Source organism: Platichthys flesus, chromosome 7, assembly GCF_949316205.1.
Source record: "Platichthys flesus chromosome 7, fPlaFle2.1, whole genome shotgun sequence".
Classification (NCBI taxonomy): Eukaryota; Metazoa; Chordata; class Actinopteri; order Pleuronectiformes; family Pleuronectidae; genus Platichthys; species Platichthys flesus.
Window position 1 is genome coordinate 25,240,297 of NC_084951.1, and position 141,304 is coordinate 25,381,600.

Below are 141,304 nucleotides of genomic sequence, written 5' to 3' on the forward strand. Positions count from 1 at the left end.
TTTCTTCCAGGGCTTTTCAAGAGTTTCTAGCCAATAAGCTGTGACCCTAACACGATAACAAGTATAATAACAAGGGATGAAAGATGGGGATGAAGGAATGAGAGGGAGGCTCAGCTCAGACTGCAGGATTTTAAATATGAAGGTTCATGGTTGTCACATCCCTGGTAAATTAATAATTTAGTTATTTAACCTTCAAAGTTGCTAGAGTTATAAAAAGGATGAAATTAGTATGGAAGCAGTGAATGCAGTTCACTTCAGTGTTATTCACACACACAGTGACTTTCAATTCAAGGATTTGGCTAGTAGGAAGCTAACAGGCAAAGTTTGCACATAGGTAATGAACATAGTGGAGAACACAACCACTGTGGACCTAGTACACAGCTCTGTGGTACACCTTTGTTAATGATCAAATCTTATAGTTTCTTTCATAAGATATCAACAATATTGAAATTACTAAGCATATTCATAAAAATGACAACACAATGCTGTTTTTTATCTACTGCACCAGCCGCCACATCATTCAAGACCTTCGATGCTGCCATTACAGCAGCCTAATTATCATTTGTTAAATGATTTCTTAACCTTTCTTTAGTTTTGTTGATGTTGAATTGATCACTTCCATTTCAAAGTCTTCACTAAAGGTTCATGATGTTTTTCTCTCGTCCTGTGAAACATAATCAAAAGACATGACAATGATTTACAAGATGTCAGTTGGTCCAACACAACCATCAGATGGATTGCAATGGATTTTTAAACATTGTCTTTCTTTTAATGAAACCACAAGACGTCTGTCTGATGGATTACTTTGAAACTTGACGCAAACATCCACGGTGCGCAAAGGATCAATCATAATGTCTCTGGCAATCTACTGGCCTTTGACTTTTGTGGTTCAGACTGAAATATGTTGACACATGTTTGATGGATTACCATTAAATTTGCCACAAACCATTCACTGCTGGTAAAGATCCATCATGTAATAACGTCCAAGCTGCAAATGATATGACATGACTCTTAACTTCTGTCCTGGAGCTCTGATAAACAATAAAAAACAATTTTGGATCTTCGCTTGCACTAAAATTAAATCGTCACAGATTATGGACGTAAAATGTGCGTTTTGAATTCAGATGATTTCCCGTGAGAAATAATAAATCCATCCATCAGGTATTCACAATCCACTTGCTCTCCTTTGAACCAGCAGGACACTGACAGGTAATATCCACCGAGGCCCTCGCGATGTTTAATTCAATAAACTGCTTAAGATTCAGTCAGTGGAGAAAAAATTGTACGTCTTTGTACCTTCGCTGCTCATCCCTCAGAAAGGGGTAATGGGGAAGGCAAGAAAGAGAGGATGGCCTTGATTGTAGAATAAGCGTGACCTGCTGTTGAACCCTCTCTGGCTTCACTTCACTGGCCACAGGCAGTGGAGATGTGGGAACTGCTGACAGACGTCCTCCACACAGGGGTCACTCTGACATTGTATAATGCTGCCAAATTAGGTAGAGGGTCGTCCACCAGGGATGCTGACATTTCACTTCACTTGACTGAGGTTTAATGATTCCATTTTCAACAATGACACTTAGATCTTTTCTTTATGTAGATATTTAATAGCTGACAGGCTGGAAACACCATACCAGTCTGGCTCTGGTAATAAAAACCAGCCGCCCAGCTCCTCTAATGCAGAGGCGTGATACAACCACAACATTAGATCAGTGCCATTTGTTGATATGGTAACTTCCATTTGCTGTTATTGCTTCACATGCACTGTAATTAGGTTGCACTTGTAAAAGACAGCTCCCTCACAATGGCCCTCACTGTCCTAACTTGAGTTTATTTCAAAGTGGCTCCACAAAAAGCTTCAGGGACACGAGATTTACTTCAGTGCTGCAGCGAATGGGATTGAACAGACTGTGAGTTGTGTCAACAGGAGTTTCTCTCAAGGTTCACAACACACAGAGAAACTCCAACACAAAACGTACAACATCTGATCTGAGGTGTTCCCGCCGAGGCCGTCGGACTCTCAGGTCAATCCTCTGTGGAACATGAGGGTCAGGCATAATGTAATACATGATATTACAGATATCAAGAGGTGTATAAGTCACAAGTTCCCTTTAATAATGGTATCATGCTTCTTTATCTTCGTGTGCTTCTTATTTCTGTTATTATTATTATCACTAGAACTAGTAGCAGTAGTATAGTAATGATAGTATATCGTTTTATCCATCTTTGTCTTCTTCTGGTCTCTGTTATTATTATTATTATAATTCCTAGAAGTAGTAGTAGATATATAGTAATAATGGAAATATTATTGTTTGTATTTGTATTATTATTACTAGCAGTAGTTGTACTAGTATTAATAGTATAGTAATGATGGTATGTCGTTCTTATTTGTCTTCGTCTTCATCTTGTTTCTGTTATTATTATTATAAATCCTAGAAGTAGAAGTTGTTTTATAGTAATCATGGACATATTTATATATATTTTTTTGTATTATTATTACTAGAAATAGTTGGACTAGTATTAGTAGTATACTATACTAATGATGGTGTATTTACCTTCTCGTTAATTATCTTGAATTTATGAATAATAGTGTTATCATTAGTAATATAAATATTATTAGTATTAGTACCAGCAGTAGTAGTAACGTTATAATGTAGATAACATTTATCTACGACTATTATAACTATTAGGATCATTATTGTTATTGTACAGAATCGTCCACTGCTGCTGCTGCTGATATTTCCGACGGGCCATGAAGGCATCATGTGTCGCAGGGTGTCATGGCGGACAGGAAGCAGCAGAAGAAGATGAGGCCTCAGACTCTCGGAGCCGCGGGTTCGAACCCTTCTTCCTCCTGTGTCAGTCCCTCGTCTCCTCTCGGGTCTCAGTGAACACCTCCTCCGAGGCTGCAGCCGACCTCAGGTCAGTTTCTAATATCGCTGCGTCCCGCGGTGACGCAACAGGAAACATCCGGAGCTCCGATCCCGACGCGTCTTTATCATCTTTATCATCTTTCAAATGATTTAACACGTGGAACAACAACACGCAGCTTTATCCTCATTTGTTGTTTAACGTTCCATTACGAGTTATAAAGTGTGGCTAAAGTTCGTTAGCATCCTGGAAGTTAGCAAACTGTTTGTATAATAATAACAACCTTCATATGTCACGTGGAACATCTGGCTGTACATGTGGATTCGGGCCCAGCTGTGAATCTGACATCTGGATGTTATCATGAAGCCAACAAGGCTCTGGATGGTTTGAACAGTTTTTTAATTTGAGGCCTCTGAGGTTTATGTTTTAAATTATGAATAATAGTGGACCTAGTATAGATCCCTGTGGTGCACCTTTTCTTAAAACTCATAAAGTTACAGTCATCAGCCACGTCAGCTCGAGTTCTACCACTGAGATCATTTCCAAACCACTTATCCAATTGTTCAAGATTCTTTTATTAGTTCAGCTCAAGTTGTGGAGATTTCCACAACTAGCAGATGAAAGTGTTGTGCAAATTAAGATTATATCTTTTCACCGTGAGCAATCTAACGTTAAAGATGGAGAGATCTTTAAAATATTCCAGAACCAAATGGCTGGGACGTTGCGTTCCAGTGACAAGAATCAGTTTAAACCAACAAACATATTTAAAAACAACAGTTAAAGCCAGTATGTTGAGGAAATGCAATCGAGTGAGCTTCTTTGAATATTATAACATTCATTTACATATCTCCTGCTGCGTCCTTCATTTGTGAAACTCAGGAGAAAGTCCTGACCCCGCTGTGCAGACATTCTTCATGTCTCTTATCTGAGGCTTGTTGCTGCTCGTGGCCTTGTGCTCACCCTCATCAGTGGATGGGGGAGGGGGGGGGGGGGGCACGGTTGCCTTTTTATGGCCAGGCTGGGCTCAGCTGTGGAGAACCAGGGATTTGTGTCACTCTGTTGTCTGCACTGGTCCCAGCAGCAACGGCAGAGTGAGCAGCTGTCTCACTGGGGTTGTTGGCGTATACAAGGTGCTGAGTCATGCTCCGGTAAAGAATGTCTCTATAGCTGCAGGAAAGATCCCTCCAGTTTGTATTTCAAAACTTTCAAACCAGAATAATACATGTGAACAGCTGAGTTTGAAGAAGGTCGTTCACAGTCGAGCTGTTTCACTGTCGTTACTGGTAATTGCAAGCTTGCACCAGTAAGGGGCACCACTAGCATTGAGACAGACTGTACACTGCACCAGTAGGTAGAGTGGTTTGTGATGTACCAGTTCAAATGTACAGAGCAGCTCCCAGACAAACCTAACTGAATAGTCGGGACTGTTGGAAGCCAAACTGTTATGGAACTGTGATTCAGACTCAGACCCTGCAGCCGGTAAACCAAGCCAACTCTGTTCTTCAGTTTAAATGAAACAAGATGAGGCTTTGTTTTTGTGTAATCTGAGCTTGTTGCCTTTTGTATTTGTGCTCACTAATCTGAGAGTAAAGTTCATACAGATGTTTGCAGAACTCGTGCATCTCAGCCTCGTCCACATTACAATGTGAAGATTTAACATCTAATCAGCAGATGAACTGATAATCAAATTTAATATGGGGGTTTTGACTGTTGTTCAGACATTAGTAAAATATGCTTAGCTCATCTTGGGCTGTAGAAAGTTGCCATTTCTCACTTTATTCTTCTCTCAGTGTCTTTCTGCAGTAGTTTGAGCATCTTCATTAGCAACATGGTGCCCGACTGAAGTCACAGGCCCTCTCATCAATCTCTTCAAGGATTAGAAAAAAATATACACCCCCCCAACCATCCTCTCGGTTTATAGACAGGATGTTACCCATGAAACTGGACAAGGGACCTTCAGTAACTGAGCCGCAGGTAAACACCGGCTGAAAGAGGCTGCAGAACCCTGAAGCTGCACAAGTGTCTTTCCACCTGTTTAGTTCATCTGTGAAATATCAAGCATCAGTTCCACCACAAGCGTTTCTTAACGTCATCTTAAGAATAATTTCTAAATACATTTTTTAAGATATATATCAACAGATGTATGGGTATAAGTCAGCCTCCAGAAATCCAAACAAGTCTGGCTCTACTTGTGAGTAACAGCCGGCCTCCTCCATGAGTGTTTTTATCCAGAATATAGCCACAGGTCATGAGTTCATCTCCAGGGGAAGACAGACTGTATACTGTTATGGTACCTGATGACAGCGGGGGGGGGGGGGGGGGTCAGAGACCCTGCCACCTACATGGCGAGAGCCTGTGCAGGTGGGCGGGGGGGATGTTTGGCTGTTACACTGCTCTCTCTGTGCTCCTCACTCATAGCTGATGGAGTGTTTCCCCCTCTGTGCCATGTCCCTCCCTCTGCCTCGTCCCTTTGGAGAGTATAAATGTCTTTAAGCTATTCCTGGAGCAGGTTGGTAAACACAAGTTGCTCAATTCACTTCCTGGCTGCTGCACTTTGAAGATAACTTCATGTTTTATATTCGTGATAATGCGGCGGGGGGGGGGGGGGTATAACGGCCAAAACGTGGAAGACGAAGACCAGATGTTATTGTTGAATGACTGAGCTGTTTTCAGGGAAGAACATTTTTAGCATTTGCACGCAGGACAGTGGTCGTAAGAAATCCCTGAAACGACTGGGTGAAAGGAAAGCTCATCACTTCTATGTAAGGAGAAGCCATTTCCCTTCTAACATAAAGACGATGGCTTAAACAGGAGTAAGGAAGATGTGTGTCTGCCAGTGCAGATCTGGGATGTGAGGCCCTGTCTGCCCTTCACGGGGCAGTTTGATCCCTTAGAGCCGTGTGCACCGCTGCATTGTTGAACCCCGGTGTGGAATGTGTGCTAAGTCCTTTGGCCAGAGGACCAGGGGCCTTATTACAGCCTTTAAACAAATCTCTGTAAAGAGATACCTGTGTATTTCGAGAAGGAATGATCATCTCCGAATGTTGACAGGAGGCTCTGATTGGCCGTTAAATTCACGTCTCTGTGAAGTGAACGGGTGGTTTTGAAAAAGTCAAAAGAAGTATTTTTGCTTTTTTTTTTCCTCCTGGCGATGATACAGGAATGTAGACCTGAAATTGAATCCACAACACAAGGTCTAAACCCAGTGTAGCTCTCTGTAAGCTGCAATGAGTTATATGAAGCTATAAATAGACAGATTGCAGTATCATATAAACTCTTTCAGAATTAAAAACCGACTGAAGGGTCAGTTTTATAACACAAACAGAAAAAAATCTATATAAGGGTTCATAAAATAAAAATATGTGTTGAGTGTTGATTTCAACATTTTTGATGAAGGCTGCAACAGCTCATGACCCAAATATATTAATTTCAAAGCTTCATCCAGCAACAGACTTCTCGAGTGGCTTTTCTGTTTTGAATATTGTATCATACAGTTTGTGATAAATCATTTTCTGCTGATTAATTTACTAATTTCAGAATCTGTATCCAATAGACTGTTGTTTGTGACGAGGACCAGTAACAACCTCATATTTCAGAAGCTGTAACTTTCATATTTGTTCGGTGTGTCTTCAGGCTAATGTTAGTTACCCCTCTTTCGAAAGGGGGTCATGTGATAGAAGACTGACGAATCATGACTCAAAAGACGTTTGAGTGTGTTTACATCATCGTTTTCAAAATAAAACCCGGTCAGCACTCTGCAGCGTTTCCAGACTTCTGGCTTCTCTGAAGCTCTGGAGCAGCGTGGACGTGTTTTCAAATGAAAACTTATCATAGTGTGGATCTAGCCTCAGACCGGACGCTCTATGTTTCTGCTCTGGATTCTTCTCGCTCCTCTCAATGACGACTTCCTCACACCGACTGACCACAGACACATACCAGTAGAAAAGGGGGCGGGGTCTACACTCTCTCCACAGTGTACGCTCACGGCATGTTAGGTGTTCTCTCCCCCCCCCCCCTCTGGAAATGGACACTGCTTGTGTATTTATAGACCCTGAGCACAAGCGAGCTCTCTTTCTTAAACACAAGTAAGGAGCTGGTCGAACTCTCGAGCTCCGCTGTTGAATATTCTAGACTGTTTTTCCCTGGGATTGTATAACGTGCCTGGAGGAAGTCAGGTAGGGACACAACAGCTGTAGGATTTGATTTTCAGTTTATTGGAACCTATGTCCAGTAACATTGGTAAAACGTCGGCTTCATGTCTCTGCTGTTATTCGCTACTTGGCTTGTTTTTGCTTCTAGGCATTCCATCTGGGATTGAAGAGGCAGATATGAAACTTAATATACATCTTTTGTTTTTTAACTGTGAAACTTTTCTTGAATGAAATAACATTATAGATATTTCTCATTTACCTTTGGCATTATAGATCACTGAGTTTCCATCAATCATCAGTTCTAATAATTAATTAATAGATTTGCTTTTCAGTTGTGAGAATTTAAATGTTGAAAGTCTAAACAAGTGATTTTAAGTCTTTGGGCTTCAGTAAACAATTTTTGGGATATTTTATTGAACAACTATTTATTAATCAGGAAAAAATCTGTAAAGAAATCGATAATAAAAGGATTTGTTTGTTGTACCAGGTTGATTTAAGCTTTGATGCATGTTTCTGGTGTTTCTCTGTCTCATAGATGAAATCAACGTTCTGATCACAACCACCAGAGATGGATCAACCAGACAGAGCCGATCCGGAGAAGCCCGTCCTGCAGACGCAGCCGTCCACGCTGCCGTTCTTCGACACGGCTCACGCCTTCAACCTCCTGCGGGGAATCCACGAACTCAGAGCTGAGAGAAAGTTTTTCGATGTGACTCTTTGTGCCGAGGGCCGCGAGTTCCACTGTCACCGCACAGTGTTGGCCGCCGCCAGCACCTACTTCCGGGCCATGTTTACAGGAACCCTGAGGGAGAGCGTCATGGACCGGGTGGTTCTGCACGAGGTGTCGGCCGAGCTTCTGGGTCTGCTGGTGGACTTCTGCTACACGGGGCGGGTCACCGTCACTCAGGATAACGTGGACCTCCTTCTCAAGACGGCCGACCTGTTTCAGTTTCCCTCGGTGAAAGAGGCCTGCTGTGCTTTCCTGGAGCAGCGGCTGGACATTTCCAACTGCTTGGAGATCCAGGACTTTGCGGAGGCGTTCGCCTGCAGAGAGCTGGCCACCAGCGCTCGCCGCTTTGTCCTGAAAAACATCATGGAGCTGGCGAAGGGGATGGACTTTGAGCGATTACCCTGGAAGCGCCTGCTGGAGTTCATGTCCGATAATGAGCTGGGTGTGGACAAGGAGGAGACGGTTTATCAAATCGCAGTGCGCTGGGTGAAGGCCGATCTGCAGCGGAGGCTCCACTACTGGCCCGAGCTCCTCCAGCAGGTCCGACTCCCGTTCGTCAGGCGGTTCTTCCTGTTGGCCCACGTGGAGAGCGACCCGCTCGTCTACCTGTCGCCCACCTGCCTCCGCATGGTGAACGAAGCCCGCAGCTTCCAGTCCTGCGAGTACGACCGCCATGACCGGCCCTGCCACCGCATGCGGCCACGGCCATCCACGGGGTTGGCAGAAATCCTGGTAGTGGTGGGAGGCTGCGACCAGGACTGTGACGAGCTGGTCACGGTGGACTGCTACAACCCCCAGACGGGTCAGTGGCGCTACCTGGCTGAGTTCCCTGACCACCTCGGAGGGGGCTACAGTATAGCTGCCCTGGGAAACGATATGTACGTGACAGGTAAGACGATCAAAGACACTCCAACATCTTTCTAACACACTTTTCTACTACACAACACTTTGAAGGGGATCTCCAGAGACAGTGTGGTTACAGTGGATACAGTTGCTGTGTGTCTTAGACTCTGTTCTGTGGAAGTGTCAGTCAGTACATTTCCACTCCTGCTCCTTCGTATTATGAATTGGTCGTCAGGCGTGAGGGCTTAAAAATAAACCACCGGCTCTTTGGCTGGTGTCTGTGTTTGTGTGTCTGTCTGTGTGTGTGTGTGTGTGTGTGTGTGTGTGTGGGTGTGTGAGTAAGACGGGACATGATGTGCTGCCAGGACACTAGTGGTGTCATCATCAATATCATCAGCATCGTTTTCCCTTGAGTTTCCCCGACACATCATCTGAGACCTTGAGTCAGAGATGGAAGGAGACAGATGACCGACCATGAGATTAGCAGTTAGCTCAGTGACTCCACAGGAATAACACATGTTTACGTTTACAGGCAGATTTAATCTGATTTCACCTGTGATGCAGCTTATTTTGCATATTAAAGAAATCAGAGTTTCTGTATTTGAAACCATCAGAAGCTTCACTGACTGTGTCTCCCAGGTGGCTCCGACGGCGCTCGCCTCTACGACGGCGTGTGGCGCTACAAGTCCAGCGTCAACGAGTGGACCGAGGCGGCGCCCATGCTGAAGGCCCGCGAGTACCACAGCTCCTGTGTGGTGAAGGGTCAGCTCTACGTGGTGGCGTCGGACAGCACCGAGCGCTACGACCACGCTCTGGACTGCTGGGAGGCCTTACCCGCCATGCTGCACCCGATGGACAACTGCTCCACCACGTCGTGCAACGGACGCCTGTACGCCATCGGCTGCCTGACCGGAGAGGACACCATGGCCATCCAGAGCTACGACCCAGAGGCCAACCGCTGGGCCATGGTGAACTGTGGTCAGCTGCCTCCCTGGTCCTTCACACCCAAGACGCTGACCCTCAACGGCCTCATCTACTTTGTCAGGTCAGAAGGAAACAGGTTCTTAACAGTTTCACATCTGAACTGACTCTGAGGAAGTTTCTCTTCATGGCTCCTGTAGTTCCCTCATTTCTCTGGAGCCTTCCTGCTGCTTTTATAAAGAGAGGCTCATATTGTGTTATTAACTAAGAACATTTTATAACTTGGTGTTTGTTTGCAGAGTGAGTACTTAGAACTTGCCCTTAAGGTACATTTGGCTGGTAACACTATTTAATACATAGCTTTTGAAGTGCTGGACCTTTTCTTGAGTTGTTTACATTTTCCTTCTGGTAGTTTTCTAATGAAAAATATCTTTTTTGATTTCTTATTTACATTCTAAAGTCTGTAAGATCAGCAGAACACTTTGGGTTATATGAGCTTTCAGTCAGTTTATAGTTAAACCACAATTTATAACAATACCAGATCACAGACTTCCTCTAACGCAGTAAACCTGAGGATATAATTGATTAGTGTTTATTAGACGTGACTAGTTCAATATTTATGAATCATGGGCTGCTTTTGCCAGTGGCTTGACTTTGGTGTGTTTCTATTTGTAGGGATGACTCAGCGGAGGTGGATGTTTATAATCCCCAAAAGAACAAGTGGGACATGATAAGTCCGATGACCCAGGTTAGTATTTCACACCATGTGTTTCTCTGCTTTCGTTCTTCTTGCACAATCCCTTCGTGATCTCTTTGGGTCAACAGGTCCAAAGATGGTGATGAACACGCACATGAACACAAGTGATGAATGAGTGAATGTGGTCAATGATATCAGCCTGTTTGTATACTTTAAATCTATTTGATTATATTGAGATTACTCAGAAGTTTTATATGTTTCCTTTAACCTCAAGTTGGTTTATTTATATTTTTTTCTAACACTTATTTTATTTTACTCATATCTATTTGTTTAACCAGCTTTTTGTTATTTTCAGCATCAGTTTTTTGTTGTTATATGTTTTTAATCATTCAAATATTCCTTATTTTTCTAAAGCAAGAACAACTGATTCATGCTCATATGATAAACGTGTCTGGTTTTATATTTTTACCCTTATTTTAACCTCATTTAAAGTATTTACTAACAATCCTTTTCATTATATGTTTTCACTCATTTTTTTGCCCCAAAACTGATAAATAACAAAGTAAAAGTCCATTTATTTTTTCCTATCTTTTTCCCAGGTGCACGTTGGAGGGAGCGTTGCAGCCCTGGGCGGTAAACTGTTTGTGTCCGGTGGCTACGACAACACGTTTGAGTTGTCCGACGTGGTGGAAGCCTTCGACCCGACCACGCGCACGTGGGCCCTCGCCGGACGACTGCCTCAGCCGACCTTCTGGCACGGCAGCGTCAGCATCTTCCGCCAGTTCATGCCCCAGGTGTCCAGCGCCTTCCGACCCGCCGACGCCCCCGAGACGAACCCCATCCACCTGCACCGCCACCAGCGCCAGCAAGCGCTCCACAACCTCAACAACAATATCAACCAGGATGTGAACCCGGCGCACTGAGTCTGGGCCTTGAAGCCCTCTCACGTGTTTTCAGTCCTCATCGTGCTGTCATTGGCTGACTGTGAATTCACCTCATCACATGGTGAAGATGTTGAAGGCTGAAGAGACGAAGGAGCAGAATCCACCCGAGTGTGAATGTGTCGTAGTGACAATCATGTCTGTGACTGGATGAAGAACAGACAGGTGGGTTGCTTAGTCCTGTTCACAGGGAAACAGTTCTGGTTGGTTCCTGTAGAAGAAGAGGGAAGTGTCTGTATGCTGCTCTTACAGGGAAGTGGGCGGAGCTTCTTTCCCAAAGTCATCATCCTTTAAAGTTTTTCTCTTGTAAAACTGAAACATATGGTGTGAAAACACTGCTGAAACAATTCATCACTTATCGCTCAAAGTCATCTGCAGATTATTTGATGATCATCTTCTTTTTCAACTATAAAATGTTTCCTGGAGGTTCGAGCATCTGTGTTTTACGGTGTACGACAACACCGAACATTTGAAGACGACACCTTCGGCTCAAGGAAACATTTTTCTCAATTTACAGACAAAATTGCAGAACATCAGCAACAACAGTCGGAAATGTTTCTTTTTTAAATGCATTTTTTATTTTAAGAGAACCATGAGACTGGTTAACTGCACCCTTCCTTCTGTGAAGAGCAGTAAAACAGATGCTTCTCTTTAGGTTTTATTCAGGAACTATTAACCACACGGGGGATGAGAACATCTGTGAGTCATCAGCTGATCACTGTGGAATTTATTTTTCTACAAACGCATTAAATTGTAATTCTAAATCACACACAAGCACCAAAGTGAGTGTTTACAAACCTGGTGAGGCTTCAGAGTGAGGTCTGACAAATGGCCTCAACAGTGGTCGAGTAGCATTGTGGGTAATGAACGTGCCAGTTCAATCTTTATCCTTGAAATCAGTTCAGAGTCCGACTGTTACTTTAGTTTATTATTAACCGTGATTCACCAGCAAGAAAGAAGCCAAAACAACAACAACAACAACAATCTGTCTACATTCCACAAACATTCAACAATCGATATTTAGCAGTAAACGGACAGAAGGCTTCATCGGATGTGTTGACTTGTACGAGCTGAAATATGGATTGGTTGCACTTGTCTAATATAACCAGTGATAATGAGGTTGCACCCCCCCCCCCCCACACACACACACACCTTCTTTAGAACCACCAGCAGAATGTGCATGAAGTATTTTCCTACAGAATTGTATTTATGATTTTTTTTTTTTATGGATGCATTTGCTTAAGAACCAGAGCAGTGACACTAGTGAAGGGTCGGCGATCTCAACTGGAAAATCTAAATAATTTGTGCTCTTGTGTAAAAGAAAAAACAAAAACGTTTGCTTTAATGGAAATTGTAATTTTGTGTGTTTCCATAGAACGTAGTCGTACGCCGGCCATTTTCCTCTGACGTCACATTCAGGGTGAGGAAATGCAAATACTGTTATGAACAGTTCAAATTCAGCCACTTAAGAATTGAATCAAGCATTTAAAATATAGAATTATATTACAAGCTTGATTCCTTTGCATCTTATTTCCCATCCACCCCCCCACCCCAACCCAGTGTCCACCTGTAGGCTCCTACTGGGATTATAAATATTTGCTCATCACTCCCCTTTATATAAAAGTATTCTAATCTAGCCTGACGTCAGAGGAACATCACTGCAGTGTGACAATGATCTGTGCTGTTGTTGTTCATTATAGTTTTCATACAGGTGTGTGTTGTTGAATCAGTTTTGTAAATATAGTATATTCATATCCTTTGTGTTTCTGTAATGTTTACAGTATAGTTACCATAAATGAAACTGCAGGCAGACCTGAGAGTTTATTTTGCTGAGTCACTTGAGTTGTGCGATGAATACGAATGTTCACTTATAGATTACAGACTGTAGCTGTGGCAGAGTGTGAGAAGTCAATAAAGTTTTTTTTTAATGATTTTCAAGCGTATGTTTTTGCCCATAAAGCTTTAATCATAAACCGCCGTGTTAATCTATTCACACAATGTTCTGACATCTGTAAACCAGGAACATCTCCAATCAGGATCTGAATCTCCTCCATGTGAACTGGTCTCAATTAATACAGCATCATGGTTTTATAGTTGTCGTTTATACGTCAGATGGGTCAAATCTCAAAGAAATTGAAAGTTTCATGCAAAGAAAAATCGCGTCGTGGTGCAAATAGTTGTCAGAAACTCCACCGGGCATCTTTGATCACATTTTGGAGAATAAGAAAATCTGTTAACCTTGTCTTTTTGTTAAATATGAAGAAAGCAAGCCTGGCTTGGTCAAATGAAAATGAAATCCACCTACAGGCTCATTAAATACCACATCATTTTGTTTAGTCCATACATATACTTAAATTATCAATCCTGCAGCAAAGAAATACATAAATCACAAGTGAACAAGGTAAATCATGTTTATTGTTAATCATCTCATCTAAATTCCCCAAATCTAAAGACTGATAAAGATATGTTATGGTTTCCAGAGTCCAGCTGCTTTGGGCTCACTGGGATGAGGAGGCTGAATTAAACCAAACAGAGGTTTCCAGCTGTTTTAACAAACATGCAGTTCACCTAAATATGTATAAATTACTACGAGCATGAAATGTGTTTGCTTCTCTTCTCTCACACGACTGGAGACTCATCAGCAGCCGTTTCAGTAGCAGTGTCCGGCTGTGATTCTCCACCTGCTTCCTCTCCTCAGTGCTTCTCATTGACCTGAATCCTCTGAAGGCTCCAGTCTCTTTCAGGTCTCATGTCTTGCTCTCGGACGTGTCCTGGACGATCCCCTCCATGTCCACCGTGGACTCGAACACCTCGGTGACCAGCTGCGTCGGCTGCAGGACTTCTGCCACCGAGAAACTTTCCTCGGCCTCGACCGGTGCCAGGTTCGGATCTGACACCAGCTCCTCCATCACCGGGGCGCTGGACTCGATCACCACCCGCATGATGCAGCTGGAGCCGAGGCCTGCCCCTGCCGGCGAGGGGGCGGCCTCCTGGTTTGTGGTTTCCTGGAGGTCGCCGGGGTCAGGGCTGTGATCCGTCTGCTCGGTGGTCAGCGACACTCCCGCGGTCTTTGTTGAATCCTTCTCACCAGAACTTCCATCGACATCCTGCACGATCAGGTTCCTCAGCTTCCTCTGGCGGGGGTTGTAGTTCTCTGTGCGCTTGTGGATTTGAACGTGTCGTCTCAGATGAGCCTGGAAGAAAGAAACATTTACATATTCATGTATATTTTAGAGCTGAGATTACCAGTAAATGAATCAGATATTAAATCATATAATCATTTAATATCTGGTTCTAACTTCTACAATGTGAATATTTCTCAGGGATCTGTGATCGTCCTTTGAGTTTGAATATGACTGCTGCACAAACAGCTGTTCATCTGCTTATTATTCATAATATTAGAACCATATATACACAGAACCCAGAAGTCGAGACAGATAAAGTCACTTTTGTTGATGAGTCCAAGCCGCTGCTGCTACAGAGCTCGGGTCATTTGTTTAATCAGATTTTATTAATATTGAATATATCACACGTCCAGGTTCGACCCTGCCCTTCCTTAAACCCTGAACATCATTATTAGACAGATGTTTTTATAAAACCTTGTGTGATTCAGATCAATGTTAGGATGGATTAACAGATCATCAGAGGATTTATTAATAATAACAGTGAGTGAACCGACCTGTCGTGTGAACTTGTAGCCGCAGTCCAGGCACTCAAACTTCCTCATGCCCTTGTGGCGGCGCAGATGAACACGGAGCTGCTCCCTCGCTGGTGAAGAACCACATGAGCACCAGATTCATCAGGACTCAAAACACGACGTGTTCATCGCACACTGAACCAAGCAGGGCCCGTCTATCTGGATCTCTCACCTTTGAAGGTTTTGCCACAGATCTGGCAGCAGTGGGGTCGACCCTCCTCGTGCTTGCTGGCCTTGTGGCGGACGAGGGCGCCCTTCTCCGTGAACCGCTGCTCACAGACGTCGCAGCCGAAGGGACGCTCGCCGGTGTGCGTCCGGTGGTGCTTATCTAGACTGGCTGGTATTAAAGAGACAATCAGTACAACAAACAACAGCCAGGTGGCGCCATTACTCTCGCTGACAGAGGAATATTCAAAGCGGGAGGGAGGAAGGATGCTTAATGACCTTGAGTCCTGAAGGTTTTCCCACAGAGGTGACACTGGAACGGCTTCTCCCCGCTGTGGATCCGCAGATGCATGTTGAGGTTGTTCTTCTGGGAGAAGGCGTGGCCGCACAGGGTGCAGACGAACGGCCGCTCGTTCCTGTGAAGCACATCGAAAGAATAGACTCACTTCATCTGCACAGGGGTTTTCATTTGGTATTTTTCAACCTGGGCCCTATAATTTGGAATGTGGGTCTTTATATGAATGGATTCAGTCCAATAGATCACATGTCTCACTTTCAACCATGCAGCAGCTTGTTGTCTCTGCTCCCGTGATCTTGAATTTCATATTTATAGGAGCGCTCCCTTCCTACTCCACGATCTCCTGGACTAACTCTGAAAGTTTATCAACTCCCATTCGTTTACAAAGCCAACTTTGATGAGCATTGGGGTTAAATATGAAGTCGGCATTACTGTAATAAACAAGCCCCGCTCCACTACCTGTGAATGGCCTTGATGTGCATCTGCAGCCCGTTCCGACTGGACGCTCGATGGCCGCACTCCTCGCACACGAACGGCTTCTCCCCCCGATGTTTGGCTGCTTCGTGGACACGCAGCTCCGTCCGGGTCAGGAAGGTTTTGGGACACTGTGGACACTTAAGATGAAATGTTGTTTAAACAGAGTGGAAACAAGAAACTTAATTCAAGGCGAATGTGCAAGAAACTGAGTTTTACTGGTGTTTACAGGGTTCATTCACATTTTGACCAATGGATTTCCATGACTTTTCAATAACTTTAAACCAAATTTCCATGACCGAACATTTTGTGAAATCTCGGTGTATACGCAAAGAAGGGACAAAATGTAGTATTTAAACCTTAAATGACAAAAAACCCAAATATTCCTGCTTATATTTTAAGCGTATTTCTTTAAAAGCATATGATTTATTTAAAACTCAGCGTAAATGAGCGCCATGAATATATGAATATATCAAATTTCCATGACTTTTCCAGGCCTGGAAAAAGTCATTTTAAAATTCCATGACTTTTCCAGGTTTATCATGACCATAGGAACCCTGTACATAAAATATGAAAGATAATAAAAAAAGGAAGAGATATAAATATGTAAAAAGTATAGACGATATAAAAAGGTTGTAAATATATATATATATATATGGATGAACATGAATTGAATCCTTTCACTCTTATTATGTCACGGGGTGTTAAAGAAATAAAACATTAATATGAGTAATTGCAGGTACATGGAAATCCATTTCACTGCAGTAAAAGGTATTTCAAAGAAGTAAAGTTACACACTTGAAGTGTTATTTAGTGTGGACACGTGACCGTGAACAGAGGAACTCACAGCGTGTGGTTTGGGGTAACCGTGGACCTTCATCATGTGAATCGTCAGGTTCTTCTTGTACATGAATTGTTCAGCACACAATGAGCACTGTGTAAAAATAAAGACCACGTCAATGAAGATCGTTTTCTAAAACTCATTGTACAGTAGATATGATTTATTGTCGTCCGTGTGGGGGGGGGGGTGGGGTGGGCACCTTGTGGGGCATTTCTCCGGTGTGCGACACATTGTGTAGACGTAGCTGCTCTTTTCCTTCGAAGGTCTCGGAGCACGTCGAGCAGGAGTACGTCTGTAATCACAACAAACCACGAACACGAGTTTTACACTTTCATATGTGATGCAGACGTTTCTGGAGCTGAAACGGTTTGATTTCCTGACTCACCTGCACTCGAGCACAATCTCTGATCTCGTGTATTAAGAGATTCTCCTTCCTGAAGTACCTCTTCCCACATTTCAGGCAGCCGAAGGGCCGCTCGCCCGTGTGTCGCCTGGAAGAAAAGACACGTCAGTCGATTCCACAGTGACCTGGAGGGGTGGACACAGAGGAGACATATTTACCTGTTGTGGACTTTGAGGTAGTATTTGCTCTTGAAGGATTTGTCACAGGTGGGACACTGGACCGAGTCCTTCTTCGAGTCGTCCTCCGCGGCCTCGCCGTTCTCAGCTGTCTCCGTCTTCCTCTGGGCCCTGCGTCTCCGGGCCGTCGATGTGGACGAGCCTGAGGGGGGGGGCTCGGCCACGGGAACGTACTCCTCGTCCGAACCCTCGAAATCCCCCCCGTCCTCGTCTTCCTCCTCCAGCACCGGGTTCACACCCTCGTCCTCGTTTATGTCAATCTGCAGCTCGGTTGTCTGCAACGATAACAACCGTGTTAGTGTCGATCATTACTTGCACTTGTGGTTGCCTGTAGCAGCAAATACACAATCACAGTGAGGTGTGGCATGCTTCCTGTACATGTGTGTATTGTACCTCAGCTTCTACACTTGGCTGATCTGGATTTTGATTTCCCACGTCACCGCTTTCTTTCTCCGCAGGAATATGTGGGGCCTTGGTGCTGGGGACTTCAGGGGCCGTTACATCAGTGGGGGGGACCTCATCAGTCACCAGTCGCTTGGGGCCCTTCACTACACGACCAGAGCGGGTGGTGGTGGTCGCAGTGGTTGTGGTGGCTGGTTCAGGATCGAACCCAGAATCATCTCTTGTTACCACGACCAGGTTCTCGTCTTTGACCGGACCCTGAGGGGTCGTGTGTGACGGGGTCTTTCGAGGTCGGCCTCGTTTACGCTTGAGAGGAGCAGCAGGATCCACAGACGTTTCCTTGAACCGCTCACAGAGCAGAAGGGCGGCCGGCACACACAGGCTGGCGGCCGCGTGCTGCACCTTGTCCAGGTTCTCAGGATCCAGCTTCAGCTCCCCGGTGTAGAGGAAGTTGAGCAGCAGCTCCAGGCCGTCGTTGGGACACTCCTGGAGGTGGAGCTCCATGCACGGGGAGGCGGGCATGGGGGGGTGCTGGAACAGGTCACTGAAACAGGCCAGGATGTTGCGGTGGGCGAGGTAGACCAGCCCCCCTCCCACGTTCAACGCTGCATCACAGAACCTGCCTACCGCCCTCTGCTGGTTCAGGGAGGACAGGACCTGCTGGGCATGGTTGCTCTCTGCTGCAGGCATCCCTCCAGCTCCACTGATCACTGCTGCTGCATCAGACACACACACACACACACACACACACACACACACACACAACATCAATCTGTTTATTCACTGGAAAACTAAAAAAGCAGTTAACAACTATCACAATAATTCAGGATTATCCTTTTATTCTACTGTCTTAGATCCTTTGTGTAGGAACTCAAATTAGTTGTCCGTTAATCAATGAAGTTTATTGACAAAGACAAATCATGAACTAGTTTGATAAGGAATTCATTGTTAAAGTATTTTTAAAGCAAAGGAAAAGCTGATTTAATCTACTCGACTGCGACGATTAGCAGCTTTTAATTATCCTAAGAGTGAGTGAGCTGAGTTTTATCAGGTTTTACCTTTTAAATTATTAATTAAAATAACTAGAAAATCAATAATTAACCGTCCTTTACATTTATATCTAAGTACACAGGGAGCCAGTGGAAACCAGTTAAATCCATTATACAGTAACAGCGACACTTTCATTTTAATTTTCTTTCTTTTAAATGTCATTTTAACGCGTTCTTATGTTGCTTTTCTCTTATATGAATTACATTTTTACATGTTTTATTCTATTAGAATATTTTTATTTTATCAATATTATATGTAAAACACCTTTGAGCTGCATTTCTTATATTAAAGGTGTTATACGAATAAAGTTTGTTTTTCTTATTATTATAATACAGTCTTTACAAAAAAACTTGGCCAACAGACCTGGTTCTGATAAACAGTGGTGAAAGTAATAAAGTATTTACTCAAGTACTGCACTTTTACTTGAAGTACTGGCTGCAGATAAAAATGGCCCCTGCACTGTTTACAATGGTTCATAAAACCTGCAGACACATTTACTCCTTTTATAACACTGCATCTGATCTGATTACACATTCATCACGTGGCTTATTAAGAATACAGATTTATAGAATATTTTCCTGGCATCAGTGCATCTGCAGTTTTTAGTAAATATTAAAAATATCGGGTTACCTGTGCAGCTTCACGTTTATTTCCTTGCGCGGATCTTTAAAGACGCTCCCTTAGCGTGACACTCACCCGACAGCAGCATTTCCTCGCTCACATCTGCGGGAATCGAACCCAGCGCGATGATCGATTCCCCTTTATCGCCGAGCTGCAGCCGATCTGAGGTCAGCGCACGCAGGGGGAAACAAACAGCGCATAGCTTCGCTGCGTGCAGCTTGTTTTCGTTTCTTTTAGGCCCCTAAAAAACTGCAAACAGGAAGAGGAAGTGACGGTGTTTACCCGAGGATCTCCGGGAACAGTCGTTGTTGCCCATTATCAAACGCCGACATTCATTGCTATATCAAATAAATGACAGCAATTCAAATGATAATTACTGATTTAAATGATGTTTAGTGTTTTTTAATCTGATTTGTGATCAGTTTAAATAGATAAATACGGCTGAAAAATCACTTTAAAGTGTAAATAGGGAAACACCGGGTAAGGTCATGGTCGACCATCTGGAAGCTGCGTGTGTCTGCAGCTCACACATGTTAGCTAGCTCGTTAGCACCGCTGCGTTAGCACTTAGCCTCCTCCTGGGATTCACTCCAGTCAATAAATAACTCTTAACTCATCTTAAATCATAAAAGCGCTCATCCACATCCCGGCTGGGGTTTTGTATTTTTCACAACAAGCTGGGGGGTAAGTTCTCTCCACCGGAGTGCTACAGCAGGAGCTAGCCTAGCAGCTAATGCTAGTTTCCTGCTGCGACAGGCAGCTGAGGAAACTTCAAGCCTGGTTTTAAAACTAGAACTTTATCTGGCGCCTCGTGCATCTTTAGATTTGAAATGTTTGACCACTCGGACTCACACGTGGAGGAGTTAGAAGTTAACATGCTGCTGGGTTAGCATGGTTAGCTTAGCTGTGCACTGTTGTGACAATCAAGCTATCTGTGGCTTCCTGAGATAAATATATATATATTTATGAGTTTTGCAACCAACGACAGGTTTATTGTCGATTAATCTGCAGACAATTTTCTCCACTAACTGATTAGTGAATTGGTTAATGTGTCTAAAACACTTGTGCACATTCATGGTGTTTCTAGTAACCATGTGTCTAGAATGTCTGTCAAACTTCCAAAAATCAAAAAATCAAATTCAGTTTTATAGAGAGAACCTAGAACTCCTCATGTTTCAGGTGTTAAATGTATTTTCTTACATAATTATTCAATGATATTAACAGTGCATATTATATTATAGTTAATGGATTAATTGCTGCAGCCCTAATAATACAAAATATTGTGGAATAATTAGTAATAGATCTATTACTCATAGCTTTATTTGAGCTAATTTCAAATAAAACATAATTTTCTCAGCTGTTCCATGAAGATTTTTTTTTTTCTTCAGTTTTTTATCGTAGGTTTTTTGTTGTTTTTTATTTTCAATAATTGAACAAAACCAGACGTCTGAAATCACCCAGGATTCAAGATTTACATTACATCCAGCTCTCAAATAGATAAATAAGATGTAAACAGACATCAGAATTATTACACATATTGTATTAAATTGCTCTATTGAGAACACATGAATATAACTGACATTAACTGACTCAACAGAGTGTATTGCACATCTTGTTCCCTCGGAGACGCTGCACCGTTTTGCTAATTCTCTGCCTCTCTGTTTTTGCAGGCTCCCCCCTTAGTTTCTTTTCGGCTCCCTCATGAGTAATTGTTGATAAGAGAAAATGAAGGTGAAGAAAACGGCACAGGTCAAGGGCCCCGGCAAGTCTCAGAAGTGGAAAGATGTGAGGGGTAAACGGAGCCGGCCTCCCGTCAGCTCCTCTCAGCTCAGCTCGTCTCCGGTCATGGCCAAGATGGTGAAAGAGCACAAGGCCACCGTGAAGAAGAAACCCTCGGTCAAGAGGCTGCAGACTAAAGCCAAGTCTGTGTCTGACTCTAAGAAAAACACTGCACAGGCTGCACTGACGAAGACCTACAGTCAGGCCAATGGAAGTGCAGCATTCACAATGGACAACGAGTCCGACGACTCTCAGGAGTGGAAGGAGTATTCCCAGGCTGTTCACAGGAACGGCGTGGGGGCCGAGGCGGACACGGAGGATTTCCGACCGGGTCGACTGGAGGGAGAGGCGCTGCACTACTGTGCAGAGCGGGATGATCAGCAGAACCACGCAGTGCTCGTCATGCAGATGGATCAGGTATGAGTCAGGATACTTCACCTAGTCACAACACTCCAGTGCATTTCTTCAACTGATCACAACCATGTCCTCCTGCAGAACCTGTGTTTCCGGGGGAAGTGCTTCCTGACCTGCCTGTATGGTCGTGTAGAAGTCATGGGCTTCACTATCGAAGAGGGCCAGCAGTCGTATCCGCTCTTCTCCCCCGCCTCACATTGTCCACTGACCATCAGTGCCGTGGAAAGTTCTGCTAACTCCAGGGATCACAGTACTGAGGCGTCACACATCCTCCGGAAGTATCTGTCAACAGGTAACATCCACTCTCCTATTAGTTATTGTCAATTCATCTTCAGAAAGTTTTCTCCACTAACTGATTAGTGTATTGTTTAATGTGTCTAAAACACTTGTGCACATTCATGGTGTTTCTAGTAACCATGTGTCTAGAATGTCTGTCAAACTTCCAAAAGTCAAAAAATCTAATTCAGTTTTATAGAGAGAACCTAGAACTCCTCATGTTTCAGGTGTTAAATGTATTTTCTTACATAATTATTCAATGATATTAACAGTGCATATTATATTTTAGCTAATGGATTAATTGCTGCAGCCCTAATAATAAAAAATATTGTGGAATCATTAGTAATATATCTATTACTCATAGCTTTATTTGAGCTAATTTCAAATAAAACATTAGTGTTTTTTGTATCTAGTTGTGTACTAGGAAGAGACAAAGAGTCTCTTGTTTGTTGAACTATATTTTTCTTGACTGTCTTTTGCAGCATCTCAGAAGAAGTTGCTGAAAAGCGTAACGTCCCGCTCGTCCATCATCCTGCTGGAGCCCATGGAGACGCCTCTGACGCGGTTTCTGTCGAGCTTCAAAGAGCTCAATGAGTTGTTCAGCCCCCCGATGGTAAGGAAACTGATTTTTTTTTTTACGTTTTCTTCTCATATAATATCACAAAATGTTTCTGTCAGAGTTGACTAACTGAAGCTTTTCCCCTCTGCCTCGTTCGTAGAGTGAACTGGTGTCGGCCGTTCTCGACACTCCCCTCAATGGTTTGGGAATGATTCCTCTGGTGAGCACCGTCGAGGGCCTGAAGTTGTCAAGGAGCCACAGAGAAGCTCTGACCTCAGTGGTCAGCGCCTGCAAAGGTGAGTCCCTGGGAGACATGGAATTCTAATTGTGTAAACGTGAGGAAACCTTGTGTCTGGAGACTTTAATGAAGCTGTCCTGGTTATATGTTCCTCTTTGAAAGTGGCAAAGATCTGTCTTAAAGTCAGTTTGTCCCAAAGGCTTCATCAGTGCAGTGAAACTCACAATATGTCTGAGCTCGATGATCCAAGAAGCAAACAGAACCAGGTCAATAAACCATTAAGCACTTAATGAACCAACTTGAAGCTGCTTAGGAGAATCGTTTTGTGTTAAAACCCTTTACAGGTCCAGCTCAAAAGATTAACTACAGTGGACAAGTTCAATTTAGATATTAGATATTCCAAGTCTCCTTGAAAGCATCCTTCAGCTCGTCTGTATTCATCATTTTATCAGAATGATTTGATGAATAACTGAACCAGCCTGAGAGAAACCGAGCTGCCAGAAGAGGCTGCTGTTGTGTCAAGGCAACACAGGATGTCTTAAAGGAGCAGTCCACAGTTTCAACTGTTACACACTAGATATTAATGTTGGCGGGCCTCCAGTTACCATCTACTGGTGCAGAGTTGCATTTAAACCATTAAAGGGTAGTTTTTTTTTAACGACCTTTAAATATTATATAATTTAGGGAGTGAGATAAGCTGCTGGAGTGAGACGCTAAGGTTTCAAACAAGTTTTAAATCCCTCGCGGTGACAGCCTGTGAGAAAACAAAAAATCCTTTTAATTTTTTAATAACTAAAACTGTTTTCAGCAGTTTCACCGTTCATATTTTAGCTTTGGAGCAGTTGTCATCTTTGAATAAAACCATGTACTGTATGAAACAGACTGAAGTCAACAGATCTATGTGTTCAAATCCCATTTAATGGACACCTGTCTGTTGTTCGTAGGGGACATGGATGGTTGTGCAGTTATCCTCGTATGTGGAACAAAGAATGTGGGAAAGTCGTCATTTATCCGAACCCTCATCAACACTTTACTAAATCAGTAAGTTCTATTAATATTAAAACATTATTTCTTCCTTAGTATAAAACGTATGTCCATATTTTGTGATGTATCTTAAGTTTGTATGTCAAGATTATTTGTTATTTTTGAATCGTGATGTGGTTGTTGATATGATCTCTGTGCATTACAGTACTTAACTTTGTTATAGAGGCCGATACAGTCAAAATATGAGATAATAATACGATCTGTCGTTTGTCTGTTTGTGTGTCTGCAGCACCACGTGTGTAGATTATTTGGAAGGCGACCTGGGTCAAACAGAATTCACCCCCGCTGGTTGTCTGTCGTTGTCAGTTGTCAGTGAACCACTTCTAGGTAGGTTTATTAACCCCATCACCTCCCACACATCTTCAGCTGCAGCTCATTCTACTCTACTAAATCTAACCCAAAAGATCAACTCCTCCTGTAATATCATATTTTTATTCCATATTCCTGTACTGTGGATTGGGAGATTCACCCTGACTGGTTTTTCAGGTCCACCCTTCACTCACCAGCGCTCTCCAGAGCACATGATCTACTACGGTCAGTCGTCCTGCGAGTCGAACCTGGACCGGTACCTGGAGTCCCTGAAGTCCTTGTGGCGCCGACGCCCCCAGAGCAGAGAAACCCCCGTCATTATCAACACCATGGGCTGGGTCAAAGGTCAGCAGAGAACCACCATGGCGAGTTGTGAATGCACTGGTTGTAATGGTGTCTGAGTGTTTGTTCTCTTTGTGTTCCACAGGATTCGGGTTCGAGCTGCTCGTGGACATGATCCGCTTCTTCCCGGTCTCCCACGTCGTCCAGCTCGGTCACAGCGGGTTGACCCAGTGTCCCGTCCTCAGTCCAGAGTTCCTGAGGACGGCACACGGCTTCCAGACGCACCCCCCAACCCAGACCGCTCTGGAGGAGTTCACAGAGAGCCACAGTCCCCCCCGAAGCTACACTCACCTCATTGTGCAGTCTGAGTTTCAAGGGGTGGCGCGTCAAGGGACAGCGTGAGTTCACCTCATCGGCCTGTGATTCAGTAGGGAAGCTTTGATTTAGTCTCTTGTGTGTTATTTATTTATTGTGTGTGTTTGTGTGTTTGTTGTGCGTGACAGGAAACACCAGCGCAGCAATGAGCACAGAGAGCTGTCCTTGCTGGCCTACCTGAGTCAGCTGCAGTCTCCTGATCCTGGACCAGTTAGGCCTCTACACAGCCTCACCCCTTACCAGGTACATGACCAAGATGATTCAGCATCCTCCTCTGTGCACTCTCCTCTCATCACGTGATACAACTGTTTATTATGTACACATTCTGTTTGCTTTTGTTTTTATTGTCTTTTTATCAGTTCGATTCTCCTGTCGACCTCGTTTTTACTTGTCTGATGCTGTAAGTGAATTTCCACATTGTGCGGATCAGTAAAGCATTAACTTATCTTAACACCTCAGCCCTTTACTCTCCACATGATGAGCTTTGAGTTTGTTTTTTACGTTTCTGTTTGTTGTGTGGATCAAACAAATGAGTAACTGACAGGATGGAGTCAGTCGGATCCTCACAGTTTCCCCTCTGCACCCTCAGGTGCCGCACTCAGCCGTGGCTCTAGGCGTGATCCACTGCGAGGTGATGCCCGGTCACATGTTCTATGCGGCCAATGCCTCCCTGGTGGGGCTCTGCTGTCTGGCCGAGAAGATCACGAGCAGAGGAGGTCCGGTCCTGTTGTCCCAGGCTCCCATCTGTCCCTGTGTGGGCTTCGGTACGTAAGCTGCTCCGTGCTGGGCCCTCGGGCTTCTTGTCACTTCAGATCAAACTCTCCGTTCGGATTCGCAGAAGACACGAGAACCTTGTGTGGTTTGATTCCAGGATGTTCTTCCTGTGATTCAAAGGTTTCACCGACCTCGTGTGACAAAGTCAATCAGCTGTGTTTGTGTGTTTGTGTGTTGCAGGTGTGCTTCGAGGTATCGACATGGCCCGAGGTCTGTACCTCCTGCTGACGCCTGTAGATCCCTCCGTCCTGCGCAAGGTCAACTGTCTCCTGCTGGGAGCCATCTCGCTGCCTTTCTTCGTCCTCACAACTCAGGTCAGAGGACATGAAATACACACCTCTCTTCAAGCAACATTACACTTTGTACAACAAACACATGAAGGGATGGGTCAGTGTGAAGCTTTCTGCCGAGCCGAGTTCACACCACACGACTTTCAAAGTACACGTGGTACACCTAACTTCCTGTTGCAGTCACTAACACTTCCTGTGTGTGTGTTTCAGTCTGACCTTGAGGGGGAGAAGCCGTACGTCACAGCTGACTACAGCTTCGATCTGACCGGGGCAGGGAAGCTGCGAGTCTTCAAGGGCCTGACGAGGCCCAGTCAGATCGGGATGTAAGGACTTTTTCTAGAGAAGCTTCACTTCATCGCCTGTTTCCCTTCTGGACCGGGGGCCGAGGCAGACCCGGCCAGCACTGGCCTTTTGACTGGACAGAACCGAGGTGGAGTCCGGACACTTTTTCTTCTTCTCTCATTTCACGAAGCTGCAAGGGGGGGGGACTGGGACTCTGGAGGAGACGGCAGCCGGACGCCGTGAAGGTGTCACATGACCGATGATCTCACACCGTGTAGTTACAGCTCCAGTTGATGTATTTTATCTGTGGGTGACATTCCAAAAAAATGAAAACTGCCACAAATTAAAACGAGAAAACAACTTTTGTTCAGACTTCTTGTTTTCAGGTGCTTTTTATTTTTTACCCTGTTTCACTAGTGGTTGTTTGTTTTAAGGTCATAACTCACAATCCATGTAGATCTCAATCCAACGATGGCTTTTTAACCAGTGTAGTCTCTGATTCACCCAGTAGCTCCTTCATGTTTTTATTGAGTTTTATTATGGAGTAAAATGTTCTCTACATTATTTATGTGTACATCCGACCCCAGTTGACACGGCAGAGTGACGAGGGATCTTTCACGTGATGTCATCTGTAAATCTGACAGATTAACACACGAAAGAAGACGGTTTTTGTCGGAACTATGTTTTATTATGTTAATCTGAAAAACTGCTTCCACTGTTGTTATTGTGTTAAACGTTCACTCGAGTGTTTTTGTAAATATTCACAGGCTCATGTGGGATCGAGATTTAAAAAAAGAATAAAGATCATTTTGTGTATTGGGGCTGCGACTCGTGCCACCGGGGGGGCAGAACAAATACTGATTGAGGTATTTCTCATATACAGGAAGTGTCGAGGATTTGAAAAAGTGAAGTGAAGTCAAAACAGACGCCTTCATTGTAAGAGTCCTAAAAGCAAATGAAGGTTAATGTAAGAAATGACTCGCACCACGACAGACTGACCTCCTCGTTATCTGCCTTGAGGAACCGGAGGAGGACGGGGGGGGGAAGCTCGGTCGTAAACAACCACACACTCTGTGGAGAATTGCTAATTTGTTAAGTGGGCTGTTTTAACGTCGCCCCCCCCCCCCCCCCCCCCCCCCGTGCTGCTCTTTGTTCCCTGTTCCCCGCCTCTTCATTGAGGGCGGCTGCATACAAACACAGCACAGCGGCGTTTTGGCCGAGTCATTGTTTTGGCTTTGTCATGTCAGATGTTTTCCCATAGACCTCATGCAAACCACAGAGAGATCCCAGTGCAGCGTGGTCCCCGGGCGAACATTGACGTTAGAGCATTTAGAGCCACAGAGAAAAATCCTCTGACGCTCTGATGTGGAGGATTTATAATTCATTGACCCCTTTAGGATTCACATGATGCAGCAGACGTGTGTGTGCAACCTTCAAAATGTCTGTTTAAGTAAAGAATTTTAAAGTTATCTGAGAGAGCACATACATAGATCAAATGGAGCCTAAGGGGTATTAATGTTCAAAAGCAGAATTAGTTGATGATTAAACATATTTTTGTCTCAGTTTTGCAGATTTGTTGTTGGAAACTGATCATTTAGAGTTTGGGGACTTTTGATTGAACTAAAAAAGCTGCGTAAAGACTTAAACTTAGACTTAATACAGACATTCTTATAATTTGTTTTAATAAATCACTAACTGGTAATTTAAGAAAATAACCAACAGACTACTGGATCATGGCAATGGTTGATAAATGCACCTTTTAACAGGACTTGGGCTACATTTCAAATATTGTTCAGCTGCTGCTCCGACCAGGATCATGATTTTTCTCATGTAACCTGTCACACAAGGGAAAGACCCTATCAGTGAAACATCATCTCTGCTCAGATCCCCACGTCCAGTTCCAAAACATAAGTGGATTATTTTATCATGATATGTTTTGGTTTTGGGAGAAACGTGACTTCAAAGATCAGCTTTCGATTCAAACTTCCTGTTTCTCCCAGTTTTTGTGTAAGTTTCACACTGGATTCAGTCAATGTGGGATAATCTGATTTAACACGAGTTCATTCAGAAAAATGCAGCTTGAAACATTGAATTCAAACTGATATATGTATTAAAGCGCAGAAAGAGCAACGTGTTTCTGGAGCCTCTGGGACCCGGGGCCCCTGGAGCAGTTACCTGCCTTGTTGTGTCTTTTATTCCTAACTTCATTTGTCGTCTTCTTCCCTCTGACGTCTTCTGATTGACAGGACGGACGTCTGAATGTGCATGAGAACACACGCCCCCCCCCCCCGAGGTCAGGCAGGTAAAAGACCCCCCCCCCCCAACACACACACACACACTTTCTAAATGTGACCACCACACTGACAGAGACAAGACAATGAGCTGCTGGGAGTTTGTTTCCATGCTTTACTGGTCCTGTTGGGTTTTAATGCTCATTAAGTGTCATCTAATGGTTATTTGGTCTATTTATGGTAATTTTGTCTAATTCTTTGTGTCTTCATGGTCAGTTTTCATATTGTAGTTGTTAAATGTCCTTCTTTTGTCATCATGGTTGTCTTGTCTCATTTTGTGAAACATTTTGTGTCTCTAAGGTCGTTTGGTGTCATTTGTCTCGTTTACTTGTCCTTGTGGTCATTATTCATATTGTTGTAGTTGTTAAATGTTTCTCTCTTGTTGTTATTCATCTCTTCACGATCATCTATCAACATCTTCATGGTTGTTTTGTGTTGTCATTTTCTTTTTATTTTGTGTGTCTTTGTGTTAATTTTTCATATTTCTGTTGTGGGTACATGTATCTTTATGGTTGTTTCATGTCTCTTGATGGTCTCTTTGTGTCCTGGGTCATTTTGTGTCTCTGTTCATTTGGTGTCTCTTTGTTGTGTCTCTGCCTTTTTCATTTTCATTCTGAGACTATGTCTACATCCTGTTGTGTTGTTCTGCATCTCTTTATGGTGGTTTTGTGTTTCTTAACTGTTACTTTTTGTCTCCTTGTGGTCATATTGTGACTTTGTCAACAATTTTTAAAACCTGTTTATGGGAGTTGTGTGTCTCCTCGTTGTTTTGCACCTCTCTGTGGGGCATTCATGTTCATTCTCATGTGTTTATGGGAGCTGTGTGTCTCTTTGTGGTGTTTTTTTGTGTCTTTATTATCATAATGTATCTATTTAAGCTCATGTTGTCTTATTGTGTTGATTTTCCATCTGTTTATGGGAGTTTTTTTTTAAAGCCATTAGTCTCTTTGTGGTATTATTGTGTCTTTGTGGTTGTGTTTTCTCTCTACATTGTCATTGTGTATCTATTTAAGATCATGCTGTCTCTTTGTGTTCATTTTTATTTCTCCATGGGGCTTTGTGTCTCTGTTGTCATTTTGTGTCTTTATGTTCATGTTCATCTTTCTCTACATTGTCATTGTGTAACCAGTCATGCTCTTATTGTCTTTTTGCGATCATTTTTACATCTGTTTATGGGAGTTGTGTGTCTACTTGTGGTTGTATTTTGTCTCTGTGTGGTTGGTTTCTGTCTCTTTATTGTCATATTGTGTGTATTTAACCACACGCTGTCTTTTTGTGTTAATTTCTCATCTGTTTCTGGGAGTTGTGTGTCTCTCTGTTGTTGTTTTTCATCTCTTTGTTGCAGCTTTGTGTCTCTATTTTTCCCTCACTGACTTTGAAACTATTATCAGTCCCTTCATACCGAGGCTCTGGCCCCGGGGCCCCCACGCTGACCCCTCGGGGTCCCGGGTTGGGGGGTGGGGGGGGCCTGCACCTCGTTGTAAATCCGTCCAATGCCTGAACGCGCTTTGGACACAGGATCCGTGCGCGCCTCTGCTGTGCGCACGGTGCCTCTGTGGCGCCTCCAGCGGCCGCGGTGCGTCCCTGTGCACAGCCTCCGCATCCTTTGTGGGTCCAGGTTGTGTGAATGAATGGAGCCGACGGTGGAGCTGAGGAGGCGGCGAGACGACGCGGGCGAGCGGACGATATGTTTCCAACTCCGGCTGCGGGTGGAGCGGAGCCGCTGATCCACGGGAACCCGTCCGCGCACGGAGGCGCAGCCGCTAAGGCCCCCGAGGAGCAGGAGCAGAGGAAGGTTTCCCCCCGCGCGTAATCTGTGGATTCCTGCGCCGACACAGCTCCTCTAATCAACATTGTTCCACCGGGACGTCGACGGCTCTTTTCTTCGCGTGCGTGCAGCCAGCAACAGGTTCTCCACTGCGTCCTGCTCCCAGTAGCAGCTGCTGGGGAACTTCTCCTCGTGTGAACCCGAGGGATCCGTGTTTTGGTGTTTTTGTGTGTTTTTGTTTTCCCTGGCCACTCTTTTTTTCTCCGTGCGTCCACCGAGCAGCAGCTTTGTGCTCACAGCCGGGCAGAGTGTGCAGGAGCCGGGTGCACTGCGAGCCAGAGGAGGGCGACAGGACCGGGACACGATGCGTAAAAGTTAATTAAACGCTGCTGGGTGATTAATAGAAACACACGCAGACAGACAGACACACACACACACGCTGGAGGAGCTGCTGCAGAGGATTGTGTTCCAGGAAGGATTGTGTGGACCTCGATGGTTCCAAACAAGTGGACCATGAATTCAGTTCTGCACAAGTCGCCACCGAGGAGCTGGCTCGGTCTCAGATTACGAATCAGTGAGTAAACATTCACGAAGTCCCTTTTCCTATCAATGCCACTGTCATCATCATCTTCTTCCTCTGTGAAGCTGACGAGAAATTAGTCACCTGCAGGAGGAACATCCTGGTTCCTCCTGCAGGAACTGATCTGCTCTCACATCTTTGTTCCAAGCTTTTCCTCCAATCTTCAAAGTCCATGCGTGGATTTGGCAAGTGACCTGATCAATTAACCCAGCTGGAGGCACAGAGGCATTTCCAGTCAGTTCAGTCTGATCTAAAGTGCCCCCCCCCCCCCCCTGATCGCGGCTCAGCTCTGCAGCTGAACACTCAGATGATACACATCACCTCCTGTAAATCCCCCCCCCCCCCCCCCAAAGACCTGCCATCTGTCCTCCTCTCTCATCTGCAGCTCATTATTCAGATCAAAGTTAAAGTTGTTATATCTGTAGTCTTGTTTACGGCTGGAAGTGACTCATTTTATTCACTAATTGATTAATGTGCAGTTAAAAAAAAAGTGTGACAAAGGTTTATTCTTCTTTCCTACACCACGCATTAAAAGTTAGTTAGTTCTGTCCAAACAAACACAGATAATGGGGGTTTAAAGGTCCTTAAATGAAACTTAGGTACTTGTGCCATTTCAAACTATAACTACTCACCTGCTCAACATGATGTATTTAAAGTTAGTTTTGTCCAAAGAAAAACAGGTAAATGTTGATATTGGAGAAGCCTTCCTGATCAATAGTCTCATTTTCGTCAAACTACAACTTTCCACAGGAGCAAACTAAAGTTGTAATCTCTCTCTCGGGGTTCACACGTGTGACGTGCAGAGGGTTCACAGGTTCCTACGGTAAGCAACGAGAGAATGGAGTTAAAGTTTAGCAGCCTTAATTGGTTAATTGGTTGAGTCTGGAACCCCTCGGTGTGTTCCAGGCCACCGGAGTCTTAAGCCCGTCTTAAAAACACGGGTCTAATCCGGGACCAGATGTCTCGTCTGGTCTCCGTCCACTTCTGAAAAACAAAAAACAGAGCGAATGAATCTCAGCTCGGTGATTCAGTGTTCATGGTGTCAGAGTAGAAGCATGAAGGAAACATGAAGAACACATGATGCGTGTTTTGATTCATCATCTCAGGCACTGACGACTTCTCGTGTTCAAATATCCTGCGAGTTCTGCTGCAGGTAAATGGAAGATAAGTGACAAAATAGTGGCCTGTAATCACACTAGTGATCCAACAAGTCTTAAGCTATGTTATTAATTGACAATCGATTAATTGTTTAGTTTAGTAAAATGTCCGGGATTAAAAAAAGAGGTTGATCACAGTCAACCAGAGTCGAGGGGAAGTTTTGTTTTTGTCCAAACAGCTCAAAGCCAAACACTTCAGTTTACAGTGATTTAAGTTTGCACATTTAAATATATTTGAAATGATTTAGATATTTATAAATCAATCAATAGTATCTCATCAATTAAGTGATTCATCAACTAACTGCTGCAGCTTTGAATCTCAACCAAAGGTCCATTTAGAAGCTGTTGGAATTAGCTCCTGCAGGATTTTCTCATGTGTTTCAGTTTCAAAGTTCTGGACCCTGGAGACGTCAGGTCCATTTAACAGCTCTGATTCTGGAGCTTTCAGTCAGATCCTGTCGTCTTCCTCAGCAGAAGAGTTTGGACATTTCTCGTGAGGAGGCAGTTTGTCTTTGGACTTGAGTGAATTCTTGTCCATGACGGTTCTCTCTGGAGCTTTAGACCGAGTCACGTGATTGTGAAAACGTTTTCCTTTGAATTTGAACGTGTGTTGATGAAGGTCATGTGACGCAGCTGAAAGCTCCAGAGCAGCTTCTAAAAGAACCTTGAGTTGAGATTATTTGAGTTCTGAGGGTTTCATGTGGAAAAGCTGCAGAGCTCTGAGGGAACATTTGACGTGTTGTGTGTTTTCCACTGACACGCTTCAGTGTAACTATAGAATTTGTCATGTTGTGTGTGTGTGTGTATGTGTGAGTGAGGTCTGGCTTGTGGCTTGTTACAGTTCAAACTTCCGTTTTCATACTGTCTTTCCATTGTTTCACTTTTTCCCGACAGTAATTTCCTTTCTCTCTTCCCCTCTTTGCATTTCTGCCGTTTCCTGGTGGCTCCGGGTCACAGCTCTTTTTCTCCACTTTTTGTTTTTCTCTCTTGTCTCAAACCGCTTATTCGAGAATAATCACCCCGGCCTCACGTGGCTCATATCTGTCGCTCGACAGCCTCTATTTGTTTTACGGAGGTTTGCCTGTGCCAGACTCATTAATAACTTTTTAACGGCTCTGGAGTGGGAACTGTAATAGTCGTTTGTCCTCTGATTTCATGTGATATGTGTCACAGACGATAACAGAAGACAAAGCTGCGACTCTTTGATCCTCTTTGTTTGGTCTTTGATGATCCGTTTCCAAACATGAACTCCAGAGGATGGGTGCAGACCTTCTCTGGAGTTCTTCAGCCGTTATCACCAACATCCTCATCAGTGTCTTCTATGTTTAGGGCTCAGCTTTTTCATCCTGACCTACAGCATTTGTATTCCGGCAGGAGAAACACCGGAGAAAGTCAGGATCTGACATTTGTGTTCTCACCGGCAGCCCCTCCGGAGAATGTCAGGAGATTCTCCAGAGTTCAGTGAATGTCGGAAAAGCACCGATAGAGACTTTATATCTCATAATTTCTGTTTCTGTTGGTTCCCATGTCCCGTCCTTCTTTAACGTTTCATATTAATCCATTCAGCTGACAAACAAACAAACAAACAGATAAAACACAATCTCTGTGCCATAGGTGAAAAGTACACAAGGGTCTCCTCATGTTGTAAATGAAACAATAGGGAGCTGCTTCTCTTTAAACTGTCCAGCAGCAAATTAAAGGTGTAATTTAAGGTCACACACACACAGACACACACACACACACAGGGATCTTCTTAAACGCCAGTGTTTATCTGCACACACTGTCCTGCACACTTATAACCTCCGCCCCAGTGAAATGACTGTTTAGGCGCATTGCAGCGACAATAACTGTACTTTTATGGAATAAGTGTTTTGGATTCCCTGTCATTGGTTCCTCGGCAGCAACCCCCACTGCAATTTACACCAGATTGTTTCAATTATGGGATTATTCACATCAACAAGTGGAAGAGTCGGTTGTGGGTCCCTCTGAACCCGCTGGTGTCAGGATGGTCTGTTGAACTGTGTATCGCTCACACTCGTTCCTTCTGGTGGTTGATCAGAGCCGAGGCTCAAAGAAAACCTCTGTTGATAGAATGATGGAAGGTACTCCAGATATATATATGTCAACAGATTGCTCTATATCTCTGGGATCATTTCACTCTCAAGCTGCTTTCAGACAAGCACTGAACTCTGAAGGGGCTGAGAACACAAACAGTCGGTTGCTTTGGACATTCTCTGGAGTTTCTCCAACCCACTAGTAACATCTCGGGAGAAAGTCCAATGAGCCCATGGGAGAATGTAGCAGGAGGTTATCCTCAGGATTCACTGCAAGCGAGGTGAAGATGTCCTGACAGTGTGAGTGTCACGTAGAAGACACTCTGGGAAACCTGGGAAGACGTGGAAATCCAAAGAGAGATTCCTCTGTCGTTATGAACGCGTCTGACCGGGACTAAATCTCAGGTGTGCAAACGCCGGAGTAGTTCTGGACCCAAGTGTGAGGCCGTCTCCAGAGTTCATGTCTGACAAATCAGGAATCAGACGCAGGTGACATTCTTTCCAAACTGCCCATTCAGTGGCAGCTCTGGAATCTTCACTGTAAAAGTGTTTCCAAAAGTCAAGCAGTAAAACGTGTGCATGCAGATGAGAGATCAGACGCAAGCTGTTCTAATGTTCTCTTCATCTGAGAAAGAGGATTTTAGAAAGTGGCTCTCAAACACAAATTGATCTGTTTCATCTGCACTCGTCCTTTTTTACTGACTTCCCACAGAGAACTTGTAAATCCAGTCTGTGCTTGGCGGTGCAGAGTGAACCTCGGCCTGTTTGATGGGCCACCTTGCTAAATATAACCCCGAGCCTCCTCCTCCTCCACATGGGCACGCACAGGCCTTCCACTGCACTCCCTCCGTCAACACTCAGCCTCGCACACTTCTCTCCCCCGGCAGCGCACACACACTCCAACAGGCTCATTTACAGTCTTGTCGCACCGCAGCCGCTCACACGCTCATTTCTCAACACACCATTAATACTTCAGTGAGAGCGCTCGGCACACTGGGAGGGGTTTTTATTCGCCGGCGGTTTCTGTCTCACGCTAAAAATGAACTGGAGGTAGCTGAGGTGATGCTGCTGTAGTGATGCTCCTAGTGTGGGAAATACAGCTGCACCTTTTGAATGTCAAGTTTTATGTGAACCCTCTGCTGTATTACAAGGTGGACGGATAGATGGACGTCATGGGGAATAACTGCTGAGTCACTTTATAGCAGTCAGTGGAGAAGATTAAAAAAATGCATAGATGTTACGAGGTTTGGAAACGGTTACGTAGACCCTCACACCCGCTTGCTATTTGGGTCTTTTCCATTCACAATTCCATTTCCTCTGATTCGTCAGGCTCCTATCACATGACTCCCCCCCCCCCCCTTTCGAGAAGAAAATAACCTGCATTATCCTTTTAATACCAGCATGGAAGAAAATGTTGATAATTGATAACAAGTGCTCGTTCTAGCTCTTTCTGGTTTCAGGTGTGTTAGTGTAGACAGGGTTTTATGGATGTAGCCTTAGCTTAGCATAAAGGCTGTAGACCAAGAGAAACCTGGCGGAAGTCCAGCTACCAGCACATTTTTTATTTCTCTAATTTACACGTCACGTTAGAGACAAATATTGTTATAAAAGTCAAAGTGTGATTGTGACAACTCGTGGTTTCGTGCTGTGACGTAGTCCTCTTGTTCCAGACTCTCATTAAACCAGGACTCTGCAGGTTTCACGGTTCACTTGACGTTTCTCTTACATCAGATTGAACAGAGTGCTGCCGCCCTCCTCATCTCACTCTTGGCAAGAGAGTAAATGAGTGTTTCCCAAAAAGTTCGAACTATTCATTTAACGAGAGCTTGTGTGGAGAGAGAGATGCTTTGAATCTCTGCTTCAGAGTTTGAAATACGATCCGAGTACGAGAGTGTTGCTTTCAGCCATGTTTACATTTCACATCAAAGCTTTAATCTCTGTTTTCTTGAATCAAAGACTTGTTTCTTCTTATTTATAGTTACTTATAATGACGTTAATGGTCAAGCTGTTAAAAATAAAGCCTCAGTTACATTACATTAGGATTTGATGACGACATCTTAGGAATCATTTCCGTTTATCAGCTGCTGATGTCGGAGGAGATATTCTCTTTATCCCAGGATCGGTTCTGTCATCCTTCAAAGAGCCACTTCTCTTCTTCTGCTCGTTCTAAGGAGAATAAAAGCTCCTCTGTGGCTCTGGAGGAACTTTCCAGTGTTAAAATGTCGTCAGGGTTCCTTCAGCTCTGGTTTGGGACTTTGAACGGGAACCCTCCATTACTTGGTGGGGGTTTGAAAGATGAGAGTATTTAGGAGGCAGTGAGATCAAAGCTGATATCCAGATGCATTGTGGGAAAGGTAGGGTCCAATGTTTAGAAAGCCCCACCCCCTATAGGGGTCACATTTTGAAAGTGGTTCAGGCCTGTTTCTTCCATTTAAGAAACCTTGTTAAAATGAAAAGTCTCTTTGCTTCTTAGAGAAAATCATTTAAGCTTTAGTTTCTTCTCGTCTTGATTAGTGTAACTAGTTATTCACAACTCTGAATCGCTCGTCTGTGTCCGTCAACAGTTTTAAGAGGTTGTTTACCTATTTTTATTTCTTAAATATTTTAACTTGGTCTAGTCCTTTACGGTTCCATTGTATTTGCTTTCCCTCTGTGTTGTTTTTATTCTTCTATTTGTTTTACTCTGTTATTTCCTTTTGTTTCGTCGAGCACCTTGTATCTTTTAAAGTTGCTTTCAAAATAAAAGTAAGGTACTTCCTTACTTTATGGAGCTGGGTCTGTACATGAGACTGAAATTCATAACATTGCAGCTTCTGCTGGTCTGGAAAACCAGACCGATCACAGAGCTCATGTTTATTTGTTCTCGCAGACTGGGCTGCCCCCCCCCCCCAATTCATTCTCAAATGTGAATGTCTGGCTGAACCTCGGCTACTTCCACTTGGACTGTTTATTGTTCCACGTCTGTCGCTCAGGAGAACGTCACGAGAGTCCGGTGCAGAAAAGGTGGAGCGCTCCTTTTAAGAGGAGGGAGCACAATAGGAACAGGAATAGTCTGTGTGGTAGCGGTGGAAAAAGTAGATTCACCTACATCCTGTTCGTCATTAGACTCTGGCTCCCCGACCAATGACTGCATCTGAGGCCTGCCAGAGAAAGCAGCCTGTCAGTGCGTTCATGTCCAGTCCCGAATTAATGTTAACAAGGCTTCCTTCGGAGCCAAAGTATTTTTCTGCGTGAGATCAGATCAGAAAAATGCATTTGGATAAAAGCAGAGCCGGATTGGAGGAGGGACTTTTATGGCCTCGCCACATCTGTCTGAAAAGCATATTTTTATTGAAGGGTGATCTGATGGATGATGATGAAAGCCAGCCTGTCTCATGCCTCCTCCGCTGCCCTCTTTGTTTCGGCAGTAGGTGGAAATTGGCCCTTGTATCTGCAGCCCAGTTCTCATGCTGCACGACTGCTCTCTTCATTAAAAGGGAAGCCGCGTGCTCAAAGCTGCTTCAGATTATTACCATATGTCTGCAAAGCCCAGAGCTGAGCAGCAAACCGGCTCCCATCCTACCCTCTAATTTCTTATCCCAAAATTGGACATGTGGGTCGTTGTGTGTGACAACGTCCCTCCCTTCTCTCAGCCGGCGCTGCACATTCTCACAGTACTGCTTCTCCCATTTTAGATGCATAATAGCAGAGCATCGGCCTTTAAGCAACACCGGGGGAAATATTAAGCCTCGACCTCAGGTATCTGACTCCGTGTTGTTTTAACCCCTCAGCTGTTTCTCAGAGATATTAGAGAAGTGGAAGGCATTGTCTCAAGTTGAGCGTCTCATGATGAAACCCCCTTTGCTCATTTGGGCGGTTTCTCATCTCCAGTGGGAGCGTGGTCCCTCCGCAGAAGAGTCGGTGCATTCATGCAAAAAGGAATAAATCTGTCAGGGGACATAAAAGGCGCGGGCACTGATTAATGCAGAAAAATGTCAGGCCTTTACAGTTTTGCGCAAAACATAAAGAAAGTTCACTCTGGATGTGGGAGGAGGTTTACAAGAGGTCTTTGTGTCACCCTGTCCAAAAGCCATTGGCCCAGATTGCCCGTCCCAGCATGCAACTCACCTCCGCATGAATACAACACTTGTGCGATGGAGTGGGCAGAAAGCCCCCCCATCGTCTGGAGATCCTACACAGGGCTTTAACATGAGCAGTTGCCTCACTCCCAAGTTTTGTACAGTTCGGGGAAACCTTTTGGAAGGATGAGGTCGAGGCTCGGGGACGGGGACGACGGCGGCGGCGGCTTCTCGCTGCCGGGGATCGGCGTGCCACACCTTGCAGCAGCTGGACGTCTGTGATTCAGGCAGGAACAGCTCAGTTAAATGGATTAGAAGAGGGCAGCTCTCGCTGGGTGGCTTTTAGTGGATGATTAGTGGACTGAACATTGCACTGAATCAACAGGGAGAAGCAGCAAAGAGGGGGGGAGGGGGTGGGGGGGGACATGTTGACATCAGTGTTTGCTTTGAAGACAGACCTGTGGTCAGTTATATCACCTGTTGTGGCCTAGTTGAGACTCACCTGTTAAAACCTGCTCCAGGTTTAGAGTCTGTAGCCCGGTCCCCTGCAGATGAAATGGATTCTACTTGAGGGAACTCTCTCCGCTCCCCCGGACCGGCCTCGAAGCAGAATCGGACCTGGACGGAGCTCAGAGCAGTTTAGCCGTTTAGCTGGATGAGGTAATTGCGCAGGTGGAGATTTGGAGTAAACATATTGGCAGTTGGCAGAGTTTAAAGTTGAGCCTGGGCCGGGACGCCCTTGGCCGGGGCGGGTTAGGGGCCAATCGGTTCAGCAGGTGAGGGCCGTGTCAAAACATCACAGCATCAGCTTAGCTCCACCGATGACGACTTAACGTGAGCCGGTGGAAGAAGCCGCGATGTTCACGCACTGGAAGAAGCGTGGAGCGTACGAGCTGGAGGCGCTGCCGGCCTCCCTCGGCCAAGGAGGAGGAGCCGAGCGCTACTCCTGGTCGTCGTCCCTGGACGTCAACCACGACCTGTGTGGTAAGCCGAGCTGCGAGGAGAAATCACCGGACCGGGTGGTGGATTTGTGCGACTGTGTGTGTGTGTGTGGGTGTGCGTGTTGTTTCTGGAACTTGTTAACAATGCTACAGATTTTAAAGAAGTGGAAACACAGAAAATAGAAAAATCAAGGTTAAAATCAATAAGGAAATAAAGTCAACTGTCTCAGCCGGCACCAGCTGGTCAAGACGGAAATATCTGGACAGATATTTGAATGATAGAAATTAGAATTATTCAAATTCTTTGAGTTGTGACCACGTATATGCAAAAAAAAAGAGATTCTTGTCCGCCTCCTTTGCAAATTGCAGCCAGAGACAAAAGGGACAGGCGAGGGACAGGAAGTACGTGGGACCCATGAGTGTGTTACATCTCATTCTCAGGAGATATTTGTTTTCTTCTGGGATATAACCTTCTAGATAAGAGGCATTTTGATATAATTCTTATAAATACTGAAAACTGGTTTAGACTTGAACGAGTGATAAGTCTAAAGCTCGGGAGCACAAGACACATGTAAATGTGTTTTCCATTGAACTGGTTTGACTGGACTGTTTACTGAGTCTTATCTTAATTCACGGGATAAACAAACAAACCTGTGTCATCAGCATATTTTCACTTTCAGCGCTCGGCTTCGCGTTGCTTATCGTTGTCGGAGCTGCCTTCACGTGTGATACTGTGTAACATGCAATCGCACAATACTTCACATTGTTATATCTCTCTCTCCTGAAAGCAGATGATCTGGTTCACATGTATTTTGAGCTCGGGACTTCAGCCTCATCATGGAAATGTTTTGTCTCTTTCCATTGCCCTGCTCTCCCGTGGAAAGCACTGAGTGGCCTGGCATGAAGACAGCCTCACATGAGCGAGAAGCGAGGGGAAGAGCGGATGAGCCCGGCTCTGCAGATGAAATATTTACCAGCGAAGAAGTGCACAGCTGAACTGAAACGCTTCCCTGTCTCCTCTCAGTGCTCTGACGTGGCACAGGGGCACTTGCTTTCCGCTGTGCCGCCCGATTTATGCCATTACTGGAGGGGAAGTGATAACTCGGGGCCGGGGAGGAATGTTCCTCGTCCTCTCCTCTCTGCCAGCTGCGTGGAAATAATGGCTGCTCTCTGGTCAGCGTAAAGGACGGTGCCTGCTGAGGCAGACCTGTTTGGCACAGACCACGAAGAGGAATGCCACAGAGGGAACGGTTCTGCTTTGATCCTTGTACCTTTTCACCATCTCGGTGATTGAGCTTCAAGCGGAGGCAGAAAACATTTCCTGACTCCCTGGTGGACCCGGCTCTTCAGCTCTGCCGCCTCAACACCCGTCCCTCTCTTTGAATCAGAACAGTCATTGACCTCCCTCTGATTTAGGTAAATGTTGTGGTGCTGATAAATGAACACGTAGGAGGTGGAGCGGATCGTCCTCTAACAGTAAGGTTGTAGGTTTGATCCCCTGGCTGCTCCTGCCCACATGTGGAAGTGTCCCTGTGCAAGGCGCTGAACACTAAGCTTCTCCACGTGAGCGGTTCAGGGCCTTGAAAGGCGGCTCTGAGTCTGTTTTGACAGAAAAGGTCCTTATTAACAGTTCAAAGAGAAGGATTTAAGATGATCTATTGGCAGAAATGTAATAAAGCCCTGAGCGGACAAAACGAGCACCGGCACTAGAGGGGGACTTGACCCTTGAACGTTACCGCTGCTCGATAGCGGCTGGAACTCTAAAGCCATTATTAATATGAACTACAGAGAAGGTGCACGCAGGGTCTGGACTTTCAAGTGAGCACATGTGCACCAGTGTTGGCCTGTATCACCAAAAGCTGTTGAATCTCATCGTGTTTCGAGGTTGACATCTTCGTCCAAGTCTTCTACGCGAACGGCTCCTCCTCTTCTTCACCCTGAGATATTTATATTCATCCGGATAATGTCAGGAAGTTTGATATAAACAAAGTTTGTTATTTGAGTCTTGGCACAACTTCAGGTCATCAGTCACCACATTCCTACTTTACATTGCCCCCAATGTCCAAATGATCCTGAATGTACCAGGACACACTGGCATCCCCCGGGTCATGAGTTCCAGTAACAGAACATAGCTCAATGTTACTTGGAACCAGCCAAGCCCATAAAAAGAACGGCCTGAGAACCCAGAAGGGCACTGCACCGTTCTATAATAGTAACTTGCACTTGACCAGTTCCTGTACTTTCTGACATAAATGCCCTAAAAGTATTCCAGTTATGCAGTAATCCCCTCCTGAGCCCCGTTAAAGATGGAGACCGGGGATTAGGTTTTCAGTGTTTATTGTGTCGTAACACTGGACCTTAGGTTCGCCTGAAGGGACCGGAGAGGGCCCCACGTTGTCAACTGTCATTTTCTTTAAGTTATTCCATAATCAGTCGGCAGAGGAAATAAGATATAATTTGTTTCTTCACATCGTGTGAATTGAAAACATTGGACGACTCCTCCGTTTGCCTCTGGAACAGATTCCACAGTTTCAAACATGGAGACCTTGGGCGTGCTCAGATGTGGCCGTGGAGTGGGAACGATGGGAGGGGGGGGGGGGGTTGTGATGCACATGTGTGTGATTTCACCGCTGTGTGGGTAAAACAACATTATAAGCATGAGGGCTGTGTCCTGGCTGATGCCACTGAACCCTCAGCATTAGAAACAGCTGCGACCCGAGAGTGTTTTCTTTCGTCTGCTCACCGAGCCCACGACTTAATCACCTGTAGAGGAGAACCGTCATAAAATATTTGGTTCTTTGTTCTCTTTAAGTTCCCTTCCTAGGATTTTAAAAAGTAATGTTAAATATATAACGTCTCTGCCTCTTTGCATGTGCTGATAGAGCAATCTCTTCGCCAACTCTCCCTGACCGTACGCCATCTGCCTGCCTGCCATCTGTCTTGGAGTCCTTTTATTATAACCATCTCCTGGCAAGGAAGGAGCATGGTGTATTACATATGGAAGCCTGTGTGTGTGGGAGGGGGGGTGCGGAGGATGTAGAGCCTCTCACAAACATGATGTGAAAATGAAGAGAGAAGTCCGGGCCTCCGCAAAAAATAAAAGAATAAGCTCTGAGTCCTCGTTCTCTGACCACAGAGCGAAGGATTCTTAACATTCCTCATAAAAACCCAGTGTGTAAGGCTCAGGGCTGAACGTGCACAGGGCTCAGCCTCTCCCCGTGTAACCTGGTGATCTCCACTTCCTGAGGGAGGAGCTGGGGTGAGAGGAGATGAAGAGCGGGAACTCTTATGTGGTCGCATTTGAAATATTACTTTTCCTTAACACAGATGTAACCGTGTGTTCGCAGAGCTCCACCTGGGTTAATGTCGCTGCACCTGTCACCATCTCCAGTTTCCACTCCAGGTTTTCAAAGTGTTCATATCAGCGGCCTCTTGACTCAAGTAGAAGAAAGCCAGCTTCTCACTGTCAGTCGGCCACCCTCCAATGATTTCAATGAATAATTATTCCCATTACTCATTTATCTGCAGATTATTTCCTCGATAAATCAAAACATCAATAATTTTGGTCGAAATATTTTTACAAATGCCTTTTTTTTGACAGAATAACTTTAAAATCTGAAATCTGTTTTCACATAAAAGCATAGAAATCTTACTTTGAAATGCACCATGCATGCGTGTATCCAAACTGTAAAGGCAAAATGATCAATATTTCATCACCAGAACTTTATATATAACTTTTTAACGAGCGCACACAAAGCTCTGACACTTTAGAACTGCACTCAGATCTGCTTAATGGTCCCAGCACAAGGATGTGGAGATCGACGAGTGGGTAAACACTGTGCATTACTTCCAACCAGCCCCCCCCCCACTGCTCCACTGCTGAGACTAATGGGTCTTTGCCCCGGGCAGATTCTCTCTGTGGTGAGCAGGCCAGCAGAGAGCTGCGTAGATGTGGATGCTCCACTGTCTCTTTAGTGTGCGAGCTCATTGTCTGCTGTCACGTGTGTTCGTGTATAGTTCGTGCTTGTGTTTGCTTTTTGGCTTAATCAGCAGTGCTGAGTTCAGGGATTCCAGTTCATCAGAGAGAGAGAGAGAGAGAAACTGGGAGAGTCAGCAAGATGTGAGCAAGTAGGAGAGAAGATGGAGGTTCAGCAGAATGATTCTATAATAAAATTCACACGGTGGTCAGGCTGAGATGTTGAGGGGAATCAGGAGAGGCTGGAGTCCAGGGCAAAGGAGCCATAGAACCACATTCATTTGTGGCGGATTCATTTTGTTATTAGCCCGAAAAAAACTATTTGTTGTTAAGTAGAGCGAATTTCCATTTGAAATTTAAAGTTTTTGTTTCTTTACTTAAAATTCTGAATTCATATTTTCCATTTGGGGGAGAGCAGAAACAAATATGTAGCTACAACATTAATATGATATCACATTTTAAATTAATATGGCTAACTTAGTAGCAAACCATATAAAACCCACCTTGCTCTGTTTGCAGTGTGTTGCTAAGGTGAAGTCAGTAACTTTGTTTTTTAGAGCTTATTACTTTATGCTGGTTTGAGTGGCGACACTGGCCCCACTGGCCCCACACCAGTGAAGTTATGAAACCACAACGAGCTGAAAGACACAAAACTGCACTGTAGAGCTCAGAGGAACCTCATTGGCTCTTAGTCAGTTAGTAATCACCTGACCTTTAAAAAGGTTTAGATTCACCAGGGTCTGGGTGTGTTGTTGATTGTCTCTGCCCCCCCCCCCCCCCCCATGATCAGATCCGACATCACACCGATGAGTAACGCTTGTCCGTTGGAACGCCGTGAAGTCTCGCTGTGGTAGAGAAAAGGTTCTTTTGGGGGAAACGCTCCATAAGAAGCCGGAGGCCCGTTGAGCGGCCTGCTGCTGGTGAGCCCCGGGGGAGCCGTTAGCCGGCTGAGAGCGCGTCTCGGCCGGATCCCAGAACAGCAGAAACACAGGAGAGAGAGTTTTCTTGTTTCCCGGAAGGTGATGTAAGTTCTGACAAAATACATTCCACCGCAGTGGGATTGCAGAAAGGCATTCAGAGCCATGTGGCATTCGGTTTGGCGGCGCTGATTGGTCGGTTCTTTCCCTTCGGTCCAGACTGACACGGCCTCAACCACCTGGAGGGATCAGCATGAATTTTCATCGAGACATTCGCTGCTGCCAAAGGATGAATCCTACCGACTTAGGTGATTCACGGATAGTTCCTGTAAGAGTCAGTTTACGGTGACTGGTTTTTATTAGTCTGTTTTCAGCGCCAACAGCAGGTCCAAAGTTTTCACTTATTCTCCGAAATATCCAAACATAGATTGGCACATTTCTTTTGTACGACCATTTACGGCTCCCAGATGAATCCCCTTGACTCTGGTGATCTTTTGTCTTTTCCCTGAGCTCCATGACAAGGTTGAAATTTATTGTTTCAGTGAAAAGTCAGCGCAATCATTGGATTTAGTACATTCAGTCCTTCCCTCTGCAGAATGAAATGTTATTGCTTTGACAAAAATGTACTATATTTCCATCAGTCGAAAGCTGCTAAACAATACTCAGTTACCCTCTGAATGCTACGATGAAGCTTTGACGCAGAAGCATGAACCTGCCTTTAGTGTGACTGTCTCTTTAAGGCCCCTGGCTGATCAGGCTCTGATTGGCTCCCTGGCCCACTCTGTTGTGATTGGTCAAACGCTTCGTCTTCACCCCCCGGCCTTCACCTGTCAGGGCGTGGGACAGATTATCCACTAAAGGAAGTTAATCATACAACATGATATTGATTTTTTAACTTTGCAAAGCTGTGACAATCACAGAAAAAACTCCTTTAAGCTTTAAATCCGCTGTGGACAGGTCGACCCCCCCCCCCCCCCCCCCCCCGACCTCTGACTGTAGATGTAGCCAAGCGGATGACTCGAGGTGACTTGTGTCTGTTCACCGGCTCCTCGGCCATCTCGCCGTTATTTTTCTCTCGCTGTGACACATTCTTGTTTTGAAGTTGGCCTTCAGAGTCGGGGCCGCGGAGTGACCTCATCCTCCCGCTCCCGATGATTCACTAATGATATTTCATTAATGGCTTGTCCAAATAGGGAGAGGTGACATTACATCGAGCAGGTTATCTGAGCTTTCTGGAAGGGTTCACTACAAAGTCGAGTCGTGCCCGGAAACCGGACACGTTTTTCAACAAGCACCTCTGCCATATGCCCCCCCCACCCCCCCACCCCCCTCGGGCTCTTCTCTTCTCTGCTCTGACTCTCTCTCCGTCCTAACACGTGTATTCTCTGTTTTTCCCATTAGACAGACACATAAATATTGGTGCGGGCTTTATGTTATGATATCTTTATCGTGTGTGTACACGTAGGAGATGGAAACGTAAACACTCCCTTTTATCAAACCCTGGAAGTAGCACTGGCCGGCCAGTCGAGTAGATTTCGGGCTTTTATTTGACAACAGTGATTTGTTATTGTGGAGTCGAGCTCGGCCGCGATGAGAGCACTTTCGTACAGAACCCAGATTTGGGGGCTTCCTCTCATTTGCCCAATTTTCTTCCTGTGTCTTGACTCACTTCTCTCTGATCTCCTCCCAACAACACACCCCACCCTCTTCCCTCTGTTTACCTTTCCTACGAGAAATCTCTTAAAGCGAACTTCTCTTTTTTCCCTCTACGACATGGCTGCTTTGGTCTCTATTACTGTGAGAGTGTTTCATGTGCTCGCCGTTGTCCCCCTGGTTCGCTCGTGCTTGTGTAAACACAGCCACCGGCTCCAGTCTTGGTGTCTACGTTATGTTTTTACAGCTTTACCAAGAAAGGTGTGTTAATGGGTGTGCAGCTGGCTGGGTGGCTGGTTCGGTGTCCGCTGATGAAGAGCGATGTCAAATTGACTTGTGTGTTGTGTTTCAGATGACAAGCCCGTCCAGGAGGAGGACTGGGTGGCGTGCCAGCACCCTGAGTGTCCCGAGCGCCGCAGGGCCACTAAGGTAAGAACCTGAGGGCCGGTCTGTGCAGGGACCGATTAGTCTTTGTGTTCTGTGTTTTTAAATCATATATTTTCTTAATATCAAACATTTAAAACCTCACTTTAAGGCATGTGCTCAAGTCCCCTGGTTGTTTAAAAAAAGGGACAAACCCCTGAGTAGCTGTAGGAGTTATGATCGTTGTCCTGAACCATGTGACGCTGCTCTAAGGATGATAAACTCCACAGAAAGACGAGGTTGGCGAGGATGAGACATGAGAGAACATTTTGTGTCCCACTTCCTCTCACCGACCAGCGTTGGTTTGGTTTAACCGAGATGACGAAGCCCCTCTGAAGTTACCAAAACAGCCATTTTCAAACACCGTGAGGTTTCTCCATCTTTAACGAGTACTTACTTTAAACCAAACTTTCCCGAACTCGAGCCGAGTTGTTTTTGTGCCTAAACTCCACCAAACTTTGACCTTGTGATGCTTTTAGAACAGCACAGCAGACTTGTTGTGTAACACTTTGTCCCTAGTAGCTCAAACTCAACTCTCACCCGCAAGGACTTCTTAAAAAACTCATTTAATCAGGGAACTGAGAATGGAACGTCTTTTAATAGAAGGCGTTTGACTGTGGCTTCATTTCCACTTGGTGTCCACACTACTCTGGAGTTTTCAAACACCAGATGCTCTGGCCCGGTTCTAGTTTGAAAACGGCTGTGTAGTTTGATGGAGGGGTATAAATGGAGGTTGTTTGGATTCCTGATTGGTTCACGACTCGACTACCAGCGGTGAAGGCAAATCGCTCTAATTCGCAATAAATTCACCATTGTAGTATTTCTGTGAGTAAGCAACAAACCATAGAGAAGACCATCTGCTTCGTGATTATACTTTCACACACTCGCCCATTATACCTAAACATGTGGTATGTGTTTTCAGGCGTGTTAGTAGGGAGGGGGATTGTGTGTAAGTTTTAATAATAGTCTGGATGTCGTCTCTGTCGCTGAATCTCCTCCTAAGCTTCTGACCTGTGTTGCATTACAGCACAGGGCCGCTGAGGCGGCGCGGCGATGCCGGGGCTCGTAGGTGTTAAGAGGGTGTCCAGTGTCTGGACTCTGTGTCGGGCCACCAGACTGTGAGATGAGTTATTACTTTGAAGCCGCTGGTTTCTGCCCAGAAGGCCGAGGGAGCCCGACAGAGTGTCTGGGCCGGAGGTTGTTTTGGTTCGTCGGCTCGGCTCGGCCACTGGAGCCACCGGGCATTAGATGGACTTATCCCTTTGAACCGAGATGTTGCCCCCCCCCCCCCCCGCTGTCTCCTCTGTGGAAACAATGGAAAAGTGAAGAAGAGGCAGAGGAAAGATGGTGAATTCAGACGGCACGCAGAGAGAGAGGGAGATGGTTATATATAGATTTGTTCTCCATGGCAACTGAGAATAATAAAGTGAGGGAGGAGGAGAGAGCCAAAGAGCTTAACCTGAAACTCGCCCTCCTCCCTCTCTCCCTGCTCCTCACTTTATTGACTCTTTTCTTGAAAGTGTTTGACCCCCCCCCGGCATCACACACTCCCTCCTCTTAAAGATTTGTCTGTTAATGAGAAAAAGAGGCGAGTTTATGTGCCGTGTTTTAAAAAGTGTTTATTTGTGTTTATATGACGTGCTGTGGTACAGGCGCGGGGGGGGGGGGGGGGTGCAAAGCAGCTCCACCTGTCTCCTCGGCCGGGGGTCAGGGTTGATGTTGTTATGGAAGGGGATTAGGGACCAACTCGTATCCCAGTGTGGACTGGGATTCGACGGACAAAGGACCAGAGGATCCCTGACCTTCTCACTGGTAAACTATTGAATCAAACAACGATTACACTTGGAACCTCTCAGCGAATAAACTCCATGAATAAACAACATTTGCGTGACTAAACATAATTATCCCAGTGTAATCGCAGCTCTTTTAATCTCAAGTCTCGATCACCGGCGGGTCCCCGACTTTTTCCATGAGCCTCTTTGTGGCTGAACCTGAAACATGCAACAGGAAAAACTTCAGTGACGAAGTTCTGAAGTGTTTTCTATCTGCAAAAACAACTGGAGGTCGGAATCCTGTGTGAGCTGAGGGACGTGGTAACGAGCGAAGTCCTTTCACTCACGCAACAGGTTGTTGTTTGTTCCCTTGTTGTCGCCGCAGCTTTAAACATTTAATGGCGAGTCAGTGAAAGGGAAGGTCGTGTTTTCAAGGTCAAACTTTAGACACGGTGTCTCAACCTGTGTTTTATATGTGTAATGAGTCCAGTTCACTGGGAGACTCATTCACTCCACATGATTCAATGTTATAAGATTTAATATTTAGTGAAGCAGAATCTGTGCAATGAAAACCTTTGTCAGTGTCAATGACTCCTTCTGGGTTCTGGTAAACGAGCAGGACATCCTGAAGTGTCACAAGTCTCAATATTTCTGGTAATTTTAGCTCGTTATGGAACAAAGTTTGAAAAGTGAGATGGTGAGTCATGTTAGTTTTGGCTCTTCCCCGGTTGTAAAGTGTAATCTGATTTATTGTGTAGTGCAATCGTTTCTGACAGCGTGTTTCTCGTTGGCTCATGCTCAGTAGTTATGAAGTTGAAGCCTTTGACCAGCTTTAAACAGCAGGGGGCGATGTATGGGTCGTCCCTAACCCACAGGCCTCACTCTCTCACTCTCTCACCCTCTCACTCTCTCACTCTCACTCTGCTTTTGTTTGACAAGTGCGACGCACTTTTCCAGGAAGGAAAGGAACATAAATACATCCCCGGACTTTCGCCCACTCAGACGCATCAAAGAAGGAATTTTTACTCAGAAAAAGAAAGAAAACAGCATAAAAACTTTAATATTTCGTTTTAGGAGTTTTTCCTCTGAATAGTCTCTTTGATTTCCCGGCGGCTTTGGCAACGGGACACAGAACAGACACGAGCCCAGGCAGGCGCAGAGAGAGCGAGAGAGAGAGAGAGAGAGAGAGAATCGAAGGCCTGGACCTGCTCCTCATCTAAACCCTTTATTCCCACACAGCCGTCGGCCTCCTGCCTCCTTATATCAGCTCCCGACTGCAGCAGCGTTTACTGAAACCCGCACCAGGTGTCGCCCTCTGAGCTGCAGCGCTGTCACCGCGTTGCACAACCTCACTCGATGGCTTCCAGTAGGCTTTGCAGACGCAACTGGGCTCACTGGTGAACTGGGGACACTTTGCCGGTGGGATTTGAACGTAAGCCTGTAGGTGTCCGACTGGAAAACGATGTTCAATCCAGGGTTAGTTCTTGGCTGAGTTGGTCGGGATAGATGTCTGATTAGCATTCGGCGGCTAGTCTGAGCTTGCCCCCCCCGCCCCCCCCCCCCCCCCGGTTCCTCGACTCCTACGTAGAACATCCTATTCTATCGCTTCCCCCCACGCAGCCTCTTCCCTTCTGTCCCCGTCTCCTTCATCTCCCTCCCTGCGTCTCTCGGCTCCAGCGAGACAGGACCAGACAAGACGCTTGGTAAAGGTGTGGGTCGCGGTGGCAACAGGCCTCTCCCAGTCCCAAACAGCTGGAGGCGCTGGGATATGAGAGAGAGAGAGAGAGAGTAAGAGAGGGTAGAGAGTCGGGGTTTGACAGAAACAGAAAGGATGGGACTCCGACTCTCGGGATGTCTCCTGTAGTGAGAGCGTTTCCATCCAAATGCTTTCATGCACATTTTTAATTTGTGCATTAAGAATCCGGAGCGTGAGTGCGTTAACTCTAAACTTGCCGTAAAGATGTGAAAAGGATGAAAACGCCCAGGCTGAGCCGGAGATGCTGGTGTGCGATGGAAACTGCTCATAAATCCTCACGCACGTGGAGACTGTGACTTATTGTCATCACTGAGATCCTGGAACTGGCCTGTGTGTCATCCACTCTCATTGATCTTTCTCTTCTTTGTGTTTTCCTTTGGCGTTCATCCTCTCTTTTGTCCCCACTCGGTCACATGTCATGACTCAGCCTTTGCTGATGTTTTGGAGGAATTAATATCAGATCAGTCTGTTAGTCAGACGCGCACTGACGCAGCCCCGCGATCCGACTCGCACGGAATCACCTCATTACCAGAGTTTGAATCATCCCACCTTTCAGCTTCGGTCGATTTGTGTATCGATCGCTCTGAGCTGACGAGGAGCTGCTGAGTAAACACTGGTATTTTGGCCGGATGCCTGTTTCCTGTCGGGTAGAAGATGGAGGTGGTAGTTCATCCTTCAGCCAGTGTGAGGTGGCAGCACTTTGTTGTTATGGACTAAGTGTGTCAACCAGCCCCTCCTCCTCGATTGTGTTTGTGTAACAATGTACGACAACGTCACAAAGACATTCAAAAATTGAATGACAGTACCTCACGCTGGAAGATACCAAAAAGTTGAGTTTATACTAGACGGGCTACTTCTGCGTTTCTCTTTATTAAAATGTTCTGTTTATACATTTGACTCGTTTCATGCTTTTACCCCAGAGTCTTTGTTTCATTGCCAACTTGCTCTTATTGATCTTACTCCTTATTTCATGTCCTTGGTTTTATTGTAAAGCACTTTGAGCAGCTGTATAAAAAGGTTCTGTATCAATAGAGATTATTATTATAACGTCAAATCACAACGAGAGCTTAGACAGAAACCAGACTGTTTCCACTAGAGCCCGAACAATATGAAAATTAAAGGGCGAATGCAGATATTAAGAAGTAAAACATTTCTGATACCAGCTCACATATTTAAAAAAGAAAGCACAAAGAATCCCAAGTAAAAGCGAAATATATCTTCTGTCCACCAGTTTGTGTATTTCCCTCGTTAGCCTGACTGACTGGTGTCTACAGAGTCTTTAAACTGGTTTCCTGGCAGAAGGTTTACATTGAGCAGTAATGTAAACCCACTAATGGAGGTGGAGGTCTGTGAGGACGTGAGGGGAAAAGTGACCTCATCGCTTTCCAACAAGAAGCTGACTGTCGACACACTCCGGTGTTAATGTGTTTGTTAAGGGAAGGGTGTGCGTGTCTGTGTGCGTGTGTGTGCGTTTCTTTTGATGTCCCTGTTTCACATTCACAGACAAACACATTCACACCTAGACTAGACTTTGTTGAGTTTTTCCAGCCAATGTGAGACTACAGATGGGCGTGTTCGAAAACACCACAGACGACAAACCTAAAAAAATTTATAACAATATTAATATCAACTCGGAAAAAAGTTGAGATTGAGAGTTTTGGGTGAAAAGGGCTGAAGCTGAAATCAATGGTTTTATATGTCACGTCCTGGTTTGTTCATATTCAAAATGATTTTAAGTTTTCTTAAATAATCATTTGATGTCACATATTTGTTTCTTTGTGGATTTACCCCACTTTCCTCTTCCCTTGCTTCGTTGTGTGAGAGGAGTCACACTGTGAAAACCATGAAGTCATAAATTCAGATTTGTTTTTTAATCTAAGAAATGGAAACATGCCAGTGTGTTGTAATCTGATTACACCCGTGTTGCTGAAATGCAGTTTAGAAATCCTGGGAAACCGTCCTCACCCTCTTTGTGATCACCTCATTGTTTGTGATGTAGTAATCGTGATGAGGAACCTGTCACCACCCTTTTAATGAGACGGCTGGTAAATTATTTTACCACATAGAGAAAAAACGAGACTCATCATCGGTGTTGCCTCAGAAGGAGCCTTCGTCCCTGATTCTACATGTTGAAGACTTTTTCAGATTCGCTGCATGTAACACAACACGGCAGCTTGTGAAAGATCAGTTCCTGCGTTCAGCCACTGCAGCGGACATGTTTCTCCAGTGCCCCCCCCCCCCCAGCAGGCTACGACAGGCTCGGAGCTCCCTCTTCTGCAGACACAAGTCTAAATCTGCTGCAAACCAATCAACTGCCTTCCCTCCGCCCCTGCTGTACTTTTCCAGTCCCGCGAGGAGGAGAGAAGCCGAGGAGTCTGAGACCGTTACTCACTTCCCTTCCTCTTCGTGGATATGGATCTTTTTCCCGTGGAAGTTTATCTCGATTCTGATCAAATGAGCGTTGTTGCGTCTTGCACCATCTTACAAAGACAAAACAAAAATCACTGTTGCACAAACGATTCACTACTAACGCACCAACGCCCGTTAGTTCAATCGATGTCGTAACGTTGTGACTTAAAAAGTGCAGCATCAGCGTCTAGACGTCTAAAGTGAAGAAGGAATTAGCTTGATCGCCCGGGTGTCGTGTTTCCATCGATGCTGATCAGAGCCGGTTTAAGAGTTTGATGATTCTATCTATTCCCATTGCAGACACAAGCCAGATGTTGGTTTGTTGACCGGTGGAAAGAAGCTTAATGGTCCCAACGTTGAATCGTCCTGGAGGCGACTTTCTCTCTCAGTCCCTCACAGCGTTCGCTCCTCGTGGGAGCTGTAGTGTTTCTCTATAATAATATAGAGTCTTACTTAAATAGGTTGTGATTTGTCACCATACAAATAAAACAGAATAGAATTGATTGGATTACACACACTCCTCGAAATATGCCAGATTTCTAACTTCTGAAAAATCTGTCAAAAAGTTATATTAACTTAACTTAAAAGTTATAAAACTTCCCGGATCCTTTCCTCTTTGTCAGAATCAGTACCAAAGATTAATGAGTTATTTTTTTTTATTCTTCTACCGAGTTCCGTGAACATCACTTCTGTAGTTTGGTGCAAACTCCTGCTGACAAACAAACACTCCAACAAACCAGTTGATAAATAAACTCTATAAATCCTTAGAGGTGGTGAACAGGGTCCAGTGTGTAGGACTTAAAGGGATTTATCCGCATTAATAATAATGGAATCTATTCATCGATTATGTATTTATCATTATTAAACTCTCTGGTACCTCTTATGCTTTGTTGTGAGACTCGCTTCACAATTTGAAGATCCCCACTGACCCTGATGTAATGACATCAGGGTCAGTGGAAAGACAATCCGCCCGACAGTCGTCCAGCAATAACAAAAACAAACAATCCGTCCATAGAAAGTCTTGTCAGGGAAGTACAAACACTGGTAAGTGGGGGGGTACCAGTGCCCTCCCCCCCCTCCCCTCCAGGAGCATCGTAGTCAGGAAGCAGCATCTCGGCAGACGGTGGGAATAACAGGAAGAGGGTACCTGACCGACGCTCCAATGGGAACGGCCTCACACGGGTCCCCCACCCCCAGTACACTCAGGGTTCAGAGACTTAAGAGGCGGCCCCCGGTGAGGAGATGGGCTGAGAAAACAACCCCCACTGAAATCCCTCTGCATGCGAGCAGGCTCCTCGCGGCAGACCTCACCTAATTGTTGGTTTCAGAAAATGTAAACAGCGGCTGGTGCTTAATGAAACGCCCTGAGAGCGGCGGGCGGAGAGAGAGAGGCGATAATAAGCTCAGAGAAGGGCTCCAGTTCAAAATGAGTCATCACGGCTGTGGAAGCTCGCTCGCTCTCTAGATGACTCCAAACTGAAACCAGCCACGCAACTGGAACTTCCAGCGGCATCGTTGGTAAAATATTGATTTCCCTTTTCTCACAGAGACTTGCTTCCTTCTCATCTTCAAACCCGATGTTTCCCTTTTGTGTCCCCCCCCCCCCCCCCTTGAAGACTTGAAAGAATTGGGCGGCTTATGGTCGTCGAGGGGTTAATGCCAAGGTCAGGAATCAAGAGAGGGTCACTCGTGTTCAGATCCCAACACAATGGCTGCACCACTGGGGTCGAATCCTTCGGGGTAATTGCATCACTGCTGACACACAGTGCCCCTAAATCAGGCTGACAGCGGGGGGGGGGGGGGGGGGGGGGCATGGATTCAACAGAGCGCCTTGTTTTGAAGACACAGGACGAGAAGAGGAGGGGTTTGAGCACCAAGGCCCACCCCCCCCCTCTTCTGACTCTTATTACAAACATGTGGCCCCCCCGAAACTGTTTTGGTGAACTGGCTAATTGAAGGGGATTCAAACACAGGTTTCATCTTGGATTAACCCCAATGACAAAAGAACAGAGCGTGTCGGGCTCTGAGTGTTTGTGGTCACATGCAGCAGAGTGCAACCGGGCGTTTAGGGTGGGAATCATTGAGGATCCTACACCACACACACACACACACACACACACACACACACACACACACACACACACTGCCTCACTGATTTAAGATAAATCAAACATAAAATGGGATGAAAGATCATTTTAAGACTTCACTCTGTCAATCAACTGTTTGTTTTTGACTCCTCACCATCGATGGAATTTACTTCAGAGTACAAAATGATTCTATTTTTGTAACTTCGGCGACTGGGGGGGGGGCTCTTCCCAGGCTGGGAAGAGCCCCCCCCCCCCCCCCTCCAAATCACCCAAAACTCTGTCATGTGTTAGAAACGTCTCTAAAGTCCCCCCCACTCACTCCTGGACTTCCTGCTGTGCGCTCACATCGGGACGTTCTGCAGAGTTGTCACCGGGGGGGCGTGACCCATCCGACCTTCCTCGTTTCATTTGACCTCCTCTTCCTTCGAGGTCAGAGTTCAAGTGAAGTGCAAAGTCAAGCAGGGCCTTTCTTTTTTGGAGGGGGGGGGGGACAAACGTAAAGAAGAGCGACTCTGAGGTAAGAGCGCAGTCATCCCGTCACAAATGGAAAACTTTGCTAATTCCCAGTAGAGCTCAGTTTCAGTGGGAGTTTACATGAGTCAGCCGGGATGTGTGTGAGCTTGCGGGGGTGATTGAGCCCAGCAGAGAGGCGGGGTTGAGGATTCTCTCTCTCTCTTTTGTGTGTGTGTGTGTGTTTCTTCCTCGTAGTAAACACAGTGAGCCTCTCAGCTTCGGTCACGTTCTCTCAATCCCAGCGTCTGTCACATTAGCTCCTCCAGAGTTCCCCCCCCCCCCTGAGGCTCGGGACTACTTTACAAACTTGACACACACACACAGAAACACACACACGCTCATTTGAAGAAGTCTGATTTCACACCGGGACTAAAACCTTCACCACCTGCCGCCTGTTGGACCTTTGAGCTATTGATCGGGTTCTAGTGCTCAAACTCACCGTGGCGGCCGTTCCAGGGGAGCCGAGTTTTCCTATGGTGAGTAGATCATGTCCAGATGGGAGCTGGAGAGTTTGATGAGGATTTTGTATTATTGATGAATTGATAGGAGACGTCATTCGATGTGTTCTTTAATTCAACAGATGGGTTCGAAACCCTAAAGGTATTAAATTGATTTGACGATGTAAATATCAAATGATTGATTACTAATGAATCGATTTTCCTTCATGACTGGGCTCCTCCGCTGAAGAGGTTGTGTTTTAAAGTTTCTTGGTCCATGAAGCTTTGCTGAATGATGTGGTCTGTGTCAGGGAAAGAACACAGATGTCTGGTGACAGCGTTTTGTGACGTTTCCCTGAGAATAATTCATGAATCTTGTTGAAAAAGAGAAACAGACGCACTTAGACGAATGAGATATGATTGTGTACCGTGTGGTTTCGGCTCGGTTGTGTTGAAGCGGACTGTCGGGCTCTCGTTGTGTGTCTTTTTGTGTAGAGAAACGTCCACATCTGTGCAGACCAACACTTAGCGTCTGCGTTTCCTCCTGCGTCTGCATATTTCACATCTGCTTCTCATATCAACAGACCCGCGTACCCACTGGCACCCACCGGGCTTCTCTCCTTTCCGTGTTACTCACTCCAAATTGTTAGCGGTTTACAAATAATCAATTTCCATGTCATATCGTTTTTTTACCCCTCGGTGGAGGTTTTTCGAAACTGAGCGTCTGAAACACCCGGTTTCTGTTTTTTTCCTCTCACTTCCTCCTTTTTTGGTCTTGCTCACCGCCTTCCTGTCTGTCTCTCCTTCTCCTGCCCGGGAGCTATGGTTAGGAAAGGCTGGTTGCGTCACAGTCCGGCCAATGTTGCCGGAGTCAGCAGTCGGCACACTTGACAGAGCAGAGAGAGGAAGGGGGAGAGAGAGCGACCAGCTGCCGGTGAGTGGAGCGTTTTCCTCCTCCGATCGCCCTGAAGCCGGATTCAGTGTCGACCCTGGACGTGTTTAGATCTTCAGGTGTTGAGAGGACAGGGACCTGATTTATGTCCTTGAAGACGCGGCTCCAGCGTGTTGTGTGTTTGTTTCCCTCCCTGTGACGACACTGTGACAGCGGCGTGTGTCATCTGGGTAGCTGTGTAAATATTTGCAGGGAGTTGAGGGTCAGTTGCATTTTCCCCTGAAGTAGAATTAAGAACTATGGAAGTTAAGCTTTTTTCTTTATAGTTTTTAACTTAAAACTTTAAATAACTGTCCCACGTTCAATTCCTGGGTTCGGCTGAAAAGAGGCGTCTGATCCACTTGTTGTTGAGTTGAGGGAAATGAGGCGGTGATATTTTTCTTGGGCAAACTTCGCTGCATGTTGAAACAAACCTTGCACAGGAATGCAAAGTCTGCTTCACCAAAAACGAGTTAACAGGGTTTCCTGTGAGCTTGTTTGTTCCTGAGTGAGTCTCTGACTTTGTGGTGTGTGTGTGTGTGTGTGTGCGTGCGTTTGTGTGTGTTTGTGTGTGCACGTGCGTTCAGATGGACCTTTGTGCCGTGTCTGATTTCATCTGTAGATTGTTTGTGTGTGGGGCTCTGCTGGAAGGGAGAGCGGCCGGGGAACGAGATAACAGGGACGAGTCAGAGGTTGTAAATGGATGCACCATCACGGCAACACGTCCACTGGAGAGTTGATGCTTATCTGGAGCAAATTTCATATTTATTCCCACCAGAGGAAATGAAAATGTTGCTGCAGTCGTGTGGAGGGCGGGTTTGATCAGGACACGTCGGGTTACACAGGGACCATGGGCCTCAGTGTGAAGTGAAATGTAAATAGAAGTTGTAGCGAGCAATTAAAAGAGGCAAACGCTGTCGGAAGTGTTCCAGAGCGGCTGAAATGATCCAGAGCGGCTGAAATGATCCAGAGCGGCTGAATATGAGAGTTTCTCCTGCCAGTCACTGGACGATGTTTGAGTGAACCCATGTGAGGACACAGCAGGAGATTCTCCGGAGGATTCACCGGGAGCGAGTGAACACTGAACAGATAGAAAACAGAAAAACAAAACAATAGGAATGCAAATATCTCAGAATGAAGAAGACGTCAACAAATATGTCGACTTGGAAAGACACACAGATCCGAGAGCTTCTGTTGATTTGCTGTAAACAAGAACATGTGATCCCAGCAGCAGGATATATATGATCTGCCTCCAGTTTCCGGATCTAAAGGAACCTGGAGCGTATTGTCTGAAATGACAACATGGAAACATCAACTGACTCATAAAAAGAGAAATAAATTAAAGTTTACAATAAGGTATGAAATCTGGGAAAACCCGCTGCTCTCCACCTTGTGTGTCACTGTGCAGACGTTGTGAAATGTACCGTGTTTGTGTACAGTTGTGTGTCTGATATCCTCGTTCCTTCCAACACAAGCCAATGAGTCACACAACCTGACCTTTTCTCTGAGCCTCAGACACCGGAGGTTCTGTCTTTTTATTTTTAGGACAGTGATTCCAGTTTATCACAACTTGGATTTTTATTTTCAGAGTTTTGGCCGCCGCGTCTGGAGAAACGTTTGGATGATGAAATCATTTGGAAAAGAGAATGAAAGCAAATTGTGTCATTGTTTCCTGAAGACTCAGTTTACAGTCCAGCAGCGAAACCTCAGGTTCATCTAACAAATTATTACTAAGATCAGGTTCAGTTTTATTATTTAAAGTTATTTAGATAAACTGAATTAACAGTTTGTTTGCTGAACCTGTCCCCAGCAGTCTCCAGTCATACCTAGCTCTGCAACCGGAACAATCTGGATATATATCTTTATATATAGATAAAGAAAAAGGTGAGGCCGATATGAGTGAATATTAGGGCTGATATATATATTTGGTAAAGATTCCTAAGATGTTGTTATCAAACCTTGGAGAAAGAAATGCAATTAAGGTTCGTTATTAAACTTTGAACTTTAGTACAATGAACTATCAATTAAAAAGAAACACAAATGCATCTAAATAAATAGAACTTGAATAAAGGAAATAAACATGAACACAATGTTTTCTGCATCGTAAACATCTTTGTAAACGTCTTGATAATATCTGAAAACAAAAGCACTGATACCGACAGGTTGTTGGTTGGTCGGTTGTGTGTCTGTGGTTGTGTGTAGTACATTATGTCGTACAGGGATAATTACATAGCGCTGTGTTCATTGTTTTATTATCCGTCTCTGGATGTGATGACTTCATGTGAATCATTCTCCTCGTTCTATATTCGATGTCTGATCCTCGTTCCCTGTGCAGGATTTATCAGCGTGGGTCCTTTTTAATGAACACACTTATCAACATGTGTTTGGGCTGCACACACACACACACACACACACACACACACACACACACACACACACACACACACACACACACACACACACACACACACTCTTCTCTCCTCGTGGGATGAAACGCAGCAAGTGCCTCTGTTTGAGTGGATCCACATGTGAGTGAGGCGCTGCAGCAGGATGAGGGAGAGTCTGTTAATGGGGAGCAGACGTGCAGACAGGCCGGCCGTCGTGTTGCATAAGGCTGCAGGGAGAGATCCAGGCCCTGGCTCCTCCGGCTCCTCGGCCCGGCCAGAGGACAGATGGCGGCAGAAGAAAGCGAGTGAGCAGAGGCGCCCCCCCCCCCCCCCCCCCCCGGTCCACCCCTCAGCAGATGGATGTTTTATTTATCAGGCTCCCACTTTGATCTCCCACAGCTCTTACCGGCCGCTGGTTTTCAATCCCACCTACCGAGCTAATTGCAACTCTGTGTAATGTTTAGGAGAGCAGGCTCCTCTCCGGCACGTGGGTTCGAGTTCCCTATGGGCTCACGTGCTCCGCTCTCCCACCGGGACGAATCAAATCGTCTCTCCGGAAATGGGAAGTGAAAAAGTAACATGCAGCAGAGTTTGACCTCCATCGCTCGCTGTCAGCTCGACTTGATGAAACACACGCTCGCCCTGCAGACATGTCACTTCTCAAACCTTTCCCCCCCGACGACCCATTAAAGCCTAACACAGCAGCTGATGTAATGAGGACATGAAAGTCCTGACGTCTTCCTGTGGGACAGTGAGCGGCTGCAGACTCACAGCCCGAGGACGCAGGGTTTTGTTTGTTTGTGATGTGAATTGAATCTGGGAAACTTTAAAGCTTGGGATACAGTTCAGTGATAAACGTTTCAGTTATAGCTGTGGCTTTCGTGCGCTCATTCAAAATGATTTATTGGTAAAATACTAAGTGGCTTTTTTAACAAGTCAATTTAGATTATTATTCTACAACTGTTCAAATAACTGATCATTTAAGTTTAGGTGGAAAAAAGTTAATATTTTGTGCCTGAATGATTATTTGATCATGAGTCAAATATTTCGAATTTCATAAATTAATAATCAACATATTTGTATATATATATTATTCGCTGTTGTTATAGACTCAAATATTCAAAACAATTTTATAATCACTTTTAATTTGTGTATATAAATATCCCCTGGAGACACTGATGTCGTCCAAAACTTCCAGACTTGAGAAATTCTGTTAAAAATACCTTGAAATTGAATTTAGTGAACAATGAGAAAGTCTTCACTTCAACACTTTTTATTTTTGCAGACCAGGATCAGTCCTCCGAACTCTCTGTGTGTTTTACTGATTCCAGGACGGGGTCAAAGGTCGGTGCATCGGCTTATTTGGCCGTGAAAAGGAGACAGTGGTTTGTCTCCTCCTCCTCCTCCTCCTCCTCCTCCTCCTCCTCCTCCTCCTCAGACTGTGAACCGCTGGTGATGTGGACTCGGTGTCTGGCGTCCGGGTCTATCTTTGATTTGTTGTGTGTTCCAGACGCTTAGAGCCGGTCTGGCCAAACGCCCGTCTGAGTATTTCACTGACTTCTCTGCAGTCACGCTGTTTGAACAAGACCGTGCAGGATTCTGCCTCGTCTGTTGATAACCAACCATTTGTGTGTTCACGGGTGTGTTTGGGACACACTTGAGTGTTTTTCTGTGGGTGTGTGTGTGAGGGGGAGGGGGGGGGATAGACATGACGAGGTGAGGAAGGGTTTTTGAAGGAAAACACGAGGTTGTGACTCAAAGCCACCGTGAGCTGCCCCCCCCCCCCTCCCGCGGCCCCCTGCTGACGGATGAGGAGCCCCGGTGTGTTACTGTGAACGTAACTTCCAGCTGAGGAGAATCTCGTCCGGCTGCCAAGTCAGAGACGAGCCTCGTGTTACGACAGGAGCTCGGAGCGTCTCTGTGTGAGTGGAGTGATGGGGGACATTAGAGCTGGCCCGGGTGATTAAACACACTGTACCTGGACGTCAGCCGCAGACTCAACAAACACTGAAGTGCAAAGAGGACGCTCGGCGTGGGACAGCCGCTCGGCCCCCGCGCCATGCTGTGTACTCAACGTCTCCATCAGGCGAGAGGTTGTGTTGGCTTTGATTCCATGTCTGTTCCATATTCTAATATATATCAATGTGGACTTTAAAAGATATCATAAGTAACTTGTGTTAAACCCCAGAGAAATCGACAGTTGTATTCATGGTGAAGACAAACATGAGTTGTGTTACACGTTTTGGAGTCAGCTTTGTTGTGCGTTGTTTGTTTAGCATTGTACAGGATCAAATGCTCCTGGCGTATGAATAAGAAAGAAGAATTATAAGAAAATATTGTAACTCCCATGATGCCACACTGCTTCACAACATCATCAGACTAGGTCTTCTGTTGTTGTTTTGACTGAGGACCAAGGGGGTGTGTGTGTGTGTGATAATGGCCTCTTTGAACAATGACAGGGCGTTTGTTCTGTGGGTGTGGGCACCACCATCCCAAAGTGTGTGTGTGTGTGTTTGTGTGTGTGTGTGTGTTTGTGTGTGTGAGTGATAGATTAATAAATGTGTGGGAAAAACTCCACTTTTCACAATATGTCCATAATAGGTATGATTCAGTTTTACTCCAGTGTTTTTCTATCAGCTGCAGTAAAATAAGTGTTTTACTTGAATACTTGAATATGAATCTCTTCCCTCTGAACTCAGCCCCACACACTCACACTCACAGTCTGTAATCAACACACAATAAAAGCACGGACCTGGAGCCTGATACCTCCTGGTGAACTCTACCTGTTTTTACTATTCACACCTACGTGGATGATTATCGCCTTATTTTGGGAATAATCTCTTTCTCCTGAGTTTTATTAGTAAATATTAAATGAGCAATACAAACAAGGACACTCAGCAGAGCAGATACAGATATTCATTAAATACACTATTAAATACATGACCAGAAAGAAGTGTTATCAGCCATGTTAGTATGTACAGGGATTAAAAATGCTTTTTTGGACAGAAATCATCTTGGTAGTTCACAAACTCAATGTACGAGTGTGACCTTGGTAATTAACACAAGGTGATTAAAGCCGAATCCTTGAGGATAAGTTGTGAGACGTTAATAACTCAATGAGATGAGATCAGAAGTAAGAGATCTGGTTAAACACTGTTGACACACAGTGAAACCTAGGTCTCTCTCTCTCTCTCTCTCCCCCTCCCCCCCCTCCCTGCAGTTACACTGGGACATGTAGGGAGAGAAACTGTAGCCTGCGGCTCACCTCACCTCTTAACTCCTCGACCTGATGCAAGCGTGTGCACGGTGGTGGTACGTGTCGTTGCACAAGCGTTAGGTGTGCTCTGGCAGGACAAGCTGTTCTGCGGGGGGGGGGGGGGGGGGGCTCGGAGTGAGGCAACTCTGTCAGGTAGCAAACCTCCAGGAAGTTCCAACCTGTGTAGATTTTGGGGTTTAGCATAATAAACCAGGAAGTGCTTCACCGAGCAGATCCCTGTCGGAGCTCCCGGTGATGGATGGGCCTCGTATCACCACGAGTCAGCTCTGTAATCTGGATTTGAATTTATATCCGCTGCCTTTCCCTCGGTGCGTCATGTAACTCCATTTCCATTTTCCCCGAGGATGTGGCGAAGCTCCTCCTGCCTTATTTAGTTAGACGTGTTTGTTTTGTGATGGCGGTGAGGGAATCACTGCCAAACTGAGAAGCCAGGCTGGGGCACTAAAACCAACGTGTGCCGTCCTTAACTCTAAATCCTGATGAAGACAAGTTTGACTCTGGACTTGATACGACCGGGCCACAGGCTCACTTCGCTCGTTGCGTGCCAGTACTTGGCGGATTAGGTGTTGAGGTCATAATCCTGATTCACCTCGGTGGACTCCAGTCATCTTCACTTAAACAAGACTGGCTTTATTACAGCTGGGTGACTGGTGTGCTGCTTGATGATACAGCCTCGGAATGGGCATGTCTGCATTTGCAAGTCCTTCTCTGTGATTGTGTGATTGTGTGTGTGTGTCTGTGTGTGGTTTTATGTGCATGTTTGCAGGATGTGTGGAAACCAGGGTGCATGAGCAGGTGCCACGTGGCATTGGATGTGCTAAGCTGAGACGAGGGCCGCTGTGTGTTCTCAGCTGTTCGGGAAGGGTGTGTGTGGGTCTGTGTCTGTGTGTGTCTGTGTGTGTCCATGCATGCATGCAGTGTTTCATCAACAGTCCCACTCATGCTCCCCTGAACCTCTGCACTAATCCGGGCAGATCTGAGTGCAGGCATGCGGGGGGCGGGGGGGATGGGGGGGCAACACACACGCGACTCACATGACACATGTTGTCTCGCACACATTCACAAACTGGCAGTGTGACCCCCCCCACACACACACACACACACTGACTCGTGTTGCGTTCGGGGGGAAACTGATCCAGGTCCAGATTTCAGTAAAGGCCTCATAGTGTCAATCCTCTCTCTCATTGGTCGGCATGTTGTGTTTGCGACCCACGGATCCGTCAGTTGTGTGTCTCCCGTGGAGTGTCTCCTCTTGTTGTGTGTGTTTGGTTCCCTCACAGAAACGTTCCTTCAACTCATGATGCTCTTGTTTCTCTTGGTCCAGCCTCAGATATTTTCCTACAGGAATGTGGACGCCCCGGCTCGGTGGCGAGGCGGCCTGCCCATCTGGCCGATTATCTAAATATGGCATGTGGTTCGCTTGTGCTCCTCTGGCCCCCCCGACCTTCTCCACACCTCCTGGAGAACATCCCACCTGGGTGTGACGGCATATTTCGCTCCGCTACGTGAAAAGGTGATGGCGTTGCGTTGACTTCAGAGGAGCAGGAGTCGCTGCAGATTCACAGCTTGAAGCCGTCTCTGTGAGTTGAAGTCCTCTGCACCTGCATCTGGTCCAACATCTCATCCTACATGTTTCCTTTACAGTGGAGCGTTGTGTAAACTGTCAGCTTCAGGAACGATGTGACTCCGAGGAAGTGAATGGCTCATGGTGGAATGTTTTTAGTTGGTTCTTCTGTCCGGCTTTCCACCATTTTGTCCTAGAATCAAATATTCCAACTGACCTGAAACTTGGACAGGAGCCCCTTGAAGTTTCCTCTAGCGCCACCAGCAGGTCAACAAAAGGAGTTCCTGCAAAAGTTCCTGCACTCGAAACGTGGCTTAACTCAATCAATCAATCTTTGCATAGCCCATATTCGCAGATTTGTCTCATAGATTTTAACATCCTCTGCTCTTAACCGTCAACAAGAGTAAAACTACCCAAAGAAAGAAACCTTTTAAAAGGGACAAACGTAGAAACCTCAGAGAGACTCACATGTGAGGGATCTCCGTCCCAGGACACTCAGAAGTGCAACGGATGCTGCAAGTTGGAGAACACATCAATAAAATAACATCTACAACATTGATGGGAACATAAATGAAGAGCTGCATCAATGTTTGAAGGATTCTGCTGTTTGTCTCATTCATTTATTAAACCTTTGCTGTTGGAGCTAGAAAAAAACAAAACAGAGCTGGAAGATGACAAAAGGAGGAAACAAAAAAGTTGTGTGTTTATTCTCTGTGTTCATGTGACCCAGCGTTTGGAAACTAACCAGTGGTTTATACTGGTGTTAAAGGATAATTCTGGTTTATTTCAGATGCATTGTCAGACTTTATAAAAACACCCGACTTGTCTGAACTGCTCGTGTTTCGTGCCTCGGTGCATTTCGCTGCCGTGGCGTCACCGTGTTCCCAGATCCCAGCAATTACTGGAGTGCAGTGTTGTGATAACAGTGAGAAATAATAGACAGAACCATGAAAATAAGGCCCAAGTTGTAATAAAGTGGGTTTATCCTTTAACCCGGCTGTGCTTATTGGAGCAGATCCTGTCATGTTCCCCACGGTAAACAAAGCCGTCCTCTTGTTGTGCTTCGCCCTCCGTCTCTCTCTATTTAAAAATCAGTCTCTGGTCGGGTGTCTGCCCGGGTGCAGTGGCCCCCGAGAGGAAGGGAGGAGCCGGTGCCGCCGGTGGCAGAGGACAGGGCAGAAGGGGGGGGAGAGGAACAAGAGGAGAAGACCCTGGCTGGCGGAGCTGGGACTGGGCTGTTTAATCTCCCGGCAGGGCCGTCAGATGGCTGTGACAGAGCACAGGCACCAATTAGGCTGTGAGATTAGGAGGCTTTGTTCTTCTGAAAAGCTTCTGGACGGACCTTGTTGTTCCTGTCCCTCTTGCTTCGGGTTTATATCTTGACTGGGACTCCTCACCCTCCATTAACCTTGTCCCCCCCCAACCCCCCCACCCCCTTCTGCCCCTTTAAAATCTGCGATTACACCTGGCTAGACAGGGAGAGGAGTGGATTAATAAAGGCAGCGGGGCTCGACAGGGGCACGTTGCCGGGCAGGTTAGTGGGGGGGGGGGGGGGGCGAGGTGAGGAGCTGGATGTGTGTTGGGGTACCAGGCGGAGAGGGGGGGGGGGATTTGTGTTGGGATCTGATTGCACGTTGTCAGAACCATGTGACAATGCACATGTACAACAATGCATTTGCTTCAGATCGCTCTTTAGACTGGCTTTTTGTCGAGCGTCCACTTGTTGCATATCTATAGTTGTTGTGTTTACATGAAAAGCTCGACTCTCTAGCTTGCACCCCGCCCGGTTGTGTCCTCCTGGGTGCAGGGAAACAATCACAGGAAGTACATTAGTGGGACCTCCATTGTATCTCCCCATATATCCTGCCTTCCTGCCTTGGGTGTGGGTGATGGCGGTGAAGGGGGAGTGAAGAGATGTAGAAGAAGCTTCCTGACCCGCTGCTGAGGTGAGGGGAAGAGTGTGTGTGTTGGTGGTGGGGGGGGGGGGGGGCGATCTGTCTGGCCCGAGGCACAGAGAGAGATCCTTAATCCTCCATCCTTCTGCCGCCTGTCGCCCTCGGACGTCTCCCAGTCGCTGCACTGAGGTCAGTTTTTGTTGCCACCTCCTGGGACATGATTGTTGGATTATGTGAGTGTAAGCTGTTCCCAAATCAGCACGTGAGGTGAAAAACTGACTCTTAAGTCAATTAGATGTCTTTCCAAAGAGCTTGGGTGGGGGGGGGGACAGATGGTGGGAGACAGGGGGGCAGGGGGGGGGGGGTCACCAGACCACAGGAATGCCTGCGGTCGCCTCTGTGGTCATTTAATCGTGGCAGAAACAATAGTGAGCTGTTTATTCTGAGTGTGTGCGACTTTGGCCCGCTCTGTACAAATGTTGTGTACTTGAGAGTTGTGTTGATCTGACTTTCTCTTGCCCCCCCCCCCCCCCCCCCCCATGTCCAGGTTTGCCACCACCCGGACTGCCAGGACCTGAACAGCAAGAGCCCCCTTCATCTGTGTGAGTCATGTGACTCCCGCTTCCACTCGGAGAACACAGACAACATGCACTTTGACCGACACCCGCGATTTGACTTGCAACCTCAAGGTAGACGCTCATTTTGTTTTTGTTTTTGGTTACGTTTCCTTCACTTTGTAAATATCAGGAGGTTTTAGCTGACGTCTAAATAAGAGAAACACTGGACATCCCATGTGTTTGTTGGAAATTACAATTTTTGTTTAATCTAAATTTCATTTTACTGCTAATTTAGTTAGATTTCTGCTCTGAGAAATGAGAAGAATAGAGATTTTAGACATAATATAATATTGTGATGATCCATAGTGACTCACCACAAGCTACAGGACAGTGGGACAGTGTTTGATTCTCCTGTAGACACGTCTGTAGGTAAAGTCTGGAGAATCGAGTCCGGACTTTACCCAGAGTTCGTCTTTCACACATGCACAACACAGCGGGGGGGCGTTCACAACAACAACAACAACAAATCCGCTGCATTATTCAGGTGAGAGGCGGAACAGCAGACAGAGGCAGGAAGTGACATATTAACTCCAGATCACATGATTCTCTTAACAACACACAGACGCTAGTGTCGGCTCTTATCATCACAAACTCTCTTCACATCTTTGTCGGTGTCTCCTACGTGTGTGTGTGTGTGTGTGTGTCACCGTTTTCTCACGGGGAGATATTTGTTTTCTGTCCTTTGCGTGTCAGAAGCTCGCTGTGAGTCCTGCTGTGTTCACACATCTTATTCTCCCGGGCTTCAACAGACCATTACACTTGGAGGCCAGAAGGAGAAAGTTTGTAGAACTAACAAAGCGTCTCACTCGGACGTTTGTGTTTACACATGCGACCTCCTCCAGATAGAATATGGAGGTGGATCTGCAGTTTTCATGAAAAGCTTATTTTTATTCACGATGTCAAGGAGAAGCACTTCAATACCCACAATCCTCAGGGGTAGTAGGGACGGTTGTGACTTAAGGATGTTTACCATCGCTGTGAAAATCATGTCATTCATCATCTCTACACACAAATTAAATACTATAAAAAAGAAACAAACTACAACATATAACAACACTATTTTAACGACTAATGACGAGGTTAAATTCAAAAGGGATCATTTGCAAGGGAAGATGGGAAATGTAGTTCCTTCCCTCTTAATTAATGAAGTGCATCGTCTTTTCTGATCCAGACTGTCTTCCTCTTGTCATGGCTGATAGGAAGAAGGCAACATCCCTGTTAGTCCTGTCTGTGACTGGTGGACTGTTCCTCTGACTGGCGGTAGCAGCCGTCAGTGGGCACAGCACCAGACCAGTTCAAACCAGTGAACTGAATCTCAGAGGTCTGGAAGGAGGCTCGTTCTAACACTGCAGGGTTTTTGAGAAGTTTTTTGAGATTTGAGAAGCTTCGAGAATCCATCACTTCATCGTTTGTGCCTCCGGCCTCAGCTCAACGGAGCTCAATTCAATTCAGCTTGTTAAATTCAAAGCGCTAAAATAAAACAATCTACAGGAAAATGTCTGTCCAAGAAAACAGAGCCCTGGTTCATCGACAGATCCACTGTGAATATCGTTCATGGGAAATATTTTCTGAAAGTTCTCATTTCCCAAAAGTGTTTTCTCTCCCTTTGGTTTGTTTGTTTGTTGTGAAGTCGGAATGTGGAAAAAATCCAGGACACTCTTAATAAATCGTGTTTGTGTGTTTAGAGCTTTTAAATGAGGCCTTGACACATCTCTATAAACAATAAAGAGCAAAGAAAAGCTGTGACGTGCATGTTAACGACTTAAAAAAAACTTTTGTATTCGATAAAAAGTGGTGAGGTGCACATACAGTTTGCAAGATGCTATTTATAGCTCATGGTGAAATTCTGTTAACTGGTTTATATAAAAAAAATGATGATAATGATGGACTCTGATCCTTGAAAGTAATGTGAACCAACAACCTGTTGACTCTGTTGTATTTTGGTGGAGGCAGATACCTCAGAGATGAATATTAAATAAACAGTTGCTGCAGGACTTGTCCGACAGAACGACTGACGGTTGTGTGTTCTTGACCTTTAGCCTCCATCCTGGCTCGGAACGTGTCCACGCGCTCCTGTCCCCCACGCACCAGCCCCCCCTCCGACCTGGAGGAAGAGGACGAGGGGACCACCGACCGCGGGTCAGTCACCCCTCAAACCTTTTTTATTTCTGATGCCTGTCAGTGGATCTGTGTGATAATGTGTGTGTGTTGTGTGTCACTGGTTTGCAGGGAGCGTAAAACCGGGGGGCTGAAGCTGGTGAAGAAGAAGCCGCGGAGACGCCACACGGACGTAAGCAATTACACAAATGAACTCCCTCACCAGAAGCCAGACTCTCACTCCTGTTCCCTGGAAGACTTTTACTAGATTTCGGAGGAAAGGGGGGGTGTACCTCTCCGTCTATTCAGTGACTCATTTCTTAGCAGAAGAAGTTTTTTTTTCACAAATTCGATGATACAATCAGAGTGGTTGTGCAATATGACAGCAGCCCCCATTGTCCTCTGCAGCGATGACGTAACAACGCTATCTCCTGCTAGCTGCTCTTTGTCCCCGCCGGGCCGGGCGGTCAGAAGGAGCCCCCCCCCCCCGTGGATCTGCAGCTCACTCAAGCACCAGCCTGGGGGGGGGCGACAGAGCTGCAGCTAAACTAACAATATGTCCTCCCCCCCCCCCCCCCCCCCCTTTCCTCTGCAGGACCCCAGTAAGGAGTGCTTCAGCCTCAAGTTTGATCTCAACGTGGACATAACCACAGAAATTGTACCTGCGATGAAAAAGAAAACACTGAGGTGAGAGAAACAAATAGAATAATGATATAAGTATCTCAGGACGTGTAGAGTTTGACCTTGGAGATGTTTTAAGTTCTAGGATTTAACAAGATAAATAATCAACCTCTTCTGATTTGATATCATCTCCTCCCTTGTGTTGCCAGAGAGGTTCTGGGACCAGTGTTTGAGAGGAACGGCATCGAGCTGTCCCGGGTCGACCTCTTCCTGGATCAGTCCAACACGCCTCTGTCCCTCAACTTCGAGGCGTACCGCTTCGGAGGACACTACCTCAAGGTCAAAGGTAAGAACTCTTCAAGACGTCCTGGTTATTTCTGTGTTGAGCTTGCATGTTTATCCCACATGTAGATTGGGGTTAGGTTAATTGGAGACACCACAATGACCATAGGTGTGAACGGTTCATATTGTCAAGCCCTGTGATTCGCTGGCGATCTGTCCAATTGGCTCCAGTGACCTTCAGATGGATACACGTTATAAATAATGGTTGGAGGTCCTTTTTAAGACTCTCAAAATATTGAAATAACTGGACTGGAGATCCACAGAGCTGACTGCCCCTGATTTATCACAGAAGGCCGAGTGATGCGGCGTGAAAAGAAATGTGTGTGAAGTTGAACATCAGAGAGTTTTATTATTGGACAGACACCGAGGAGGAGGAGGAGGACGTCTCCAGATCCAAAGAGATAAACTGTCTGATCCAGAAAATGCTTGAGGAACGGCACCTGAAGACGTAGAAGATTAATTATTACAAAATGACTTCACAGCAGCTCGTTACTCACACGATTAGACACTCCAGTGAAATATGGCTGATGTAGTCGATAGGCATGAAGTGAGCCTGTTATATATTGATTTTAATAAATGCTTAAGGAGTTTCTTCTCTTGCACAATGCCTCCTCGCACAATTAAATCTCACTTTCGCCGACGTGCAACATATTTCTGAGACGACTCGGCCTTGAGGTTTATCTGCAGAATCTAAAAATCACGAAGTCTGGGACCCTGACTGCATCTTAACTAAATATTAAACTGCCTTCATCTGCCACATCAACAACAGAAACAACTCAATTTCTCAAGTTCTATTTGACACTGCCTGAACGATCGACTTCTTCAAATCCTCCACGACTCCCGACCACGCAGCCGTTAACTCTTCGAGCGGCGCCGCCCGTTGGAGCACGTCTGTAAAAAGCGAGATCCAGAGCCGTGACTAACTGCTCCTCCCCCCCGACCCACACCTCCTCACCACAGTCTGCAGTTACACACACAGTCTGAATCACAGAGGTCGCGGGCGAACGGTTCCCAGCTGTTCGGTCATGTGACGTCTCTGTTGTTCTGCTCCGGAGCTGTGACACATATTAAATCGGATTTAATCGCTGTCCTATAATTAACGGTGGATCAGATGATCACAGGAGCCGCTCGGCAGCTCCTCTCGGTTAGAAAAAGCTTCTCATCTTTTTTCGCCTCAGAGCCGGTGACGACTTCAGGGTGTCCGTCTGTGAACACGATATCTTAAGGACGCAAAGAAGGAGTTTCTTCTTATTTGGTACGAATGTTCACTTGGACGAACAGATGAACCGATCAGAATCTGGTGGTGAAAGGTCAAAGATCAAGGCTTCTGTGACAAATCCCCTCTGTGGTACTTGTGACTGTTCACTTGGACTCACGGAGGAGCTGATTTAGATTCGGTGTATCAAAGGTCGATGCCTTGTGAACACGTTATCTTGAGAACGCCTCGAGAGAATCTTTTCAAACTTCGCAGACATGCTCACAAAGACACAAGGATGAACTGATCAGATTTGGTTTTTCAAAGGTCAAAGGTCAAGGTCACAATGGCCTCTTGAACACAGTCTGCCTTAAGAGGACTTCTTCAAATTCAGACTAGTTACTAACTTGGACTTAAAAGATGAACTGATTAGGTTTGGTATGAGTGTGTAGAAAAAAATTATGTAGACTGAAACTGATCCCATGAAGGTATCTCTGGTTTCTCACTGGGGGGGGGGTTCAGGCCTATAACTTTAACTTTTTGTTTCACTCTTACTGTTTTCATGCTTGTCACAGCAGGAAGCTGTTTACAGATTAATAGTCCCGTTGTTTCATATCTTTTGGATGTAATAATAGACAATAAACAGCAAATATCAACTGAAGGGTGTTTCTGCTGCTCCCCCCCCCCCCCCAAGCAGCCAAACAAAGATTTCTGTAAACAGTTTTTAAAGGATTCCCTCTCTCCTCTCCTCTTTTCCTCCGTTCAGCACGGCCAGGCGATGAGCTGAAGGTGGAGCAGGGTGTGAAGGACATGAGGTCTCTCAGCCTGCCCAACATGAAGCCCTCCGGGGGTCAGGGCCCCTACATCCTCACCCCGGGCAGCGAGCGGGTGGAGCACGGATCCCTGGGACGCAAGGAGACCTTAGATCTGCTGGTGAGTGAACATGTGGCCGAACGGGAACGTGGCACGGTCGTATTTCTTGTGACGTAAAGAAAAAAGAAAGAGAAAGAAAGAGGTCTCAGACTCATCGAAGTGAAACACACCAGCCCTCCTGTAAACCACAGACAGACACACCCTGTGACTCCTTCTCTTCTGCCACACCCTCCCTCACTATTTTCCATAACTTCATCTCCTCTTCCTGCAATTCCCATGATGCCTTAGTCTAGTGCAGTATCTCAGGGTAATCCCATCATGACCTCATTATCTGCTCTATACACTGCAAACCTGAGAATGTCTTTTTCTGGATTTCCTCTCCGGCAGCTGCGTTGTGTCTCTTTTGTCGGCACGTGTCGTGTACGTACATGCCGGCCGGCTCCGCTGCTGCCGAACGAGCGCTTGAACTCTCCTTTGACGAGATGAGCTCACTCAGGAACACTGTGTGCCACTGCAGCACTTCCTGCCGCTACAGGAAGTGGCTGTTTTGTCCCTGGTGCGAGGTGCTGAGTGGCCGACGGAGGTCTGCAGGATCCTGGTGCACTGGGCTGGAAATAGGGCAGACAGTCATCAGGTTCATGTGGGGGCGTATTAACACAACTAGTGAAACAAGTAGTGTTTTGAATCTGTGGGATTGTTGCGTTGGAACCTGATAACGTTTGGTTTCCACTCTTGTCTGTTTCCTAGTTGGATAATTTGTTTGTCAGCAGGATTATGCAAAAAAACAACTGAACAGATTTTCCTGAAACTTGGTGAAAGGATGCGTCACTTTTTTTTATGCATTGCATCATAAGGTGTTTGTCATTTTCTCTAATTTCTCAGTAAATAAATCAGGAATCTCGATGAAAAGAATCTGACGCATTTAAGGGATTAATGTGTCAGATTTGTGTGTGTGTCAGAAGGATTGAGCAAAAACTAGTGATCAGATTTCCTAGGAACTTGGTGAAAGACAGGATGAGACACGGCCAAGAAACTATCTCTATTCCTTAAGATATTATATCTATCCTTCTGTACATTTTACAAAAATACAAAGGTAGTTCCTTCGATTAAAACTGTTATAAAATACATTATAAACAGTGTTGTTTAACTAAAACGTAAATTGCTCCTTCTACACAACAGTGCTGTAATTTTAGAAGTTGTTGCTCAGCATCATCCATCCCACTCTGACAAGTTCACCAGTCTGACCAGTTCACCACAGTAACGTTCACAGGACCGTACATGTTGGATTGTCACTGGTGCGTGTTGAAGCCAGATGTGTCACGGTTGCTTGAATCCTCATAACGTTGTCACTGAACTGCACGAGTGTGTACATGTACAGAGGGAATCAAACCCTCTAGTTAAAAGCCTTAGTGTGTTTTTGTTCTGTCAATAAATAATAAATAGCTGAAGTTAAAGTAGTTTAGTTTTTGTTTTGCTGCTCTCTGATGAACAAGTCGTTAAACACTCGGTAAGTAATTAGAGCCATTAAAAGGTGACACGTGCAATCCCACTGAACCCACTGGTGTCTCTGCTGCTGCTGTGGGCAGGGAGACGGCGAGGACTTGCTGGAAGCCACTGAAGTTAAACAATCAGACTTTATATAGTTGTAATAACCTCACAACCTCATGTGTTGTGTTTAATTTTCTTTGTGGCATTAAGTGATTTTTCCAAAGCTCTGAAGCACCTCTGCTCTGCAGGTGGAGCCTCCCAGTTTATTTAACTGGGAATGTGCAGAGTAAAGTCTCTGGTCGTCCTCAGGGGGGCGATGATGAGCTGTTTGTGGCTATGCTGAGATCTGACAGGACACAGTTTGTACTGCAGCTGTAAACATGGTGACAAAAACACGTTACTCATCAGCACCAGAGGTTTTCAGATCCTTTTATTTGAGTATAACATGCAACAGAAGCATCCTGTAAAAATACCCACAGAAGAGTAAACACTCAGAAAGTCACTGGAGTAAAAGTACTGAAGATTATAATTGTTATAAATGTTAAATCAACACAAAGGAAAAGAATCTGAGCAACGTAAGACACAACTTTCATGCTCAACTTTCACCAAATATAATATACTTAGAAAGTCAAAAGAAAAAGCCCTCTGTTACATCATTGTACCGTTTATTTTTAGTAGTAGTATTAGAAGAAGTAGTATTAGTAACAGTGGAAAAAACAGGAAGAGTCTCACGATGTTATTTTAAAAGTCTTTTGAAATTTCTCATGACTCAGTTGGGTTGAACCATTTGGAAAAATTAAAAAAAAAAGTCTGGAAGCTGTGAGGTTGGAAAAGCTGTGAGCTCTCCAGACCCAGGTGCACTGTGGGTAATGTAGTTACCAGGTGTTGACGAAGAATGTGTGGAATTAAGACGATGTCTGGATCTGATGCAATGATTCTCTGATCCTTTTGTCAAACTAATCATTGTTCTGTACCTCAAAGTTTTACTTTAATACTTTACTCAATCTGTATTTTCATCTCAGGTGAAACTGACCTTTGAATAATTAGAATTTCAGGCTTGAACATGAGAATAGAAGCAAAGCTCATCAAGGTTCATTGACCCTTTAATCTTTTACAGTTGTCTGCTCAGAGCTCCATTTCATATTTCATATCAAAGCTGTTTGTAGCACTAAAACTCTTGTGGGCACAGAGAGCCGTCTCTGCATTTCCATGGCAGCGGCTCTGGAACTCGCCTTTTAAAATGCATGCATGCTTTTTATGGAATCGTGGGCTCTGCTCTAAGACGTGTGGGTATTCGCCCGGTGAGCGGACTCGTGACTCGTGGCTCGGCAGCGCGGCGGCGGCCGGTGCCAGGCTTCGCAGGAAACGCAGCCGAGCCCTTTTCTGTGCAAGAGGAACTCTTTTGTTTGAATTCGGGCGTTGCGAGTCTATTATCGCATGCACATTACAATTTATAGTCTCTTGGCAGCCTCGTGATTGGCTGCAGAGAGCTTTGATGCACCGGATTGATTATTTTACGACCAGGGGTAGGCAAGGCCGAGCTCTCCGATTGGTCGAAAAGCACATTCCAACCCCGCTGATTAGTTCCCATAAAGCATCGCTGCCCGTCTGTGCCTCATCCTTATTGCACCATCAGCAAATAATCCATCCTTTTACACCCTGACAGTATCAGATCCTCTCCGCTGCCCTGGAAGAGAATCAGCTGTTTGCCTGACTCAGTGAATAAACCAGGATAGCGGAGAATAAATACAAAGAGGTGTTCCACATCCGTGCAGGGTTGAACTGCTGTTACACAACTCGACGGAACTGTAACACAAACCTGAACCTTTTTTTTCCGCCGTCACGACTTCCCTCCTGTTTGTGCTGTGACTCATTTGACTGGCCCGGCAGGTCGACAGCTTTAATCCCCCGGGCCGCGGCTCAGGATGTTTTCAGTCAACTGTTTTTCCAGTTGCGACCTGACGTCAGTTTGGAGCGAAAGCAAAACTTCATACATTGGGGGTTACACACACACACACACACACAGACACACACAACGCAGTGACATTTCTACGGCAGTGGCACAGCGATCACACACATTTTGTCGTTCACTTTTACTGTAAAGAGAAACATAGGGCGACCTTTACAGTGTCTACACTCGTAAAAAAAAGATAACGCAGCCGTCTGGGATCTTGTGACTTTCAGTGAAAGGACGTTCAGTACATTGATCCTTGCTCCTGCTCCGTTGGCACTTTCTTTATATATCCCATCATGCCTTTCACCCCACACCTCACGGAAAACACCATCAACTTAATGATGGGATAAGTACTGAAACTCTTCTTGTGCTGAAAAGCAGGTACTTTCTGATTAGACAGGTTAATTAACTACTGACTACTCTTCGAGAAGTGCTTTCTGATCCGTCTCTAGTATCTTTTATTTAAACAAACAGAAACTGAACCGAGACAACATGAAACTCCACTTCCACCACTTTCAGATGCTTCACAGTCCAATAGTCAATCAGATTAATTGAGAAAACAATCATCAGATCAGTGGATAGTGAAAATAGTTGCGGCTGTAAATCAGATTTTACCCGATTAAAAAAAGTTCAATAAAAAAAATGGATTAGTTCAGCGGATGCCAATTTATTTTACATTATTTTCATACTGCTACTGAACATAAAGTTTCATACCAACAATAATAATATGGTAAATATCTATAACAAGCACAAAAAAGCTACAAATTATCTTAAATAGACAAATTAAATTAAATTTAGATAAAATTCCAGCCACTCAAATTTGAGGACTTTTGTTAAATTTGGAGATTATGAAGTTTGGTTTGGACAAAAGAAACCGTTCTAACACAGTTTAAAGTCCAGATAGATAAATATAATTAAATATAAATGACTTGAGTCAGTTTCACCTGTCGTTCAAAAGAAAGCAATGGGGGGGGGGGGGGGGGCTGGAGGAGTTTGTTATGCATACTGTCTGTAGATTGTGTTGAATCATAACAGACGTGGGCTCAACGCTCGGGAAAGAGCTGCCAGGCGCTGCAGAAAGGCCCCGGGGCAGAAGACACATCTCACCTGAAGAGACGGGGACAGGGAGCGTTGTGTTGTGGTAGCATCTGCACACTGAGCCCCGCGACAAACAGTAACACACATGAGCTGAATCCTCCTCATTCAATACACTCAGTTTGCTTTGTGTAGCTATTGTCATCACGCATTTCCTCTCTTTTCTACAAACACACATCTTTTACCTGCTGCATTATCAAACTGAGGGCGGCTGTCACGTCCAGCAGCCGCCCCCCCCCCCCCCCCCCCCCCCCCATCTTACGGCCTCACAATGGGGGACAACTGTCGGATTAACATGCATCCACTTTGAATGACAATGGCTGAATGATTGGTGGTCACACGGGGCGTCATCGCTGGAACGTCCTCCAACAACAGTCACTATAGTTTGTTAATGGAGTGAAAAGTATCGGTGACTGACGTGAGAACAGCTCCGACAGAGATGTTACACTTTCCAGTGTGCACAACTTCCCCCTGACGTCTGGGACGGGTCATAAGATATAACATGTCGAAAAACATTTGATTTAAATTGAAAAGTTGTACAGTTACACAAACATATGTTCTGCACAAACATCAACAGACTTTATGAGCTTTTATGAGTTGTTAAACTTTAGGAGAGTTGGAAAGGTCGGTGGGGTCAACGATGAATACATTGACAGCAGCAAATTCATAAAGTTAAAAAGTTTTTCAAGCACATATTGTTGAATATTCTCAGATTTTAGCTTCTTTGATCTGAGGATTAGTTTGATATTATTAGAAATTATATTTTTTTTACATTTTTGCAGGGGGTTTAACTCTCTGCTCTCCTTCTGTTTGTGTCACTGTGTCGATGTGATATTAGTTTAACTGCTCAGGTAATCGTGTGTGTCTGTGTGTTTGTGTGTCTGTGTGTGTGCGTGTGCTTGTGTTTTGAAGAATTCAGATGACTAATGTGTCTGGTATCAACAACTTAACGAACTATATTAAATGTGATTCCCCAAATGGTGTGGGAGGAGCTACAAGCTGTGTTTGTGTGTGTGTCTTTGTGTGTGAGTGTGTATGTGCGTTTTTAAGAATTTTGATGACTCATGTTACTGGTATCAAAAACTTGACGAACTATATTAAATGTGATTTCCCAAATGGTGCGGGAGGAGTTACAAGCTTTGTGTGTGTGTGTTTGTGTGTGTGTGCTGGAAAGACAAAGCACTTCCCTCTAATGCCTTCAGGTGGAGATTACTGGAGGCTGAACACACACCTTTATGATTGTGTGTGACTGTTGACCTGCAGTACAGAGAGGCTGCAGGATCCCAGACTCACTCTGGCTGTGATGCCTCACTCGGCTCAACACTTCTTCACTCCAGACTCTGATTCCCTGGAAATGGATTCCTCTTGACCCGTTTTTATTTGATTACTCAACACTTTTTAAGATTGTTTTTTAAATCTGAGGTTGCACTGGGTTAGGGGGGGGATTTGGTCTTTGTGGACGATGGTTCGTTTTGGTCGTCTCACGTCCTGGCACAGCTGGGACCTGCTGCATGTGGACATTCCCGAGTCGCCTCCTCCTGACGAGAGGCCGACCGACAGTCAGGTGAGAGGTTCACATCAGGACTGATGCTGCTGCTGCTTCAGTGTATCTACCAATAATACTTTGTATTATATCAACTGCTAAACATGTGTTGGTTCAAGCTGCCAAATGAAACTGTGTGTTTCCAGTTTATTAGGGACACTGAGCTCAAACTAATCTATAAAACAATAGTCCTCAGATAAATCCTCAGAGATCTTTTTGATTCAACTCTAAGGTCAATTTGGAAGCTGCTTTTTCTAGTGTTGTCTTTATGCCACCATGTTTATATCAATATGAGGAAGCTAAATATTAAATCAAGGCTCTAAAAGGATCACAAAGTTGAGTTACACCTCTCTGAGTCACCTTCCAAAAACAAACCAGCATGATAACTTCTCCGAAATGTCTTTGGGGTTGGTCCAGGATATGTGAAGCTGTCATGACTGACAATTGATAAGCAAAACAAGGAGCCGGTTTATCGAGAGAAGAACCAGCAGATGAATTCATAAAGAAATGAATCATCATTTGTTTCCCTGACGGTTGATTTACGTTTAAAACTCTCGGCCTTTCTCAAGAGGTTTGTTTTGAATCAATCTTCTCTGCCCTGCTGGAAACATCCGAGTTGTAGTGTTTGTGTTTCTGTGAGTGTGTGTGTGTGTCTGTGAGTGTGTGTGTGAGGGGGGGGGGGGCACGGAAAAAGGGAGCATTGTTTTGAAAACTCATCTCTCACCTCAGGCCGTGTGTGTGTGCTTGTGTGTGTGCTTGTGTGTGTGCGTGTTGTGGTCATCGTGGTCGTGCTTAGAGGAACTGAAACAGCCTTGAAACCTTGAGCCTCCTGCTGACCGCTGGCCGATTCTTTTAGTTTCTATTTCCTGGTTTTGTACACGTGATATATGTGAAAGTGTGTGTGTGTGTGTGTGTGTGTGTGTGGAAGTGTGTAAATGTGTGTGTGTCCAGGCTTTCAGGAAGGTCAGTGTCGTGCTGTTTTTCCCATCGTTAATCAACCTACCTGATCAAGGGGAGCTGTTATCAGTTGACTCACATAAAGGGCAGTAGCAGTGGGGTCTGCGGGGGGGGGCTGTGCTGCTGCTTATTTTAATACAATCCAACCCATGTAAAAGATTTCCCCCCCGGCCCAAGGTTAACGCCACAAACCGCAGTGATAAGATAAGGGCCTGTGAGCCAACACGGGGCCTGATATCATTAACCCGGCCGCCCCCCCCCTCCGATCCAGACCCCACACGGCAAGTTCCCACATGGCAACAAAGAGGATCCCACTTCCCCCCCGGTCCTGAGTGACAGGTTTACACAGGAGGCACAAGGGGAAACCCTGTAAACACAATTAGTTCTGAAGACCAGACGAGAGCGGCTCGGTGTTGACTGTGAGGGTTCTGTTTGCCCAAGGGTTATTACCTCCAGGAACACAACCGGCTCCGAACCACCAGAAGAAACAACAGTTATTCTCAGTCATCTGTTTTTCTTCTCATTGATTAATCACTTGGAAATATTAGGTAACAGTTAACGGTCTAAAACCAAAAGTTAATAAAGGTATTAAAGTAAATCTAAACCCTTCATCTCCTATCACATGCAGTTTCATATCAGTTTTCAGTTTTGCTTCCACGAGGTTTTCAGACTTTCCCCCGCGGCTCCTGGAGGAGGTGGTGAGCCGGAGCTTATCTCTCGGGCATAAGCCGCCAGTTTGAATGTGCTGAAACAAGCAAGTAAACAAAGGGAATTTCCCCGTCGCTCATTATCGGGGCATTTCTTTTCCTTGTTTGGGCGAACGAGCGCGGCATTGTTCAGAAGTCTCCGGGACAAAACAGAGATGGGAGATAACACAGAGAATAATGGGCCGACTTCAAAATAAGAGTTTACAGTTTACACCCTGTAAGTCTCTCGCTTCTTTTACTGGTTGTTTGCTTGAAATAAGCTGTTAGAAGGATTAAGAAGTTAAACTGGTGTGAGTGGTTTGTTTGTTTCCACTGAGTCTCCACCAGTGTTCAAACCAGGGAGCTCCCTGCGACCTGTCACTCCGACTCCTCCTCCAAATATTCCCATCAGCCTCCTCTTCTCTTTTTTTGGGGCCGTGGCCCCGCCTCCTCTTTCCTGCCCGACACAATGAGCCAGGATCCTCCTGGTTGCTATGACTTCACACCAGTGCCTGTATGAAATGCAAGCAGACTGGGCGCCACAGCGAGAAGGTTCCACCACCGACTGGTTTAGGACAGGACCCAGAGAGCGTCCCGGGTTCAAAGGGAAGCTCAGGCGCAGCAGGCGACCCGGACCCTGTCAGCCGGAACGCAGAGTGCGTGAAGGTCAACGCAGGTCGCTCTTGATCTCTGGACACGTTACCTCTCGGCCTCTGGGAGCGTCTCATCATCACAAGCCCCGGCGGTGAGGGTGGCGTGGATGTGTGTGTTTCACGGTGGCAGTAGAGAGAGAGGGGAGGCGAGGGGCCGAGCGAGAGCAGCAGCTGGCTCCAGGATGGGCTGCGACCCGTGAACCCAGCCGGAGGATTAGGATGGTTTTTGTTACGTTTGACATGCCTCTGGCTTCAATGGTGAGCACTGTGACTGTGGTGGGAACCTTCCCTCGCTGTGTGACTGACTTGCAGCTTCCTGGACCTGTTTTTGTCTCTGAGAAACTAGTTCATGTGATTTTTAAAGACACTCAACATACTTCTTTATATTCCTTTTAAAGCTTGTCTTCATGTTTGTGATCTAATGTGTAGAAGAAGTCTTTATCCGTCCTGTGTTAAATGTCTCTGCTGCTTCCTGGGCGGTCGTCCCTCGGTGTCCTGGCAGCAGCTCAGGGTCCAGACTCCCTGTTTGCTCACTGACACCAGTGTGGTTGAACTTTTGGACCAGATAATTCTCCCTTTGGAGGAAACATCCCCTACATGGGCCCGGGCTCGTTTCTCTTTCACCGAGGCGACACATCACTTCCCTCTGGGGTGTTTGTTTCAAAGCCAGCTTGTGTCTATTTGCAGTTAAGTCTCTCTCTCTCCTCTTTGGTCGTCATTCAAGAAGATAAAAGGAACTAAGAGCTGTTTTAGAACCAGCCGGACCCCCCACTCAGATTCACTTCCCGTTACACAACCCTGCACAGGCCACTTGTGGGGCTTTTACTAAACTTAAGTGTCTCTACATAAGGGTCCGGGGGCGTTTGTCCTAAAATGGGAGCATGCATGTACAATGCAGAACAATTCCCCCCCGAGCTACTCATAATATTTACATTTCATTTTTGTTTAAGCTTTCCGTTACATATACGAGCCAGTCTTCATCAGGAGTGTTCCTCGAGGTTGTTTACATCCAGAGGCCGCGATGCATGTCCTCAAAACGTCTCTTCCACAGTTCTGTCTGCGTGAGACGTGGTGTGTCCTCCCAGTCGCTGTTCAAAAACCAGTGTTCAAAAACCAGTGTTCAAACTCCAGTTTGTTTGATTTACTCACACACAGCTCTGTAAACAGCAGTCACTCCATGGATGGATGTGTAGGCTCCCTCTGATTGGTGGAGGCCTGAGGGGGGGGCAGACTGCAGGACGGGAATCTGTGAATTAATCGTTCCAATATGGACAACGTCGAAATCAACAAAACACTGAATTTGATTTTAAATCTGAAAGTTTAGAGCACTGGTGATTAAGATCCTGTTTCTAACCAGTGTACGTCCAGTCTGAAGCGATATCACGTAAACTGGGCTAACGCTAATCTTGTTTTTCTTCTAGAAGGTGGGTAATGTGATTGAAGACGAATCAGCAAAAGTCAAGGCAAGTCAATTTATTTATACAGCACATTTAAAACAACAAAAAATGAAAACATACACACACACACACACACACACACACACACACACACACACACACACACACACACACACACACACACACACACACACACACACACACACACACACACACACACACACACACACACACACACACACACACACACACACACACACACACACACACACAGACATATACAGGCCGAGATCAAGACAAACTTAGTGAGGAATATGAAAACTATTTTAAATAACTAGCATATTAGCCCCAAAGCTAAAGACACGACTGAAAAGACCCAATGAGGAAGCGTTTGTTACGTCGTTGTTTCCAAACATAAAACAGACCAAAAAGTTGGAAGTGAGTTTTCAAACTAAAATGTTTTCATCTGCGTTTTCCAAACTTCTCAGTTTTAGCGGCTCTTAAACTCCAGAGTAGTGATTTCAAACTAAAGTTGAGATGAGTGATCGGATCTCAAAGGTCCAGAGGTGGCCACATTCTTTAAAATTAAAAAAAAACTTAGTCTGAAGCCTTCAGTGGCCTCAGCTGCTGAAATACGGTAAATATGCGGTGACGTCTGGTGTTTTGATTGCATTGTGTGTCTGTGTGTTTGTGTGTCTGTGTGCGTGGGGGGGGGTGATCAGTGAAAGAATCTCGTTGGAATGGTCGCTCAGTTTCAGTAACGGTGTCAGTGTCCTGGAATGTGAGTTCCTCGTCGCTGTGTTTGAAGGGCAGAGGTGGTGTTGGTGTGTGTGTGTGTGTGTGGGGGGGGGGGGCTGCTGACCCTCCACCAGCTCCTCACCAGCAGATTCCTCACCAGTGACACTAACGGCAAAAACAACTGCTTCCTCAGATACCGAGGTGGCTCCTGTTTGTTTGCTTTGCCGCTGCTCGTAAAGTGGCCAGAGATTGCCTGAGTGAGGGTGCACAGCAGGGCCTGCTGACAGGGTAACAATGGGAGGGGGGGGGGGGGGGGGGGGTGCGATGGCCAGACTCGGGCCGTCTGTTCTCCTGGAACAAGCTCCCGCCTGCTCCTCGTGATGTCATGAGCGTTCAGAGCGAGGAAGTGGCCGTCCTTCCCTCTCCTGTTTGTGTCTGACCATCAGGTCGGCTTTAAAACGCTCCCGCTGATGTCATCCTCCGAAAAAGAATTCCCCCCTCTCCAATTTCCTGTTTGTGCCGTCCTTGTGTCTTTCCCCCTCTCCGTCATTGTCTCTTTCCATCCGTCCGACTGGAAACTTTTCTGTTTCCCAGTGCGGCGGTTAAATCACTCGTTGCCCCTCGACGTCTGTCTTCTTTCATTTTCAGATTTGTGTCCTTTCATAGTTTTCTCTTACACTACGGTTTGTCTCTCTCTGTCCTTTCCAGGGTCAGGCGCGAAAGAGGAAGAACATGACGGAGTTCCTCGGAGAGAAGGACATTCCCACCCCGGAGGCCCTGGGGCAGATCGGTGGCTCCCTGCCCAGTGGCGGGCCCGGGCCGGACAGCTGGAAGAACCGTGCTGCCAGTCGCTTCAGTGGCTTCTTCAGCTCCAGCGCCGGAGGAGGGCCCTTCGGAAAGGTAACGCTGAGCCGGCATCACGTGGAAAACATGTCCACTTTCTCTAGGCTTTCTATAAACCCACCAACGACTTGGCCAGACGGGTCTCAGATTAAAAAACCATTTGAAAACAAACAGAACGGTAGCGAGCAGCAGAGGGAGGAGGTCAGAAGGTTGTGAATCTCCCCCGGGTCCCGGTGAGGTCACTTCCCTACAGAGTCTCCGGACTCGCTGGCTCACATACTTTCCTCCCAGCAGCAGCTCTGGGAATGACGAGCTGGAAGGAAAGCTTCATGCGCTCGCTCCCAGTTCCATCCATCATTCTGCTTGATTCAAAAAACACACCACTCGCTCTCTTACTGGTGTTAGTGGGAGAGATGGTCGCCTTCGTGAAGAGCTGGATTCGGATTGATCTCATGAATATCCCCCCCAACTGTCAAACCTTTCCTTTTACTTCTCAATCAGACCTTGTTCAACAATAATGATCCACTCTCATTGTGCTGGGTCCCACCCACACATATGCCCCCCGCCCCCCCGCCCACTGAGGTCACATCCTGCACAGGAGCAGATGTCAGACGGACACAGTATCTGTCAGTCACCTGTCAGTTCAGGGCTCATCTCCATTCACCCTGGATGTTCCCTTTCACCCCCGCGGGGCCAGAGATCTTCCTCTGGGACCTGGACCTCTGCCCCCCCCCCCCCCCCCCCCATCTCAGGGTTAAACGACCGCCGGTTCCCTCCTGTCACAGAGAAACGTTCAAAACAACCGTTTGTCTCCTGAACCGTCCAGTTTGAAACTGTCCATCACGTTCATTTGGACAGAGGAGATTGGTGGTAAATACCAGTGGTGGGATTTGAAAAGCAAATTATTCATGTATCTTTATTCTAGTACATTTAATTTCATGTACTTTTCATTTTGAGGCCACAACACATACTGTAACAGCAAATATCTGTACTTTCCACTACTTTACAAGATCACATTGTGTTTTTTTTTATAAATATATAGTTTTAAAAAGTATTCAATGAAGATATCTGGATATCTGATCCAGTCCGAGTGGAGAGGGAACAAGGAATTAGGGAATAGGCATCACTCTCTCTTATTTAATTTTTAAACTATATTTAAAAGCAGGCTCTTAATTACTTCTAAAAGAGAAAGTTAATGTGGTACTTTTACTTCTACATGAGTACACCTTGGTCCATTTATTTGTACTTTTACTTAAGTAAAATCCAACACTGGTAAATACCAGGTTTATTATTTGTTTGCCACATTTATATTCAACAGATATAGATTTTCATATGAACCCCCCCCCCCTTGTCCAAATCCAGGCCAACATGAGTTCTTTGTTGGTCCCTGTCCCATCCTTACACCACCATGGAAATCTGTTGTGTAGTTTTTGTGTAATGATGTCGACTGACAGACGCACTAACCAGCAGAAAGTGGTGAATACTTCACCTCCCTGTCTGAGGTAATGAATGTATATTAAACCTCAGTGCTGTACCCCCCCCCCCCCACACCACCCCCCCATCAGCCTTCTATTGTTGAAGCGCTCTCAATACACAGAGCTCATTTTCATAACTACGTAAGAGCTGCCGGCTGGAACAAAGGCCTGAATAGCAGCCGCTGCCGGGTGTGTGTGTGTGGGGGGGGGTTAAGGCGCCAGTAGCGGCACGGTTCATATGCTAATCCACGTCTTCACTTACAGTCTGAACACAACAACACACAGCAGAGACACAAACGGACACTTTGCCGTCACGCTGTTCAACCGCGCTCCGACCAATCAGGCGCCCCCGTGTGTAACCGCTGTGTTCCCATCTCTTAGGACGGGGATCGACTGGAGCAGCTCCAGAGCAAACTCCACACCTACTGGCAGCTCGGCCTGCCCAAGGTGCCGCGGCAGCTCTCCTTCCACCAGGACTCGTGGGAGGAGGAGGAGGAGGAGGAGACCAACCTGGTGCTGGAGGACAGCTGGCAGTCACTGCTGGACGACCCCAAGGTTCGACACACACAGACACACAAAAACACACTAACACACTAATAAAGATAATGTATCTAGAAGAAACATTAAGTCCAACAATTTAGGACAAAGAGCGATGAGAGACAAATAAAAAAATTAAAGATTGTTATAACTTAAGGAAAGGATTTCATACGGTTTCATACAATTATCATGAGGGAGGTCAAATCTTGTGATGCGTTCACTGACAACTTAAAAAAAACGTGTATAGACACAAAGTTTGTGTTGTTTGCTTCACTCGCTCCAGTTGAAATATTCAAGCTTGAGCAAAAAAATGTATGTGATGTCACGTCACGGCTTTATTATTATAGTCTTATATTATATTATAATATATTATATACTCATGTGTTATGAGTAAATTGCACTTCAGTGTTGAGCTCATTCAGTCGGATGCTTTTCTCTAAAGCAAATGAGGAAATGATGCAACTTGAACCAACTTTAATGAAAATAGAAAAGTAAAAGGAAGAAGGAAGTTTTATCTCAGTAGAAACACTCCGGTGGATTCCTCTGCTCGGTCAGATCACTACTACAAAGTTAGAGTTCACTGTTGTGTCTTATTACCAACACACATATTCATTTCTCCCGCTCCCCAGCTTCTGACTCTTACTTCCTTATCATAACTCTCGGGCCACACTTCCTTCTTCCCCCGATGCCGGTTTTCCCAGAAGGAACACTACAAATCATGTTATAATTGTGTTCCTGTCACGGTTACACACTGTAGTTCACACCCGGCTGCTTGTTAACGTGCACGTGGCGGGTCTGCTGCTCGGCTGCTGCACCAGCTCCTCACACGTTCACCTCACACCTGGTCGGTTACACAAGACGTGCACGGACGCCAGCGCTCACACTCCCCCCCCCCCCCCGGGCGTTGTTGCAATCAGATGATGATGTGGATTACTGGAATATATCAGAACGCTGCCAGAAAGTTATGGAAGTTTTTGTGTATCTGAGTACAAGTCTAACTAAAATAGCAAAAGCCTAAATGATTGTTACATATCAAAATATGATTCCTGCAACATGAAGCTTCCCCTGATAACAAGCTCTCATCTTAAAGGTCCTCTAGTGCAGCTGGATCCAGTTTCCTCTTAACAGGAACAAGTTGAATGTGAATGAATAATGAAAGTACTGTAATAAGTATTGTACTGTTGTATTAATACTGTATTTGTTGTGTGTGTGCAGACGTTGACAAGGAGACAGTTCCACCAGCAGGAGGCGATATGGGAGCTGCTGCACACGGAGGCTACCTACATAAAGAAACTCCGAGTCATCACTGATGTGAGTGTGAAGGCTGCAGACTGCTGACACACACACATCACACACACAAACACACACACACACACACACATAAAGATCACGATGCACTGATACTGGAAGCAATGTGACTGTTGTATAAGTGACTTCTGCACCGAGACAGACACACAATGAACCTGTTGTGGGGAAAACAGAACTTTGAATCTTTACGACCGCTCAGTAAACTGTTCTCTGAGGAGGAAGTTGAACTCGCGGCCGCTCGGTGTCACCCACTCTAACACATGTTTACCGCGTGCCCCCCCCCCCCCCCCAGCTGTTCCTGTGCGGGCTGGTGAACCTGCAGGAGAGCGGCCTGCTGACGGAGGTGGAACCCGCCAAGGTGTTCAGCAACATCCAGGAGCTCGTCCTCCTGCACACGTCCCTGTGGAGCCAGGTCATGCTGCCGGTCCTGGACAAGGCCAGGAAGGCTCGGGCCCTGCTCGACCCCACCGAGCTCCACCACGGCTTCAGGACGGTCAGTGGATGTTGCACCGCAAACTCATAACTTCAACTTTCAGGTGTCGCACTAGAGCGTCAACGAGAGGATGAGGGGGAAGAGGAAAACAGAAATGTGGTCAATAGTTTATTCTCTCAGGAAAACATTAAATATCGTAGCCACCACAAAATGTCAGGTATGATACAGTGGAGTCTGAAAATGTCCATTTTGTAAATAAACCTAATTTAATGTTAATGTTTTTAAATTACATGAGATCACACAAGACAAAATTAATAATAAAAATTAATAAAAAGCTTCCTGCAAATCAATAAGTCTACCTAAATTGTAATCATTTGAGTTTTTGTGTGGCACTTTCTAACTATCTTTTGAGAAGTGCCATATATATACATATATTTATATATAACATAATCATTATTATAAAAAATAAAAGGTTATAAATGAAATGATCCGTTTAGAGAATAAGAAGCAAATTCATTTTATGATTTTTTTATCAACTGATGAGGTTCAGTACAAAACAAAAATGTTCTTATTTATGACAATTTAATAATTAAAGCAACTCATTTATAAATACATTCATCTATACTTTGTTATTAAAATACCACAGACAAAAAACACAAGTTATTGCCTGGATATGAGAATATAACGTATATAACTTAATAGTATCACAGAAGTGAGCATGTTTCCTTCATGTTGATGCGGTCACGTCTCTGATGCTTGTGTGTCTGTGTGTAGTTTGGCTCCAGGTTCCAGCCGTACATCCGGTACTGCATGGAGGAGGAGGTCTGCATGGAGTACATGCGCACACTGCACCGGGACAACGAGCTCTTCCGGACCTACGTCACGGTCAGTTCTCCTCTCTCTCTCTCTCTCTCTCTCTCTCTCACCCTGACTCCATCAGCGTGTGCTCGCTGCCTCCTTGTTGCTTTTCTTTACTCCTCTATGATTTCTGACTCATTAAACGTTTGATATCCTGTCTTTGTTTGGCTCAGTGGGCAGAGACACACAAGCAGTGCAACCGTCTGAAGCTCGCCGACATGCTGGCAAAGCCTCACCAGAGACTCACCAAATACCCCCTGCTGCTGAAGAGAGTTCTGAAGAAGACGGACGAGCCGTCGGCCCGGGACATCGTCAACAACATGGTGAGAACAGATGAATGTGCTGCTGTTCTCACGTGTCATCAGTCGCCTGTGGTTTGTGTGTAATTGTGATTCCCGTCCTCAAGGTGGCGACGGTGGAGGGCTTCATCAACAGCGTGGACTCACAGATGCGTCAGCGTCAGGAGCGACAGAAGCTCGCCACCACCTCGGCCCGCATCGACTCCTACGAGGCTGTAGAGGGCAGCAGTGAGGAGGTGGAGAAGGTGAGAAAGGAATCCTGGGACCTGGGTTCCGTGTGTGAACTCTCCACAGCTCTCCTTACCCCCCCCCGACTCTGACTGACCACATGCTTTTGTCCTTGCCCGTCTCAGATCCTCAAGGAGTACAGCCACTTCGACCTCATGGCGCCCATGAGGGGCGTCTCGCCGGAGGAGACCCGGCAGCTGCACCTGGAGGGGGCTCTGAGGATGAAAGAGGGCAAAGACAGTCGGGTAAGATGGATTCACGTGAGCGCTCTCATCTCACAGCTCTCCCCCTGGTCCCTCAGGTTTAGTGTGTAGCACGACGTGTGTTACTGTCGTAGCTGAGTTGAGTTTTATTTCCCCACGCAGATGGACGTCTACTGTTTCCTGTTCACCGACCTGCTGCTGATCACCAAGCCAGTAAAGAGGCTGGAGAAGGTGAAGGTCATCCGCCAGCCGCTGTTCATGCACAACGTCGTGTGCAAGGAGCTGAAAGACCCCGGTGAGTTTCCATCAGGAGCAGGGACACGGCCAATGGACATTATATATCTGATGTTTGAGCCATTTAGTAGATTAATCAAAACTTCACTGATTTAAAAGTGTCAGGGCTTCAATTTGTGTCTTTTTAAATTTGTATGTGAAACAGAAAAATAGGAAATCTTAAAAATTCAACCAACCTTTAGGATTCAACTTGATTAATCAGCTTCTGACGATTAAATTATCCATTATTTTTTATTTACATGTTAGTAAGTTAAACTAGTTAAACTTATATAATGTATAAATCAGAAGTGAACCCATGACCTGATGCTGATGTCTGTGTTGTGTCTCTTCAGGCTCGTTTATCCTCATCTACCTCAACGAGTTCAAGAGTGCAGTGGCGGCCTACACTTTCCAAGCCAACAGCGCCACCCAGGGGCGAAGCTGGATCGATCTAATCTGCAATGTGCAGGTCAGAACATCAGTTTATCTCTGATTAGATGTTTAACACGTGCACCTGGGGAAATGTAGTCTTTCCAATCTCGTATATTATTTTTGTATTTACAATAAAAATATTTGTTCTGCAGAACCAGCTCCAGAGGCTCCGCACTGAGGAGGTCCTCCGACAGCAGAAGAGTCCGAAGACGTGCTCGGGTGAAGAGGAGGAGGAGGAGGAAGAGGAGAGCAGCAACTCCACCACCAGTTCCCCGTGCTTGAGGCACAAAGAGCAGCAGAACTCCAGGTAATCCGTCTGAAAAGAAGAATGTTAGAGGCTCACATATCTGGAGAACCCTTCGTCTTATCAGCTTTACCCTCTACGCATCAGTGTTGTGTAGTTTAATTTGGTGCAACACAATCAATGTGAATAAACTGTGACTCCTGTTGCTCCATTTGTTCTTTACTTTCTTGATAAGGTTAAGATTTGATAGTTTTGATCGTTCGCCATCAAATTCACTAACCACACGTCTCCTTTCAGCCAATCAGACGGCTCCACTGAGACCCTGTCGGTGATGGACATCGATGAACCCGGTGAAAACCAAGAGTCTTCTGCTCCCAACATGAACCTCGAGGCCACTAAGACGGACTCGGACTCCGATGTGGCCCCTCAGTCCGAAGGCTCTGAGGTCCAGAGGTCTGAGTCCACCAGCTCCCACAGCGTCCACTCCAGTATTTACTCTGAGCACGACCAGGAGGCGAGGGCGGACGGCGAGGAGCTGGACCCCCAGCTCCGCTCGCTCTCCATGGACAGCGCCTACGGCACCCTCTCCCCCGAGTCCCTCCTGAGAGAGCTTCAGCCACAGCCCAGTGAAGGAGAGGAGACCGAGGAGGAGGAGGAGGAAGGACAGGAGGCGGAGCGGGAAGGAGGAGACGTGGATGAGCTAGAAGAAGAGCGTCAAAGGGAGGAGGAAGAGGAGGAAGAGGAGGAGGAGGATGCTACCTCACTGGGATCCCAGCTGTCAGTCATCCAGTGCTCCAAGCCTCGCCGGCGGCCTCATGTCCAGACGCGACTGCATTGTCTCCAGAGGCTGTCCACTCTGACCCTGTCCCGCTCCGAGGACAACCTCCTGCAGCGCCTCTACGGAACCCCCCCCCTGTCCCACAAACACTCGCTCAGCCCCCGGGAGGAGGACCCGTCCCACTGTGGGGACACGCACACGCCGTCGCTGGTGCACAGCAAGAGCCTGACGGAGCTGGGCCAGAACTGCATGGAGCTGCTGCCCGGTGACCTGGACCAGTCTGAGGACTCCACCAGCACCAGCGTGCCGTCCGACCAAGTGTGCGCCAGCCTGAGGAGGGCGGAGGCCCGGCACGGCCGCAGGGCGCCCGCCGGACAACGTGAGGGTAACGAGTCCCAGAGCAACAGCTCGGATGGGGAGACGTCTCCTTCTGCCGGCGTGGAGAGGAAAAAGGAGTCGGCGGCCGACGGTGATTCAGGGGAAACGTCGCCCAAGAAGAGGAAATCTCCGGCTCAGCAGCACAAGAAGCTGACGCTGGCTCAGCTGTACAGGATACGCACCACTCTCGTCCTCAACTCCACACTCACTGCATCGTAAGTCTGAAACACTCTCATTCAGAAGAGCTGGTTCATATGTTCAGGATACACTAATGGGACTTTTTAAGAGTTAGATTAAAAGATTAGTTTATAACTCTGATTCTCAAAGTCCGGATAAATGTCCAAAACATTTGGGATCAGGACTTTCTCTGGAGTTTGCTTTTCACATGATTTATGCTTCAGGAAATTATTATTATTGTTTACGTTACATTAACACCAGCTTCAGCTCTTATCACTTAACACCTTTGTGTGCATCTTCAGGAGAAACTCCAGAGAATGTCCGGACATAATCTGGAATTCAGTGCATGTGTGAAAGCCTCTAAAACAGTAGAGAAGAGGTTAGCCTAGCTTAGCACAAAGACTGGTAACAGGGGGAAACGTTACCCTGATGTGTTCAAATTAACCAAATTCATTCTACCAGCGCCTCACAAGCTCAATTATGAACATGTCATATCTCATTTATATAACTCAATAATTTAAGTTATTTAATTAATCTATGCTAAAGTTTGTTATCTAGTAATAACGTGGTCTTTCTCTTTGTTCCTGCAGGGAGGTATAACCACTCTTCCAAACAGCTGATCAGTGGCTCGTGGACGTTACAAGAAACAACATGGACTGAATTTCTTGAGACACAGATGCACTCTCTCTCCTGCTGCCCTCTCCCTTCCTGTTGCTTTTTCTTTATTTTTTTTTGGGGGGGGACACTGACTCAAATCATTTTTACATTTGAACAATAACAATCCTTTTTTCTTTTTTCACCCTTTGCTGTTGCATTGGTTTCCCCCTGACATTTCTGGAAGGGAAAGGAGAGGCAGAGAGACAATTAACTGCTTGCACTTTGCAACGGAAGTAGCATCACCGGGGGCTGGGACCTTGAGGTGGACTGGGGGGGGGGGGGGGGGGGGGAGAGAGTGGAGAGGAGTGTGTGCAGGGGTTTGGACGTGCTGCCCCCTGGTGGAAGTGCTCGGACTATATCCTGCAGCTTCTCTGTCGAAGAGAGGGAGAATGAAAACTCTCCACACATGGTTAAGAAAGAAAGAAAGAAACAACCACAGCACCTACGAGGACGTCCTCCCAATACTTGTACTACTCCTGGTTTGAAAAAAAAGACAAATTGCACAGTTATCGTTGTTTAGTAGAAGAATCACTAAGGAGTGAAACTACACTTACAGTCACACAGTGAATTAGAACTTATTGTTTGCTGTTTGTGTCTGCATGTGTGTGAATGTGTGTGTTTGTGTGTGTGAGTGAGTGAGTGAGTGAATGTGTGCGTTCGAATGACACATGGTCCTTGATTTCCTGACTGAACCAAAAACCGAATTCCCGTCTCCTGCAAAGCAAGAACGCACCCAAAGGTGGAGGTGAAAGACCCCCGGGTGGAGACAAGATTCCCGACAACAAACACACCCAAGTGGTCCAATCACGACTCGGCTACATTACCACAGAGACTGACCCTTATTTTTTATTTAACTGTTAATCTTTTGGTTGAACTAATGCCCTTCGGTATGTTGAACTAATGACAGGATGAGTGGATTGTTCCTAAAAAAAGCAATGACTGAATATGTTCACTCACCCTTTAGGCCTAAACGTGCAACACAAACACAAAGACACACACACACATACACCCACACAAACACACAAATAGATTCGTTAAGTGCACACGAGAGAACTTGGTCATAGGAAGAACATTTAAAAAATAAAAAAAAAAGAAGTCTACACTTGAATCCCCTGAGTAACGCCTGTGTTTGAGCACCTTTCTCTGAGACATTTCATTTCCTGTGTTTCTTTACTTTAATAGTAACTTTGATAGGAGATTGAAAAGGTTTGCGTTGGATGCGAGTGAATCTGCAGAGCTGGTTTTAGTAGGAACGGCTTTTTCCAGTTTAAAAAACAAATAAATAAAAAATCTTAACTTTCACACTGAGCTTTTTCACATCAGTGATTTATAACCTTGTTTCCAAACTTTGCCCAAAACCAAATAGGTTCAACTGTTTACTTTTAGTTCTTGTTTATGTGTAATATTTATTATGCCTGCTATGTTTTATATATATATAAGATTATTGTTTATATTGTTTTGCTTCCATGTTTATTTTGTCGTTGATGTAGTCTTAATCTTTTTTTTTCTCTCGCCAGGCATGAATGTGCTATGAACCAAAATCATTTGTTTCCTCTTTCAGGAATGACTTTAAAGTGTCTTACAGAATAAAAAATCCCTAAATTCACAATCCCCTGTTTTAATGGTTTAATCCATTGTAATGGAGAGATTTGAGGAGAGAGGCAGAATTAAAAAAGACGTGAACTTGTCCCACTCGCTCTCGTCCCTCGTGCTTTTTGACGCAGACAGACAGCCGGTGGCGGACGGAGGTTTACGGAGGTGGAGAAGAATTACAGAGCGGTCGTGACTTCCTGTGTCTGCAGCAGTAATGACGTCATCTCGTTTTTAATGTCACGACGTTGAGATGAACCTGTTGCTTTGGGGTCATGTTCGATTTTATGTTTATTACTAAACCCTGAACTGAAGAGAAGCTGGGGGGGTGGAGAAGTATTGATACAGAAGAGAAATTACTTCAACTAAGCTATAAAAGTACACGTTCAGGTTGACTTTAGTACTATTTAAAAAGGTGTAACAGAAACAGAGGTATTTACGTAAATTAGAATGTTTCATATTTCTAAACACACATATCCTTGATAAGTCTGTGAAAAAACTCACATTGACAATTTTTATTACAATTTAGTGATTTCTATTGTTATCTTCTGATCTATAAACGTGTTAAACTGTTCATTTTTTTTACTTTGGCTCTTCACGAGTAATGGTTTTTGAAATACGCCCAGAAATTTGTAATAAAACATTTGCTAATGGACATAAAATAAAGTAGTTATAAAAGTATACTTAGCTGCAGCTGTAAATGCATGTGACATTAAAAGGTTTGAGTTTGTACAAACGGTTCTCTCGCATCAGGGGCGGGGTCAAGGGCGGGGCCGGGGGGGCACTGGCCCCAGCTGAACTCCGATTGACCTCTGAAAGTCTTACTCATTTAAATAAAAATGAGAATTTGTTCACAAAGAACAATTTTCACAAATATATTCAATGAGATGCAGTGTTTTGGCTCAAAGTTAAACAGCTAATAGTAATTAGCATTGAGTAAGTCAACTGATACAAGTACATTTAGAGTGTTTTTATGTATTCCAAAAGGAATAACTCACAAATACATTAATAACTAGAACTACAAGTTAGTGTGTTATAAAGGTTTATATTATAAATGTTACACAGGAAGTAAACAGGCTTCATCTGCTCAGTCCAGTTTCTGGGAACTCAGTCAGATCACATATCGAGTACAGCTGTCTGTCTGTCTGCTTCTCAGAAGGTTCATGTGAGTCTTAACAACACAAACACACACACACACACAAACACACACACACACACACACAAACACACACACACACACTCGCTGGACGTCCGAGCAGAGCGGGACCTGATGGCCCAGAGTCACATCGTGGCCAAGGTGTATTTACAGGTGATTATATCAGCTAATCGGTGGATTACAGCATGTTGAGTCCACACAAGCCGTAAGCTGCCGGGGAAAGACAGTGCGGTCCTGTGGGATTTTCTGTTTAATCTGGTCCCACAATGCAGCGGGGCCCCTCCCGCTCTCACATCTGGCCCGCTCGGGATTTACTGTTGTAATCCTCGATTTTAAAACTATTTTATGGTGCTTTACCGCTGATACGTTGGACTTTAATTACTAAAATGCAGCTTTCTATTTTAGCAATGAAGTAATTACACGTCGCTGCTCTATTAGCCTGTGCTTAGTAAGTAATGAGGTTGTGCCACGGTGGCTGTAGGTCGCCGGCCTCCTGCAGATTATTCAACACACAGAAAGATATAATAACACAAAGAGGCTGGAACCTGGAACCTTTCTACTGCAGGAACAGGTTCTGAATCCTTGTTTTTACATTTCCTGAGAGAAGCGTGACTCGTGTGCAGAACGTTTCCCCCTGTGCACGTTGCATCTGTTTGATCACACGTCGTGTCCCTCCCAGCAGGAGGTCTGGTGAAGCTGCACCGCTGCACGCAGCTGGGGCAGCGGAGGGGTTAACACCACTCGCTGTGGCAGATGTCAAAAACCATGCTGTAAAAAATGTCCGATTAACACAAAGGGGCACTTTGGCAAATCCTGATTATGGGAGCACTTTCGTTTATTAAACGCTGCCAATCCCCTGTACTCTTTCTGAGCGGGGATTAAAACCAGGTAGACACCATTGTCTGTCCAAACAATCCCTCTGTAAGCTCTGGCTGTTTCCTGGTGCCCTCGCCAGACCTGGACGGCTGGCTGGCCGGCCCGGCTGGCTGGTTGCCTGCCTGTAATCCCAGTAGGGGCTTACAGTATGGGTCACTACTACCGCTACACATTCCCATTCATCAACATCATCCCCTTTAGACGGACTAGGTGATTGGATTTAGGACATGTTTTAAAGGGGCAGAAGAACCAGGGAACAGCGAACTAAAGCGTGTTTACAAGCGCTGTGCTGTGAAAAGGCCCAGTGGACGAGTGGCGGCCATATGGGATGGATAACCCCGGTGAACATCTGCCCTCGATCAGCACCACGCAGCGCCATCAGGCTGTGGAGGCTGTGACCTTCACATGCTGCACTGGAACATCTGGTTCTGCTCTCATGGATCCCAGAGATCAGCGGTGACCAGTCAACCAGCTGAAGAGAAGGATGATTCCCTCCAGGGGGAAAACGCATCTGTGAAGTCAGCGGCAGGATCTGATTGGTGAACTAAGCAGCAGATGTTCAAAAGAACTAACCATTAGAACTCTGCCTCCACTAACTCTTCAAGTTTAACTCATAATCCCCCCGTCTGCTCCTGAGTTATGGTGTTTAAATAAAGTCACAGTCAAATTGACCTTTGCCCTTTTGGACATATAATTCTCATATTTGTTAAGTCTGAATTAACACAAACATGTTTTATGAGGCCGCACTGACTTTGAACTTTGACCTTTGATGACAACATATTTAATATATAACCCATAAACATCCTGATTTTCCTCAAAGGATATATTAATAGGGGTGTTCTCACCCCTATTAATTTGTTTGTGTGTAAGCAAGATGGATGGGGCCTCGCTTTCCAAGGTAAATAATTCCTGGATCTTAATTTGTTAAAACTCTGGTACATTTATGGAACTGATGAATGTGTGTAATCTGCAGCAGCTTGATGGAATTTAAGGAGACTGTTGGGCCTTGATGGAGGAATGAGCTCCACTGAGTTCCACTGCAGTTGTATTTTTTAAATTACTTTTGAGCAGTAATGACACATTTTTAAGTGTGAAACTCAGCTGAGAAAACTCTCTAACTTACAGTTTGACACATTCTTCTACTTCCTTCTTTTGTGCTTTAAGGTCGACATGTGTGGATTCACTAAGTCTGTAAATATTGAAATGTCACTATGTTATGGCTCAACTACTGCACAGAAACATGAACTCAAGTACTGCACTTAGGTCAAGTTTGAAGTTCTTGTACTTCACACGAGTATTTCAATTCCTCCTCCACCACATTTATATAAAATGGATGAATACTTGTTCAGATTAAGATTTTAACAAATGCCTAATGTTAAACCAGTGATTTCCTTCATCTTGTAGAGGTTTTGATTTAAATAAGGTACAAGTTTCCAATATTTCACAAAAGGAAGCAAACATTAGAGAGAACAACAGAAAAACTCAAAACTGTTTTGTTTGTCTTTTCTATCGAGCATCTCACGACCCCTTAGGTTTATCTCGTGACCCTTTGGAAGGACCCGACCCCTGTGTTGAACCACAGGACTAAAATCAAGTTTGATAATACTTTGGTTGCAAGTTCTTTTACCTTAAATTCTTCCGTCATTAAAATGTGTTTAAATGTTTTTATATTGGTTCTTCTCCCTAAGTGAAGTATCTGAGTACTTCAAACTACTCTAATGTCTTTGAACAAAAACTAATCACGGCTCCTTTGTTATCATTCAATCCCCAAACCGCAGCGGGAAGGTGATAAACGTATATCACCAGCTGCTCTCTGGCATTAATTCATCGCACAAAGACCTGGCATATGCCAGAGGATCAAATTTCTCTATCATCCTAAAAGTTGTGTTGTTTTCTAAATTGAAAGAGCATAAGGTCCCACTTTCACGAGACGACGTAAACTCCTCACCTCAATAATTGTATCAGCTTATAAGAAGCTTACTGTAATTCCAATATTGTCTTCTTAGGGGCGGCCGCCTAAAAACACGAAACACAAATCATTTAGCAAATTAAATGAAAACCCCCGTTCAAAGGGAAGCTACCCTGGAGGAGCACGGAGGGATTAGCATGTAAGTCCGGCACATTTAATATTTACGGCGCAAATCGCACAATTAATCTGACAATGTGTTGTGTGTCTAATACCTGGTCTGACGAGGCCCGACAATCATTATCAGTGAGGTGCACAGGGGTGGGGGGGTGGGCTGGGGGGGCTCTTTAACCAATAAGGTTTGATTGAAAGGAAACAGTGCCACCACATTAAAACTGCACGTAAACAATCGTGTGTGTCGAGAGAGTTGCTGTTTTAGATTTGGTTCAAACGGGTTCAGAGCGGCAACTTGGATTTTGCATTAGCCTGAAATGTCTTTAGAACAGTTCCCTTGTGTGGTTTTTATATTTATAAGTTTGAATGACGTTCTGAACTTCAGAACTCGTCAAAAGAAAAGCTCTGTAATTTAGTTAAATATAAACCGTGACAGCAACAACACAAACATTGTGCTTTCCCTTTGAAGACAAACTGACAAACAGGAAGTGGTTCTATGAATGTTTTTGCCACGACGGAGATTGCAACCGTGTGATGACCCACATCTATATCTACATCTATTTATCTATATCTACATCTATCTATCAATATCTATATCTACATCTATCTATATCTATATCTGTAGCTACATCTACATCTATCTATCAACATTTATATCTATCTATGCAACTGTGTTTGATTTATATATAGGTCTATGGTGATGACCCATATCTATCTGTCCATCTATTTATCTATCTATCTATCTATCTATCTATCTATCTATCTATCTATCTATCTATCTATCTATCTATCTATCTATCTATCTATCTATCTATCTATCTATCTATCTATCTATCTATCTATCCATCTATCTATCTATCTATGTATCTATCTATCTATCTATCTATCTACCTTTCTATCTATCTATCTATCTATCTATCTAGCGATTGATAGATAGATATATAGTTATATTGGGGGGCATTAGCCCAGGGAGCCATAAAAAGCTAGAACCGCCACTGTTTTGATAAGAGACGTTCAGGGACACCTTACATCTCGGGAATCTGGAGACACACGCCTCAGATGCGGCCTCGTGCGAGCTCCTATACTAAAACATCAGCAGAAAAAGAGGCGAGAGTTTCCTGCAGGAGGTGCTGCTGAGTTTAAAGGGTTAACGGGAGGAGGCGCAGCTCCTCTGGGTGGAGTGAAGCTCTCCGAAGTTCAACTCACAAATTAGCGCCGAAGGCTCCGCTGCGCTGTGTCTGAGGAGAGAGAGAGAGAGAGGGAGAGAGAGAGAGAGAGAGAGAGAGAGAGAGAGAGAGAGAGAGAATAAAGAAAAGACGCGTCAGCTCCGTGCGTGAAAAGATTCCAACAACCGTGCGCGGACATGAGCGACGTGAGCGAGGAGGCGCTGCTGGACTACTTCTCCTCGCGAGGAGGGAACTCGGGCAAAGTGAGGAACGCAGACCTCCTGAAGACCTTCAAGCCTTTTATTGGTCACGGTGACGCGCAGCTGCGTGGTGAGTATCCCGCCGGGGGGTCGTGGATGAAGGTATATGGAGGAGGGGGGGGGCTCGTGTTCTCCAGACGCTCCTCCATCATGTCACTGATGATAACATGCATTTTGAATAACTCTACACCCCCACCCACAGTGCTTGAGCTCAGACAGCCCTCCATTGCTCTGGGTTCCACACCAGTCTACATCTGGTTTGAATTAGAGCTCCTTCATGGATCCACAGTTGCTGCAGGAGTTGTGTCATTTCCTCTCCCCCCCCCCCCCCCCCCCCCCACACCCATCACCAGGGGCGGTTGTAGCAGAGCTGAGGACCAGAGGCTCTGACACATGATGCAGCTCCTCACACAGAACAATGATCCCTCGGCGAAATGAGGAACCATTACTGATGAACACTGGTTCCCACCGTGTTGGTTCAGGATCCCAGTGTTCACTGTGTGGTTCTCCCTCCACCCACTGACTCCACATGTGCTGATGTAACCCTGAATCCTCGCCAAGGCCAGGAGGCTTCTCGTATTTCTACTGACTAACGGGTTTGAGAGAAAACTCACGTGGGAGTAACTCGACCTTAAAGATAAAAATACAAAGTTTGAATCTATAATCAATTAAATGTTGCTCGCAGCTGAAAGACTCAAAGGTTCTTTCTTACATTTACATTTGTTTTTCTTTTTCATTTGTCTGTCTACCGTTAGAAGCGTCATCTCAGCTCATGTAGCTTGATGACGGATAGTTACACAATGGGCCCCGGGGCACAGGCTTTAGAAAAGGCCCCCCCGCCCAACTCTTCATAATGGCCACAAGCCTCAGGCCGCATTTTCATTTAGAAACAATGATGATGCACATTCAGCAACATGATCTGTGGATCATAAAAGAGACGAGCGCTCGTAACGTAATGAAGACACCTGAAAGACTCAAGTTAAAGTAGAGAGTTCTGTGAGACCGATAGATAGATAGATAGATAGATAGATAGATAGATAGAGAGAGAGAGAGAGAGAGAGAGAGAGAGACAGAGAGAGAGAGAGAGGTAGATAGACAGATAGATAATAGGGATTTTAGTTTGTTTACAGCAGGTACAAATGCGTTATTACTATGTTCAAAATCCACAGTCTAACTTTAAAATAGCGTGAAGAGGATTTATTGATTACTGGGATGTCACACTGTGTTTTATCTTATCTCTTCTTTCCCAATGCAGATGCTCGTCCCACTAAAACCCTTCAGAGATCAAACACACATCAAAGACTAATCACAGAACGTTTGCTCTTAAATTCCATCTTTTGTTTTTGGCCCAGAAACCGATTAACGAGCTCCTGATGATTCATTGTGTTTCTGAATCTGCAGAACCTTTATTTATTTTTTTGTGGACCTTTGGCACTGACACAGTAACACGTAGGATCCTCCCCTCAATGATTATCCAAAGTGACCTTGTGTTGCTCCAGATGCAGAGTCAGCAGTGCAGTTGTTGACAGAGGTTTAGAGCGAGCAGGGCCATCTGACGCCACCATCCAATTAGAAGAGTGCTTAGAGTCTGTGGTAGCATGTGGTCGCAGCTTTTCACATTCTGATTGTGATGATCGTGTTTTAATCATAATTAAGTCCACATGCATGACTGGGTGCAGACGTCTCTCTAATGGGCTGGCTGTCCGATCAGATGGGCAGAAACTGGGGCAGTGCAGTGCTGAACGAGGGGGTCGGGGGGGCTGTGTGCACATGTGTGTGTTTGTTTTTTGCGAGCTGCTTGTTTCTGCCGACCTCTGGCTAATAAATAACGTACACAACACGACTCGACATGCTACTGAGCGATGAGGAATTCTTTTGTTGAGGCAGACGTAAGTGTCGGCTTCCCTTTGGACTTCCTGTTGTTGTGAGCCGCACAACCGTCCCCAGCTACACACCATGTCTTTCCGTCCACACCAGGAAAGGGAAACACTTCGATTGTCCCAGAAGCTGCGAGTCCGTGTTCACCTCCGCATGAATGGAATACCTACGCCTGGAAAAAAAGAGAGAGAGAGGCCGCTCCGAACCACAGAGTCGACACATGCCTGAATATCTCAGCTGCTGCCTGTTTGGTTCCCACAGGGAAGGTGGTGTAACGTGACTCAGGGTTTGTGTCCCGGCTGGATGCTGGAGGGGAACATCTCCCTCTGTCCTGTCAGGAGCCTCAAATCCTCCTAATGCCTCCACTTAGAAACACAAACCCTGGACTCATCCACCGTCATGTTATAAACAGGCACTCACACACGTCTGTCCCCCACATGAAGCCACATTTCTCTTTTTACTCTCACGGATTAAATCCCAGAGTATCACAGAACGGGGGGGAATTCTCTAAAAAAGCTATATTTAGTTTCCTGTGTAACTTGACGAGTGTTGTTTTTTCCCCTGCAGCTAAATACAGAGAAGAGTTCAAGCTCATCATCGACCGGATCGCTGTGGTGAAGTCAGAGAATGTGAGCATTTGAATAGTTACCTTGTGTGGGTAAAACTCTGCTGCCATGTGTTCTGCATTTATATTTCTACACTGACGCACAAGTTGTTATTCCGGTGAAAGTATTTGTGACGTAATGAAGGATCGAGATCTGGTAACTTTTCCTCCCAGGAGACGGCAGCTGCAGTTTTCATTTCCCCTTTTTAGACGAATTAACTTTTGCAAGATTATGTAAGAAAAACTGCCGCTTCGATTAACATGAAACCTGGTGGAAGGATGCGGTTCGGTTCAGGGAACTCTTTTACCTGTACAGTCACAGTTCTTACATTGAGTGCATCCTTGAAATCTAATGATTCCTCATCAATCTTTAAAGTTTTCTATATCCTGCGTTGTTTATATCCAGGTTTGTTGCCGTCTCCCTCTTTCCTACCATTGTTTGGGGCATTCCTGAAATTCTCAGTGCAACGCCAGCATCCCATAGGTCATAGTGTCAGTGTGAGGATTGTGTGTTACGTCCTGCAGGCGCACAAATATGTCAACAACTGCACAGGAAACCGTGATGTGTTGCACCAGGAGTTTAGTATGAAGAGAAAACTATCGTCTGCCTCTGTGCAATGTTCAAGTTTCTGCTTTTCATACAAATCTTGTGTCTCAGGGTGAGAAGTTCCTCGTCCTGAAGAAGAAATACAGGCAGCAGCTGCAGGAGCGCGATGCCAGACCTCAGGACTCGGACGTGGACGGACAGAGACGTCTGAGTCCGTCCAGGACAGAAGCCACCGCACAGTGGGACTCGCCCAACGCCACCACAGCTTCTCCTTCGCAGCAGCACGGAAGACAGGATGAGCGCGCGTCACGTGGGGAGGTGAATATATGAAGCTCGTTGTTTACTTCTAAACAAGGTCGTCTTTGTTGACGCCTCTTCGCTCCTCACACGTGTCAGCATCTAACTAACAGACGCACACTGTGGAACAGGGAATAAAGCTCCTCGGATGGGGGACATGTAAGTTAGTGAGACCCGAGGGACGGTCAAAGGGCTTATGTCTTTACATAAAGGACGGATCTGGACTAATGCACAGAAGCACTTGACTTTTGTGAAGATAAACATTACACGTTATATGTTTAATGCACAGTAATCCTCAGGAAGTACTTCTACATATTGTTCCTGCAGCGGGTTGAACGTCCTCTCACACGTGTTGTGCTCAAACAGGCCCTAGAGGAAACATGATGGTTCCACACCCAGATGGTGAAGGATCGACTCGGCTCAGGGTCTGACCTGCAGAGAGAGTTTGTGTTCATAACTCAGTGAGAAGCTGTTCAGAGTTCAGCTTACAATCAATACCTTGACTCCTCCTTTTTATGAATCATCGACTTTATGATCCCTTCAGTAAAAGCAGAGCAAGTTTTGGTTTTTAGGAAACTGATATATATTATATTAAAGCTTCATCTCACGAGGAGCTCTCCCCGGCTTGAAAGCTGCCTCTAACAGGGCTGTACAGTTACAAGTACAGTGTCAACAGAGGTAAGACACTTAAAGTATCCACAAATGTCCCAAACACAAACCCCAAATAATGTTTATACAAGAGACTTTTGTTACTTCAGAGAAATGTCAATGATCTCATTAATTGTTTAATTAACCAGACTCATGTAGAGAAATAGCTTGAGATGGTGTTCACATTCTATCAGACCACATTCAGAGACACGTGGACACACAAACACGTTGTTATAAACACAACCGTCAACTCAGATTGTGTAAAAACAACATTAGTTTGACGCAAACATATGAAATACTTGATTACTTGTATAGTTGGAAGTGAGATCAGATCCCAAGTGATCACAGGAGACACGTTCAGGACGTATATTAACATCAGAGACGTAATTAACAGATGCGCTCAGCGATGGTCGGTTGTGATCGGATCCCTCAGGACAGATGTTAACAGCTGGTGTGAACTGTTCTCCTGCAGGAGCAGCGGACAGGAGGAGTCGCCACACAGCTCCCTCCACCTCCTGTCGTCCACATCCACGTTCCCTCAGAGCCCAGCAACGGGGAGGAGGAGCTGGACAAGGACTCAGGGTCAAAGGTGACAATTTCACTGATTTAGAGGGAGTGGATGAATATATATACACACATGTACATATTATAATACACACAAATACATATTATACATGCATTTTCACTTACATCTTTATAGGATAAAACTAGTGAGATTCACAACCTGCTCATCAGTGATTTAAAAACTTCACCTGCTGCTGCATTAAAGTGACGCTCAGATTCATCCATTAACAGTTATTTTCTGACGATTTAATACAAGAGCTGAAACAAATAACTGTAAAATCATCGACTACCTTTTATAGTTTATTGATCTTTTCAAAATTGTCAAGCTTTTAGCCTCTAAAATTAGAAAATTTGCCATTTTTTCTTTTCTTTCTCTAAGTAAAACATTATTAAAGAAGAATAAACTGCATATTAACTGATAATTGAAATAATGAATGCATGTTTAATGGGATCTGTCTCATTTGCTGCTGTTATTTTATCTACATTATATCTATCACTATCCACTTATATCTGAGCACTCACCCTCACTGCAGTGGTCCCTGTGTCCCCCACCAGGTGGCGCTAAGTAAATTACCTGGATTTGTCACCTACGGCAGTGGGTGGAGGGAGGAGCGGTGGGGGGGAGGAGGAGGAGGAGCAGGAGGAGGAGAAGGGCCGGTGTGAGAATCTGCATCTAAATGAAGCTCCTTGTTATTATGTAGAGCGGCAACATGTTGGAACTCATTAGAAAGATAATAATCACTTGTGTTCATCACAGAGGTCACAGAGAGATATGTGGCTTCGCTCCTCGCTCGGCACAATAGACACATGAAATATGTTGGAATGTGTGAATGTGGAGCCACAATGGGATTAAGAGCGTTTGCTGAAGGTATTAGTTCCTTTGAACTTTGTGTTTAAGGCCCTCGACGGTAGTTTCATATCAAAGAAGTCACCTGGCTCCTTGTTATTAATCACGACACCCGGGGCTGGAAACTGTGAAGTCCGTCTCCCAGAGGCTGATGGGAAATTTTCAGGATCATTCCTTTAAATTTTAACACATATATCAGGAAGTGAGCGTTTTCCTTCCCCAGAATCTTATTTGATCTTTAGCTGATTACAGTAGATTTCAATAGAGAAGATGTGTGTTGGCTGAAAGTATTTGTCCTGGGCAGGTGAATAGGTAAAAAATAAATCACAGCAAATAAATAACAAACATTAAATGAGAAATTTGAGTTTTAAATCCATGTTGAAGAAAAGAGAATCTGAGATTTCAAGAAGAAAGTCTTAAGGTTCGAAGAAAGTTTTAATATAACAAGAGAAAAGAGGTGGAACTTTGTTATTTCACAAGAATAAAGCCGGAATATTCCGACGAGAAAATATAAGATATAATAATATAAGACTTCATTTTATGAGAATCCAAAAAAAAGAATCTGTAGGAATTAGATTTCAATCCCAAATTTTTAACAAATCTCATTGGAAAACTTTTCATTGTCGAACGTTTCCTCCTCCAGTTAAGAGAGGATTTCCTCCAGGTCTGTGATCTTTCTTCAGATTAGACAGAAGAACGAGAAAATAAATAAATCCATGTGTGAGCTATTTTAAATATATAACCAAAGTCCTGATTCTGATGAGGCAAACTATTAAGTAATAAAACATGACTCAACAAGACGCTATGTTATTGAAAGAAGTTGTTAAAACTCTGTGTCCTTGTGGTCGAATAAAGCAGTGATTCTCAACTTGGGTCACAAAATATAATATTAATATTTATTAAATGCTAAATATTAGTTTTTTCCTTAAATTGTGTGAAGCAGCGATAAGATGTGAGTCAGACTGGACGTTAGTGAGTCTGTGTGCGACTCAAAAAGTTCGAGATTCACTGATCTTAGAGCAAGTTGATCCAATTCAGGTCAATTTTTTTTTTGTAAAGCACCAAATCATCTCCTTAATAATCTCTTTTCACTTTCCACCAATCGCTAAAGCCAAAAATGATTTTCTTCTGATTTAGATTAATCCTAAAATTCACAAAATAAATAAATAAACAATTTCCGGCTTCTGATTTATCTTCTATGATAATAAACTAAATATCTCTCAGTCCTTTCCTCGTTATTATCGTCCTCCAACGAAAGCACTGAAGGAATGGACGTGTGTCAGAGAGCCACCGGCTGGATAAATACCCCCCCGATCCCTTCTCATGTTCAGCTGGCTGACGCGTGACGTGAAACTGTTTCCACATCGTTTTCTGATCTGAGAACGATTCGCTCGCTCCATCATAAATCAGCCCAAGTGACAGGTTTACCCTCTCGACTGTGAGTTCCTCCCCTCGACCACTTCAGGCCGAAAAGGCAACGACCACAACAACTGTAGTTTTGTTGTTTTTGGGGTTAATTGTTAATTGGATTGTTATTCATTACCTCTCGTGTGTGAAAGCGTCACCTCGGCCTTGCTCGCCCATTACCTCCCTCTCTGTCTGTCACCCTTTGGTCGCGTCTCGTCAGCTGGAAGCAGCACAGCAGCGTGACCTCGCTCTGAGTGTGTGTGTGTGTGTGTGTGTGTCTGTGTGTGACGGGCACAGTTCAGTTAACGTGTGTCACCTCTGAGTAACAGTTGTTCTGTTTCCTGTCTCTCTCAGTCGGAGTCGGAGCAGGACGAGGAGGGAACCGGCAGCATGGGCTCCGCCGCCGTCGCTGTGAGTCCATTTTAGTTTTTGTGTCTTTTTTCCCAGAGGATGTTTGAGAAGACAGGAGGTGAAGTGACAAGTGTAAAGTGAAGGGAGAGCGGCTTCATCTACCATGTGACAGGAAATGGAAAAACAGGATGTGGATAGCAGGGTGTGTGTGTGTGTCTGTGTGGGTGTGTGTGTCTAAGCTCCTCTCTCTGCTCCAGCTCGATCCTATAGAGAAGGAGTGGATCTACTCGGCGGCTGGTGCTCGGGTCCCTGACCTCTCTCAGCTGCTCAGGCAGGACCCCTCGCTGGCAAACAAGAAGGTACAGCCCCCCCCCCCCCGATCTTCCTCTGAAAGGACACAAATTGGATCTTGTTCTCAGATTTGTGGCCATCTGCGGCAAAGGGACACAACGCAATGCATGATGGGACGAGAAACTCAGGCAGCCACAGTTTCAAACTAAATTCCAGGTTCTATAAATGTTTCAGGAGGAAAAAAATCCAATTCCAGATAAATAAAACTCAACAATTCGGTTCTAGAAGTAAAAAATCTGACGGGATTGCCTGTTCATCAAAATAAATAATAAAAAATAATATGTTTTATTCACCATGTCGAGTTGAAATTGAGACTCAAGACAACATTCCTCCTGTCTTTGAGCGTTTAGTCTGAACACATATTCAAGCAAACATAACTTCAATTAATCTGCTTTATAAAATCCATCCTATTATCTTGAATATAAGACTTTTTTTAAGTTGTTTTGTGCAGTAAAATACTTCTACAGCAGTTAATTAATCACAAATACACATTGTAATGATCCATCCTTGTAGCCTCTCAAACATCAAACAGCAGTAACGTGAGGACGCTGTGTCCTCCACGTGTGAAAGTTACTTTGCATGTGTCTGAATTTCTGTTTTACTTCAGTTCCTCTGACTTTGTTGTTCCTGAGACTCTTTGGTCAACGAGGACTCAACTGGAATCGTCTCACTGCTCCGGTTCAGATGGTTATTAACGGTTTTGTGTTTCTTTTCTTTTGGGGGCGTGTCCAACCAGGACTTCACCTCTGTAAGTATTTGACCTGTCTCGTGCTGCTCACTGTAATTTGATGTTGTTATTTATTAAGTCGCTGTTGTTTGTGTTGTGATTCTGACTTGAAGCCTCTTGTTGTTTCCCTCTGACGCTCCTGACTGATGGTGACCGTCCTCTCAGGGGGTAAGTGTCCTCACTCTCTATCGCCACCTACAGGCTGAGGCTGCGTCCACACATCTACGCCATCGCTGATTCGTCAGGCTCCTGTCACATGACCTCCTTCCAGAAAGAAAACAATCAGCCTCGGCTACACGTGTAGAAAACAACATGGAGAATCAATTAGAAGCGTTGCTGGGCTGTTGTCTTCGCTAGCAGATGTTGTGCAGTTGAATTCTGCATTTTGAAGATAAGATAAAAACTTTATTGAAACATTTCTGCAGTTCAGATAGAGATAGACAAGATAATACAAATATTTAAAAGAAAAGCAATAGATATAATAAATTAAAGTAAATAAGAAATAAAACTAAGTATGTACATTATATACAGCTTTTCACTTTAGTGGTTTAAAGTCAAGTAAAGTGGCAAAGGAGGATTTTACGAGCAAGTAAAAAACTATTCGTACACAGGGAAAATACTTTTAAACTTAAGAAGAACCTGTTTGTACATTACAACAAATGTGCAAAAAGTTATTTTCTGTTTAAAATAGTTCAAGTTGTATAAATATGATACAACTTCTTGTGTAGGAGAGGCGTTCGTGAGCCGAGATGCTCATGAGGACAGAGATCATTTTAGTTTGAAAATGCCATTTTCATGAGTGTGGCTGTAGCTTTATGTTTTTCAGAGTAGAATCCAGCTCCTCGTGAAAGTTACGTCCATCACAACAAACCCTATCTCAGCTCGCCGCCTCTCCAACCTTCCACCGATTCCTCCAAACCACGTTTTGCTTGTATAACTTTCACCAGCGTTCCGAGGAGCCCGTGTTAAAACATCCAGATCATGCATTTCAAAAGGTCCACTATCAAAAGGATTATGAAAGATAGCTTTTTAGCTCCTGCGCCCCCCTGACAACCCAAATCCTTTTATTTGTCTCCCTGTGCGCTTAAGAGATTTGAGCTCATGTTTGTTGTCCCTCCCCTGTGTCACAGTTCTCACACTGTCCTGTGGCCGTGGCGGACCACCTTCTAAGAGTGGCCCTTAAGCCCCTGCCATCCCCACCCGGACAAGATAGCACGGCCGCCATTGAAGTGCAGGGAGATGTAGGGGGGGGCCGCTGGGATTAAGGAGAGTCTTAATGCCCCACAAAGACTTCACCCACTTAAAGATAATCTGAAAGTAATAGAGCAGGCTGGGATTAATTGTAGAACAATGCTGGTTGTGTCCCTGGGAAGGTGCTGAGTCCCCCCCCCGGGCCTCTTTGATGTTCCCTTTAGCCTTCAGCCTTCCCCTGTGCAGCAGAGGTGGATGCCATCGCCACAGATAACGTACACTGATACCCACAATCCAGAAAGACTCATGAGAACCAAAGGGCCTTAGATCCCAGGTGCTGGTGTATTTGATCTGTCCCGACTTTGCTCGGAAAGAAGTGCAAACCGACAACCCGGGGTCTGAGTCCCACGTTGGGCGAGGGCTGAGGGGATTATTACTCTTCATCCTGAGGAGACTTAAGTGTTTCCTGTTCTGACCAAATGTTTGTCGGGATCAGGTGGTTTTAGAGAAACGCTCTCGAGCAGTGGTTTAACAGTGAGGTTGCTTAAAAGTGAAGATCCCCTGTAAGTCTCTCTCTCCCTCCCTCTCTCTCTCTCTCTCTCCCTCTCTCTCTCTCTCTGTCTCTTCCTGCTCGTGACGTGGACCTCTGTCTCTGCTGTGACGGACTTCCTCCTCCACACAGTTTGTAAGTACATCATTAGCTCATCACTCCTCAGCGTCTCCCTCGAGTCCAGGGCAGCGTCGGGCTCACGGCTCATTGTGTCGCCCGTCGACACCAAGCCCTCTTCAGCCTCCACTTCCCTCACTGGGGAGCACAGCAGGGTGGGGGGGGGGGGGGGGGGGGGGGGGGCACGGCCGTCCACGAGTGACGGGACAGGTGGGGGGGGTCGCCCCCGGTCGGTGGAGGGAGAAACGTGAACCTGCAGGAAGGGAAGACGCAGCATCCTGTCCGGCCTCGTCCATCACTCCTGCCCACGGGGGGACCCGCCGAGCCGCCTGTCAAAGAGCCCTCTGGCCCATCTGTCTTAAGATGTGACAGAGGACAGACAAAAGAGATGGAGACACTCCAGCCAGACAGCATCTATCACAATCTGTCTCTGACGCGGAGAGGTAAAGCAACATGTCGCTTCCTCATCCCCCTCAGTGGACACAAGCAGACATTTTTATCAGGCCGGCTGCTGGACAAGCTTTTTGTCCCTCGTCAACACAAAGGGACGCGTGTCCTGTTCGGCCGTGAGTCGTAGGCCCGGTTTGTTTCTCAGAGGTAAACAAGTGTTTTGTCTGGAACAAGAAATACTGGGTCTCGACCTCTCAGCTGATCGGGAGGTATTTCTGAAATCCTCAGACTCCTCGGAAAAAAGAACTATAAAAAGATTTGAAAGTTTTTTGATATTTCTTATCCAGGTAGCCAGAAGACAAACTGATTTAACTTCAGCTAAAATATTTGTCTTGTCCAATTTCCATTTTGGTTTGGATAAGTTAATTCTGTTAAAGGTGAAGAACAGGGAATAAAAACATTCAAATTGTGCAGCAAATATAATTATTTTTGATCCATAAACTTGTCAGCAACAATTTAATCTTGTATTCGATTGAGTTAAGACATTTTTCTTAACTTAGTTGATCAAGTTTTATCAAATTTATAGTTTGATATAAAAAAAACTTATCTAATTATTGATGTCAGGCGTAAAAAGCCCAATATTTTACTTTGGATTGTAAAGGATCACAATTTTAAAATATCTGAATATTTGAAATACTTAATACATAGTAGAATAGTATAAAACCTTATGAATATGTCTTTAATCTCCATAACTCCTTCTAAGTTCCATGTGACTGCTCTTCAGCTTCACATGAGACTAATTTAAAAGTTATAAAGTCCCCCCCCCCGTCCTCTGTGGAGGTGTAACTCTGATTCGCTCTGCCGTGTGGGGTCTCGACCTCGGCGGTGGACGTCTGTTGGTTGTTTAGTCGACATCTGCACCGACGCTCGGCTCCACCTGCTGATGACCCGTAATTACAAAGCTTCAAGTGGTGTCGCAGAAAAGATCACAGCTGCGGCCCGACAGGTGGATGTGGTTCGCACGGGACCGGCCGAGTTCCCTGCTCCGAAACATGTGTCTGTTATTAAAGCATCGGCTCTTTGAGTATCTTAACATGTGGGTGTATCTGTAAGGGCGGGTGGGGGTGGGGGGGGTGGGGGGCGGCTTGTTTCCCTGCTTGACGTGTGCTGACAGTCGCTTGGTGATGTCTGGGTGGGTCTCCCCTCTGCGGGTCACACTAACATCATCAATCTTCCCCCCCGGTGACAGGCGGCCGGGCCCCCCAACCGTGGGCACAGGGCCGTGTTGTTTTGTAATTAGGCTCCGTTAGATGGCAGGAAACCATCTCTCCATCCCTCCTTCTCCCCATCCCTCCTTCCATCCCTCCACAACCCACCCCCCCCCATCCCCCCACCCTCCCTCCGTGCACAGCTGGGCCCTCTGCCCTCGCCACCGGCCAATGAGAAGCTGCCCTGGCTCGGCTTGGGACGACGCCACAGTTATTAATGTGCCCGAGTGGTGGACGTGTTCATGTTCTTAACCTCTGTCCTGGTTCCTCACAGACGGCTCTGCACTGGGCGGCCAAGCACGGCAACGAGGACATGGCGGCGCTCGTGGTCAACGCCGGTGCTGATGTCAACACCAAGTCAGTGAGTGTGTTCTTCTGCTTTTCATCGAGACGCAAAGATCTCGAAAAGGGGCACTCCATCGCTTTCAAGACAAATGTGCAACGTGTAAACTTCAAAATTAGGACAAAGACAGTTTATCAATCATCAATATACAGAGGGAACATACAGTGATGAACACACAATCGATTCACAGAAAGCACAAAAGCACAACACGACTACAAGCCACACAACAGAAACACAACCACAACGGAAGTGAGCGACAACAGTGAAATGAGCAGAGTGACTTTCTGTGGTTGAGTTTTTTTCTTTTCAACAAAAGTTGTCATATTCAGCTGCCACATCCAAACGTGCAGATGGATCTACATCTGTAAAACAGATCTGGGGTCTGTTCTGCATGTGGCTGCTGGATATTTTCATTTGATATGGAGAAATAAAGTTAAAACTACAATGAGCAGTGTAGAGTCAGTGGAGTGCCCCTGTTAGAACTATGGTGCTTTGTATTTAGCTTTTTTTCGTGACGTGCACATCCTCTCCTCTTCTTTCCTGCAGCATGTGAGTATCCAGGCTCCTATCAGGCCGTGCTGGGCTCTGCAGAATAAAGCTGCTTTGGTTTGAATCTGTTTGAAACAACAGGACGACAACAAGGCCACTGGTTTGTTCTGCCCTGTCCCTCGGTGATGTAATGGTCTCCTAAATGATCTCTGTGAAGATGCAGCTGTGCAAATGCATTACAGCAGCACGTGTTGCCGGGCGCCGCTAATAAATCACGTCATGTCACGTTAATTGTTTCTCAAAACACTGCGTCCGTGTGCACGACTCCTGAAAACTCTGCAATTTTCAGGGAATTACCAGGCAATTATGTTTTTATCATTATCGGCTGTTTCCATAACCTCTGTTAATTTGTCTCTTTCTTTTTTCTCTCTCTCCGCTGTTTTCATTGGCTGCGTTTTGGGGCCTGGGAACCTACAGGGGGTAGGTACCGAACCAACACCCTCCTCAGTCCCCCCCCCCCCCCCCCCCCCAGAGAGTCAAACTGTCCCTTCTGAACTCCTGGGTCATAGAAAGAAGAAAGAAAAACACTTAAAAACTTGACAATTAAAAGTTTTGAATTTTCTATTTGAAGGTTTTCCTCTTGTTTCTTCTTCTGCAGGGTTACACGGCTCTACACATCGCAGCGTTACACGGCCACCGGCACATTCTGGACCTGCTCACACGCAGATATGGTAAAAACTCATTCAAAGTGTTGCACCTCGATAAAGCTGCTTTCAGACATTCAATGAACTCCGGATTATCTCTGGACATTCTCCTGAGGGGCTGTAAGTTAGAAGCTCCGGACTTTCTCCAGAGTTTCTCCAGCCCCCCCCCCACTAAAATCTCCTGATAATATCCAAATGAGCTCATGTGTCTATGGATTTCTGGAGAATCTCCTCCTGTGTTGTGCATATGTGAAACTCAAACTCTTGAGAAAGTCCGCACCCAACTGTGAGGACATTCTCCGGAGTTCATGTCTGCAAATGGCTTGAATCGATCGGGAAATTGGCTGATTAGTAATTTTTTACACATTAGTTTTCTCAACTAAATATAACCAATGATATAACTCTGTCCCACAAGTTTTTACAGAGTTAAACCCTTTATTTCTATTGGTTTGAAAATCGTTTTACTTTTCTAAAACCAGTCAGTCAGATTAAGAGGGACAACTGGTTTCAATCTCATGTGGTTATTTATATCTTACCTCTGGATTAGGAGGTTTTTTTTTGGGGGGTTTAGATAAATGTTTAGATGAATCTTACCGGCTGGTTTCTGAGATTTGTTTTTTTAATTCTTATCAGGCGCTAAAGAGAACTTGAGGGATTACAGCGGCCACCTAGCATTCCACTACCTGAACGTCAAAGAGCCGGAGGGTCCAGAGGAGGAGGTCGAGCTGCGTGAGTTATAACTAATTTAATAAATAATAACTCTTAGTTTAGTTCATGTAAAAACACTAAAAACGTTCTCTCATCGAGTTAATGGTTTTATTTGTTTCCCCCTGGTAGCAGAGCTTCACGTCACGCAGGCCAGGGAGCGGAACAGGAACAGGAAGCTGGTGACGCTGTTCCACTCCAAGAAGAAGTGGGGCTCGGCCGAGGAGCTGGCGCCGATCGAGGAGGAGAGGACGGCGTCGCATCAGCTCGTCCCGCCGCCGTTCAGACCCCGGAAGTTCTCACGCTGAGGAGAAACTCCCGCTTCTGCCTCGGACATTCTGGCTTTTACGTTCATATTCACACGTAACGTAAACCCCCCCCCCCAACACACACACACATTTACCATGAAGTATTAATACTGGGTGTGTATATTTAGTATGTACACACACACACAGATACTCACACACTCGCTGATGCACCTAAAAGCTCGGACTGATCACCGAAGCTTTAACTCTGAATTAAGAATCGTGATGGTGCGCCTTTAAAAGCCTTTCAAAGTTTTATTAAAGCCTTTAAACTTTACTTCCTGTTTCTAAATGTTACTCATGCCTTAAAATGTCCAATGAGCTCAGGCTACAGTGATTCTTTAAACTTCCTTCACGCTTGTTTGTACTGAGGTTCTGGTGATGAACTTCAGGATGAAGCTGGTTTTATTCTCCATTTTAAAATGAGTCATTTCATTCGCTAAAGATTTGATGTTGTTGTTATTTACAGCAGCAGGTGAGAGAATGAGGGACAAAACAAAACCACAGCTCGAAGCTTCAGCTAAAATATTTTAACCATCACATTTTGACATATGAGATGTTTTGTTTATCAGCCACAATATTTCAACCATCAAACGCCGACTTACCTACAAACTACGAGTCTATGAAACGATGTGGAAATCAACACAAGTCAAGACAAACAAAGGTTTTATTCACACCGTCGAGAAGAAGTACTACATTACCCACAATCCTCAGGTGTATGAGCAATGTCTCTGATTGGTGAATTTGGCTGTTAACACGGAAATCTTTTACCACAACCGAGAGAATCCTGTCTGCTAGGATCAGGTGGATTCGGCTCCACAGCCCAGAACCACCAGGACTTCTCTGAAGCAGGGATCAGTTGCAATGCTTCATGGGATATGTAGTTCCTTATAAATAATTACGTACACAGTAGTTGCCTTTTTTATTTTTTTTTTGCATTTTCAATATTATTTTGCAGCAAATCAAATGTATCACGGTCACAATTCTTCTCATTTCTGCTTCCAGACTCTTTATGAGGATTTTCTTAAATGTCCTTGGTGAAGATGAAGAGAATTGTGTTTGAAGGGCTTTTGTACTGTTCATCATTTCCATTTGTTGTGATAATTGTGTATTGTAATCCAAAAGGACCAGCCGCAGTTTCATTATTTGCACAATATTTATACAATGAAGATATTTTGGTATAAAACTGTATTTTATATCAAACTGTTCACTGTTTTTTTGGAACTAATTCTTGTTGCTCTGTGGCTGCTTCACTGTTGCTCTGGAATTATCTGCTCGTCCTCTTAAAACCCAGCAGAGCAACAACTTGTGATAAAGCTTCTTTCTCTCTTTTCCTCTCTTTCCGTGGGATGACCATGGAAATTCTTCTAAAGCCGCTTTTGATCTTTCCTCAACTACCTGACTTGGCGGGCTGCAGATGGAGTAAATATGGGCCCCGCTAACTCTCCATACGGCTTTAAACCTTAATTCCTGATTAGCTGAAAAGGGCAGCACTTGCTTTCGGGTCCTGGATATCACACAACACAGAGGGGAACAGGGGCAAGTGTTTTTGTGCTTCATTTTTGAAGCGGGGATGTTTTGAGGGGGGGGGATAAGAGGGAGTTTCTGTAATAGATACTTATCTTACTGCCCTCAAGCCCCTCAAACAAAGTCCCCCTCTGAAGAGATTATAACCCAGGGAGGGCACATTAGCTCTAATCCCATGCTTTGAGGCCTCGCACCCCCATACCTCCCTCTGCCCCACTTATTTCAACCCTTCTGTTGCTGGGGGGGGGGGGGACGACACCTTGTATCTAGTGCATGTATGAGCAAGGCCTGTGGCTACACACGAGGGTTGTGTGTGTGTGCACTCATGTTTGTGTGTGACTCATAGGGGGTGGAGCGACTGTTTCAATAGCACGCTGACTCTAATGAAAAGCATTGAGGGGTGCATACTGCTGTGTAACTGATTCCTCTCTCTGAAGAGATTAGGAGCTACATTGTTGGTTCGGTTGCTCATTTCCATGAGAGCACAGCCTCCCACCAGCGGCTGCTCGGCTTTGTTATTTTGAGTTGGAAAACACAGAGCCCAATGTCCCGGGCTTCCTTGTAACCATTGTTTCACAAATAGGCCAAAATGTAGATGTCACGTCACAGATGCCCAATAACCTCATTAGCTGCTCTCTGTGAGGCGGCGGGGAGAAAACGGTTCCGAGGGCGAACTTCACTTTCTGCATCGTAAAACACTAATATACACTGATTAATACTTGGTAGTAGAAAGTATTTTAATAAATGCGAGGTACCTGTAAGCAGGAGAATGTGTGCATTAATATATCTGTCAACTACGATAACATATCAGAGAAAACACAGTTGTATTAAAGTCAATTCGTTTTCCATAGGAGAAGATATAGTCCTCATTATATATCAAACATGTAGAACAACTTCAAATATCCTTATTAGTGCATAAGAATACACGATAGTCGGTTATAAAGTATTAGATACATAGGTTGGTCGATAATATCACAGACACGATGTAAGTTCTCAGTTATAAGCCGACATAAAAACTTCTATTTTACACACTGCAGAAATAAAAAGGTATATTATTTCTCAATTCGTCTCATATATATTTTAATTTCTAATAAAATCAATGGTTAAACGGGAGAATATCGTGAAAAAAATACATTATTTCCTTTCTGTGACATAAAGGCTTGATAACAAACTTCTAAGGAATCATTACTGTCTGTCAAACAAACATAAATGTGGATACATATTGGTATCATCATCCCAAAATCCATATCGGCCTAGTTCTAAAACATGCATGACAAATATTATTGTTTCTTATTAAATCTGTGGCCATCATTATATGAAATAATTAAAATGGGAACTTCCTGTGAAAAGCTGACGTCCCTGAAACTTGATGGAGAAAGAGATCAGTGACTTAAGTGAAACGGTAGAAGAGTTAAAAACGAACTCTTATTCAGAAGAGGACATGTATTGATTTTTTTATTTAAATGATTTGTTCTTTAAGTTGAAAATCCCTCTTTACTTCCTGGACAAGAGAAATCTGAACGAGGCGGAAAAACCGGGTCCAGCAGGAAAATCAACAAATGAACCGGGTACAAAGAAAACCTGAGTATTTGTCAAAGATGTTCATATGAGCCTGACATCCCATAATCAAACATTTCTCTTGACAAGCCACATTAGAACCCACCCCTCAATTTAAAAAAAAAAATTCATTAAACAAGGAACCAACCAGTGGAGGATTCCTCGACCTGAACAGATGAACAATTCACATGCACAGAACAATCCCGAATAACGCAATTCATATTTTTGCAAGAGAAATATTCATTAAACTAAATTTAAACTTTGCAATTATAACTTTAAGAGATGATCCAGATTGAATCTGGCCTCGGTGCCTCGCTGGTCCTGCTCTGCTCGTGTTGAGGAGAAACCTGCAGCTGAGGTGCAGAACCCAACAAGCTCCTCTGCAGCAACGAGCCCGACAGGGCCCGGCCCCTGGCTGAGGGGTCCCGGGGTCCCCGCACCCACCCACCGGGAGCCGACACAGGGAGACACCAGCAGCTGTCACACGGGCCCATCACGGCCTCAGCAACGCCGCCTGTCACTCACCCTGTGGAGGGCTGTCAATCAGGCTGCACCCAGGAGGGAGCTGGGAGGCGGGCCCCTGCCCGGCCCTAAACAAAGACATACTTTCATTTGCAAGCGGTTCCAGTGCCACTACTATTTTGAAAGAATGATAGAGTGGTGCTGATAAGAGTAATGACAAAGGACAAAGAGTGGAAGGGGGTCTGGGGAGGGGGGGTCTGATAGTAAAGAGGTGGGAGCGCTTGATAACATTCACACTTTGCTTACATCTCCCCATTTGTGTCGGGCCCCAGGAAAATCCCATTAGAGGAGAATCACAGATCTGCACGGAGACCATCACATTCTGGTCGTCAGCTGGGAATCCCACTGAGGGGATTTGGATGAATTTCAAATTTGTATCATGTTTATTTTCCCCTTTCAGTTCGATTCAAACACTATAAATAAAACCAGAGTTAAAATGTTGCTGTATAGACTTTAAACTAACTTGCTCCTGCAGCTCATACGTCTCTGTCAGCTCCCCCCCCCCCCGTAATAAAATAAACTAACAAGCAAAAGGTGTTGAGGGTTTTGTGGATTCTCCTCAGGCTTTTGTCGTCTTCTTCACACCTATCTATGAACTATTCTAATTGCATGTTAAGTCCCTTTGTCAGCTCGCAGGTAGGGGACGGCCTGCAACCACGGTCACACCTCAACCCATTGTCCCGACCCGTCCACTGTCCTCGTCTAATGTCGCGTTTCACATCCAGCACCAGGCTCCTGCTTCATTTAAACAGTCTGCTCGGGATATTCAGGGGATTCAAAGAGAAGATATAAAGTGCAGCCCATCTTTCCCCGACAGAAGAATGTCTCAGGTGCTTCCAGAGACAAAGATAATTTCATCCTGCTTTGCTATCTCCTGTCGTTATCTCCTCCGGGTGCTCGGGGACAATCGTCTTCCATTTGGTCACTTGTCTCTCTCCTGTAAACGAGTGACATCCTCACAGCAAACAGCCCGAACTCGACCTGTCGGAGCAGGACCAACACCTGCATTGTGCCGGAGCTGCCAAAAGAGGAAGGGAATGAAAAGGAGTCTACAAGCTGGACAAAAGCTGCCGCCCAGAGCTGTTTGTGTTGTGAGATGTAGACCAGTGATGCCATAAGCCTCCTTCTCTTTGCACTCTGCTCGGCCCCATTGTTGCTCTTGTACAAATTTGCTTTAGGCTCTGTGGACCCCACCCAAATGAATTCCTCCCCTCCCTCCACCTTTTGCCAGTTTTTATCTGTCGCTGGTATCTCTCTCTCTCTCTCTCTATCTCTCTCTCTCTCTCTCTTTCTCTCTCTCTCTATTTAATTTTACACCATCTGCAACACAATATTTAAAAAGTAATCCTATCAGGCTTAAGTCCGAGGAACAAATCAGGTTAAACAATTAATCCTTCGGTTTAATTGTATAAAAATTCCAATCACAGCTTCTCACAGCCCGAAGACAAAATCTCCACGTTTTGATTTTGACCAAAAGTACAAGAAACTAAATCTCAGCAATTTCATTTTTAAAGGTTGAAATCTCAGAATGTGAAGAATTATTTCAACTATTTCCCCTTGAAAAATGACTTAAACAATTATTTGAATATCAAAATATTGGAAAATTACTTTCTGTCACTGGCGTAATGGAAAAATCATTTAATCTGTGGTCAGCAACTTTTCCCACAGAGGTCAAACTAACTACTCATTAAAAATATATACGACAGGATGCACACAACAAAAACAAAAAACACTGCGACATATATATAAATATATTTATTAAAGGAGAAAAACTCCTCACGGTGATAAAGTAGATCAGTTCTCCAATATCTATTATATCTTTTTGGTTTATTTTGACGAGGAGAAGCTTTTTTATGTAAACTTTCCATCAACACTCACATTAGAAGTATTTAGATAATTTACTTGAGTAAAGTTATTATCACCACGTGATGAAAATGATCCATCACAAGTTTAATTCACGAACATACCAGGTAAATGTACCAGCAGCTAAATGTTATCACAGTTTCATACATTACTAATCACGGAATTATTATAAATGATTTATTACTAATAATGATAACCGAGTAAACTGCAAATGCAACTATAGTTGAAGTAAAAGTATTATAATTGCTATTTAAATGCAGTGAAGTTTAAAGTACTCCTGTAGTAAAATAGTAGACCATGCAGTTTTCTAAATTCCCACATTCATTAGTAAATAATGAATTAATGTTTCATTGTATAAATTGTTGTCTGCACAACTCCTTCATTAATTTATCAAGAGAGATTCAAATCATTAATATTAAATTATTACTTTGAGATATTGAATTCCAATATCAATCTATCATTTATGTCTCTGTGTCTACAGCTCACACACTGATGCATTGAAGTACCTGAATGCAATATGTGTGTGTGTGTGTGTGTGTACAAAACAAATGTATTGAAGCTGAGTGAAAGTTAATAAAAAGAGTAACTATGACTATATTCAACTACTAGGCTATTATATCATTATATTTAATTAATTTAATTCTATATCAATAATTATCACGATAAACAATCACGTTCTTTTATTCCACAGAATGACAAACAATTGATAAACAACACAACAGTTTACGAATGTGAGTTGGATCAATCCTCACTCTATTGGACTTTTGTTAAATTGCTATTGATGCAAATTAAATTGCTAATGTAATGAATTCACATTTATTGGGGGGAGGGGGGGTTGCATAAAAAACAACAAACAACAGAAGAAGACAAAAAACCAACTCAAACTGTAAATGTTGTGTTTCTGTGTTGACACTCATCATTAATGCCTTCCCCACTATTACCTGTGAAAAGCTGTGGCTATCAGCTGCATCACCGCGGCCGCGTCACGCTGTGAATATAATAATGATCAGAATGATGAGAGATAACAGAGGTGAGCTCCTTTGAACCCAAAGACCTGGAACACTGAGCTCCACTGGGGCTCCTCTGAAGGACATGAAGGTAGAGGAGGAGGGGGGGTAGTGGAATAAGAAGTGTAATCTTCTCCTCTTATCTCTAACAACCCCCCATCCAACCACACACACACATTAGCATCTGTTATCTCACAATTATCATATACATTAGTCAACACCTGTTTCACTTAACCTCGTTTAATTAGGGCCATTGAAACGCGGCTCCTCGCTCCAAACAAAACCTTCCGACTTGTAAAAGGACAGTTTGTTGTGCTTCGCTCGATAAATTAGCAAATAAAATTAAAAGCTGCAGCTCTGAGGCTCGTGAAGCTGAATGACAATCCCTTATTCTCCTTCTTATTAAATACGCAGAGAGAGAGAAACTCGTGGGAGTGGAAACCAAATCTCGCTCGGTGACTTTTTACGCGTGCGTAAAAGGGAAAACAAAAAGCGTGTGCTTTGTTTATTAGCGCGATTTAATGTTATTCAAATTGTTTAATTCAATTCTCCCCAGTGCAGATGTGTAGGTGGTGAAGGAGCAGCAGCGACTGGCAGGACGTCGTTACCTGAATTATTCTAATCACTGCGCTTAATTAGCGCCAGACATGAGAAGTTGTCAAATGTCACACCAGCCTCTGGTTTCATCCTCCGCAGTGAAACCGAGCCGAGTGAAAACTATTAAAACAACAACGTGGAAAACATCAGCAAACGAAACCTGGAGCGGATATTAACCTTTTCTTTAAAGTTTCAGACTTTTAACTGAGGAAAGCTGCGCGTCCTTGATTCGCTTCCCAGCAGAAGAGTTCGCATTTGAACTGAAACTCTGCAGAAATCACTGAGTTGCGATAAGCAGCGCATGTTTAGCCTCTCCACGAAAACGCAAAAAGGAACAGCGGAGGGCGTCTTTGATGGGATTTGTTGCCAGTGAAAGCTGCGGGTCTTTTGAACGTAGCTGTCAGTCAATACCAGTGGGACCACCCCCCCCCCCCCCCCTCGTCTCTCAGCCCTTCTCCTCCCTCTCCTCCCCCTGCACTCACGCACACACACGCTGGCAGCTGGGTGTATATATAAGTGGATCCAGGCGCTTGTGTCGCCACTCACTCAAACCTTCGAATAGCTGGGACGCAGGAAAGATGCCTGCATCTCAAACTGGATTTGGCAACTTCTTCTTGGAGCGGAACATCAGCATGCCGACTGGATATCAGATCCCGATGCTGGGCAGCGTGCACCAGCAGCAGGCTCAGCATCTGGCAGCGTTGGCAGCTGGGATTCCCTTAGGATACTCGGGACTACAGGGATACAACTTTATCCCATATCCACACCACAGGCACATCGCGCACATGGTGAGTTGTTAAATCACAGAATTGTTTAGAACCTAATTTGAGGATCTCAAGGTCAAAATGTTTGTAGACTTCAAACTCCAGTGGGTGAACAATTCGAGGAGGCAACAATCTCTTCTGCAGGATTTGACTCTCGCAAACTGGATTGTGTAGAAATGTCTGCAAAACAAACTTTGACAGAACTAATAGGAATTTATAAGATTTATTATCTTACCATTTGGTCAATAGTACACTCACTACGTTATGCGTGCGTAATTACGCACAAGCATAGATTCCCTGGCTCGCTTCTTACGTTTCTTCTCTTTATTTTTCCAGACAAACGGTTTCGACTTGAAGGCTGCATCTCCCTATCATCACGCGCTGCTGGCCCGCGGGGGGCCCTTCTACCCACCCTACCGTCAGGGTGCAGCCGAGGACCCCGGCAGAGTCCCCAAGGTGGCCACACGAGAGAGCACCGGGGCGCTGAAGGCCTGGCTGAACGAGCACCTGAAGAACCCGTACCCGACCAAGGGCGAGAAGATCATGCTCGCCATCATCACCAAAATGAGTCTCACGCAGGTCTCCACCTGGTTCGCCAACGCGAGGCGGCGCCTGAAGAAGGAGAACAGGGTCAGCTGGGCGTGCAAGGGCAAATCCGACGAGGAGGATGAGGAGCAGGAGGGAGAGGGAGAGAGCGACGAGGACGACGGTCCCTTGGAGAAATGTCCCCTGGACGAGCGAGATGAGGAAGAGCCTGAAAGCGAGCGCGCAGACACGAAGGAGCGCGTGCAGGTTGCGTTCGAGAGCTCGGCCCCGGTGGACGCGCGTCTGGAGAGCCGGAGCCCGAGCCCGAGCCCGCAGCAGCACGAGGACAGAGAACACGCACTTGTGATGAAAGTTGAACAGAGTGACTCTGATCTCACGCCGTCCGGCTTGGAGAGTAAAGAAAACGTCTCCAGTCAAAAACCCAAAATCTGGTCTTTAGCGGAGACGGCGACATCAGAGACTGTGAAGAAACCACTGGAGCATATTTACCACCCAGCAGGGAAACTGTGGGCAGACTGGGCCTCACGAACCGGGCTGTTCGTGCCCGCGTGTTACTCCACTCGTGAGATTCTCTGAGCCTCGGACTCGAACCTCCTCCACAGCTCTTTTGCACTTTACTCTCTCAGGCCTCAGGGAATTCCTGAAGTTTGGACATAAAATGAAATTCTGTATTTTTTGTGAAACCAAAGACTCTGAACACTTTGTGTTACTGTAAATAAATGTAGATGTATTTTTCCACCGACGACCTGTAAATTATGTGTCCTTTGTCTACACATGAAGAAATAATTTTGCTTAAATAAAAATCCAGCTTCTGGTGATAATCGGACATGTTTCTGTGTTCTCCATGAATTTAGGGTTTAAAAGCATGGAAACCTAAGCTCAGCTATATCGCAGCTGCAAATTAAATTAGATTAAAAAAGGCTTAATACATTTGCTTTAGTATAATTCTTAACTAAACGGAGAGTTTTTAACTTATCCAACCCTTTATTTAATCTTCCAAAAATGAAAGAACAGAACAACTCCAAAACTAAAACACAAAAACATCCGTCTAAAGCTTCGTTTTGCAGATTTGGGGACGAGAGGTAAAGAAAAAGAGCTGAAGACGAAACAAAGCAACATTTTCACTGAAGGACTTGAGTTAAACTTCTGTTAATTCTAATGATTATTGGAGGTCAAAGGTTAAATCCTGGTGTGAGTTTAAGGTTCCAGATGCAAACTAACATCTGCAAACCCGACACATCCGGGCATTATTCACTAAATTCACCATAAACACCAAATGTAAAAGCATAAATCTTAACATTTATCATCTTTTCAGGGTTTTGTATCAACAATATTATGTGGCCTGATTTTCTCTCTTCCTTTTTGACTTTCTGGTTCGGGTTCAGGAACTGCGGGGGGGTTTATTTTGAGCTGAGTGATCCTTGACATTAAACTTAGGGAAAAGAAAAGTTTTAAATCCTGTGTGAGTGCAAACTGAAGTGAGGTGTTCCTCTCCACAGGTACGGATTAGACCTGTCAGGGTGTTAGTGATGTTTAGCGGTAATCAAAGGGATTCCTCTCCATCAGTCACCCAGGTTGTTCCCATGTAAATTCAAAAGGGCCGTACCTCCATTAATCCGGGGATAATGAGGGGGCTCCCGGGAGAAGCAGGCCCTGCAGAGCCGTTGTCCTCCGGCCAAAACCTTCTCCATGCAAATCCCTTCAAACAGAAAAAACACACAGAGAAGATTTAGTTTCCTCACAACAAACAGAAGATCAGGCCACAAAAGAATAAAGAGGAGTGAAACTGTAAAAATGAGGCCTGATAAATCTCCTCATGTCTCCAGTGTCAGGGGTCAGGTTAATGCGAGGCTGCAGCGACCCCTGCAGGACATCGAGAGCAACTACACAGTTTATTCCACTCATTCGTATTGGATTCCAGCTTAAATTGGAGAAGTGAAGATAAAAAAAACACATGTGCGATAAAAACAGCGGGAATAGTGATAGAGGTTTGGTCCATTAACCCAAACACAGCTCAAGGGAGGAAGTTCAACGACTCATAAACTCTGTCCCTCGCGTTTTAAACACATACACACACATGATTCACATAGTTTTAGATTCAGTGTCACTTACACTTTCACAGTCTCGATGTCCTGCGTGAATAAAAGTCCGTAAATCGTCTTGGAACGTAGAGGGAAAAAGACGCTCCGGCAAATCCGGAATTTGCCCGAGAATTCTTGTGTTTTTAAGTTGTATTCGGTATTTTACTAATCCAACGACAATATTATGAGAACTTTGTGGGGGGGAATGTAAGAGCAAATGCTTGTGATTAATTCGGCTGACTTTTTGTGCCACTTTTCTACAATGGATACAAACTAGGGTGAAGTTTAGGGGCAACATTACACTTCCTGCTTTCATCGCCCCAAAGCTTCATGGGAACTGACGGATTGACCAATAGCAGCCAGTTTAAACACCCCCTTTAATAAAATAGAATAGATTTATAATAATTTAATGGAATAGATTTGAACGCAGAAGCTTTTAAATCACATCACATCAAGTTTTGCATCATCTCACAATGCAAACACAAGAATTCACCTTTTGTAAATTATGTATTTTATCTGTCTAATCATCAAATTAACAGTTGGTCCCTGTTTTAAAACAAATCTGATGGAAATCAATTGGGCCAATTTTGGTGCTAATTTCCCAAAGTTGAAACAATATCAGTTTAAAGTTTGAGACGTAAAAGATAACTCGGAAATTTAAATTTCACAGTTCAGACGTAGACAAACACGGCAGATGTTTATGTGGTACACAAAGCAGAGGAGGGAACAGCCGCCATTATACACTTTATTATTGACACTTTTATAGCTGGAAACACATTATAATACACAAGAGGGAGAGAACACACGTACAAACTAAAATACAAAATGTAAAACAGCCCATAAATTACAAAACCCCTAAAAAACAATACATTAAAGTCCCGTAGCATGCAACACTCTAATATCCTCTACACTACTGCAGAGGTTTCAATTCTATAACTGACACCATGTGATATTTATATGTATATATTTACAGGAGGAGAATTAAGTGCAAGTGAAATATGAGACGTAACGTTTTACATTCCCATCTACATACAGTTCAGAAAGAGGATTTTCAGTCCATGCTCGTCTGCACTTGTGTCTCCTGCTGGGGCTGGATCGAGTCTTTCCCTCTCTCCTGTGTCACAAACTGTCCGTTCTCACTGAGGACGCCCTCCGACAGCAGCTCCTCCCTCTCCTCCTCCAGGTTCTCCTCTGGCATCTTCATGTCTTCGTCCTCCTGGGACAGCCGCGGCTCAGGATCGCTCTCAGTCTCGTCGACCTGAGTGAATAACATCGGGCTGGGTGCCCTCGGTAGCTTCTCCCGGTCCCCGCGGCACGATTCCAAACAGCCCTACCAGAGCGAGAGAGAGATACGTGATGTGAGTTGATGCATTTTTCAAGCGTAGATGTAGTAAACGTGGACGAAACCTCAGTTAAAGTTCATTTAAAGGAACAGTTTGACATTTCTAACAAACATATTTCCTTTTTTGTTTACCTAAGTGACCACGTTAAGGTCCATACGTCCAAATATGAGAGAAATACAAAGCCAGGTTTTAGATTTTCATAGCTTAACAGACTTGAAACAGGGGGAAACAGTTTCTCTGGTGTTGTTGAATTAAAAAAGGGGTTAATAAATAGGTGGTAAAACGTGTTTATAGTTTGTGGTCTTTAGAGGAAGTAGCAAGTTTAACTGCATGAAACTGTGTCCACCCACAGGCCTGGCTTCTTCAAAAAGCATAGAGATACAAAAGTGGCATCAAATTGAAGGACATGAATAACTTGGGAAAGTAACAATACAATATGCAGCATATATCCCTCTCAGTAAACTGCACTACCCTGTTAATTATATATTATACACGAGCCAACCAAATGAAGACAGAGAATCAGATTTACCTTTGCCCGTTGTTTCGTGTCTCCTGCTTTAACCGACACAAAAGAAAAGAGAGAGAACATGAGAACATGAGGTGAGTTACTGACAACGTGAATTCATTAAATATGATATAAGAGTTCCAGCCCAACGTACCTCTGCATAGAAAACACGCAAGTAAAAACACAAACAATGCACTTCCAAAAACAACAGCAGCCGCAATCAGACCTCCCTGGTGCCGCGGAGTTTTCTCTGCAAGAACAGAAACAGTGAGAAATGAATTAATAAAAAATACAATACAAGACATTAAGTTACTGTGAAAACAAAACCACAACATAACCATGTTCAGTGTAGCCACTTGAAGGAATACTTCAGGAAAATATATATATACATATATCTTTATAAATGTTTAAATGTGCCACCGGACAGTTTTAGGGTGTTTATCAAATGACACATCCTCCTGGACTCAAACCTACAAATTACAACTAAATTGAAAAAAAAACTATATGTTTAAATACTCATTTAAAAACTTTAATTTATCATTATCATTTGTCGTTGGAGGATTTTCAGTCTGCGCTCTCTGATTCCTACACAAACCCAGATCAAGTGTAAATTGTGTGCAGGTGAACTGAGTCAAACCCACAGTTAGAAAACCACAAACCAAACGTGGTTTCGTATCCCTGGAGGTTTCGTTCTGAGTCAGACGCACAAACCTCTAACCACGCGGCTGCAGGCGCTGTCACAGACACACACGAGAGAGAGAGTTCGACTTCCTGCACACAACTCACCACAAACGATGTCAGACACGTGGGTTCCCTTCTCCCGGACCTGGTATCCACTCGTACATCTGCAAAACAAAACAGAGATCACACAGTTAAAAGGAGAATTCCTGTGTAGTTTTTTTCTCTTGTGTGAAAATTAAAGAAAGTGTTTTGTGTTGGTGAGCATGTAACACAACAATCGGTGGGAACGCTTGTGCCAGATGTGGTGAATTTCTAGATGTGTATTCTCTATGTATCATTTAAGCAAATGAGAGAAGTTCCAATCCACTCGTCTAACACAGACGTCAATCTGCTTTACCCTTGACTGGCAAACTGGAGAATGGAGGATCCCATCACAAATTAAAACTGTGAAAAACTAATTTCTCCTTCATGTAAATAAAAAACTCTCTGGACGACATCTGCAGCTCACAGGGAAATCACAGGATGTTCACTTTTATGTCCTCTAGTGGGCGCTACAGGAGCATCAAGAGTCAAAAGAATACATTTGAGAACCGTTTTTTCCTCTTCAGTCTACCCATTAATAAATATGACTCGTTGACATATTTACCATCTATATTGAGATTATTTATAAGTGCAATATCCATTCTTGGCAATAACATGTAATCATAAGTATTTAGGATTTCTTAAAGTTTAAAGTTCTCAAATTGCACTCTATTACTCTATTCCACTCTATAAGTAGTTGTGTGTTCATTTGTTCTGAATTTCCCTCGGGATTAATAAAGTATCCATCTATCTATCTATCTATCTTTGTGTGTTTCGTGTCTGTGTGAGTGTGTCACTCACTCTGTCCACTTCGCACACACACTGTTCCACGAGGTGCTAGTGGAGAATGAGCCTTCGGGGCAGCTCTCACACACGGTGTCCCGGCTGTGGTTTCCTGAAAGCCGAGCAGCAGCAAACATTCAAAAACACATCTGATAATTTCCTCACAAAGCTCCTGAAACCCTCCAGAGGGGCGTTCTCTGGAGCGTCTCATTAATCGGATGAAAAAGCAAAAAGAAGGCAAATATCTAGAAGATGGTGAAGAAGACGTAAACAGAAACATGTTCCTCCAGAGATGTTTCTGCTGCTGGGTTCTTAAATATATAAAAAGAGAAACTCCAGAGGAAGCTCCGACCCAATCACACGCACGTCTCCAGGAGTTGTACGATGAAGTCTCACCTATGGACTTGGCGTGTTGTCCTGGTTTGCAGGTTGTGTGCGGCACACAGGTAACACACTCGCCACTGGAGCAGTGGAACCCCATCAGGCAGCTGCAGGTGCTTAGCTTCTTCTTGCTCGCTGGCTGGGAATCCTCCATGTTTTTATCTGCAAGAGGAACAAACACTGAACAAGGGTCCCTGGATGTTGTGACTGCAGCAGGTTTGTGTTGTGTTGTGCGGTCTTACTCGGGTCGCAGTACGGCTGAACTTTACACTGGGACTCTGTGGTGTATTGATCCTGATATTCATGGGGTCCACACTCTGTGCACTGAGGATTGGAACACGAGCTCTGACTCGACATCTTGGTTCCTGAAACACACAGTGAGACGCTCCAGTGTTTGCAAACGTGTGACGGGAAGATGAAAAGCAATAGTTTGACATTCTGGAGGATAAACCCTTCCTGCCAAGTTACAGGTCTTCTTCTTCTAAATGATCACGTTTGTCTCATAAAACTCAGAGCTGCAGCGGAAACAGAGCAGCTGACCTGATTCTGCTCGGAGTGAACAACCTCCAACATTTATCAAAACATCACATCTGGTCTGTCTGAGCTGTTCAAGCAGAGTAAAATCGACCGATTGTGGTTTAGCACGAGGTTATAAAGTATGTTAACAATTATTTTAATGGTTCAGTCATATCCTTTACATGTTTCTATAAAGTGATAATTAGTCATTAAATGTCGAAAGGCAAATTAAACAGTGGTCATCAAAAAGTCCAGCCAGAAGTGGACAAGCCAAAAGATAATAAGATCTGTTATTTATGAGATATAAAGGTTTAACTTTATTTATAGAGCATGTTTCAAAAAACATGTGCTTCACAGACATAAAAGAATTTTAAGGATATTTTATTTTGTTATAAAACTGTACTAGAACAGATTTCTTAAAGTGTTGTTTTTTTGTCATCACAATGTATTTGTTTTTGATGATATAATCTATAAACTAATTGTTTGTGAGACAGCATCAATCCTCTCATGTGATAAATTACTGTGTTTGTTGTTTGTTGTTTGTTGTTTGTGACTGAAAGTGAAACCACGGAATGAAAAGAAAACAAGGATGAAAATCAAAAGCAAAAGAAAGTTTTTTGGCATCAATGGTGAAAGTGTTCCTGAAATGTGATGTTCATTCGATGCTTGTTTAGAATAATGGAATTTTATAGATTGACACAAAGATAAATGTAAGATTCAGACGAACAGAGCGATTTGCTTCCGTAGACAGATAAACATCAAGGAATCATATTCTCTGTGTTATCGTCTGATCCACTTAAGGTTAAGATCATCCTTGATGCTGGTAAGGCAGAGTAGTTTCCCTCAGATGTGTTAAAACTGCAGATTTTGTGTTGAATTTACATTTGCTTTTAGAAATTTTACAACAAATCTAATATTGAAACCAGGATTCATGTGTTTCCTCTAAGAAGAGTCATATATAATCCAGTTCACAGCTCTGTTTTACAAATTAAACTGCTGCCTCTCTCCTCAAGGTGTGAGTGACTTTACCTGGAGGACACCTAGTGCAGCACTGGCCGGCGTGGTCATACTGGGTCAGGGGGTCACACCGGGACTGGGCAGAGGTCAGCACCTGCAAAACAACAAGCACAAAGCGACATGAAACCACAACTGAACTGAACTGTACTTCAGTTTGTGGGGGGGAGTTTCTCTCTGTGCACAGTTGGTTCACTTCCTCAGAGAAAACAGTGAGTGAGTGGAAAGTCCCAAACTTTTAACCAACTGTCAACTCGAGGGGGGGAATCGAACTCAGCGAGTCTCTCTGACATTTCTGCTCTAAAATGTATTTATCTTTTAACGTTGTTGCTTCTTTTCAGCAAAACGCACGCGCGCTCGTGTCAACCAGCTCCAGTTCCCAGTATCAGGCTGGAAAGTGAAAGTGAAAGTGAAGCTAACCGTGACTGTGCAGTAACACGAACACTTCGAACACAGGAACGAGCAGAAACACCGTGGGAGTGACACACAAACACAATATGTTGATGTAGATATACAATAAAAGCAAAACTCGCATACACGTACACGTTTACAGCACATGTGATAGAATCTGATCTAAGGACAGTGATCACACGTCACAATAAGCAGTTTAAAAACAGAATCCACCAGTTTACTCACCATCAGCTGCTCGAACACCATCACCACCAGTACCACGAAGAGACGCATGTTGCTGGTTTGTCGCATCGTTGTGTTGCTCAGACAGTGTCAGTGTGTTGCTGCTGCTTCACCTTCTTCTGCTTTTACTGGTGAGAGGGAGGAGCTGGACTCAGGGAATCCCCCCCACCCCCCCGCCCACTGTGCTCCTGGTTTTTTTACTATACTTATTCTAACTTGACCATTTCCTGTAACTCCCACCATGAAGCTGAGAGCTTGTGGCCACTAAAAATCCCAAAGTACACAAAACAACGTTTATATCACACAACACGACTCCGGAGAGCAGAGTTACACACGTGGTTCATTCAGTTCAACTCACAGTTGTGTTGTTTATAAAGTCACATTTCACACACAGAGGTGCAGGGGCGTTTAAAACAACACAACATTAAATATAAATGAATGTAAATTTTCCATTTAAAATGAAAGAAAGCAAAGTTTAAAACACATTTCAAGCTCAATTAAAGAGTTAATAAGGTGGAATAAAGGAGTTAGAGAGCTTTAGAGAGTTAATATAAGTAAACATGATAACATCAACATTTAAAACAAGCTAAAGTAGTAAAAGTTCAAATAAAATAAAATGATAAATTAAAATATAATAAAATACCACAGTGGTATTACCTTTGAAAATAGTTTATTTTAAGGCTCCTGTGAATGAAATTAATATGAATGAATTCCTAAGATCAGGCAAGTTTAGGTGAAAGAAACCACAACTATCGTGTTTGAAATATTTATAATAATATATTTTTAAGTGTAGAAATTTACCTAATGTATCAAAAGCAAAATAGATTTTTATTATTATTGATGCATGAACGGTGAAGCAGCTGCTTTCTGTGGTTGCATCTGGGGATTTACAGGTAATTCTCAATAAATTGAATTTACTGTCAGGTTACGAGACTATTACAGCATCTTGTATTGAATAAAAAACTTTTGTCTCTTTCTGATGTAAAAGTCTCACGACACAAAGTGGCTGCAAATGAGTAGAATGCAGTAGAAAGCTCGTGGGAATCTTTTACTGATCAGGATTTCTTGTTTTCATTGTTCTCGACCACTTTTCATCCGACACTGGAACTCCTCCAGGCTGCTGAGGGATTCCCCCACACACTGTTTGCACACAGTGGTTTTCCCACATGGTGACGCCTGGAAGTGACGACACTCCTCTGTCACCTTCACACGGACTTTCAGACTTTCTTGTGATTGTATTCAGGGGCAGGCCAAAAAAGCAAAAAGCTCTTATTCTCTCATTGATATATATATATATTTATATTGTAAGTTCATTTTATATGATAAGTCAATTATATTAGAGTAGGAGTATGTGAGGAGACCTGAAGACAAGATGTGTTTTCATGAGAAACCATATCAAATCAAATCAAATCCAATCCAATCCAATCCAAGTTTATTATCACATGCACAAATGACAGTGTCATCGGAGCAGTGAAATTATTGTGACATGGCAGGAAACATCTACGCAGTATACGACTTTACAAAATAGAAAAATAACAAACTATATAACATACAAAATATAACATATAACATCGTAACATATATCAGTCAAATGAAGCAGCAGTTTACAGGGTGAAGGAGTGGGGAATATTAAATTCAATAATATTAATAAATGTATATCATATAACATAGTCGAATCAAATGAAGCAGCAGTTTACAGGGTGAAGGAGTTAGGAATATTAAATTAAATAATATTACTATATGTATGAGATGTAACAAACATGTCATACATATAGTACAAAATAAAAAATAAATAACATACCATATAACATATAACCTCTAACATATCACTCTGTTGTGTTGTGTTGTGGGTATGGTGGGAAGGGGCTTCAGGCTTCTTAGGCCTCTCTCTCTCTCCTGGAGGAGCTGAGGAACAGCTGAGGAACAGTTCAGGAATAGATGAGGAACAGTTCAGGAATAGATGAGGCCTGCATGTGCAGACCTGTAACCTGAAGATGGCTGTTGTGTAGAGAGCTGTGCTGCTGTGGGTGTGGCAGATTCACCTGGAACAAGAATGTAACCGGAGCTGCGGGGGGCGGGAGCAGAAAGTAACACAAATCACAGCCACTTTCCTTCTTCCCCTTCAGAGAAGCAGATCTCTGTGCGAGTTGCATGTGAGAAAAAACTAAACTCTGCTGCAACAGATTCACTGGTTTCATGGATTTTCACACAGCACCTAAGAAAACCATGATGACCAATTTAGGATCGAAGAAGAGAGAGAATGCATCCAGAACGGAGAGATACACGGACGACTTGCCAAAGGTAGGACTTCACTTCACCTCAAGCAACACCCACGTCCAGGCTCTGATGACAGTAAAGCCTGAAATCACCGGCTCTGCAGACGACAGCAGCTCGACTGAATTCTGAGTTCCAGAGAAAAGCACTCCTCTCACTTCCAGTAACACCAGTTCAGTCGAGCGAGTCATGATTCAGTCTCTCCAGACAGACTGCTTTTTTTTTTTTTTTTTTTATGTTGGTTGAATCTTTTCACTTCCTCAATTCAACTTCCCTGCTGTTTGAAGTTTCCAGCAACGAGAGGAGATCTACAGAGACGTGACAGTGTGTTCCTGTAACAACGTGTGTGTGTGTGTGTGTGTGTGTCAGAGCTACACAAAGTGACCGTCCGGCTGGTTCCTCTTCACTGTTCCTCTGAAACAGAGATTGACACCAGCCGCTTGTTCCCTTTGTGAAACTGAGAAAACCTGTTTAATCCACACGCACGCCTGTAAAGAACAGACTGGAGATTCAAAAAAGGGTCACTTTACTTTATAACAGTTCTTTACAAACCCATATAGAAAAGTTTATATAATAATCATACAGGCATATTTGTGTTCTCCTGTCGGCCTCGTTCTGAGCTGCCTGCTGCTTTAACAACTGAATTTCCCTGGTGTTCGGATCAATAAAGTTTGATCTAATCCTGATATGTAAAGTGTGTTATGATTTAGTGCTACACAAATTAAAAAACTGTTTATTAAATGCAATAAAACTCATAACGAATAGATTCTTAACGCATATTCTGGGAGATATGATGCAAAATCATTCACATAAATTATATTTAGCTCAAAATAGGAATTTATCTCTCAAATAAAGGCAGCACATAACTCCTACCTTCTTCCCTAACTTCAGGAGTGATTTTAAGATATTGTACTTCTATTTGTCTACAAAAGTCTTGAGGGTCTTGATCCTCATTATATCACTGATCTCCTGATCCTGCTTCAGGTCACTGAGGTCATTTCGACCTTCCTGATCTCGCTTCTTGCCTCAGCCTGATTCTGTTTTATGATTCTGATGATATCTCTCTAATCCGAGCAGCACCTTGGCTCGACTCCTGTCCTTCTCAACGTGCTGTATCAATACGTCTGACTTGACTCGACCTGATGACACGTATTCCTCTCCCCGTGTTAACCCATCTGACCTGATCTTATTTGTGCTGCTGTGATTTCAGCTGAGCAACGAGATGCAGCTCAGCATCATGAACAAGGTGAAGAACGGAGAGCTGTCCATCGAGGACGCTCTGGACCAGGCCAGGAGGGACCGGGATCAGCTGCTCCAACAGCGGAGCCTGGACGAAGAGGTAAACACATGTTAATCAGAGCTGCCTAACCCTGACCCCTGACCCCTAACATTCTCATGACACCAGCAGAATGAGTTTCTGACCTGACTTGGGAATAGATTTCTATTGTTTCATCGGGAACTCTAGAGATGGAGCCTCGTCAGGGGGTTTACGGAGTGTTTGGATTTTCAGGGGAATCTCACATAGTTGTTGTTTAATATGATCGGGGGCCCTTTCTCAGCTCAGGGCCCCAGGCCATTCCTAGCTTTGCATAACTTGTTGCAACGCCCCTGTTTGTGATTTAAAAACCAAGAACAACATGTAAATTAGCTCCAGAGCTGTCGGTTGATGTGATATTTAACCTTTAACCTTTGGGGGGGGGGAACCAGCTGAGTGAGTTCCTGCTTTCAACCAACGTCCTTAATCGCTGTGTTGATTATCTTGATTTGTAAAATGAAGCAGGAGGAAACTGGACATTTACAAAATGACAAACCTGTTCCTCACGTGTCTTTTCTTCTGCTGCGTAAACACTGTGGAGTTAAATTAGCCGCTCGGCCGGTTTCAAAGCTTTTTTCGGAGATGGTTTGATTCCTGACGAGGTGTCATTACATGAAGGAATGGAGAAGGTGGAGTTTGACACAAAAAGCTGAGCGGGAAATAAATTAGAAGGTGTTTTCCCTTCAAGTGTATTCTTTTTTTTTTACATTTCTCTGGCAACAGGAACAGAAACCGTCACAGTACAACTTCAGTGTTCACAAGCACGGACGCTACAGGTGGCAGAAGAGGGTTCTCCAGGTGAGTCACACAAACACACAAACCAGGAAAGTGAAAAACTACAGACACACAAACAAAGTAGAACTTCACATACATCAACCATACCTTTTTTTACTACTGTATTATCCTGCCTATAGCATATTCATGTTTATATATATTTATCTTGCTCTTACTTCTTATATAATACAATACCTGTTAATACTGTACTATTCAATATATATTTCTTACTGTACATATCTTATTTATTTACATTCCACTTTAAATACGCACTTCTGGTTAGATGCTAAACTGTATTTCGTTGTATAAGTAGTTGTACTGTGCAATGGCAATAAAGTTGAATCTAATATCTGATCTAATAAAAGAAAGCCCCTACAGTCCTAATTACACACGATATCACTCCCCTAAATATTAATTATGAATTATTCATATTAGTTATTCTCAAAGGAAAAGAAAACAAACTCCTGGATCCAAACTTTCTGATCCAGATCTGCACCAAACTTGAATGTAACACACCACATCCTTCCACCAAGTTTCCTGGTAATCTGTCCAGTAGTTTTTGTGTAATCCTCACTAGCTCATGGCGGAGGTAATATCATTAACACTATAACTCTCATAAAGGTTGTATTTGTTGCCGTACCATTGTGTTACTGCACTATGTCTTAGCCAGGTGTACCTAATAAACTGAACACTGTGATCGTCCAGATTGACTTCAACACCAAGATGCTGTGCAGCATAGAGAAAGGAATCATCAAGAGACAACTTCCCTTCTCCATCGTGAAGAGCTGTGACGACGGCGTGGGCTCCAGGTTTTCTATTTCCTTCAGAGGACATCACGACTACGAGCTGGAGGCCACGTCCCTGGAGGACAAACACAAGGTCCGACTCAGTGAGAGGATTCCAAAGAGACTCAACGTGACTCTGAACAATTCATAGGAATGATGTTTTTCATTGGGACTGATGCTCTTCTCTTTGTGACCAGATGATGCAGCTGGTGAATCAGGTCATCTACAGGAACATATACAGTGACCACGAGGAGGGAGCTGCAGAAGCTCAGCAGCAGCCTCAGGCCTCTCGGAGCCTCCGGGACGGCGTCCTGCTGCTGCACAGAGGAGGTCTGGCGTCTCTGAGATGGGTGAAGTACGGACGGCATCTTAAAATTTGGTTGATGTCACGTTCTCTTTGTACCAAATGGGTCTGAAGTAGCCAATACTACAAAGTTCACGTTGCTCCTCCTTCCCTTGGTGGCAGGTATGAGGTCCAGCTTCACCCGGGGCAGCTCACACTCGTCCCCCTCAGGTGTCGAGGCCCGGCAGAGGGCGAGGTGGCGCCCGCCGTGTCCACCGTGATTCACCTGTCGGACGGGGACACCAGCGTGCGGAAGCCTCCCAGCCCGGACGCCTTCACCCTGATCACCCACAAGAACGAGTACAAGTGAGTCCATCAACCAATAATGAATCAGTCGAATTGAGTTTGTTAGGTCCAGATTCACAAATCAAGGTGCGACATCCTCTGTCCTAAACCCTGAGTAAGAGTGCTCACATAAGGTCACTGCAACCTTGACCTTTGACCTCCAAGCACCACAATAATGGCCATATGACCTTGCCTTTTACTACTATTATCATTCTCCTCTGTCCCACCCCCTCTGCTGGGTCGAGGGGGCAGACATCTGCAGCAACTGCAGAGTCATAGATGATCTCCTCTGGTCCCTCTTGTTCGAGTTGGGTTTAGATGTTTTTGATTCGTTGCAGATTCAAAGTGCCGGTGTCGGATGAGACCGGCGCTCGAGGAACCGTCCAGAAGGAGAGAGATGCTTGGGTCAGCGCCATCGACAGACTGTGTGTAGACTGGAAGAGGAGGTCCATGGGCGAACACACGTTTGTGGAAACAGCGATTCTACGAAACATCAGCATCGCAGAGGACGCAGAGGGAACAGAGGACCCAGAGGACCCAGAGGACCCAGAGGACCCAGAGGACCCAGAGGACGCAGATACAGATGTGCAGTCTGGGACTTGTCCTCCAGTTGATAAACCCACTGAAGATCTCACGTCCAGCAGCAGAGATCCATCATCAGATGTTCCTGAACCCTGCATCACTGGAAAAGCTGCTGCTCCATTCATTGGACCCGACACTTCCCCTCATGTCCCATCCCCGACCTCCCCCCGGGACGCTCCCCTATCTCCACCTGCCTCCCCTCAGCCCCCCCACACTCCCCTCTCACCCTGCCCCCCAGGCCAAGAGTCTCAGGGGCCAGATGTGAAGGCACCTTCACCCCTGAGCATCCCGGCCCCTCCACCTTTACCCTTCAGAATAAAGTTCCCTTTAAAGAAACATCGCACCAAGGCGTTCCACTGGGACCTGGTGGGCCCGGACAAGGTAACACCAAATACCACATTTAAATCTACCCAGTATCTCATGAGAATTAATCATATGTACATGCAGCGTTTTATTAATTCAGCAAACACAGAAAGGTCCTTGTGAAGTGGAATGGTCTCAGATCCGTTTGTTTCTCGACAGATTGCTAAATCCCTCTGGGTACGAGGAGCCACCGGGAGGATAGAAATCAACACGTCGCTCCTACGTGAGCAGTTTGCCGTCAAAGACGTGGGGGGGTTTGAGGCGGCCGAGCACAGTAACGCCCACCAGCACATCATGCTGAACCAGAAGATCGCACACAACTTCAGTGAGTACAGCTCAACAAGTGTTGCGTGGAAGTTGACTATCAATACTGTATGCATGCAGAAAAAGGTGGTTCTAAAAAGTGTGTGGAATGTAGTGACACCTAGTGGAGAAGTTGCATGTTGCAGCTGGATACCCCTCACCTCACCCTCTCCTTCCAAACATGTCAAAGAATCTGTCGTAGCTTCAGTTGTCATAAAAACTCAAAAGGTGTTTCGTTTGTCCAGTAAAGTATTTAAATATAATGTATTTGAATATAAAGTATTTAAATATAAACGGCCCCTTTTAGGGCAAATACATTTTTTTTAATATGAAATCCCTTTCACCTACATCTGACACACTGAACCTTCAAGTAAAATAAAGATGCTCTTTGCTTCAATGAATTTCACGACCACCAGAGGGCAGCAACACCTTGAAAGAGGAACCAGCTTCTCAGCAGAGACAGTAACAATATCAGGATTTCAAATTGTTATCAATAAGACTTAAATTATCCAATTAAAATGAAGCTGACTCTTTTTTTAAATAAAGGTTGAGCCTCTAAAGAGAAGCAGAGACATGGTTGTTCCTGAAACGTGCCTGCAGGGGGCAGTGTGTCCCCGGTCCAGGGTCATGTCCACCCATGCAGCGCAGAGCCATTGTGAAGTGGAACATGTTCTATTTCTTATCTAATGACTTTTCACTTTTGATTAACTTTCATGTGGCCCCCCCCCCCCACGGGTCCTCCAAGAGCCACAGACACAGTGATACACTGGTGGTGGGTCGGGCTGCTAAATGGAATCAGAGGGAATGTGCAGATTGGCAACATAATTAGAGTTCAAGCCTATATATGAAATATGGATAAGAGAGTTTGGGCTCCTCCTCCTTGACCTGGAGACTCGGGTCGAGTCGGGAGCAGGAGATGAGTGACGGCCGCCTCAGGGCCGAGCATCCTCCTGCTGTGAATGTTAGAAAAGAGGTTATGACATTTGAAGAGAGACGGAGGAGGTGCTTGGTGTATCTGTCTGTCCTGTTGTGGTCCTGACAACCAGAACATTTTATTTCATATTTAATATTCAATATTTATATCCACCAAGGTTTTCACCCCCTGGCCATTTGTTGGTTGGTGTGTTTGTTTGTGAACAAGATTACACACAAGCTACAGGATGGATTTACACTAAACTTGGTGGAAGGATGTTTAATGGGTCAGGGAGGATTCTGTTAAAATCTGGAGAGGATCCACATATGATTGTTGGCAGAGATATGCGCTCTAATGAGGGACAGATTAGTTTATTGGCCTTAAAAATCTGATTTCCATGAAACCCATATATATTTCTGTTCAGTGTTACTTAGTATTAGATAATGTTTTGACAGTAGAACCTGCTTTACTGTAGCTGTCAGAAACGTGCAGTGCAGTAAAACTTAGTATAAAGTCATCTAAATGAAAATACATATAATTTAATGGGAGCCATCAAATTGGATGTTTCATCTTCATCTGCAGTATAAGAAATATTTCCATCAAAAGCCTTCGTGCATAAAGAATAATTTGGGGATTAAAGTAGATGAATAAATGGATTCACATCACATGAGTGCATTTCAATTACACTTTTAATCAATCAGGGCATTTTCACTGTTTGGTAATAAACACAGAGCAGAGGAAACTTCAACCTGTTTACGACAACAACAACAAAACCACAGGAACTTTCCAGGTTTCTCATAAGAAAACATCAGCTGTTAATATGATTTGTGTCCCTCTCCTCCTCCTCTGTCTCTCTCTCTATTTACCTCTCACACACACTTACACAACCCCCCCCCCCACACACACACACACACACAGCTGCTGTGCTCTTGTTTGCATGTTTATCGCCTCAAACCTCCTAAACTCCTGCTGTTTATTCAGCTCATATCTGATTCTGTGCCGCACTCCTTCTCTTTTCTCTGATACACTGGGAGCCGGTGTGCATGCTCACGTTGTGTTGACACCGGCTCAGCAGTCAGTGCGACTCCACCTCCGTCAGATAATATCACACACACGCATCAACTACGTGATCAATAATTTACAAACACACTCACAGATGTTAATTGGCGTCAGGAATAAAAAAGCTGCCACTCGAACCTCCTCTTCACAGATTCTAAATAACCATGTTACACACTGAGACATGGAGTTGTGTTACTGTTGTGTTGACAAACACTGTAATGATCTCTCTGTGCTCATTTATAGAAATGTAAGCGTCTGCAGGAAGGAGACGTGAACTCATTCTCTGCTGTTTGATTGCAATCGGCTGAGAAATGCCCACAGAGCAGATGGGAGATACCAACACATTGGTTTGTGGGTGTGTGTCTGTGTTGTGATGGGATTCTCTGACGCACAATGGGATGTGAGGGATTCTTCTCTGCATGACAACACAACATTAAATCAGTTTTACGTCAGTGGTGGAGGAAGTGATCCAACATTTCACTTCACTACTAAAAGTACAGATAACTAGACACTAACTTTTCTACTTGAGTAAAGGTCAGTAGGTAATTGCTTTTAAATGTACCTAAAGTATTAAAAGTAAAAGTACTTTTTATTCTCTAATGGAAAGATGATAGTATTATGACTGAGTCTCTTCCCAATATATGTGAGGTGTTTATAGATAACTTTTAAAAACATAAACTTAACAATATGAACATGTAACACAATGTATTGCGCAAATGTCATGGAGTACAAAGTGGATTTTGTAGTATACAAAGACATTTGAGGATTAAAAGTGAAAAATACTTTAAATAAATCTAATGAAGTAAAGGAAAGAGGGAGTAATCACATCCTTTAACTGTATAAAAGTTCCAGAGATATTGGGTAAAAGTACTTCATAACAAGGGAACCCCCTGCATTGAGAATCCTACGAATGGAAGTATTATGTGTACATAATTTAATCAGTGTATAGGAAGTAGAATGTGACTGATCCAGGGACCTAATAACTGATGGATCAAAATATCAGAATGCTTTGAAGACTTCATTTTATAGACTAGATATAAAAATGGACGTGTTCGACCAATCACATGTCAGCCTCAGCCGTTAATCATGATCATGTTACTATAGCATCAAATAACTGATTAAAACTTAATATTAAAAAACGAGCACTTGAACAAACATGAGATGAGAAACGACCTGTGATGATTGGTCCATGTCCCGTCCTTTAACATGGAGGAGGCGGCTTATATGACCCACAGTTTACTACAGCAGCCACCCTGAGGCCATGAAGACACTTACAGGGAGCTGTCAGGTCGTCCATCTTTATTTACACTCTGTGCTTTACTGTGTGTTTTATAGTTTCTAAGTTTGGCTGCTCCAGAGGGTGATACAATAAATCTGAGGGGCTGAGAGAGTTTGTGAGATGATGAAGTAGAAACCAAGTTTTGCTTCAATATTTTAGACTTTTAACTTTAGTTGTTTAGATGAATTGTTAATTTAACCTCTTTTGGTCTCAAACTGTTATTAAATTAAAATATCTTCAACTTCTGTTTAGTGAAACAGCAAAGATCTCATAATATAAAAGTATTACCTTTATCTATAGACTTTTGAAAATCCAGATTACAAAATCCTTCAATGGAATTAAAACAAACATGAAAAATATAACGTAAAATATAAAAATCATTAGATTTGAAAGAGAATATTTATAGTTTTGGACGGGACCAAGCCAATTACAAGCTGAAACATAAACTGATAAACATGGTAACATTTTAATGTATAACCATAAAACATCTGTTTTAAAAATATATCTTAAAAAATAAAAGTAAAGATTGTTGTCTAATATAGATAATTGCAGCAGATGAAAAGAATCTGAAATGTGAGGATGAGATTTGTTGTGGTTTTGTAAATTAATTTGTGTTCAGCAGACGTGTTGGTGTAATGTGGTTATTTACCCTGAGAACCCCCCCCCCCGGTCTGTTTAATGACTGGAAATGTCGCACTCCTAATTAAAAGCACACCTGTGGCACGGTGCAGCCGGTGGGACTCACTCTTCATCTCTACACTCTTCATATCCATACTCTTCATCTCCACACTCTAATTCACTGCTCACTTTGTCTGAGAGACGGTCAAACAAAGGTGCTTGATTTGCACTCGTGTGTGTGTTTGTGTTTGTTTCTGTCGTCCAGATGCGACACCACAGACACACAACTCGTCAGAACTCTGCTCCACGTTCCCTCCGGTGTTTGACCTGGTGATTACCCTCATTACCTCCACCAGCCAGTGTGTGAACGTTGGTGCAGTTTGATTAAATTTAAGGGGACTGTTGGGCCTGGGTAGAAGTATCTGATCTGAGTGCTAATGTAGTTTGTTTGTAAGTAACATCATGCACAAAGTACTTCACAGATTACACCGAAACTTGCTCCGATGCAGGATTGGTCAGGAAAGAACCCATTAAACTCATTCAAACCTGACTTACTATAGCTTTCAGGTACATGTAGTGGAGTTACACTAAGTACAAAGTAGTATAAAGGAAAAGAAAATACAAATATCAAGAATTTAACAAACCAATCATGTACTTGGATGAATTATGTTAATTTGTAAACTAAAAACTATGAAACTGTGGCTCTAAATAAATGTACTGCAGTATAAATATTTCCCTCTTTAGTGAAGTGGAATGCAGAATAATAAAAGTAGATGAATAAATAGATTTACGTCTGTGCAATGTGGTGCAGATCCAAATTAAAATCGGGATTTAAATGTGGTCTCATATCAGGTTCGGCTAGAAACCTAAGACTACAGCCAAAGTGTTTGTGAGACAATGTGGATTCAGTATGAAATCAACAGGTCACCTGCATCTTAATGGTTTTAAAACTGTCTAAATTAATATTTTGTGCAGAATCTAAGGAAACTGCTTCGCCTGAGTGACAGTTTCAAATGTGACAGGAAAGGACTCAAGCTGTTTGATTTGGTTTAGTTCAGAACAATTGATTCTGCACTTTTAAATTCTTATTTGCATTAAAAGTTTTAAATGCAAATAATCTTGCAAACACGGAAATTAACAAAAAAGAGAACGTTGTGATTCTGAGGCTTCTAAAGCTAAAAGCAAAATATGTCAACCAATCCGATGCCAGCGGCTCTAAAGCCTGAAACATGCTTCTGCGTTTTCACGGGCCCGTAAGCGCAAGAGCCCTTCCGGGTCCCTTACGTGCTTATGTATCCCTCCTTACGTGCTGACGGGTGTCGACCCCCTTTTCTAAAATTTACGGCAAAGCTCCGCAAGCTCACTCAGCCCGCAAGGCTGTGATTGGTCTGCTCTACATCCCTTCTGGAGCTGCATTTCCGGTTTCATGCCCCATAATACCGGCAGAAATCACGGAAGATTTAGAAGAACGAATATGGACCAAATAGAAGAGCACTTGGCAGAAGATATCCGATAGTATGATCACTTGTATAACCTGTCACTGACTGGCGGATTTGTCCGCCAGAAAAAGGCTACGAGGAGCCGCAGTGGCTATGTAAATGAAAACAATCGACGAAGAAGAAAGAAGGCGTCTCTAAGGTCGTCTCGACAAAAAGCATTACTCCGCCTAGTGTTCTGGCGCGGAATTGCTTTGTAAGACGCGCAACGGTTGGGGAAGCATGAATGAAAACGAGTCTTGCGCCACAGCGGCGTGAAAAGACGCAGACGCAGTCGCAGAAGCATGTTTCAGGCTTAAGTGCTTCATGTTGTCTTTTACATACGTGTCTAAAACTCCTGATGAATCTTTCCCTCAGCTCCTGAATTATGCAGAGACATTTTCTATAAAACAAACAAAAAAAGAGAATCACGTAAGCTTTGACTTGATAGAATGCTAATTTGTGCATTTCCCCTCAGGCTCTCGGGGGGGGGGGGGGGTAATTAAGCAGAGGACCCTTTTGTCTTCTCAATGCTTTTTGAGTCATTTCATCGCTGGATAAAGAGACGATCTGTCGAGAGGAAACACTTTCATGTCCCGTTGAGTGTGTTGACTCTTTTCTTTTTTTTTATCTGATCCATTGTTCTTCCAGACATTTTCCTGAAAAGTTTCCCAGTGCAGCCGGGAGAGCTGAAGGACAAACTGTTCATCGTTAACGAGAAGGACGGAGGCCTGTCTGACGGGCACATCACGTCCCTGCGGAGGTACGACTAAACACACACACACACAAAACGCACAAAACACTGCTTTGTGTTGATTTCTCTATTGTGTCACAAGTGAACCTGGGGGGATGAACACAACAACCTCTTTTGCCTAAGTCTGTGGGAGGCTGCTGGGACAGATCCTCTGGAGACTGGCAGCTTCACAAGTCATCACTTGAGTGCACGGTTCAGTCAGGACCAGGTTAAACAGGGGGGGGGGGGGGGGGAAGCAGTTCTCAC

The 141,304-nt window shown here is 44.7% G+C and overlaps 8 protein-coding genes across 21 annotated transcripts in view; 6 read left to right on the forward strand and 2 right to left on the reverse strand.

The window, feature by feature from the left end:
* Window positions 1-2,771: 2,771 nt before the first annotated feature.
* klhl21 (kelch-like family member 21) lies at window positions 2,772-13,084 on the forward strand. 2 transcript variants are annotated; one of them, XM_062391381.1, is made up of 5 exons: window positions 2,772-2,919; window positions 7,555-8,638; window positions 9,232-9,637; window positions 10,189-10,261; window positions 10,810-13,084. In XM_062391381.1, the coding sequence occupies exons 2-5, from the start codon at window positions 7,588-7,590 to the stop codon at window positions 11,131-11,133; spliced, it is 1,854 nt and encodes a 617-aa protein (XP_062247365.1). In that variant the 5' UTR covers window positions 2,772-2,919; window positions 7,555-7,587; the 3' UTR covers window positions 11,134-13,084. The 2 variants fall into 2 exon arrangements, with proteins under 2 accessions (XP_062247365.1, XP_062247364.1); XM_062391380.1 differs by lacking the exon at window positions 2,772-2,919 and adding an exon at window positions 6,640-7,043.
* Window positions 13,085-13,548: 464 nt separating this feature from the next.
* Window positions 13,549-19,486, reverse strand: zbtb48 (zinc finger and BTB domain containing 48). 3 transcript variants are annotated; one of them, XM_062391375.1, is made up of 11 exons: window positions 19,354-19,486; window positions 17,599-18,323; window positions 17,188-17,480; window positions 17,012-17,117; window positions 16,826-16,918; window positions 16,633-16,719; window positions 15,771-15,925; window positions 15,293-15,429; window positions 15,021-15,185; window positions 14,831-14,919; window positions 13,549-14,345 (listed from the first exon to the last, which is right to left on the reverse strand). In XM_062391375.1, the coding sequence occupies exons 1-11, from the start codon at window positions 19,364-19,366 to the stop codon at window positions 13,899-13,901; spliced, it is 2,310 nt and encodes a 769-aa protein (XP_062247359.1). In that variant the 5' UTR covers window positions 19,367-19,486; the 3' UTR covers window positions 13,549-13,898. The 3 variants fall into 3 exon arrangements, with proteins under 3 accessions (XP_062247359.1, XP_062247360.1, XP_062247361.1); XM_062391376.1 differs by having other exon boundaries at window positions 17,599-18,320; window positions 19,354-19,482; XM_062391377.1 differs by having other exon boundaries at window positions 19,288-19,422.
* On the forward strand, window positions 19,379-26,271 carry nol9 (nucleolar protein 9). Of its 2 annotated transcripts, none has more exons than XM_062391379.1 (13): window positions 19,379-19,445; window positions 20,948-21,473; window positions 21,552-21,762; window positions 22,229-22,359; window positions 22,466-22,601; window positions 23,488-23,584; window positions 23,817-23,914; window positions 24,074-24,241; window positions 24,324-24,576; window positions 24,682-24,796; window positions 25,143-25,317; window positions 25,508-25,641; window positions 25,828-26,271. In XM_062391379.1, the coding sequence occupies exons 2-13, from the start codon at window positions 21,003-21,005 to the stop codon at window positions 25,942-25,944; spliced, it is 2,106 nt and encodes a 701-aa protein (XP_062247363.1). In that variant the 5' UTR covers window positions 19,379-19,445; window positions 20,948-21,002; the 3' UTR covers window positions 25,945-26,271. The 2 variants fall into 2 exon arrangements, with proteins under 2 accessions (XP_062247363.1, XP_062247362.1); XM_062391378.1 differs by lacking the exon at window positions 19,379-19,445 and adding an exon at window positions 19,762-19,961.
* Window positions 26,272-29,821: 3,550 nt separating this feature from the next.
* Window positions 29,822-90,401, forward strand: plekhg5b (pleckstrin homology domain containing, family G (with RhoGef domain) member 5b). 9 transcript variants are annotated; one of them, XM_062391843.1, is made up of 22 exons: window positions 29,822-30,532; window positions 45,647-45,723; window positions 65,293-65,434; window positions 67,402-67,501; window positions 67,592-67,652; window positions 68,055-68,146; window positions 68,290-68,426; window positions 70,384-70,550; window positions 80,288-80,329; window positions 81,710-81,901; window positions 83,701-83,874; window positions 85,072-85,167; window positions 85,457-85,657; window positions 86,372-86,482; window positions 86,629-86,778; window positions 86,862-86,999; window positions 87,108-87,227; window positions 87,348-87,480; window positions 87,812-87,927; window positions 88,043-88,197; window positions 88,432-89,505; window positions 90,058-90,401. In XM_062391843.1, exons 1-22 carry the CDS (start codon window positions 30,451-30,453, stop codon window positions 90,065-90,067), a joined length of 3,570 nt encoding a protein of 1,189 aa, XP_062247827.1. In that variant the 5' UTR covers window positions 29,822-30,450; the 3' UTR covers window positions 90,068-90,401. The 9 variants fall into 9 exon arrangements, with proteins under 9 accessions (XP_062247827.1, XP_062247828.1, XP_062247825.1 ...); XM_062391841.1 differs by lacking the exon at window positions 29,822-30,532 and adding an exon at window positions 38,544-38,791; XM_062391844.1 differs by lacking the exon at window positions 80,288-80,329 and having other exon boundaries at window positions 29,823-30,532.
* A 6,573-nt stretch (window positions 90,402-96,974) lies between these two features.
* On the forward strand, window positions 96,975-112,738 carry LOC133956630 (ankyrin repeat domain-containing protein SOWAHA). Its single transcript, XM_062391848.1, has 12 exons — window positions 96,975-97,322; window positions 99,698-99,759; window positions 100,393-100,599; window positions 101,699-101,815; window positions 104,399-104,455; window positions 104,653-104,754; window positions 105,483-105,494; window positions 107,347-107,349; window positions 109,264-109,356; window positions 110,480-110,552; window positions 111,159-111,254; window positions 111,363-112,738. Exons 1-12 carry the CDS (start codon window positions 97,190-97,192, stop codon window positions 111,536-111,538), a joined length of 1,131 nt encoding a protein of 376 aa, XP_062247832.1. The 5' UTR covers window positions 96,975-97,189; the 3' UTR covers window positions 111,539-112,738.
* Window positions 112,739-119,117: 6,379 nt separating this feature from the next.
* Window positions 119,118-120,741, forward strand: irx7 (iroquois homeobox 7). The gene is made up of 2 exons (XM_062392123.1): window positions 119,118-119,396; window positions 119,709-120,741. The coding sequence occupies exons 1-2, from the start codon at window positions 119,187-119,189 to the stop codon at window positions 120,492-120,494; spliced, it is 996 nt and encodes a 331-aa protein (XP_062248107.1). The 5' UTR covers window positions 119,118-119,186; the 3' UTR covers window positions 120,495-120,741.
* A 1,989-nt stretch (window positions 120,742-122,730) lies between these two features.
* Window positions 122,731-128,075, reverse strand: cd40 (CD40 molecule, TNF receptor superfamily member 5). Of its 2 annotated transcripts, none has more exons than XM_062392665.1 (9): window positions 127,940-128,075; window positions 127,319-127,400; window positions 126,016-126,138; window positions 125,789-125,935; window positions 125,411-125,504; window positions 124,634-124,692; window positions 124,002-124,097; window positions 123,872-123,894; window positions 122,731-123,329 (listed from the first exon to the last, which is right to left on the reverse strand). In XM_062392665.1, exons 1-9 carry the CDS (start codon window positions 128,003-128,005, stop codon window positions 123,051-123,053), a joined length of 969 nt encoding a protein of 322 aa, XP_062248649.1. In that variant the 5' UTR covers window positions 128,006-128,075; the 3' UTR covers window positions 122,731-123,050. The 2 variants fall into 2 exon arrangements, with proteins under 2 accessions (XP_062248649.1, XP_062248648.1); XM_062392664.1 differs by having other exon boundaries at window positions 123,872-123,897.
* Window positions 128,076-130,088: 2,013 nt separating this feature from the next.
* LOC133956222 (uncharacterized) overlaps window positions 130,089-141,304 on the forward strand; it is a 25,011-nt gene continuing 13,795 nt past the window's right edge. The window contains exons 1-9 of the mRNA XM_062391110.1: window positions 130,089-130,237; window positions 131,421-131,549; window positions 132,249-132,323; window positions 133,005-133,178; window positions 133,282-133,439; window positions 133,551-133,733; window positions 134,051-134,675; window positions 134,817-134,982; window positions 140,956-141,067. Coding sequence (XP_062247094.1) covers window positions 130,133-130,237; window positions 131,421-131,549; window positions 132,249-132,323; window positions 133,005-133,178; window positions 133,282-133,439; window positions 133,551-133,733; window positions 134,051-134,675; window positions 134,817-134,982; window positions 140,956-141,067 — 1,727 coding nt within the window. The 5' untranslated portion in view covers window positions 130,089-130,132. The remainder of the gene's footprint in view (window positions 130,238-131,420; window positions 131,550-132,248; window positions 132,324-133,004; window positions 133,179-133,281; window positions 133,440-133,550; window positions 133,734-134,050; window positions 134,676-134,816; window positions 134,983-140,955; window positions 141,068-141,304) is intronic.

Excerpts from the sequence above, each read along its gene's own strand:
- plekhg5b (XM_062391841.1), top strand. The coding sequence starts at position 38,665 with ATGTTCACGCACTGGAAGAAGCGTGGAGCGTACGAGCTGGAGGCGCTG. Across the intron at positions 45,724-65,292 it reads AGCGCCGCAGGGCCACTAAG|GTTTGCCACCACCCGGACTG; the intron begins GTAAGAACCTGA and ends CCCCATGTCCAG. Across the intron at positions 68,427-70,383 it reads ACACTACCTCAAGGTCAAAG|CACGGCCAGGCGATGAGCTG; the intron begins GTAAGAACTCTT and ends TCCTCCGTTCAG.
- klhl21 (XM_062391381.1), top strand. The coding sequence starts at position 7,588 with ATGGATCAACCAGACAGAGCCGATCCGGAGAAGCCCGTCCTGCAGACG. Across the intron at positions 9,638-10,188 it reads GGCCTCATCTACTTTGTCAG|GGATGACTCAGCGGAGGTGG; the intron begins GTCAGAAGGAAA and ends TTCTATTTGTAG. Across the intron at positions 10,262-10,809 it reads TGATAAGTCCGATGACCCAG|GTGCACGTTGGAGGGAGCGT; the intron begins GTTAGTATTTCA and ends TCTTTTTCCCAG.
- LOC133956630 (XM_062391848.1), top strand. The coding sequence starts at position 97,190 with ATGAGCGACGTGAGCGAGGAGGCGCTGCTGGACTACTTCTCCTCGCGA. Across the intron at positions 99,760-100,392 it reads CTGTGGTGAAGTCAGAGAAT|GGTGAGAAGTTCCTCGTCCT; the intron begins GTGAGCATTTGA and ends CTTGTGTCTCAG. Across the intron at positions 100,600-101,698 it reads AGCGCGCGTCACGTGGGGAG|GAGCAGCGGACAGGAGGAGT; the intron begins GTGAATATATGA and ends GTTCTCCTGCAG.
- zbtb48 (XM_062391375.1), bottom strand. Across the intron at positions 17,481-17,598 it reads AGCCAAGTGTAGAAGCTGAG|ACAACCGAGCTGCAGATTGA; the intron begins GTACAATACACA and ends TTATCGTTGCAG. Across the intron at positions 16,919-17,011 it reads GAGATTGTGCTCGAGTGCAG|ACGTACTCCTGCTCGACGTG; the intron begins GTGAGTCAGGAA and ends TTGTGATTACAG.
- irx7 (XM_062392123.1), top strand. The coding sequence starts at position 119,187 with ATGCCTGCATCTCAAACTGGATTTGGCAACTTCTTCTTGGAGCGGAAC. Across the intron at positions 119,397-119,708 it reads ACAGGCACATCGCGCACATG|ACAAACGGTTTCGACTTGAA; the intron begins GTGAGTTGTTAA and ends TTATTTTTCCAG.
- nol9 (XM_062391379.1), top strand. The coding sequence starts at position 21,003 with ATGAAGGTGAAGAAAACGGCACAGGTCAAGGGCCCCGGCAAGTCTCAG. Across the intron at positions 21,474-21,551 it reads TCGTCATGCAGATGGATCAG|AACCTGTGTTTCCGGGGGAA; the intron begins GTATGAGTCAGG and ends GTCCTCCTGCAG. Across the intron at positions 22,360-22,465 it reads AGTTGTTCAGCCCCCCGATG|AGTGAACTGGTGTCGGCCGT; the intron begins GTAAGGAAACTG and ends CCTCGTTCGTAG.
- cd40 (XM_062392664.1), bottom strand. The coding sequence starts at position 128,005 with ATGCGACAAACCAGCAACATGCGTCTCTTCGTGGTACTGGTGGTGATG. Across the intron at positions 125,936-126,015 it reads TCAGCCGTACTGCGACCCGA|ATAAAAACATGGAGGATTCC; the intron begins GTAAGACCGCAC and ends TTCCTCTTGCAG. Across the intron at positions 123,898-124,001 it reads TGCGTGTTTTCTATGCAGAG|CAGGAGACACGAAACAACGG; the intron begins GTACGTTGGGCT and ends TGTCGGTTAAAG.